This window comes from Rhinichthys klamathensis, unplaced genomic scaffold, assembly GCF_029890125.1.
Source record: "Rhinichthys klamathensis goyatoka isolate OS25496 unplaced genomic scaffold, OSU_Roscu_1.1 h1tg000552l_1, whole genome shotgun sequence".
NCBI classification, from domain to species: Eukaryota; Metazoa; Chordata; class Actinopteri; order Cypriniformes; family Leuciscidae; genus Rhinichthys; species Rhinichthys klamathensis.
The window spans coordinates 190,435-334,613 of record NW_026607022.1 but is presented as its reverse complement, the minus strand read 5'-3'; the positions used below and the strand labels follow the sequence as shown (position 1 = coordinate 334,613).

Here is a 144,179-nt window from a genome sequence, read left to right as displayed (position 1 = left end):
TTAGTGCTATTTAGCACCATTTTTGTTTAGAGTGTACTATATACACGGTGAATAACTGGCCGTACATTTAATGTAATTTTACAGAAAAATACCATTAAATTTACCGTTTTTGGAAGTGAAAAAGAACAAGTCATTGTATAATTTACAGTGAAGACCCGTAAATTGCCCACAATTCACTGCGTAAGACTTCACATTTGATCTATTTTTGTTGAAATAACTATTTCTTCATAGTTTTTCTTAGTTTTTTATAATCAGTTATGTACATTATGGTTTTGTATTACAATTAATGTTGTTAAATTGTTTATTGCATTTTTAAAATTTCATGTGTGTTACCATGATGGTGTTTAGTGTTTGTGTGATTGACACTGTGCAGCTTCTATACATAAGTTATAACTTTCTCAGTTTGTGGAAAAGCTGCTTGTGATGAGCTTAGATTCATCATGTGACTCTCATCTCCACTGTGATTGGTGATTGTCAGTGTATTACAATGTTAGAAAACGGACATTAATTCTTCAATAGATCGGTAAATAAACGTTATGTCAGCAAACGAAATGCGTTTATTTACTGTAAATTTAAGTCAGTAGAACCTAAAATGATGGTACCATATTTTTTAGGGTTAATTTCTGGCAACCACGGCTGCCAGTTTTTACCGTACATTTAACAGATTTAATTTAACAGATTTCTTTTTACAGTTCACGTTTGCAAATGTGATATTGATTTTATAGAGTTAGAGTGAATGATTCAATGACTCACTCGTTAAGGATGATTTGCTGCCATGTACTGGCGGTTTCAGTATAATTTAATCTTAGCTAAGGGACGAAGATTAAATGATGTTTGTGGTTTGGTTTCGGTCGTGATTGTAACATTATCTCTATTATATTTACAATGTTATCTCATATATCACGCTTAATAGCCTAATTATGAACGCATTATCTCTTTAACCAGAGCTAACCCTAGTGAAAAAATTATACTTTATTGTATCTGAAAATATATTCCCTTTTTCAATACTACATTGCAAATATACTATTTACCTATTTTCACAATACAAATTGACCTCAACAAATGACTTGTCTGGCCTTAAAAATTCATAAAAACAAAAAAAAATTGTCGCCAGCTCCGTGTATCCATGTGAACTGGAATCATTTTGACAACGTTTTATCTGTACAGAGGTATTTTGTACAAAGTATAGCTAAGTATTATTTGTTTAATAATGTGCATTTGTTATTGAAGACAAAGTGTGCAATTCGTAGTAGCTATTTAGTAATGGCAAGTGCGCCGAGATAACATTTTTTTAAGTTTATGCTTGTATGTTTCGAAGACACTCGTAATGAATTTGTAATGTACTTGTAACACAAATAAAGTACACTATAATATAGCAAATATATTTAATATCACTAATCAAGCATGTAATTAGTCCCTACACAGGCATTTAGTGTACTTCTGTGTACTAAATTGGAAAAACTTCAAGTTTATACACTTAAAGTTATGATTTACTACAATTTAATTACAACTAAAAACTTAGTACAAAATTAGTTGTTTCAAAATAGCACACTTCAAGTTAACTAATCATTAACCCTCTGGGGTACTTCGGCCCAAATGGACCCGAAGCATTTAAATAAAAATATTTTTTAAATCATAGCTTTATCGGAATGGTCCGAAATTTGGTGACTTTGTTGGTACTTGGTATATGAACACCTCAAAAAATTGGGGACAGGATGTGAACAGTCTAAGTGGTTGTAAAAAAATAGTCACACTCAGGACCTTTGGGTCCAAATGGACCCGCATAGAAAATGAATGGGAAATTGGCAAAAATGTGAAAATACAGAGTTTTTTTGTGCGTACAATCTACAAATCAGCCACGATCCAGAAAAAAAGCACACAACAGTGAAGGGCTGAATCTATAAAACATCAAGAGTGCAAAACAGACACATCCACACACAGACACACAAACACACTTTTATACACATACACACTAATAAATTCAGATTACATATGGGTTTTGAATTTTTATAATGCTCAGTTTGTCCACCAGATGGCATCCAGCTCATTTAAAAAAATTGCTTTCATGAGGCCTAGGCTTGACTCTAAAATGAAATACAGCTTTAAAAAAAAAAAAATTCTATTATATTCAATGGGGAAAAAATGGGTCATAATTATTGCATTAATATTAATTATAAATCATTTTTATTTTTGAAATTATCTCAAAACACCAAAAAAGAAAAGAAAAAATATTATAAAAAACAAGTAAAAAAAAAAAAGATGATTTTTTAAAAATAAATATTAATCCCACCCTTCCGGCCCATTTGGACCCGAAGGTCCTGAGTGTGACTCTGAAATGAAGGACCCCAGAGGGTCTTGAAGTAGGCCTATAGGCCTATACTAAATTAGTCTGGCCGCAAGTATACTTAGCTTTTTTTTTCACCAGGGAAAGCAGCATTTCATACAATGTTTTTGAAAAGCAAAGCTTGTTAAATGTTTTTATCACACATTAAATGCATCAAATGTAATGTATTAAGCGCTATACACAAATAAACACACTCAGATGGAGCTATAGATCACATAGGCTAGCAAGTCTGCATTATTTCATACTTGTTTTGTGTTTCTTGTCAGCAAACATGTTGCTGTAGTTTCCTCTGCTGTAGTGTCGAATTACATTTACAACTCGGCCACAAACCGGTCTTGGTTGTACAATAGGTCTCGATTCTTTCTATATTATTAAAATCTGCCTAGCAATCATATTTGTTAAAAATGTAAAATTATTAACATGGTCACAGGTGGAGTTAAAATGCGAGAGAGCTAAACATTCAATATGCTATTTGTATTCTAAATGTGTTGCACTCACGCAATATAAAGTTTATGCAGACGTAGCCTATTGCAATACACATTATTACAATATAGGCCTATGTAATATAACATGAACATTAAGTGTCAATGAAAAAATACATTCAAATAAGTCAAACACACACAAAACACTTACCTTTTCACATGCTCAACTAGAGAGAAAACAATGAGATGTTTCTCTGCCAGTGGGGAAAACTCACTTTCCTTCCAAACAAAAGCAGAAGATTTTATTTTATGTAATGTAATGTATAGCTATTATGCACAAACGTATAAATACATTAAGACGGAGCTATAGATCACAAACTTTCTTTGTTGGTTCTGTAGTGCATCTTTTTACTTTCTCTCTGAGTGTTGTTTGACCGGTTTGTGACATCGTTTAGGCACGTTAACGAATCCGATAGTTCGTTCAAATGAACCGATTCGCTTGATCGCATAACCTAGGCATATCGTGGGAACGTCGACGAGGCATTTTAAGTGTTTGTTTTTTTAGGTTAAATACTGCCGTTCTCATGAACCAGTTGAGTTAAGATAGGCTGTTTCTGTTTAGTGGAATGCTGGCACTGACGAGATCCTGATGATGTGTTTCATTACGTAGTGTGTCACCAACAAACACACGAGTGATTTACAACCATGACCTAAATAATAATAATAGTACAGGAATCAAATAATTAAAGGATTAAAAGTGATTTAAGGGAATGAATAGCCTAAATAAAAGAGGTTCTACCTTTGGATTATATACAAATTTTGCTATTTTAAAATGTGCACACATTCAGTCTTATTATGCCTATATCCAAACGTTTCTTGTTTCGTCATGGCCTACATGAATGATGCATGTTATAATTCAAAATGGCGACATTTCATAAAAAGTTGAGAGTTTGCATCACTACAGTCTTGGTCTGCCGCTGAACATTTCTATCATAAACAGTTGTCTAATATACTTAAATACATGTGTGGTGTGATTGCACATTGACTCCACTAGAGGGTTCTTTTTTAATACTGTGGTTACCGGGAGTGAGTGATGTCCAGTCGGACCACAAGCCACTGGAGGCTATCTTCAAGACGCCACTGAGCAAAGCCCCAGCGAGTCTCCAACATCTGCTCTGACAGACACAGAGATATATGCCCTCATTGTCCAGTACACGCCAGGGAAGGATGAAGAAAATTTCCATTTAAAATCTCTTCCAACGGCTCTGCTCTATGGTTAGTTCCGACTGGAAATCACTCTAATATGATGATGTGATGCTAAACAAACATTTATGATTATTATCAATGTTGAAAACAGTTGTGCTGCTTCATATTTTTTCAGGATTATTTGATGAATAGAAAGTTAAAAAAAAAAAAACAGCATTTATTTGAAACAGAAATCATTACTCTCTCTTCTGGTCAATTGAATGCATCTTTACTGAATAAAAATATGATTTTTTTGTATTTATTTTATCTTATTGACCCCAAGCTTTTGAACAGTAGTGCAAAATATGTTTGAGGTCTATTTAACAATGAATACTGTAGAGAAAAAAAGAAAGAAAATGGTTTAAACTGTTACAATGGTTTACATAAAAATATTAATCAGCACCACTGTTTTCAACATTGATAATAATCAGAAATGTTTAGGATGTTTGCATTGTAAGAATGTATAGTGTTCAAATATAAAAAACGCTGACTCGTTAGGTCATGATTTCTCATTAAAATCAGATGATTTCCTATTAATTCAATAGAATGTGAGGAAATACCAATATGGCGGCACTGGGGCTTCACTTTATATGACGTCATGAGCAATCAAGTCATTTATATATCAAAGTCCACTAAAGGAGATTTCTTGCATTTTACTCCTAAACTCTGGAATAAGCACGAAGGTAGAAGAGTAGCAAAACTCGAGAGCATGTCGATGTGAACAGAGAACTTGTACAATAAATACTCATATGCTAAAACTTACATTCTCAGCTCCAATGTGAAAACCATAGACTGTAAAAAAATTGAAAACTGTTGAAAATCTGTAAAAGAAAATAAAAAAATCTGAAGTTGAATGTTGAGATTTGCACTCGCAGACAATAGGCCTAGTCACAAACCTGTATTCTGAATCTGAAGCTACAGACAAGTAGTCACAAATGTGTAAAATGTCATTCTCAAAAATACAATGACAGACACAAACTTGTAGAACACAGTTGCACTTATTCACGGTAGACAATTAGCTTCCTAATTTATGTCTTAATGCCTTTTGTAAGATTATTAAATTCACTTTTTGCTATTCTAAAATTACCAAATTAAATTTTTCTATTTAAAACCTGATAACTAAACCTCTTTTTTGTCAATTTTCTCACTATAAGGGTTAAATTATGGTCACTAACCCTGTAATCATATTAAAAGACTTAACTATATGATGTACAAAATGCTCTGTAACACACTAGCGAGGAACTCGTCCTTCGGTTGTTGAGGTGTACAATTCGCAGCAAGCGTCACCGGACATTCAGACCGGATATCATCGGCCCGGGATTTAGATGTACATCTCCTGAGAGTAATAACTGAGTCAACAGGATATCCACTCTGGCATGTTTGACATTCTTTCCTTGTCGTTTTATATGCTGGTTATGGTTATTTATTCCTTCATGTACAAGTATATTATTATAAAAAATATATATATATAATCCGTCTTAGATATGACGTTGATTTGATCAGTCTCTTACTCCACATGGACGGCCCTGATATATCGGGACATGGCCGCATCGTAACTGAAACTTTAACATACCTATATAGCCATTGTGATGTTCAACTAGCCTGGGAAAACCCAGACAACTTCAGGCAAATTTAGATTTGTTCTGAAAGTTAGTCTGGCAAAGAGCTCATTCAAGCCCATTTCCAATCCGCCGAAATCGCGGCACCAATCAGAAGCGTTGGGGCGGGCTTTACACGATGACGACAGCGCTGGGATTTTGAAGCAGATTTTGTAGCCTACATTACAAAGATGGATGCCGCCGTCGAACATCACTCGTTCGAATCAGCTATCGCGTCTGTTTTAAGCGATTTGAACGTTTCCTTTTTGTTAAAAACCGAGCAAAGAACAACACTCGGAGATGTTTCTCCGCCGCTCTGCATACGTCATCTCCTTCATCGCTCTGATTGGGTTTAGGTCTATCCGCGACGTCCGTTGGTGACGCCCCTCTGGAAATGATTTGTCTATGACGCTTTGCCAGACCATAACTCAGTTACAACTGAGAATGGTCTGGTTTTAACCAGGCTAATGTTCAACGCTTTTTAACTTATAGTAGTTAAGGTTTGATTTTTGATGATCAAGTGGCAGCAAGGGCACACCTGCCAGACTGCCCTCCGCCGTCTCCGACCAGTTGTGTTATCTGCCAATGCTCTTCATTGTATCTCTTCAATGCTCCACCTCCAAAACTCAGCAGATTGCCCAGCAGCCACATCACATTATTGGTGTAAATAACTCATTTCTGTTATTGGGTGACCTGCTCAATAAAAGCGCAAGACGAAGAACGTTTCAGGAAACATGTCAATGATAAGGGCTGGATTTCCCGAAACCTTCTTAACGCTACGTTGTTCTTAAGTTATACCTTAAGCGGAACCTTATCGTTAATCTGGGTTTCCCGAAACGTTCTTAGTTAAGTATACCTTCTGTAAGTCATACGTTCGGAAGGTTGGTAGGGATATGGCCGTAAGGATATTTCCCAACCGGTTAATCAAAGTGTGACAACACCAGTAATACCGGTATCAACAACGGGAGCTTTTAAAGTGTTAATTTCCGCACGGGGATTCATAATGGTGCGGAGCGTTTTCAATCAATTCCTACCATGGGTTCATAGACGCACCATTATTAATTTGCGTGCGGATGTGCGCATTTTAGTTTCGCTCGAGTGCGAGGTAAGAGATGAGAAGTCTTGAAAGAGACATTTACCTAGACTGTAAAAGAAATATGGACATAGTGTCCGTGACGTCACCCGTAGTGTTTTTGAAGAGCATTTTTGAAGCCCAAAGTGGGGCTTCAAATCTTGGGTCTCCATCTTGGCAGCGCGTCACTCTCAGATAAACGAAAATGTGCAGCGAGACGGATTAGCTGAGGAGACGTGTGGCTAACATACAGCAGACAAGCGGTTAGTAGTGACATCAGCGGCAATCCACCTGTCACTCAAGTGGCCACGCCCTTAATTATGCACAACTTTAAGGCTTAATATAATTTAAACGGATGAATTATAAAAACAATCACTCCCCTCACAGTCATCAAGAAGGGAAAAATTAGCTATATAGACCAAAACCACTTTTTGCACCAGGCTGTAAATATAAATATGGGCATATTAACATGGTGGTCTATGGGATTGACTCTCTTTTGGAGCCTGTCTCTACTAGTGGCCAGTCGATGGATTGCAGTTAACTAGTTTGTTTGCCCATCAAATCTTTAAGATATTAGGTTAAACTTATTTGGCTTGCTGTCCACTGGAGAGGGGCTTGATGAATCCAACGCAACTTTGAGGGGACCAAGAGAAACATGATTATGTATTTCTGCTCAGAAACACGACATCAACCACACGGCATATGCTAAACTTTTTATATGCTGTCTTTCTTTGTATAACAGTTCTATCTAATTAACGTGTTAGACAGATCGTAAACTAATGAACACGGAGAACGGGAATCCTGGAATGTTTTCCTCATTAAAAAATCTCTTTTCGCCTGAAGAAAGACAGACATTAATATCTTGGATGACATAGGGGTGAGTAAATTATCAGGAAATATAAATTCTGAAGTGAACTTATCATTTTCTCATGTAATGACTAATGAGACTTATTTTTATCACGGAAAGAGACAGAGCTGCCAAACTTCAGCCTTCGTGAGAATTCCTCTGGCTTTTTAGGACAGACCCCCTTGTAACTAGCAATTGCATTTTTTTGTGTGTGTTTTGGTAATAATAGATTTAAAGTTTGCTAAAAACCTATATTCATCTTGCATTATATCATATTTGTATACCAAGATATGTTACCCTATTTTTAGCGGCAATATCCTCAATTAAAGTAAGAGAGCAATTTTTAATTGGTAGCAATTCGCATTTATTAATATTGGATTTAATCCAGAGGCTTTAGAAAAGCCTGAAGAATACCCAAAGCCACTGGAAGATTTTGGGATTTTGACGTAATTTTTCCTCTATATAGTGGTGTTGATATGGCAACTAGCCTAGTAAATACTCTTAAACCATGCGTGTTACAGCTAGCCCCTCGTTAGGTTGTGCCCCGCTGACCGCTGTATCATGCCGGCATATGGAGCGAGGAGATGAAACTGGTCATAGATTCATAGAGATCTTGACTGGTTCTGGTCTTTGCTGAGTCTCTAGGGATCGTCTAGTTGTCACTGTCTGCTGACATTCAGGGCTACACTGTGGCCATCTAAGGGTTCAGGCCCTCCATCTGATCTGGACATGGACCAGATCCAGCTGACTACAGTAACCTCGGGATAAGAACGGGACAGTTCTTATATGCCTAGTTGCCATTCCTCTCACGGTGCAACACATTCTGTGTTATGGGAAGTGTTTCTGGGTCTGGTTGACCTAATTTATGCAGCCTAACAATCCTTTAATGGATTTGAATAGAAATGTGACAGCATGTTATGTGTATGCTAGGTTAAAGAGATGGGTCTAATAGCTCTAATCTTTAATAGGCTGTCCTGTATCGTGAATAAGTCATGGCTGAAGGGCATTGTTAGTCAGCCGTGACTTATTCACGATACAGCACTAGCCTCTCGTACCTTATTGCTTTAATAAACTGGTTAACACATATGCTAATACAAATATTAAAGCCAAATAAAATCGTGGTTGTATCTCGCTATTTAGTGTTACTTGATCTTAGTGCTGCATTTGATACCATTGACCACAACATTCTTTTAAATAGACTAGAAAACTATGTTGGCATTAGTGGAATTGCACTAGCATGGTTTAAATCATACTTATCTAACCATTATCAGTTTGTAGCAGTAAATGAAGAGATGTCTTATCGATCACAAGTTGTGTACCACAAGGCTCAGTACTAGGACCGCTGCTGTTCACTCTGTACATGCTACCATTAGGAGATATCATTAGGAACATGGAATTAGCTTTCACTGTTATGCCGATGATACTCAGCTGTATATTTATTCAAAACCTAACGAAACTTACCAATTCACAAAATTAACGGAATGCACAGCTGATATAAAAAATTGGATGACTAGTAATTTCCTACTACTAAATTCTGAAAAAACAGAGATTCTAATTATTGGACAAAAAACTTCCACACGTAATAACCTAGAATACTATCTAACTGTGCGTTCACACCGGACGCGAATAGCGCGTCCAATTCGCATCTAGTTTGACGCTTGACCACTTTGTGTTAATTCGTGCGTCACACGCGTTGAAACTGACGCGCGTAAAAACAAGTTTGAAGCGAAATTTACGCGCGTCACGGGCATCGGATTCGAAACCCGTTGGCGGCCATATTTTTTATTTTGATCGAGCATTCATCGGGAGAGTCACCGCTCTGTATTTGCTCTGGAGAGCAGAACAGCGGCGTAGGGATCATCGTCGCCGTATTTGTGTCCACCAGACCCTTCGGAGGCGATCCCAGTTTGGCGAGTTTCACCATTTGCTCGCTCCAGGAGCTGCACCTGGATGACGGCCGCTTTCTGCGCTACTTCCGCCTGTCCCGCGCCCAGTTTGATGACCTGTTGTCCCGCATCGGAGCGAGGATCACCCTCGCCCTCACCCACCTAATATGTCATTTATTTTTGTGTTGATGATAAATGGAGCCAGCCTCCAAAAGTGATCAAGCTGTCCTGTGATTTTCTCTCTCTCACACACATCACTGTCCAGACACGAACTTATGCACTAAAGTATGTTGGTTGTCTTTACATTATAATAATATTTCATATAATCTAGATATGGAATAAATAGCATTCAATACAAAATGAATGTCTCATATATTGAAATCAAGTTTTATGTGATAAAATATTTGCTTTGTTGTGCATTAGAACCACACAGGCATTTAGTCATATTACAAAATAATTTATTGAAGCATCCGGATACTTCACCACGTGACAGCAGCAAGCAGCTAGGCTCCTGATTGGTTAACGCGGCCGAATTGACGACAAAGTTCAGATTTTTCAACTCGGGCAGCAGATGCGAATTCGCGTCAAACACGTGAATGCACAAAAAGCACTTAATAAAATAATTTGCGCGTAACGCGCCAGACCCTCAGTTCGTGCGAACTTGACGCGCGAATGAGGCGTATTCACGTCTACCGCGCCGTGCTCTACGCCTCATTCGCGCCGCAGGAATTTTTTACGCGTGTAACGCGTCTTTGCATTGACTTAACATTGAAATTACTCACGCCTGACACGCTATTCGCGTCCGGTGTGAACGCACCATAACACTTGATGGCTGCTCTGTTGGTCTTCGTCGTCGGTTAGGAACCTGGGTGTGCTCTTTGATACCAATCTTTCATTTGAAAGTCACGTGTCAAGTATCTGTAAAACCGCATTTTTCCATCTTAAAAATATATCTAAATTACACCATATGCTCTCACTAACAAATGCAGAACAATTAGTTCATGCGTTCATGACCTCAAGGCTAGACTATTGTAATGCTCTACTGGGTGGTTGGCCTGCACGCTTAATAAACAAACTCCAGCTAGTTCAAAACGCAGCAGCTCGAGTTCTTACCAGAACCAGGAAATATGACCATATTAGCCCGGTTCTGTCAACACTGCATTGGCTCTCTATTAAACATCGTATACATTTCAAAATATTGCTGATTATTTACAAAGCACTAAATGGTTTAGCTCCGCAGTACTTGAGCGAGCTCTTCATTATAGTCCTTCACGTCTATTGCGATCTCAAACTTCCGGCCAGTTGATAATACCTAGAATATCTAAATCGACTGCTGGCGGGAGATCCTTTTCCTATTTAGCACCAAAACTTTGGAATAGTCTTCTTAACATTGTCCGGGAAGCAGACACACTCTGTCAGTTCAAAGCTAGACTAAAAACACATCTCTTTGACCTAGCATACACATAATACATTATAGACTTCTATAATTCAATGTTAGGCTGCATAGATTAGGTCAGCCGGAACTGGGAACACTTCCCTTAAATCCTGATGTACTCGTTACATCATAAGAAGAATGGCATCTACGCCATTGTCTTTGTTTATCCCGAGGTTTTCCTGCAGCCTGCCGGATCCAGGCCGTATCCAGATCTGACGAAGGAGCTTCGCCTGGACCCGATGACAATGCAGTGCTGAGGTGTCAACTATCCTCTCCCTATGGAGGATCCCTTTCCCACTCTACAGATAAAGCGTTGTGGAAATTAGGGTTCACGTACCAACCCAGAAGTGATAAAATAAAATAACATTTTGTATCAAAATGTATAGGAAAGACAATTAGTTTGTTTAGGCATGGTTTGTAGGGAATTACAAACTTGCGCACATATATTCAAACGCACATATCTATAGAATCATTTCTTAATGTGCATGTAAACGACATCAGCGTTTATCACAGGTTCAGTTTAAAGTCTGTTTAGAGAGAACGGTGTCATCTTAGTGGCCCCTAATTTAATAACCAATGATCATTTCACCGGTAGTGTGTCAGGCACGGAAACCCTAGTTAAAAGGACAAGATATCGCTGTGGACATTCAAACGGATTTAGGATTATGAATATAGGCCTCACCTGAGGGAAGATGCTATATCTACTGTAAATGCAGGTACACTCGCTTACTCGATCTCTCACAATACTCTATAAGCTTCAATGAACAATATCAATGAGAACAAACATATGTTTACGTTGCTAAGAGTGGTTGCTAGGGGTGTTGTGTAGTGATACATATAACTGTTTAGTGAAGTGGTTATACCGTGTTTTATCGTTAATAAAACACAGCTATTGACCAATCAGAATCAAGGACTGGAACTAACCGTTTACAATGAATTTTATTTGGATGAATTTGTCAATCTTTGATCAGTTTTATCAATTGTTATAATAAATTTCTATTTGTACTGGTCAGTTATGAACAATAGGTAATATTGGACTGCTAGCAAAACCTTTTGGAGAATTGGGTGGGCCCGAGGAAACTTTTGATATAACTTTTGAGAGCCCTGGAGATAAGCAATTATCTCAAGGTTTCCTGGAAGTGTAAAAACAAACTTTGTCACGGCTGCTTCCTTTTAGTTTAGAGAACAATTACTCCGAGTGGCCCCTGGAGCCCAATCATCTCAAAACAGCACAACGGCGAGCGCGTTAAGTATAAATGCCAAAAACAACCAAAAAAAAGTGTAAATGCCTCGTCCGTTTGCACTGCGGAGCCAGACGAAATTATAATATCCGATTCGAAATGCAGGTGTCATGAGAAATCGAGTCCCCCGGAATTGGGTCTTCTTTAGGACCCAGGCGGTAATGCCTGATCAAAAGTTATGACGATGTCTTGAATAATTGTAACCTATTTATAATTATAACCTTAGTGCACAAACAACATGCTTTACATTTAAAATGAACACCCATGTATTGCATAATAAAACAAACTTGAAAAACAACCATGCCTAACAATGGATCAGGATAGTTGCAACATAATATGTTCTATAAAAGTAATTTAAAATGAATTTTACACAATATTAATAGGCTATAATAATAATACTAAAATATTTTTTAAATAAATTAAGTCATTAATTTGAAACATGTAATTGGGAAATATATTAAACAAAAAACCTACCTACAAACCTAATATAATATACCCATTACCTACATACTATAATAAACCCACATACCTAATATACGGCAGGCTAATCGGGTAGATGTATGCTATGCTACGTAAGCTATATATAAAACAGTAACGAGAAATGCTTGATTTCACAACCTATAGCATCAGTTATACTAATGAACCACGTAATTTAAAAGAATGATTATTAACGCACTTTAAACAATATAAATCAAAACGTGATTTTGCAGGAATTGTAATCAGGCGCTAATAATACTACCCATTAAAAGTCCGTTCACTCGGGGTCCTAAAGGAGACCCGTATCCTGGGGGGACTCATAGACAGTATAAGAAGTGGACAGAGCCATCTCATTGGAACTCAGTTGAGACAGTTGAAGCCCATTTTTAGCGATTTTTGAGCACTTCCGTTCCTGACGCGCAGACTCAAACCGACTCAAACTAAGCTTGATGACGTGAGCAACCTTTCTGACAGACGTTAATCTTCTAGTAGCTGTGCGTGAAAATTGCCAACGTTAATCTTGCAGAGACGGGGAACTTGAGCAAAGAGTTCTTTGGCGTGAGTAAGGAGGAGTAAGTATTCCGTTGCTTATGGACTCATTATCTATGGGCTTCTCTCTTGACGGGACGTCCCCCCGATTGCCTGCGAGCTTCTCCTCCTGTCTGTACGGTAATTTCTGTACAGCGCGACAGAGAGTCGAGTGGTTATGACGCAATCGTTAGCCTATTTTTACTAAAACTGTTTCTATGGGGCCATAATGTAACATAGAAGGTAATGGAGCCCTTTATACATTGTCGTGTTTCTTTAGAAATAAATAATGGACAAATGGAGTCTTTAAACGCCTCAGATGTAAAGTTATTCGCTGTCAAAGTGACGCCAAAATGAATGGGAGTCAATGGAAATGCTAACGCAAGTAAAGTTCTGCTACAACATGGCGGCACCCGGCCGGCTTCAACTTCCGGTCGATGGATTACCCCCTTGGGGGGACTCGATTTCTCACCACACATGATCATCATCTGTTCGTTTAAACGAATCATTTTATTTGAACCTTGACTTAAAACGTTCCACAAAGTTTCCAATAAACAAATGGGTTCGTTAAATACTGCTCTTACCGCTAAGAGTTTGAGTTTATGAGTACATGAATTTGTTTTTTGTAGTAGCCTATTGAGAAGATACATGTGTTTCAGTGATGGTCAGTTAAATTAAGTTTACTTGTATTAAGGTTAATACAGCTTTAGCTGGTACCTGTGGAAAATGGTAGCATTAGCTGTTTGATAAGACACCATATGCATAGATATCCATAATAAAGGCTAGATGTCTCGTCCGCGCTGCTGGCCAATGGAGGTCGACGTCCGCACCTGGCGGCCATCTTGTCACAGGCAGCTCGCTCACTCTACATTGTGTTTTAATGGTGCATGTTCTTTTTAAATAACCATAACTTGCTCAATTTTCTACCGATTTTCAAGCGGTTTGGTTTGTTATAAACGTCAGAGATGTAGTTATGACACTGCATACTTATGAATAATAAGTGTATTAATAAATAATCATCCAGAATTATAGCCATGTTAATAACGTTTGTAAGAAACCAAACCGTTTGTAAATCCGTCAAGATATCAACGAGATAAGAGTATTTGTGTTCGTGCTGATCCCTCATCTTACATCAGGCACCACAGAGCCCGCCAGAAAGATTGCCTGTGACAAGATGGCCGCCGGTGATGACGATAGAGACTCCGCCGTAACACATCTAGCCTTTATTATGGATATCTATGACCATATGCTCCATAAATAAATCCTACAAGAAAAACACAACAAGACAGTTTAACAGTTCAGAGTGGAAAGATAAACACTTAAGACTCATTGTACAGCTTAAACCACTCAGAATGAACTAGCCAGTCTAGCATTAATATATATATGTTTTATTAATGTAAAAGCCAGGTTTAATATTGCAATCCATTACATAACTTTCACAAAAGGACTTTATAATGAAATAAAATCCAGCCAGAACAATGAACTCTCACAAAAGTTTCACGGCCCCCAGAATATTTTGTTGTATGAATATCTGAACATGCGATATATCAAAAGAAGGAACAGATCCTCTGCTTTTATAAAAGCTTCACGCATTCTTTTATTATCAACACTTGAAAAAGGAAAAAAAGGAAAATCGTGTTTTTGTCAACGACTTCATCAGGATCAGATCCAGATTGAGAACGACGATCAAAGCACAGATAGAGATAGAGTCCATCACAGTCCTGTAGCTCGTCCATTTCATTCAGTAACATTAAGCAGTTTTGATATGCTGTTAAATATGGATGATAGTGTTAGATTACATGTGCGTCAGCAGTGCTTCTATCGCCTGTTTCTGTTTCTTCTTCTCCTGTGTTTTTATCAGGAGATTCAGTGCTAGCGCCGCCCTACCGTATAACACTGAAAACACAAAAAGCCCGAAAATGGCGGGAAAAGAGTTAAGTACAAGGCGTGCTATCTTGATCTGCAACTGTGTTATAAATTGATTGACGTTTTTCTTCACTTCGGTTTGTGCTGCATATATTCCATGAGGTTTTAGTGGCAAAAAAATAGCTAAAGCAGTCCAATCCGCAGTTCATACTGGAAATGGAAAGAGCGCAGTGCAAGAAGTTGTGCGCGATCTGCTTATCGGAGCAGCTGTAGTTCTCCTCGGTTTGCACGACGTATTTAACGAAGTACCCCAAGTGAACGGGGAGGAAGCATATGACAAACACCATGAAATTGGCCGCGATGATAAACATGCATTGGATTTTTTCCGAACGGGTTCCGATGTCCAGCTGTTTCCTCAATGTGTGAATGATCCTAACGGAGCAGTACAGTATGATCAGGAACGGCAAGAGGAACCCAACGATGATCAACAGCAAGACGAAATGCAACGACAAGCCTGACTTGACCCTCTGAAAGCACATTTTTTTATCATTACCAGAGTCCGTCACAAAGTAAACCGGGCTGATGGAGCAAATGGCGAACCAAATGAGCGCGCAAACCACCAGAGCGTTCCTACAGGATAAAATAGCCCTGGACTTCATTGGATACTTGATGGCCACGTATCGCACCACACTTATCGCGGTGAGGTTGAAGATGCTCACGTACATGTTGACGTAATAAACCGACAAAACACAATTACACAGTCCTATTAGCTCATCTTCCAATGGCCTGTCGTAGTAGTGAATCTTGACGGGAAGGAACACCAGCAGAATGCAGTCGGCGATGGCCATGTTGGTGATGTAGATGTTCATGTAGGTCCAGTCCGCTCTGGGACGCCGGCAGAACATCACTAGGATGTATATGTTTCCCAGGACCCCGAGGATGAAGGTGGGAATCGAAGTGGCCGTCTGCAGGTGCAGAACTGTGTTGGTGATGTTCAGGGTGCAGTTAGACATCTTCAACCTGTGGGAAACGGATTCGAAACCAATGAGAAAAAGCACCATGAATGTAGTCCATATGACAAAATCTCTCAACGAATGCTGTAAACTGACACTTAAAGGGATAGTTCACCCAAAAATGACAATTCTGTCAGTAATTGCTCTCCCTCATGTTGTTCCAACCCCGTAAGACTTTCGTTCATCTTCGGAACACAAATTAAGATATTTGTGATTAAATCTGAGAGCTGGATCACTCCTCCATAGGCTTCTAAGGGATTGAAACTTGCCGGCCCAGAAAAGTTATTAAAGACATCGTTAAAATAGTCCGAGTGACGACAGTGACAGAGTTTTCATTTTTGGGTGAACTGTCCCTTTAAGTTTACACTTAAGCTGTTTTATTGACGTCTTTCCACGGCTGAAACACAGATTGAGTGATTACATGAGACATGATTGGTTACAGTAAGTTGTACTGTATCTTTCAAAATTCCTTGAGATACTATTCATTCCTGTTTATTTGGCGCTGTGACTAGTAGTAAAGAGGACGATCGGTTCACGCGCATTTCGAAATTAAATGGACAGAATTCGAAAGCTGAAATTAGTCAGAAGTAACTAATCGAGAAGCTTATTGAGATTGAATGGATGGGTGGTGCGCTACAAAGTTGTCCATTCATCAACTGAAAACACACTAAAAACATCGATTCTTGATATTCAAGAATCGATTGGTTCTTTAAAATGAGAATCGATTAAAATTGAGAAATCAATTTTTTTTAACCAGCCCTAGTTCAGTTACATCAGATTGGGTAGATGATGACAATATATATTTTTTAATGAACGATCCAATTAACCTTATAAGAAACAGTCAAACACACACTCTTTAAAATAAAGCTTGTTTATGGAATCTTTCTGTTGCATAAAAAGTTCTGTGAACAGTTTCTTTAGATCAGAGGTGCTCAATTTTTTTCTTTTTTTTTTACAAGGAAGGAAACTTGATTGAGGTCCGTGTGCCGAAAGTAAAAGTGGCCTTTGTATGCCCTGGTTCCACTGATATGATTTCATCATTTATAAACATCAAGCAATTTGCTTGACTAATCCAGTTTTATTTGTAATCAAGAAATAAATATTTATTTATAATATGCAAAATAGATTTAGTATTTCATGCAAGGGAACATTTGACTGATTAAAATATAAATTAAGTCGATTATTAACAAGGGAATAATAACCTTTAAGCACAATAATTAACTAAATTACGTTTATTACATAGCTTTATAATATGTGATTCTGATTGCACTGAAAAAACATATCAGAGAACAGTATTAATATTACTGTACTGTATTATATTGCTGCAAAGGACCCTTCATTTGCTGTCTATTAAATTCAGAATTGATTTTTAAAATGCTTTTATTTGTTTATAAATCTTTACGTGATCTAGCCCCCATCTATTTATCCGAGTTGCTGCAACCATAGACTCCTTGTAGAAGTTTGAGATCCAGTGACCAGAACCATTATTAGTCCCACATTCCGTTCCAGACCACTGAACTTGAACTCGCATCCACCAGGGTTTATTTTTTTGCTGATCGCACATTATCTCACATAATAAACATATAATAAAATATATACGTTTAAACTGTTATGTTTCATCCGTCCCACCCACCCCTATGAAACAAAGCACACAACTACCGTTCAAAGTCAATTTTGACTTAAATCATTCTATATTTCTACCGAATAACACATGAGAGAACACATGAGTTGTTGATCACAATATATATATATATATAACCTTAGCTTAGAAAACGACGTTTATCTGAAAAGTGTAACGGCTCTCCCCTAAATCTAATATCAGACACAATCTCTTACCTTTTCACATGAAATCCGTTCGTTGCTGGTTAAATCTGGAGCAAAAGCTGCTCCCAGTAGCACAGCAGGGCTGTTATTAAGGCTCGTCTGAAGTTTAATGTCCTCCTTACGCTACAAACTAAATCTGCAGGAACGTGCCAGATGTTTTTCAGCCCCACTGAAGAGAGAAATCACGTACGTCTATCCGAACTAACTACAATACAGTTTCTGCAGAATTACACTATCTCTGGTCAGACCACGTACAACACTGCGGTCAAGCAAGCCGCCAAAAATAAAATACAATGCGTGTGCACCTATTACGATGATTACGGTAATTTCAGGAACACTAGAGAGGGAACGCGCTTTGAGTAGGGTTGGGTATTGTTTGGGTTTTTTGATATCGGTGCCAAATCTATACTTTTAAAACGGTACTGGTGCCTCAAAATAAACGATGGTGAATAACATTAAAGAACTTTTTTTTTATTAAAAGAAATAATAATTAAATGGTTAAAATTGAACAATATTACAATTTTAAAGTATACTTAAATATGAATAAAATAGCCTAAACACAAAACACAACAAATGCACAATAAAACCTAAGCCACCTAACCCAGCTAGCCTACAATAATTGTACACTAAATAACACTACCAGTAGGCTAATATAACAGCAGCCTAGTCTGTATTCTTCCTTGGTGTGCTACAAACCAGCGTTAAATTTCACCAATTCTTTTGCAGAAATATGATCATTTGTGACACCTGACGATGTAATTTTGACAAAATCTTCTCTGGCAGAATACGACAGCTCTCCTGACTTATCGCATGTCCTGCACAAGATGAGCGCTATTTTCATCTTAAATAAAGTTATTTTATCACCTTAAAAAGCCGTGACGCGAAACCCCTCGTGAAGAAGAACGCCGTCATTTACAACAGTGACTATAATCATCAGGATCAACTAAACGCTGGATTCTCAAAAGTATGTATGTGAGGTTCGCGGCTCTATTGTTGCAGTAAACTTGCACCGCGTTCTTGAATGATTAATTTATTAGATGTACGACGCCGGTCTGTTATTGTAGGAACATCGACTTTACATTTTCACACTAAACATGACGAGGAACAAAACGAATTGTGATTGGTTGCGTGACATGTCCTTGGCTGATATTTTTTATTCTTAAATACATGTAAGTGAATGTGTTTTGTCATTTAAGAAACCTTTATAATGATCATTATTCATGGTAGTTGATCTAACGCACATGTTCACCATGTTAGTACCAGAGGTGGGAGTAAGTCACACATGTTCAAGTCACAAGTCTTAGCAAGTCCAAGCCAAGTTACAATACCAAACAGAAAGTAAAAGTAAGAGTTTATATTGGCCTCAACCTTATTTATTTTCCCCTCAGAAATGATTACCTTTCTTATACATTTATATCGTAATATTAATAATATTCATATAATTTATTATAGCATGTATTTATGATTATAAAAATTTGGAATTATTATAATAACAATACGAAAAATGTTGAAGAGAAAACATTTGAAGGTAAATTCAAAAGTGTGATGCATTAATTATGTTGGTTTTATAGTAGGCCTAAATGTCATATGTTTAACTTTGCTTATTTTTCTATGGAAGATCACCGGCAGACATTAACTTCCCATTAAGAGCCAATATTTGGTTAGATGAATTGGTAAAAAAAAAATGAGATGCTAAAAAATAATAAATTATATATTTTTAATTATGAAATTAAAACCGCCAATAAGTGGCGCCAAATCACCGTCTTAATGTACGAGTCGTAGAAGCATTCATTCAACTGATTGTACAAAACTGCACATTCATTCTGGAACTAAGCCACTAGGTCACTGAATCACAAAACCCCCGGATTTTATCAGATTCACATAACTCTTTTTCTGTGGCTTGTTTGGAACTATTGTCATTGGAGAAATAGAGCAAAAACAGAGATATTATGTCTAAAATGTCATATATACACAATATTCACTCTTTGTTTACTGAACTGTTGTACAAAAAACATTATCACATTTGCAATCGCGCCAATATTCTGGAAATATTTTTTAATATCATATGTTATAAATATAAAAATAACTCATACTTGGGCCATTTTTCCACCACATCTTTAATTTTGGGTGCATATTAATTCTGCTGGCATTTTGCCCCCCAACCCCCTGATAACATCTGACCCTGCTTCAAGAGAAACATAAAACACGACAAAACATCATTAACAGTTTTCTGTTGTTTTTCGTCATTGGAAAGAGCGACATATTTGGACATTTGAGAGTTTGTGCACGTTATACAAAACATATGCCATCATTAATTATCATTTGAATCTATTGACAGCCTTAAGCTACATTTGAAAACATAATTTTGTATAAAGAGGCATGCTGTTTTGACCACTGTTCTCTCTAGATTTCCGGAAAATGCACTCCACTGAAACAGCTCTTATCAAAGTCTCTAGTGATGTGATGATGGCAGCGGACGCTGGCCGCTACACTGTACTTGTACTTCTCGATTTGAGTTCTGCTTTTGACACGGTAGATCATAGTATACTGATCAACCGGCTTCAAAATGAGATGGGACTATCTGGATCTGTCCTCCAGTGGTTCTCTTCCTATATTCAAGACAGAACCTTTAATGTTTCTATAAACAATGTACAGTCAGATGTGACCAATTTGTCCTGCGGAGTGCCACAAGGGTCAGTTTTGGGCCCTATTTTGTTTTTACTGTACATTTTGCCACTTGTTCATATTATGGGTTGTTTTAAGGATGTATCGTATCATCTCTATGCCGATGATGTCCAGTTGTATTGTTCTTTCAATGATGCTGAGTTCCATCGATTGTCACTGTTCTTAGAGTGTGTGTCCTCTATCAAAGACTGGCTGGCCACTAACTTTTTGCAGATAAATGCAAGTAAGACTGAAACATTGATCTTTGCTCCAGACCATAAGATCCCGGTGATCAAACAGCACCTTGGCTCTCTTGGCTCCTCTGTCAAATCCAGCCTCAGAAACCTGTGGGTTGTGTTTGACCAGGCCATGTCTTTGGAGATACACTCAAAACAGCTTGTCCGAAACTGCTTTTATCACCTCAGGAATATCTCTAAAATTCGCAAAATGTTGTCAAAGAAGGATCTGGAAATTATTATTCATGCTTTCATATCAACTAGACTTGGTTATTGCAACTCTGTCTTTACCTTCTTGACTAAGTCTGCTCTGAACAAACTGCAAATGGTCCAAAATTGTGCTGGTAGACTTCTAACTGGTGCCCCCAGAAGGTCTCATATCACTCCCGTTTTGTTGACTCTCCACTGGCTCCCTGTAAAAAATATAGGACTGATTTTAAGATTTTAGTGCTGACTTTCAGGGCCTTAAACAGTCAGGCCCCACAGTACATCAAGGACCTTTTGAGTCGGCACTCCTCTAGCCGCACTCTTCGGTCTTCTGGCCAGAACCTTCTTATGGTCCCCAAGACTCGTTATGAGACCCGAGGGGACCTGTCTTTTCAGTCTGTTGCCCCCAGACTGTGGAACGCCCTGCCCCTGTCTCTGCGTCTGGCTGACTCTGTTGACTCTTTTAAAAAAGACCTGAAGACTTGTTTATTTAAGAAAGCTTTTGGTTGATGGGTTTTAACTAGTGTCACTTTGATTTTACATATGTACTGTATATACATTTTTATATTGTTTATATAAGGTTTTGTTTTTACCTTTCTCGTGTACAGCACTTTGTGATTTTATCTGTGAAAAGCGCTTTAGAAATAAACTTTACTTACTAGATTTAACGTTAGTCAAATGAACAGGTTAAAGGTGGGGTATGTGATTCTCTTTTTTGTACATTTTTTCAAAATAACTAGAAATCCTATTCCTAACCCACTTACAGCCACTGAGTAAGAAGCACTGAAATGAAAATTAAGCAATTTAATCATCTGTGGAACGGGCAGGACTCGAAAAACTCCAGCCAATCATTTCCAAGACCACCAGAATCATTGGACAGTAAGTCCGTCAATCAAACGGTTGTACCACACCCCCTCCCCCCAGCGCGCGTGACCCCCATCGTGCGCATACTCAAAGTTTGTGACGCATGCGCATCTCTTCAGTAAAGCCGGTTCCATGATTAGTAGTAAATCGTCATTACAATCTCTCGCGCATCTGAGTTTTCGCTCGTGCATGATTGCGCGTCCATGTTCTTCGAATGGGTGGAGTCAGAGCCGGCGTTGGAGGAAAGAAGGTAGGACCATTTGAATGGTATATTTTCAAAATCTGCCGGTCGTTTTCCAAATCACATACCCCACCTTTAAACAAGCCGCTTACTTTTAGACGTGGTGAATAAATCGTCAATTGATGTTGCGATGATTTATATAAAGTCATTCTCGAGTCATACAGTTCAAGTCAAGTCAAGTCTCGAGTCATTGGATCTCAAGTCAAAGTCAAGTCAAGTCATTTTCTTAATTTAGTCAAGCAAGTCTCAAGTCCTTAAATTTGCGACTTGAGCAAGTCATGTGACTCGAGCCCATCTCTGGTTATAGGCTACGCACCGCAGTTCAGAGAATTGTAACGTTTTCTGTCATACAACACATCACTTCATCCACTTCTCCCAAAATAGCTTAAGAAAGTAAGTGGCCAGTGAAGTGTGAGAAGAATAGTGTCTATTTTAAAGTTACCTGCACAATATCTAAACGTCATTGTTTTATAATTGAAAGGCTACTGCCGCTTCCATAGACATCAGTTTGTATTTTACAAACTATAAATGTATTCCTAGTAGCATATTTAAATATCTGAAAAAAATAAATAAATAAAGCTTATGTGGTTGATAACACTGATTTGTTGTGATATACACTCACCTAAAGGATTATTAGGAACACCTGTTCAATTTCTCATTAATGCAATTATCTAATCAACCAATCACATGGCAGTTGCTTCAATGCATTTAGGGGTGTGGTCCTGGTCAAGACAATCTCCTGAACTCCAAACTGAATGTCAGAATGGGAAAGAAAGGTGATTTAAGCAATTTTGAGCGTGGCATGGTTGTTGGTGCCAGACGGGCCGGTCTGAGTATTTCACAATCTGCTCAGTTACTGGGATTTTCACGCACAACCATTTCTAGGGTTTACAAAGAATGGTGTGAAAAGGGAAAAACATCCAGTATGCGGCAGTCCTGTGGGCCTTGTTGATGCTAGAGGTCAGAGGAGAATGGGCCGACTGATTCAAGCTGATAGAAGAGCAACTTTGACTGAAATAACCACTCGTTACAACCGAGGTATGCAGCAAAGCATTTGTGAAGCCACAACACGCACAACCTTGAGGCGGATGGGCTACAACAGCAGAAGACCCCTCCGGGTACCACTCATCTCCACTACAAATAGGAAAAAGAGGCTACAATTTGCAAGAGCTCATCAAAATTGGACAGTTGAAGACTGTAAAAATGTTGCCTGGTCTGATGAGTCTCGATTTCTGTTGAGACATTCAGATGGTAGAGTCAGAGTTTGGCGTAAACAGAATGAGAACATGGATCCATCATGCCTTGTTACCACTGTGCAGGCTGGTGGTGGTGGTGTAATGGCGTGGGGGATGTTTTCTTGGCACACTTTAGGCCCCTTAGTGCCAATTAGGCATCGTTTAAATGCCACGGCCTACCTGAGCATTGTTTCTGACCATGTCCATCCCTTTATGGCCACCATGTACCCATCCTCTGATGGCTACTTCCAGCAGGATAATGCACCATGTCACAAAGCTCGAATCATTTCAAAATGGCTTCTTGAACATGACAATGAGTTCACTGTACTAAAATGGCCCTCACAGTCACCAGATCTCAACCCAATAGAGCATCTTTGGGATGTGGTGGAACGGGAGCTTCGTGCCCTGGATGCGCATCCCACAAATCTCCATCAACTGCAAGATGCTATCCTATCAATATGGGCCAACATTTCTAAAGAATGCTTTCAGCACCTTGTTGAATCAATGCCATGTAGAATTAAGGCAGGTCTGAAGGCGAAAGGGGGTCAAACACAGTATTAGTATGGTGTTCCTAATAATCCTTTAGGTGAGTGTATGACTGTCTCTGGCTCAGCGCAAGGCAACGCACGAACGATTTGAATTTATGATTTGAAGTAGCCAATACACTGTATTAATCAAACAAAACCACATAATTGTACTTGACATGAATGAATAAAATTCTCTGAACCCCAAGTGGATTTACACAAATTGAGAAAATCAAAAAGTGTTAGGTTGGACTGTCAGTCTCCAGTCAGTAAAAGAAATGAAATGGCAAAAAGAGTTAAGCCTATTTAGAAAGATAATTTATTTTACGTGCTTTTTGCAAATAATTATGCTGTAAACACACAAATAAAACAGACACCGTTCATATAAATAATGAGGATAAAGTATAATTACAAAACGATCTCGAAACAAGACATTTTTATATTATCTCGGATTTCTGGTAAACTCAAGCCCGCTCTCTCTCCGCTGTTAACGTAATACTAGTAATAGGCGCACACGCTTTTTGTTGACCCCAGTTACAGCACTCTTCGGGAATTCTGTGGTGTGGGAATGAGTTTTATCGCTGCCCACGGGCACGTGTACAGCATCACACACAAACCGCACCAGTCACGAGTTCTTGCTTTCCTGAAATCCCACTGATGTTTTCTTTAGTCTGTGCATCTTTTTGCAGCACAAGCAGTCTCCGAACTAGATTCTCAGATTAAATATTCAAAGTAGTTTTGGCCGTGTCAAAACGTGTACAGTCTTGGTATTCTCGTAAAAACTGCTTTGGCAGCGTTTCAACATGCTGATTTAAATAAACAAGGCATCCTTTTACCGTCACCATGTTGTACACTGAGCAAGGCACACAAAAGACAGACGTTATTTGCACTTTTAGCCAGAACGAGTGTGCGAAACAATGCGACTGAAACACACAGCGCGACCAGTGCAGATTCTGAACTAATGACTCGTCTGAACCGGCTCTTTTGAGTGAACACAAACCATACAGGAGAAACTCGAAAAATTAGAATATTGTGCAAAAGTTAATTTATTTCAGTAACTCAACTTAAAAGGAGAAACTAATATATTATATTGACTCATTACATGCAAAGTGAGATATTTCAAGCCTTTATTTGTTATAATTTTGATGATTCTAATATGGCTTACAGCTTATGAAAACCTTTTCACAATATTCTAATTTTGAATTTAGGGTTTTCATAAGCTGTACGGCCCGTTTTTTTCTGTTTTATTTATATACACCTAATTGTATAGTTTTCATATTTGCACTTGAAGGAAAGTGCTTATATAATGTATAAACGATAAAAAAAACACGTTGGTTTTCGATTCCCAAACGAAAGTTAGGAAAAGGTTATTTTAGTGACTCAAACACGTGCTGCAAAACCAGAGCAGATTCCCTTCCACACATATATATAACAATAAGGATATTCTCTACAAGAATAAATCACTTTTTTTTTTACAACTGGTTCAAAAACGACCTTTTAGTTGGACAGCTTTTTAATTCACAGGGCAGACTTTTTACAACTATTTTGATTTTTTTTTTTTTTACAGAAATATAAAATTCCTATAACTGCTAATGAATATGCTATTGTTTTCAATGCAATTCCCTCTGGAGTTCTGTCAACAAAAAAATTATTATAAAATCAGAGCTCTTTTCCAGAAATAGATAATGACAATTCCTTATATGATTCCATACTGGAAGAATTTACCGTGGGAAGAAGTATTTGTCTCATGAGAAGCCTATCTGCTTTCCAATAAAGTAAAATAAATAACATTTAAATGAATTCACAGATGTTTCCCAACCAAAGCTTTTCTCAAGAGATATAAGTCAGACATTGAAGTGAACTGCTGTTTCTGTCTCTCTCCTGAGGAAGATCATTCACTTATTTTGGCAATGTACCCGTTCCACACAGAAAAATGTTGGTCAGATTTGTTAACGACTTTTCTTTATATTTCAAATATGTTTTCTTTGGATTGTTTGACTACTCAAAAGAGAAAACAGGACAATTTGACAAAATGTGTGCTTCCTACTAGTTAAATTTCACACACACAAGCACAAATGTACTGGCTCTAAACCTCTCTTTTCTCTATTCATAGATCTACACAAATACATGGAAACTATCCATGCTCTGTTAATCCCAAAGCATTGGGAACTGTTTCTCTATTCATCCTTTTTAGGTATAAATGTATTGCATTGTTCTTGTTTTTTTGTTACCCTGTCTCTTTTTAGTTTTTTTCCATGTTGATCTGTATTGCTATAATATGAAGGTAATATGATGCCATAAAGAACCGTATGCGCAGGGTAAGATTTTTGTGTACATAAGATTGCAAGCGTAAATAAAATTTGCGTGTGCAAGAGAAGATTTGCAAAGGTGTAAATCGCCTTTCAAGTGTAAGAAAAAAATATTTGCAGCATTTTACTGTTATTCGTAAGTGTAATGCATGTATTGTGAAACTGCAGCTTCATGCTAACGCACAATAAATATGATCTATTTTCAGACTTCCATTTTTCCACGCAGTAAAACACACTTGAAAGGCGATTTACACCTCTACAAATCTTCTCTTGCACATGTTCATTTCATTTACGCTTGCAATCTTATGTACACTTTCACAAATCTTACCCTGCGCATGCAATTCTTTATGGAATCATATTACCCTCATATTATTAGGTATTAGCTCCGTATTTCTTTGTTTTTGAGCCATCATTTCTAGTTGTTTATACTACTAAATACATCTTACCCAACATCTCAGATTAACCTTACACCGCTAGCTTCCGTTATAGTTAGCAAAACACACTAATAACTCGCTAGCCTGTTAACGCGTCACCCGTGCGCTTATTTATTTATTTTCTCTCGCGCCCGCGCCTCTGACTTCAGAAAAAGCCCAGGTGAGTAAGAATCAGTCAACAAACACGGTGAGTATGTCTTGTCCTGTTATTGTCACCTGTGTCACATGTCATATGTTTAGTATAGCCTTCTCCGATGGCAATATAGGATTTATATGTGATAAATGCAAGGAGACAGTCAGGCTGACAGAGAAGATTTCAGAACTAGAGACACGCATCCAAACTTTAATTGAGGATGGTAAGAATGCTAGATCTTTAGATAGTGTTTTGGATGCGCCTAGCATAGTGAACTCTTTACATGATTCAGTTCCGGCTGAAGTAGAGCCCGTGCAGCAGGGCAGATGGGTGACAGTCAGGGATCGCCGCTCTAGTCGCGGATCAAAGAACCACTCTTCCGTTCCGATTCCCATAACAAATCGATTTGCCCCACTCAGTGAAACACCCACTGAGAATCCTGTTGATTGTGCCCTGGTAATTGGTGATTCGATCACACGGAACGTGAAAATAGAGACACCAGCCACCATAGTCACATGTTTGCCGGGAGCCAGAGCACCTGACATCAAAGCAAATTTAAAAGTGCTGGCTAATGCTAATCGTAAATTCTCTAAGATCATTATTCATGTCGGCACTAATGATGTTCGACTCCGCCAGTCGGAGATCACCAAAATTAATATTAAAGAGGTGTGTGAACTCGCAAGTACGATGTCAGGCACTGTAATTTGCTCTGGCCCCCTTCCTGTTCGCAGGAGTGATGAGATAGTTAGCCGATTGGCCTCACTGAATCGCTGGTTGTCTGAGTGGTGTCCGCAAAATAATGTAGAATTCATAGACAATTGGAAAAGTTTTTGGGGCAAGCCTGACCTGTTGAAAAGAGATGGTATTCATCCCTCCTGGGCTGGTGCTGCTCTTCTCTCTTGTAATTTGGCTCATAGTCTTAGAGATAAAACATGACAAATTTGGCACCAGGCCAGGAAGCAGACAGACTGGCTAAACCGACCGTCTGCTAACGGCCTCGCGTCACCATGGTCAGATAAATCCCATCACATAGAGACTCTTTCACCTAGATATCATCATATAGAGACTGTGTCTGTTCCCCGAACTTGGATATCCAAAAAACGTCAGATTAAAAATTTAATTGATGTTCAACAAATAAAAAACAGATATAATACAGATGAACAAATGATAAAGCTTGGGTTGCTGAATATTCGATCCCTTACTCCAAAATCACTCATAGTTAATGATATGATTTCAGATTATAATCTAGATGTGCTGTGTTTGACAGAAACCTGGTTAAAACCAAACGATTATATTACTTTAAATGAGTCAACCCCACAAGATTACAGTTATAAACATGAACCTCGTCCGAAAGGCAAAGGGGGAGGTGTTGCTGTAATTTATAGTAATATCCTCAAAACCACCAAGAAATCTAGTTTTAAATATACTTCTTTTGAAGTATTGGTGCTTAATGTAAAAATATATAGTGTAAATGATAAATCACATTTGAGTATTCTGCTGGCTACTGTATACAGGCCACCAGGGCACCATAAAGATTTTATCAAAGAATTTGCAGATTTTCTATCAGAACTAGTATTGGCTGCAGATAAAGTACTAATTGTTGGTGATTTTAATATACATGTAGATAATGAAAAAGATGCATTGGGATTGGCATTTAAAGATATTGTAAACTCAATTGGAGTTAGACAACACGTGTCGGGACCTACTCATTGTCGTAATCATACTCTAGATCTAATACTATCACATGGAATAGATGTTGATGCCGTTGAAATTCTGCAGCAGAGCGATGACATCTCAGATCATTATCTATTCTCATGTAAACTTCACTTAGCCAAAGCAGCAAAGCCGACTCCGTGTTATAAATATGTTAGACCTATAACTTCTGCCACTAAAGATTGCTTTATCGATAATCTTCCTAATCAGTTTCATCATCTCAGCATCCCAGATAGCTTAGAAAAACTCGATATTGCAACAGAAACTTTTAACTCTCTTTTCCAGCACTTTAGACGCAGTTGCTCCATTGCGCTTAAAGAAGATTAAAGAAAATAGTCCAACGCCGTGGTACAGCGAGCACACTCAGGCCCTAAAGAGAGCAGCCAGAAAAATGGAGCGCAACTGGAAGAAACCTAAACTAGAGGTATTTCGGATTTCATGGAAAGAGAGCTCGATTGCTTACAGAGAGTCCTTAAAAGCTGCTAGATCTGCTTATTTTTCAACCCTAGTAGAAGAAAATAAACATAATCCTAGATATTTATTTGAAACAGTTGCTAAACTAACAAAAAAGAAAGCTTCAAGCCCAGAAGTGTCCAAGCAACACAGCAGTAATGACTTTATGAATTTCTTCACTTATAAGATCGATAATATCAGGGATAAAATTATAACTATGCAACCGTCTACCACAGTATCGCATCAGGCAGTGCATTGTAGTCTCTCTGGGGAAAAATTTGGTTCATTTGTTGCCATAGGAGAGGAAGAATTCTGCAAACTCGTTAAATCAACAACTTGTATGTTAGACCCTATACCCACTAAGCTACTGAAAGAGATGCTTCTAGAGGTCATAGATCCTCTTCTTAATATCATTAATTCGTCTTTGTCTCTAGGATACGTACCAAAAACCTTTAAGCTGGCTATGATAAAACCGATTGTTAAAAAAAACGCAACTTGATCATACAAAATTAGTCAATTACAGGCCGATCTCGAATCTGCCTTTTCTGTCAAAGATACTGGAAAAAGCAGTATCCTCACAACTGTGTTCCTTTCTAGAAAGAAATATCTGCGAGGATTTTCAGTCAGGATTCAGACCGTACCATAGTACCGAGACAGCTCTCATCAGAGTCACAAATGATTTGCTCTTATCATCCGATCACGGTTGTATCTCTATTAGTGTTACTTGATCTTAGTGCTGCATTTGATACTATTGACCACAACATTCTTTTAAATAGACTAGAAAACTATGTTGGCATTAGTGGAGTTGCACTAGCATGGTTTAAATCATACTTATCTGACCGTTATCAGTTTGCAGCAATAAATGAAGAGATGTCTTATCGATTACAAGTTCAGTATGGTGTACCGCAAGGCTCAGTACTAGGACCGCTGCTGTTCACTCTGTACATGCTACCATTAGGAGATATTATTAGGAAACAGGGAATTAGCTTTCACTGTTATGCCGATGATACTCAGCTGTATATTTCTTCAAAACCCAATGAAACTTACCAATTCACAAAATTAACGGAATGCACAGCTGATATAAAAAAAATGGATGACTAGTAATTTCCTACTAAATTCTGAAAAAACAGATTCTAATTATTGGACAAAAAACTTCCACACGTAATAACCTAGAATACTGTCTAACACTTGATGGTTGCTCTGTCAAGTCTTCGCCGTCGGTTAGGAACCTGGGTGTGTGTGTGTGTGTGTGTGTGCTCTTTGATACCAATCTTTAATTTGAAAGTCACGTGTCTAGTATCTGTAAAACCGCATTTTTCCATCTTAAAAATATATCTAAATTACGCCATATGCTCTCATTGACAAATGCAGAACAATTAGTTCATGCGTTCATGTCATCAAGGCTAGATTATTGTAATGCTCTACTGGGTGGTTGGCCTGCACGCTTAATAAACAAACTCCAGCTAGTTCAAAACGCAGCAGCTCGAGTTCTTACCAGAACCAGGAAATATGACCATATTAGCCCGGTTCTGTCAACACTGCATTGGCTCCCTATTAAACATTGTAAGTAATCAGCAATATTTTGAAATTTATACGAAGCACTAAATCGTTTAGCTCCCCAGTACTTGAGCGAGCTCTTAACGCATTATAGTCCTTCACGCCTATTGCGTTCTCGAAATTCCGGCCAGTTGATAATACCTAGAATACCTAAATCGACTGCTGGCGGTAGATCCTTTTCCTATTTAGCACCAAAACTCTGGAACAATCTTCCTAACATTGTCCGGGAAGCAGACACACTCTGTCAGTTCAAATCTTCACTAAAAACACATCTCTTTGGCCTAGCATACACATAACACACTATAGACTTTCTTAATTCAAAATTAGGCTGCATAGTTTAGATCAGCTGGAACCGGGAACACGTCCCGTAAATCCTGATGTACTTGGTACATCATAAGAAGGATGGCGTTTACGCTAATATTAGTCTCTCTGTTTATGCCGAGGGACCCTCTATGGTGGACCTGCGCCTGGACCCATCCCAACTCATCCTGAAGTGCCAGCCTCATCAGCCCTGTGAAGGCCTCATCGACACGACAGCCATCGGCACTGATCCTCAACAACTCGTCTCCACACCGGCGTGATTACTTCGACTTCCAACCAGATGGAAATGGATAAATACTCTAAATGTTCCGATCCAATCTGACTTGTAATGCTGCCCGAATCATACACTGTTCCTTCGTTGGCCAGAGGAGAACTGGCCCCCCGACTGAGTCTGGGTTCTCCCAAGGTTTTTGTCTCCATTCTGTCACCTGATGGAGTTTCGGTTCTTTGCCACTGTCACCTTGGCTTTTGGCTTGCTTAGTTGGGGACATTTAATATTCAAGAATATTATTGATCTGCCTTACTTAAGGTGGACGTTGATGCAATTTTCGGTAACACTTTATTTTGATGGTCCCTTTTGAACATTCTGTTGACTATAAGTAACTTTACAACTAGATGTCAACTAACTCTCATTAAAGTATTAGTAGACTGTCTGCTTAACATCTGCTAACTCTTTATTGTGATGATCCTCCAACAGACATTCTACTGACTATATGTAACTTTGCAACTACATGTCAACTTATTCCAACCCTAACCCTACCAGTCTACTAATACTCTACTAACACTCTAATGAGAGTTAGTAGAGATGTAGGTGCAACTGTACTTATAGTCAACAGAATGTGTTAAAGGGACCATCGAAATAAAGTAAAACCCAATTTTCTTCTAGAAACAAACTTTGTTGTATTATTTTCATGTTTTGACTGTAAAGCTGCTTTGATACAATCTGTATTGTAAAAAGCGCTATATAAATAAAGGTGACTTGACTCATAATTTAAAAAATAATTTTAAAAAAAGCAGTTCGATTCCAAAATGAATGTCTCTGAATCGGTTCCTTTAGCGATTAAAAAACAGTTTGCGCAAATCTTTTTTTAGTCACTAATGACTTCAAGTCAGTTTTGAATGAATCAAAAATGCAAATCATGCCAAGTGTGATATAACCCCCCCAATAACTGCATTAAAATTATTTTCCGATTTGTTTTACATGTTCTTCTCACACCTGGAACGACTGAACACTTCACATTAAGATTCTGTGCATGATTTAAATCGACACACAAGTACAATGAACAATACTTTCACAGCATTTACGACTGCTAAATGTAAATTAAAAAATACATTAACATATAAAGTTGTAGAAATTAACATGAATGCATTATGAACGAACATGAATCAATGGTGAACAACAATATACAGGTGAAACTCGAAAAATTATAATATCGTGCAAAAGTTCATTTATTTCAGTAATTCAACTTAAAAGGTGAAACTAATATATTATATAGACTCATTACATGCAAAGTGAGATATTTCAAGCCTTTATTTGTTATAATTGTGATGATTATGGCTCACAGCTTATGAAAACCCCAAATTCAAAATTAGAATATTGTGAAAAGGTTTTCATAAGCTGTAAGCCATAATCATCACAACTATAACAAATAAAGGCTTGAAATATCTCACTTTGCATGTAATGAGTCTATATAATATATTAGTTTCGCCTTTTAAGTTGAATTACTGAAATAAATGAACTTATGCACGATATTATAATTTTTCGAGTAATGTAAAGGTCTTCCGCTTGCTGTACATTTCCTTATTTTAAAGTGTTTTAAAGTGAAAACTGAGTGAGTATCCCTGCCTACAACATCCTGAACGTCCCATAAACACATTCCAGTTTATATTTAGACTGAACTCGATGAATAAACAATGGTGACACTGGATTTCCTTAGCACTTGATTTATTCAAACAATGCCAAAGCCAGTCTCACAGAGACTACTTTGAATTACACACAATGCAATAAATAGACCAAAAACAAGATGTTTACCAACATATTGATACAAAAAACAATACAGTAGTGCAATATAAACACGTTATGAAAGTTGGGATTCTTGCATTGTGGTTGTTGGGCGGTCGTTGAGGGGACTTTGAGGTTGCGACGCCCCGGCGACGAGTTGAAATGCTGTGCAAATCCATTTCCTTTTGTTTACATGGATCAGTTCAACTGGGGAATCTCCATTCGGAGAGTTTATGTTTGAAGGAGCGACATGCATTCACATCACCCACATGTGAAACTCTCGACGAGTTCGTGCGTGTTCGTTCCGAGCGCCTGAAGGATCTCCCACGATGCATTGCGAGTTAGTCCCAGCCCTGAGTGAGAGGTTCTTAGCACCGTCTAATACCCCAGAACGAATATAGAGCGCCCCCTTCAGGATGGGAGAGCGTCTCCACACGATAAAGTGCACTCCAACAGCAATCTCTTGAACATATTGCAACATATTTAGAAGAGAACACACAAAAATCATGCATATTTTGGACCGTTTTCGTCAAGTATCGTGATTTGAGTCCTGAACGGAAATGCTCTTTTTGGGTTTGCGTAAACATGCGAGCACTTGTTTGTTTGTTTTTTAGCCGTAATTTGGATATTTCCGAAGCAATCCGGTTTAGATGCGTCAAACGTCACAATACAATAAAACATTTTTTTTTACCATTTTTTTTATTTTTATCGTTCGGATTACGAAGAGACCTACGTTTCGGAATCACTTCGTCTACGTAAGGTATAAAAAGACGAAACAAACAAAAGAAAAGTGTTAAATACCTGATGTGAGCATTTTTTTTTCTCCTGTGCATAGACTATACATACAGTAATACATAGGGTTCGATTCTCTTCTTTTTTTATCGTTAAACCAAAATTCGGTTTAATATCGCAAACCCTTTGTACGAAGAAAAAAAAGAAAAAGTCGAAAAATGGACGTCTAGAGGAAGAATGAAGCCGGAAAAAGATGAAACCGTCGCAGAACGAGATAAAGGAAGCAAGCGATCAAAAACACAAAGATTTCGGGAGGAAAACGGACGACGTTTTTTTTTATGGTTCGTAAAACAGTTCAAATGAAATGATCACAGATGAAATGCTTTCCCGCAGAAGAACCAGATGTTTGTTTAGTAGTTGTTCTTGACACTCCTTGGAGACAAACCGGTTGTCTTTGGCTGTTTAGGGCGAGTCGCTGATGGAAACTGCTAATGAAAACACGCCAGCGTTTCGTTAAATCCAGCAGCGCCCCGTTTGGCTCTTTACTTGGCAGAGTTTGGTTTTGGGTGCAAATAAAGGTCCTTCCCAGCATTCCCTGCCGGCTTTTTTTTTGGTGTTCGTTCCACAGTTCAGATTGAGATCAGACTCTTTATGTTTCTTTGTACCTGAAAACACAAATAAAACCTGATGATCTGATTCGTCTGGTTTCACACAGTCAGGAACATCCTCAAACGTGTGTGAAAGGAGCATTTACCCGCTTTGCACAGTGAATTCGGGAAGGGCTCCGAGAGACGTCAGCTGCTCCTCTAAGGCCACGATACGCAGGCCGATGTAGCCGGAGGACAGCAGGAGAAGAAACACCCTGAGGGAAAATATAAATATTTTACAAAGTGTTTTTAGGAAATATTTAATAAATATTGTTTTAGGAAATATTTGTATACATATTTTGCAAAGGGTTTTAGGAAATATTTTAATTCGTTTTTTTTTTAGGAAATATTTGTATAAATATTTTACAAATTGTTTTTAGGAAATATTCCATAATTATTGTTTTAGGAAATATTTGTATAAATATTTTACAAATTATTTTTAGAAAATATTTAATAACTATTGTTTTAGGAAATATTTGTATAAATATTCTACAAAGTGTTTTTAGGAAATATTTAATGATTATTATTTTAGGAAATATTTGTATAAATATTTTGCAAAGGGTTTTAGGAAATATTTGTATAAATATTTTACAAAGTGTTTTTTAGGAAATATTTAATAAATATTGTTTAAGGAAATATTTTAATAAATATTTTACAAATTATGTTTAGGAAATATTTAATAACTATTGTTTTAGGAAATATTTGTATAAATATTTTACAAAGGGTTTTAGGAAATATTTAAGAATGATTATTTTAGGAAATATTTGTATAAATATTTTACAAATTGTTTTAAGGAAATATTTTAATTATTATTTTAGGAAATATTTGTATAAATATTTTACAAAGTGTTTTTAGGAAATATTTAAGAATTATTATTTTAGGAAATATTTGTATAAATATTTTACAAATTGTTTTAAGGAAATATTTTAATTATTATTTTAGGAAATATTTGTATAAATATTTTACAAATTGTTTTAAGGAAATATTTTAATTATTATTTTAGGAAATATTTGTATAAATATTTTACAAAGTGTTTTTTAGGAAATATTTAAGAATTATTATTTTAGGAAATATTTGTATAAATATTTTACTTTTTTTTAAGGAAATATTTAAGAATTATTATTTTAGGAAATATATGTATAAATATTTTACAAAGTGTTTTTTAGGAAATATTTAAGAATTATTATTTTAGGAAATATTTGTATAAATATTTTACAAATTGTTTTTAGGAAATATTTAATTATTATTTTAGGAAATATTTGTATAGATATTTAAAAAAGTGTTTTTAGAAAAATATTTGTATAAAATGCCAACAGGAGAAGAAACACGTCACTGTTCACACACACTAAACGAACCTTAACAAACCCTGAGGGCGTCTCCAGCTTAAACCACATTCCTGCGCATCACAAGAGTCGCTCGCCCAGAAACCACTCATATTCATGCTGCTTATGATGATGCGTCACGCTATTATCTCGGGTGATATGATTGAACGCGCCGCGCCGGACGCTACAATATCAGGCATTTCGAACTGGAATGATGCTGTTGACAATTAGACTACTTTATAAATTAGTTTTTTGGAAATACTGTGTACATTTTCTTAATTTAGTAAATATTTGTATAACAATTTGATAATTAATCTTTTATAAATATTGACTTATTATTATTTTACAAATACTTGTATAAATGTTTTCATAAATTATTTTTAGGAAATAGTTATATTCTAAATAGTTATATTTTCCAAGTTATGTTTATTTAATTTTGTATGAAACTATATTCAGTCAATTTCTAAATACTTTATACATAATTGTAAAGAAATATTTGTATAAATAATAATATTTTTTAAATAGATCAAATACTAAATATTTAGTAACTACTTGTATATTAAATATTTTTTTAATGCTTGTATAAATATTTTACAAATATTTCTATAGCTATTTTTTAAATACATTTTCTAAATTTACTAGATATTTGTATAACGATTTGATAAATTATTAAAAATATACTTTATTTTTTTAGAAATACTTCATTTGTAAAATATTTATACATTTTATTTACAATTTTAAATATCTGTATGACTTTTCTAATTTATTTGTTTAAAATATAGTATGAGTGTAAATTCTTGAGTTAATGTGTGTGTAAACGTTGCTCTGGCGTTCGGACTCACAGGATCAGGTAGACGAGGAGGAGTGTGTTGAGGTTGCTGACTTCTCTCTGGATCAGGAGCGATCGAGCTCGGTCCGTCACAGTCCAAACCCACGAACTTCCTGCGGGGACAGGAAGTAGAATCTCTGTCAGCCAATCAAACACAACATGATGAAGTCCTAAACTCACGAGCTCGTCGCGAGGCCGTACCCGTGTTCTCGTCGTCCTGAACCGGTTCTGAGATCCTCACAGTCGGGCTCGGTCCAGCAGCAGGACCTTCTGGAACACACCAGAGAGAGAGATGAGGTAAGGAGAGATAGAGATAGATATTAGATATAGATAGATGGATATTTGCGTGTCTGAACAAACCTCGTGTGAGTCTGGAGACGAGAAGCTCTGGTTGAGGACACACACGTTCTCCGTTCACATCGAAAGAGTCGTCCAGACTCGACTGACTCGAGTTCAGCTGCCGAAACACACACACACACACTGCGTTAACAGAATACTCATGCTGATACACACTGAACAAAGTGTTTTAGGAAATATGTAATTATTATTTTAGGAAATATTTGTATAATTATTTTACAAAGTGTTTTTAGGAAATATGTAATTATTATTTTAGGAAATATTTGTATAATTATTTTACAAAGTGTTTTAGGAAATATGTAATTATTATTTTAGGAAATATTAGTATAAATATTTTACAACGTGTTTTTAGGAAGTAAATTATTATTTTTGGAAATATTTGTATACATATTTTACAAAGCGTTTCAGGAAATATTTTATAAATATTATTTTAGGAAATATTTTATACTTATTTTAGAAAATATTTTGCAAAGGTTTAAGAAATATTTAATTATTATTTTAGGAAATATTTTGTAAAATGTTTTAGGAAATATTTAATTATTATTTTTTTGGGAAATATTAGTATAAATATTTTACAAAGTGTTTTTAGGAAGTAATTAATTCTTATTTTCGGAAATATTAGTATAACTATTTTACAAAGTAAACCATAAATAGGAAATAGTAAATAATTATTATTTTTGGGGGAAATATTAGTATAAATATTTTACAAAGTGTTTTTAGGAAATATTTTAATATTATTTTGGGGGGAAATATTAGTATAAATATTTTACAAAGTGTTTTTAGGAAATATTTTAATATTATTTTGGGGGGAAATATTAGTATAAATATTTTACAAAGTGTTTTTAGGAAATATTTAATTATTATTTTTGGGGGAAATATTAGTATAAATATTTTACAGAGTGTTTTAGGAAATATGTAATAATTATTGTTTTAGGAAATATTAGTATAAACGTGTGGTCTCTCACCACGAGTTTGGGCGTGTGGTCGAAGCTGTTCTCGGCGGAGGAGAAGAGAGGGCTACTGTTGGCACTGCCGTCCTGGAGAACCAGAGATATGAAGAGCAGAGGAAACATGTGACCCGTGATATCATCATCGTCAAACATCAAACATCATCATCATCATCATCATCAAACACTCCTCTTTTCCTTTGATATGTAATCTTTTCTGATTGGTTATGAACCCCGTCTTTGTTTATATAATGTTCTCAATAATAATGATAATAATGATAACCCCTCACCTCCAGCTGAGGACAGACGGAGCGCAGGAGTTTGTAACAGCCTTCTCTGTTCCTCAGAGACACGAACAGATACTGCAACGATCAAGGGTTTCATGCGGATGTTAATCAGGTCACAATGAATGAAGGAATGTCCGCTTCATATCTCACTCCAAAATAATAATTAAAAAGAGAATTCATGTGATGTATCGGGACATTTGATTAGTTTGAGCATTTCCGTGCATGATCCGGTTTAACCCCGTGTGTGTTCGTGCATGATCCGGTTTAACCCCGTGTGTGTTCGTGCATGATCCGGTTTAACCCCGTGTGTGTTCGTGCATGATCCAGTTTAACCCCGCGTGTTCGAGCATGATCCGGTTTAACCCCTCGTGTTCGTGCATGATCCGGTTTAACCCCGCGTGTGTTCGAGCATGATCCGGTTTAACCCCTTGTGTGTTCGAGCATGATCCGGTTTAACCCTGTGTGTTCGAGCATGATCCGGTTTAACCCCTTGTGTGTTCGTGCATGATCCGGTTTAACCCCTTGTGTGTTCGTGCATGATCCGGTTTAACCCCTTGTGTGTTCGTGCATGATCCGGTTTAACCCTGTGTGTGTTCGTGCATGATCCGGTTTAACCCCTTGTGTGTTCGTGCATGATCCGGTTTAACCCCTTGTGTGTTCGTGCATGATCCGGTTTAACCCCTTGTGTGTTCGTGCATGATCCGGTTTAACCCCTTGTGTGTTCGTGCATGATCCGGTTTAACCCCTCGTGTTCGTGCATGATCCGGTTTAACCCTGCGTGTGTTCATGCATGATCCGGTTTAACCCCTTGTGTTCGTGCATGATCCGGTTTAACCCCTTGTGTGTTCGAGCATGATCCGATTTAACCCCTTGTGTGTTCGTGCATGATCCGGTTTAACCCTGCGTGTGTTCGTGCATGATCCGGTTTAACCCTGCGTGTTCGAGCATGATCCGGTTTAACCCCTCGTGTTCGAGTATGATCCGGTTTAACCCCGTGTGTGTTCGTGCATGATCCGGTTTAACCCCGTGTGTGTTCGTGCATGATCCGGTTTAAACCCGTGTGTGTTCGTGCATCATCCGGTTTAACCCCGTGTGTGTTTGAGCATGATCCAGTTTAACCCCGCGTGTTCGTGCATGATCCGGTTTAACCCCTCGTGTTCGTGCATGATCCGGTTTAACCCCGCGTGTTCGTGCATGATCCGGTTTAACCACGCGTGTTCGAGCATGATCCGGTTTAACCCCGCGTGTGTTCGAGCATGATCCGGTTTAACCCCGTGTGTGTTCGAGCATGATCCGGTTTAACCCCGTGTGTGTTCGAGCATGATCCGGTTTAACCCCGTGTGTTCAAGCATGATCCGGTTTAACCCCGTGTGTTCGTGCATGATCCGGTTTAACCCCTCGTGTTCGAGCATGATCCGGTTTAACCCCGTGTGTTCGTGCATGATCCGGTTTAACCCCTCGTGTTCGTGCATGATCCGGTTTAACCCCGCGTGTTCGTGCATGATCCGGTTTAACCACGCGTGTTCGAGCATGATCCGGTTTAACCCCGCGTGTGTTCGAGCATGATCCGGTTTAACCCCGTGTGTGTTCGAGCATGATCCGGTTTAACCCCGTGTGTGTTCGAGCATGATCCGGTTTAACCCCGTGTGTTCAAGCATGATCCGGTTTAACCCCGTGTGTTCGTGCATGATCCGGTTTAACCCCTCGTGTTCGAGCATGATCCGGTTTAACCCCGTGTGTTCGTGCATGATCCGGTTTAACCCCGCGTGTTCGTGCATGATCCGGTTTAACCCCGTGTGTTCAAGCATGATCCGGTTTAACCCCGTGTGTTCGTGCATGATCCGGTTTAACCCCGTGTGTTCAAGCATGATCCGGTTTATCCCCGTGTGTTCGTGCATGATCCGGTTTAACCCCGTGTGTTCGTGCATGATCCGGTTTAACCCCGTGTGTTCGTGCATGATCCGGTTTAACCCCTCGTGTTCGTGCATGATCCGGTTTAACCCCGCGTGTTCGAGCATGATCCGGTTTAACCCCTCGTGTTCGAGCATGATCCGGTTTAACCCCTCGTGTTCGAGCATGATCCGGTTTAACCCCGTGTGTTCGTGCATGATCCGGTTTAACCCCGTGTGTTCGTGCATGATCCGGTTTAACCCCGTGTGTTCGTGCATGATCCGGTTTAACCCCGTGTGTTCGGGACAGAAACTGACCTTCTCTCCATCAGCGGTGCGAACAGAAATGGCGTTGGGAACGAGCAGCGCAGTGTTCTGCTTCTTCAGGACAATCACACTGGAGACCGGGATGACCACCTGACACACACACACACACACACGCGAACGATCGAGCCACTGTTAGACTGAGTTAATCCTTATTTATTATTTGTTGAATCAAACTGAATTAACATGCACCAATACTACATTTTTCTAAATGTCATAATCATTTGTTAACAAGTATTCATTACCTCAATGAGATCATTGTTTCTGCATTGTTTAAATTAATACTTTTTTTTCTAAGTGTGATTTTGTATATGTACATTTCTGAAATGCATAACTTAGACAGTTTCCTCTGATAACAGATCACTGTAAATTGTAATATGGACTCGTGCACTTTCTGTAAAGCTGCTTTGAAACGATGTGCATTGTGAAAAGCACTATACAAATAAATGTGGATTGAATTTCTTTTATTTTCTTATCTGAGGGATTATTACCTTAGTGTCCTTGAGCAGCACAGAGGAGAAGAAGCACATGTTGCTGTCGGTGATGTACAGACGCCCATGATAAGGCACTTCTTTCTGCAGCGCACAGATGTAGGCTAGAGAGACAGAGAGAGAGACTTTTTGACTTTAAGATCACTTTATTTACAAAAACATATACATTTTTAGTAAAATAAATAAATAAAAAGCAGCTAGAAGGAGCACAATGGGTTTAAAAAGTCTCAAGACGTGAAATAGCATCTTAGAAACACAAACACTCGTTTAAAAAAACAAAACAAATAAAAAATATTTTTTCTATCCTTTCCAATCAAGAAACTTCACTCATGCATAAATTGGAAGACAGGGTCAACATCGCAAATGCATTTGTTTATGCCCCATTTACATCTGAAAACATCCAAGTCATTAACCAACTTGTAATAGCTCTACTCTATTTAACTCTATACTGATACGGGATTTTATTAACCCCTTTAATACTGCAAACGCAACAGTTGATCGTGATCGTGATTTTAGCTTGCCCAAATAATTTTGTTTTATAAAACATGAACTTTTTTTTCCCTGCTGTTTTTAGGACCATAAATAAATAAAAACTTGTATGATGTAAAATTGGTTTAATAATGTCTTTAGCCTAAAACAGTTAAAAAACTAATGAAAAGCTGTGTTTAACTGACATCACGACAATCGTTACACGAGCAATGCCTCAAATCTCAATGAAAACATTCCTATTCCTCACCATGGAGCAAGTCCTCGCTTTCTGGGATTTCCGGGAAGAGTTTGTGGAATGTTTTGTTGTGCTTTACGAAACTCTGAGGAAAACGATAGGAAACGGGAGTTTAGAAACAGTTTCATTTACAACACAACAGTGTTGAGAAGAGCGATGAAATGCTGTCTTACACTTCTGGAGTTCAGGCTTTCACTTCTCTCCAACGGCCTGTCCACGTCAAGAATGTGAGACCTGGCAATACACAGCAGCAACAGAACATTATATAGACACATAACAGGAATATAGGCTTATATTTTATATAAACTTATTTTTTTCAAAGAAATTTAAATATTATATACATGTTTAGCAGAAATATAATGCTTATATTTTATATAAACTTATTTTTCTTTAAAGAAATTTAAATATTATATACATATATAAGAGGAATATATGCTTACATTTTATATAAACTTATTTTTTTCAAAGAAATGTTAATATTATATACATATAAAACAGAAATATACACTTATATATTATATAAACTTATTTTTCTTTAAAGAAATTTAAATATTATATACATATAAGAGGAATATATGCTTACATTTTATATAAACTTATTTTTTTCAAAGAAATGTTAATATTATATACATATTAACATTTCTTTGAAACAAATAAGTTTATATAAAATATAAGCATATATTTCTGTTTTATATGTATATAATATTAACATTTCTTTGAAAAAAATAAGTTTATATAAAATATAAGCGTATATTTCTGTTTTATATGTATATAATATTAACATTTCTTTGAAAAAAATAAGTTTATATAAAATGTAAGCATATATTCCTCTTATATGTATATAATATTTAAATTTCTTTAAAGAAAAATAAGTTTATATAAAATATAAGCGTATATTTCTGTTTTATATGTATATAATATTAACATTTCTTTGAAAAAAATAAGTTTATATAAAATATAAGCATATATTTCTGTTTTATATGTATATAATATTAACATTTCTTTGAAAAAAATAAATTTATATAAAATATAAGCATATATTTCTGTTTTATATTACATACATATAAAACAGGAATATATGCTTATATTTTATATAAACTTATTTTTTTCAAAGAAATTTAAATATTATATACATGTATAGCAGGAATATATGCTTATATTTTATATTAACATTATTCATGCTAATATAAATAAAGCATTTTTTGTAAATATTATATACATACATATTTATATATTTTATATATACTTTTAATAACTATTTTTAAAGAAAATTAATCAAATGTGTTCTTTTCTATTTAAAAAATGTAATTATATCGGATACAGCCACATTTTTCTGACATTGAAAAAAAATCCCTTATTTAAAAAAAACATAAAATTTAAAGAAAACAAATTCTCATTGATTTAAAAAAAAAAAAAAGGATTTTAAAGATTTAAAGATTTTTTGATGTGATAGTCACATTTTAGATATGGTAGGTAAAAATTAGTAAGTAATTAAATGCATTTAAATAAATAAATACACATACAATAATATATATATATATATATATATATTATTGTATATGTATGTGTGTGTATCATACACATTTGTAATATAAAATTAATCTCAATATATTAATTCACAATATAAAAATATATATATATATATATATATATATATATATTCTTTTTTTACATTTTTGATTCTTTATCCATTCACATATATCCATCAGTTTGGCAGCGCTCATTACAGTGTTTGCTGGGCTGTTTGAGAGCAGTTAGACACACACTTGTGAGGAGCGGTTAAAGACACATGTGTGGAGCGGTTAAAGACACACACTTGTGAGGAGCGGTGTGTGTTGTACCTGGGCAGGACCGGCCGGCTCAGGCTCTTGGGCGGCTGCTGCTGAATCTCTAGCGGGTTTTCCTCCAAGCTGAACGCTTTCCTGCTTCCCAGTTTAGCTTTCGTCCTCCCCTTCTTCACCTTCCCGGGGATCGTCCCACCGTCCACCGAGTAACTGTGGAAACATCGGAAAACCAGCGTCAGCCTCATTACGACCCATCCGTGTGACGTTCCCTCCGCTCTGCTCAAACCTTACACACCAATCTGCCTTTACGAGAACTTATAAACCACTGAACTCACACACAGATGGCTTCTATTGGCCATCTGTGGTCATTTAATAAGCTCAATACCAGGAACATCACTCACACAGCTCCAGGTTATGAGTTCCTCTCAGTGTAATGGTTAAACAGAGTCAAAGTAAACACACAGTTTGACCTCTATAACAGATCAAACTCCATACCTGTAGAGATGAACTCCATTTCTGCGAGATAATCGCAAACTCAGAGATCTACGCATCCTCCAGAGTGAGAGCCACACAACTGGCCTCAAGCCATAACACTGGAGCAATGAAGCAAACCTAGACGAGAAGCGACTCCGAGCACATCTCCAGCGGAGACGCTTAACCTTCCTGTATGCAAATGAGCGTGGGCGGGGCTTATGACGTCAGATGGTGTGAGCTGATGTAATGGCACACCTGCATGTGAAAACAAGTCTAGAAACACAATTCAGATTGAGAGAAAGCAAACGGGACTGAAAGTCAGAGCTTTATTTTCTTTTAGTGCAAGGAAATATTGGGAAAATCTCAGAGTAAAACTGGGAGTTGTGAAAAATATCATACACAGTGTTTTGCCAGACGAGAAGTTTATTTATGTATCATCATTCTACTCTTTTAATTCCTTTTATAACCGTTTCAATTTTCCTTGCTTTTATTTTGTGATTATTTCAATTCATTTCTGTGTAAAGCACTTTGAATTACCATAGTGTATGAAATGTGCTATATAAATAACCTTGCCTTCTGCAACCTTTTTATCACGATTGCTTTATGGAGATTTGGCTTATAGCACATAAAAATAAATAAAAATAAAAAATGATAGCGTTTATAATAGCTCTTTGTGTTTCATTACTGCAGTTATCAAGCACATCATTGCACTTTATATGATAAAGCCGAGTCGCCATCTCTCTATACTCGAAGAAGTTTAAATTGGAATAGTTTTATTTATAAGTCTATTTGTGGTCTAACTCCACTCATTTCTGTCTCTGCGTTTCTAATACAAACGTTCGCTACAATCTGGGTTCTGATAATGTGTTTATATATCGCACAGTTCCTCGGGAACAGCGCTGGCAAACACAGGATTATGATGAATAGAATAGTACTATGTTATTAGTAATGTTATATGTTATTAGTAATGGCATGTCTATGTTATTTGTTATGTTATATGTTATTAGTTATGTTATATGTTATTAGTAATGGCATGTCTATGTTATTAGTTATGTTATATGTTATTAGTTATGTTATATGTTATGTTATGTTATTAGTTATGTTATGTCTATGTTATTAGTTATGTTATATGTCTATGTTATTAGTTATGTTATATGTCTATGTAATTAGTTATGTTATATGTCTATGTTATTAGTCTATGTTATTAGTTGTTACATGTATATCTATGTTATTAGTAATGTTATATATTTTACTTATGTTATATGTCCATGTTATAAGTAATGTTATTTGTATGCATGTTATTAGTTGTTATATGTCCATGTTATTAGTAATGTATGTTATTAGTAATGTTATATGTCCATGTTATTAGTAATGTTATATGTCCATGTTATTAGTAATGTTATATGTCCATTGTCCATGTTATTAGTAATGTTATATGTCCATGTTATTAGTAATGTTATATGTCCATGTTATTAGTAATGTTATATGTCCATGTTATTAGTTATGTTATTTGTATGCATGTTATTAGTTGTTATATGTCCATGTTATTAGTAATGTATGTTATTAGTAATGTTATATGTCCATGTTATTAGTAATGTTATATGTCCATGTTATTAGTAATGTTATATGTCCATTGTCCATGTTATTAGTAATGTTATATGTCTATGTTATTAGTAATGTTATATGTCCATGTTATTAGTTATGTTATATGTCCATGTTATTAGTAATGTTATTTGTCCATGTTATTAGTAATGTTATATGTCCATGTTATTAGTAATGTTATATGTCCATGTTATTAGTTATGTTATATGTCCATTGTCCATGTTATTAGTTATGTTATATGTCCATGTTATTAGTAATGTTATATGTCCATGTTATTAGTAATGTTACATGTCCATGTTATTAGTAATGTTATATGTCCATGTTATTAGTAATGTTATATGTCCATGTTATTAGTAATGTTATATGTCCATGTTATTAGTTATGTTATATGTCCATTGTCCATGTTATTAGTTATGTTATATGTCCATGTTATTAGTAATGTTATATGTCCATGTTATTAGTTATGTTATATGTCCATGTTATTAGTAATGTTACATGTCCATGTTATTAGTTATGTTATATGTCCATGTTATTAGTAATGTTACATGTCCATGTTATTAGTAATGTTATTTGTCCATGTTATTAGTAATGTTGTATGTCCATGTTATTAGTAATGTTATTTGTCCATGTTATTAGTAATGTTGTATGTCCATGTTATTAGTTATGTTATTTGTGTGTCTATGCATTTTTTATTATTATTTTGTCCCCCGTTTTTTTTTTTCTTCTCTCTCGCTTTTTTATTTATTTGATGTATTTTGTGTAGTTGTGAGTATTAGGATGTGTGTGTTAAGTGTGTTATAAGTGAAGCACCATGACGGTTTCAACTAATTTTGCCCATTAGGATAAATAACAATAAATCATAGCCGCTTTCTTGACCAAGTCACTCTTGTAAAAGAGATTATAATCTCAATGAGTTTTTAACCTGGTTAAACAAATGAATGACATTCTATAAAGCCACAGGAAATAAAACTCAAAAGTAAAACCACAAACATGTGGTGCCTACATGTAAAGCACAGTGCCTGTAAACCACATATTCAAACCAGTCCTCGTCTTTCCAGCATTGAGATTCATGACTCCAGAACAGAGGTGTGACGTGCTGAAATATATAGGCTAAAAGACATCATGTGATGTATAATAACAACACTTCGGCACGCGAGCTATGCATCACACGACAGCTTCTAGATACACTGGGCGTAATGACGACTAATCACTCTCAAAGACAACGGAAACATTCCTGAGGGGGAAAGGTCACGACACACGAGGAAACAAGCGTTTTAAGACTGGCTGGGATTAGCTGGCGCATTGTAGAGAACTTAGCCAACTTTCGTTTGCTTGTATTTGTCTTGAAACCTTTGGATATTAAAGCAAACCCATGCATGTCGTTCACAAATACATTCAAAACAGGATACACACCTAAAAAGTTGACGGTACACAAAGTTCCACGGGTGAAAAATGCTGACTAATGTTAATCGCTAAAGAAATTTCTAAGGTGTATCAACATATGAAGAAACACCAGGAAATAACGCACATGTATCATTGCTTACTGTCTTTTAAATCTAGCAGCAATTATATAATTTCGTTTAATTACGAGATTGAGACTTTAGTTCTGACCTACAGAAGCAATCAAACGGGACAAGAGAACACAATTAGAAAACAACAAACTTTTGTCCAACTAGTTGGGCGAAACTTGAGATTTAAAGGGATACTCCACTTTTTTTGGAAATAGGCTCATTTTACAACTCCCCCAGAGTTAAACTGTTGAGTTTTACCGTTTTTGAATCCATTCAGCCGATCTCCGGTTCTGGCGGTACCACTTTTAGCATAGCTTAGCATACATCATTGGAGTGGACAAGACCATTAGCATTTCTAAAAAAAAAAATGACCAAAGAGTTTCGATATTTTTCCTATTTAAAACTTGACTCTTCTGTAGTTACATCGTACACTAAGACCGACGGAAAATGTAAAGTTGCGATTTTCTAGGCTGATATGGCTAGGGAATATACTCTCATTCCTGCGTAATAATCAAGAAACTTTACTGCCGTACCATGAGTGCAGCAGGCGTAATGATATGACGCAGCGCCTGAAAATAGGCTTCCGTCAACACAACGGAACTATTTTCAGGCACTGCGTCATATCATTACGCCTGCTGCACTCATGGTACGGCAGTAAAGTTTCTTGATTATTACGCAGGAATGAGAGTTCCTAGCCATATCAGCCTAGAAAATCGCAACTTTACATTTTCCGTCGGTCTTAGTGCACGATGTAACTACAGAAGAGTCAAGTTTTAAATAGGAAAAATATCGAAACTCTTTGGTAATTTTTTTTTTAGAAATGCTAATGGTCTTGTCCACTTCAATGATGTATGCTAAGCTATGCTAAAAGTGGTACCGCCAGAACCGGAGATCGGCTGAATGGATTCAAAAACGGTAAAACTCAACAGTTTAACTCTGGGGGAGTTGTAAAATGAGCCTATTTCCCAAAAAAGTGGAGTGTCCCTTTAAAGGTAGGGTATGGGATTTGCAAAACGGCCGGCAGATTTTAAAAATACACAACTCAAAAGGTCCTACCTTCTTTCCTCCAACGCCGGCCCTGACTCCACCCATTCGAAGAACATGGACGCGCGATCATGCATTTACTCTCTCTCTCTGTACCGGGGCGACTTGCACTTACTGTGACTGGGTCACGAGCTTTGAGTATGCGCACGAAGGGGACACGCGCGGGAGGGGGGGATGGTACGACCGTTTGATTGACGCATTTTCTGTCCAATGATTCTAGGTGGTCTTGGAAATGATTGGATCGAGTTTTTCGAGTGTCCTGCCCGTTCCACAGATGATTAAATTGCTTAATTTTCATTTCAGTGCTTGTAACTCAGTGGCTGTAAGTGGGTTAGGAATAGGATTTCAAGTGATTTTGAAAAAATGGTCAAAAAACAAAATCACATACCCCACCTTTAAAAGGATTAAAAACAAAAACAAAAAATTTAAGTTCAAAATGTAATAAAACTTACATTTTCTTAAATTTCACTCTATTGGGGTAAAATGAGCAAGTTTTTGACAGATTGCACGAAATTCGCATCGTGACAAATCCATTTAAGAAATTAAAACAAGTATTGCAAAACTATTTAAAACACCTAGTGACGGTCAGACTCAGATCACAAGTTTTTTTTTTACCCAGATCCTGGGTAGAGCCTTTTGGGTCCATTTTCTTGGGTTATTTTTTCAGTATTTGGGTAGTTTTTGTGTAACCCAGCTTCTGGATCAGATATAACTACCCAGGCCAGGGGTTGAGTCATTTATTGCAGGCTTTGTGCGACCTCTTCAAAAGAGAGCAGTGCATCTACGTCAAATTGTTGCATGTCTTTTGCAAAATACAGGTTTGTGTACATTTTTTGTATCTATAAATACATTATTGTTCTGTATATCGTTTCATTTTATGAAAAGCAACAAACAGGGGCGAGTCACCTAAACGAATGTCACGTCAATCTTTTCACGTGATGCAAACGACTGATGTCTTCCATAACATTTTATGATGTTATTAAAAAATATACAGATAATGAATACGTATAAGGTAAAAAAAAAAAAAAAAGTTCTCAGAACTGTACACCGATTGTTTACGGACAGGTTATTGAGTCAGTCACAGCATATTTCGGCTATGAGTGAAACGCAGGTATTATATAGAATATAAAATATGATTGAAAATAAAGGAATTATCATGCAAGCCAGTGGTTGTATCGAGCATTTTTAAAAAGGTTTAGAGGATTTAAGTTAATCTGTAGACAATTCATGCATAAATAAATATATATATATATATATATATATATATATAAAAAATAAAAAATAAAAAAAAACTACTTTTATAGTAAAAATTAATCAACTGCTGGGTTAAATTAACCCATTTTCCTGGGTTAAATAAACAACCGAATTTGCTAAAATGAACCCAACATGTGTTCTGTCCTATATTTACCCAGCCTGTGGGTTGAAAACACCCAGTGTTTTAGTAGCCCAAACCTTAAACCACATGGCTAAACCCTCAACCACGTTTCTCACAGTTCACTTTCCAGAACACAAGCTGTAATACCAGTCAAGTGAGGATTATCAAGCCAATCTGTGGGGCGTTTTTTGCACGTCTGAGCCTGAGGTCCAGTTGTGTATTCTAGCCAAATGGAGGCATTCTGGGAATCTACTGCCCCGGTGTGGGCGTTTACAGGAAACACACGTACAAACACTCCTCAGAAGCATTAAGTCTTTTGTACATGAAAACATTTAAACTGTTTGGCAAGCATTATATTATTTAAACACCCTGTTCAAACAGTAAGGTTTGACATTTGGAAAATGGACTATTTAATAGGTATCATTGACATTATAACAAAACTAAAGGATGTAGAGATCCTATTTGCACACTTAAATGTTGTTTACACATCTATTAACTCCATTACGCTGTGCTTGCATTACATTATCTCATGTACAGCGAGCCTCAAGACACGCAGTGATTGAAAACGAAGACAATGAGCATCAAATATCCCCTGCTGATTCATTCAAATGCTGAAGATAAAAAGCAAACGCGCCTTTCTCGATTGATATCTATATCTGGTTTGAACTAGCACCAAACAGTGGCATGAGAAGCTTCATAAATACGCCAAACAAGGAAATGTGTTAAAGTTCAAGGCCTGTTCCCAGCAATAAACTTTCATCACGCTTCCCTTTGTGCTGAGAATGAAAGTACATTCTTTGGAAATGACAAAAAAATGAAAATGATTTTCTTGCTTCCTTTATGAATAAAGAAGGAATTTGATTCCATGAACTACTCAATTTGTTTCTAGTTCGAAAGCTGCAACAATATAGGCCTACTCCCATAACCAAACAAAACCAGTTGTTCAGATTCAATCCACCAGCAACAATAACAAATCAATCCCCCAAAACATGTGGGTTCAATGACGTATTCCCAGCTGCTTCCCACACCGATCACGACTATATATCCCACAGACCACGTTATAACCGTCTCCTACCTTCTCAAATCCTCACACACAACCGTGTCCATGCGACTCGAGTCCTTCTCGCGATCCATCGCCACGTCTTCCCAGCTCTCGGACTTTACTGAATCACTTTCAGCCAGTTGCTGAGCAATGAGGTCTAAAGGTTTGCTTTACAGCTGCTCCGTTACACAAGCACAGCTCGATCAGGCCTTCGGGAAAAAATGAGATAATGAAGCACAAGGAAGTTAAAGTTGAAGCCGAGGGAGGGCTAAAACAATCCTCCGCCGGCCCACTCCGCTCACCAGCTGGGGTTTCCTTGGAAACGAGTGGGTGATGGTGGCATCTCATAATAGCCCATTTAAATACCATTGAAAGAATGCAAACTACTGAAGACAAAAACGAAGACCAAACAAAGGCCAAGCTATTGTCTTTGTGATGGGGTAGGTCGTCAACAAACCCATGGGAAATCTGAAGCAAGACCTCCACAACCAAACCAAAGATCTGACCAATATTGGAAGCAAATTGTAGATTAGAAAGTACATTTTCCTTTTCCAAGGTTTCAGTATGAACTAAACAGGTTTATGACTGAACCTGAACATGCTTTCCTAACTAGGGTTGTAACAATATATCGTGTCACAATATATCGCAATACAAAAACGCAACAATATGTACTGTGGATAGTGACAATATTGTGTAGGCTATAGTTCACCCAAAATAAAAATGACTGTGTGAGAAAAAAATTCAAGTTTTCAGAGTTTTAGTGTCAGTAGTACTGCATTAAACTACTATAATGTTGAATATAATATATAATAAATCGACGGGGGAATATTTGTGGGTCCTGATAATCCCAAATATCTGAGGTTACCAGTAAAAATGGCCTACATTATTGTAAATATATCCAATCAAAGAAAGAGTGCAAGCATATTCATCTAAAAATGTATTTTCAGCTTCAGAATCATGAATATTGTTATTCTGGTGTCTCTATTGTCCTGTGCTTTGGGTTTCCAGCACCAAGTCCAAGTCTATTCATTTACACACACAATGTAATAACAAATCTAACATTTTAATGAACAGTAAAAGAAAACATTAACCTTTTACCATATATCTTGGAGTATCGCAATAATATCGTATCATGAGTTCAGTATCGTGATATGTATCGAATCATGACATGAGGGCATCGTTACACCCTTATTTCTAAAAGATTCTGATTTTGAGAGTGCAAAAAAAGCTATTATAATCAATTCCAAATCTACACAAATGCAAAATCATACAAAACAAAACGGGTAACCAGACACAGCATAAAAGTTCATCAACAACCAAGATTTCTGATTTCTGTTAAAAGTTGAACTTTTCTCAGTACAGATACAAGGGGAACCAACACAATAATACACAATTAACACACACCAGGAAGAAGTGTTGACAAAAGTCATGCTGTACACTGGGAATTCAGACTTGCCACCAATCTAATATGTGGACAACAGCAAGTTCCAGTTCAACTACCATTGAACCTTTTCTCCATCTGACACCTGACCTCCTAGTGCCATGACAAATGAAATCATTATGAATCATCCCTGGCCAAATGTACATTACACAAGCTTTTAACGCTCATGTCTGACAATGAAAACCCATTAGCTCATTGGTGAATCACTGAAGATAGCTTGAAGATCCTTGTGGAGGCCGTAAAAACAAAGTCTTCAAATCTTTGTCTCAAGTTCTGCACTTATTTTTATCAGCACTCCTCAGTGCATTCTGTACTTTGGGTAATAAACAAGACGCCATGTTCTAACGGTTGAAGATTAAGCGAGTGTTTTTGGAGCACACTAGTATCAGCATAACATGATATTGAGAATATCAGGTCAGTTTTCATTACATAGCCTAAGCAGAAGATATGCACGCTCTGAAAGACACAAGGGTACTAGATCACCATTGGTGGATGCAAGGGAGGAACTGAATGCGGTTCGAGTTTGCTGCCAAGAAGCCAACATGTAAATCAGAGAGCGACAGGTTGAATTGTGCCAGGGTTGCACACCAGGAAAACCATAGATCATTTTCAAGTTGGAGTTTACCAGTTGAGCAAGTCATGTATTTCCCTGCTGACAAAATGAATGGACTAGAGCGGAAATAGCGAGAATACGGTCAAACCACATGTAAAGAATTGAAGGTCGGTGTGATAAATGATCTGAGTGGGTGTGTGCAGAGAAAAGGTTAAGTGTTAACCACATTATAACTTATGTTGAGTTCTACCATATAGGCAATAATCCACAAGAACTCCTATACCTCTAAAAAACCAAATCTAAACATAGAAACTACAAGAAGAGGGTGGATACAAAGCACAAATAAAGCTTCCAAACTACACTAGGATTTGGTCTAAAGAATCAAGATTACCCAACGAAAAAAAGGGCACTTGCCATGTTAACTCTTAAGAGACTCTTAAAAACGGGTGTAATCTTGAAACCAGAGTTATTGACTACAAACAAAGGCGTAGAAAGAGGATTGTGCCTTGACATCTATCGAGCCACATGGTCCGATCGGAGCCAACACCAATCCCTGTCAGCAAACAACAGCTTGCCACTTGTGGAAGGGGGCCAACCCTTCAACACAGAGGACATTTGTGCAAGTCATGTGATTTGAATGCATCTGTCTGACTTCCTCAATGTAACTGCTCTAAACAGAAAGAGGTCTTTCTTTCCATGGACCAATCCAGTCCAAAAGAAGACTGGAAACTCCACCCGAGAATCACATGAAACTGATCATATCTTGTTCTTTTGGCACATTTATGTCTTGGGGAAATGCAAATCTTCAGTATAGGTCAAGGTCATTAATGTGTCATGGGTTATTTTAAGTGGATTTTACCAATTCAGGGCGAAATGCTTCTCGAACTGGAAGATCGAGACGTTTGTTTGACTTTTGAAGGCAACATGTTAACAAAGAATCAAGAATCTGCTGGGAAATTACATATTTATGGGAAAATAGCTAACCCGAATGACCTCAACTCTATCAAAATACAGTTAGGTGTTTCTTGTGTAAGACTGAGTTTCCAAAGAAGTTGTGTAAGACCACAATTATAGCTTTATGTCCTTTACCGGTTATCTATATGAACGATAAGCGGCCAAGGAATTGTGGGCCCATAGTTTTCTTTACAAGGCCCGGAGAAGCCAACACAATTCCAGTGGGATGCAAAATTAGACCAGACAACTTTCCCACACCTGGAACAAGCTTTTGGTCTAAAAATAGAGCGCCGACAGATAAAATGACCCACATGTGTTGGACAACCAATACAATGGAGGACCCATGAGATCATCTGGAGAAACGCTTGTCAATCTAAACCACTTATGAGGCATTGTGATGTAATGACGGCATTTAGCGCATGCCGCAATTTGATTATGACACATTCCTGCTCCAAATTACATTTAGAACCACCATTGAAGACAAAACAGTTTGGCCAAAAAAGAGGTCAATTCGTATTTAAATTGCCCAAGTGAATGGAAAACTCACGCCTTGACGAAGGTTACGAATTTAGAGCATAATTGTGATGAAGATTGGTTTGTTTATGTCACAATCACAGATGAGGGTAACGTCCATCCATGCAGGATCACACTATACAGGTGTACGAATATCTGGACTGATTTGGTATAAGATAAGTTATATTTTCCATCCATAAATGGATCTCAGTCATAAATAACTCCGCGATTGGAAAATGTGAGGCAGGGAAATCAGCTCTAGTCTAAAACTAGCTCAGTAATACCTGTACATTAGCATGAGGGATGTGATCCATTTACAATACCGGCTTAACGACTCTAATACCAACAAGAACACTTGAGTACACATAAAAGGCAGATATTAGATTATGCTGCAGGGCTAGTTTTTAGGCGTTTGGAGGTTTACAAGATGGATGACAAGCTATACACACCATGATAATACCATAGTTCATACATAGTATGTCCAAAAACATACTGGCATGGTACATGGTAAAACTATGGTATTATTGTGGTGCATATGAAAATTATGTCAAGTCAAGTTAAGTCACCTTTATTTATAAGCGCTTTTTACAATACAGATTGTATCAAAGTAGCTTCACAGTGATAACATGAAAATAATACAACAAAGTTTGTTTCTAGAAGAAAATTGCGTCAACGTCCACCTTAAATAAGGTAGTAATGTTGTCATGGTATTATTATGTCAATGTCATGGTAAATTAAAAACAACACATTGGCACTTTTTGTAAGGGATGTAAACACCATGTTTTAAATAAGAAAATACCATGGTATTAACACCTAATGTCATCCCTGTACCATGGCAGTACCACAGTAAAGGGAATGAAATAAAACAATAATGATGGGTAGACCTATTTAATGTGGAAAACAAGCTAGAACGAAAAATGATAAACAAATAATTATACTATACAGACACATGAAGTAGCGATTAAATAATCTCTAATCTTTATCTGAATAAGATAAATCAGTCATCAGGAAGCAATAATGTCATCACGCACGCACGCGCCACACACACACACACACACACAGTGGTTTGTGACTATAAAACAACATCCTTCTGACCTATATCATTGCACAACGTCTGATCGCAGCAAACACACTAAGACCTTATAGTTATAATATAAACACAACATTAACATATTTAAATGCGCTGCGCATATTGTATTCTCGGATGTCGAACAGCTGATAACGGTCACTCACCTCTCTTTCATTAAATGCTTGATTCGCGATATGGCGCTCTCGTCGATCTTCCTCAGAAATGTTTTCAATCTCTCCCTCTTATTTTCCAGCATTCTTCCTCTACACAAACCGACACACGCCGACAAAAACACGCCGTTTAACGAGGATGCGATGATCCGGTTTCTCTCCGGCGTCCCATGAGCGCGGCCTGATTAACAAAATGAGACAAAATCGGACCAAGTGCTGAGAGCCAATCAGCGCGCATCTGATCAGTCGCGCCGCCCAATCACGGCGCGGGACTCGAGTTTGGACTCCTCCCATGCCCTTTTATGGACAGGACGCGTGTCCGCATACAACGTGGTGGTAGGGGGAGGAAGTCTGGGTGGGGAACTAGTGTCTTGTGAATGGTTGATTATACACTGTGCGTCTGTTTTACTGACTGACTGGGCTTGTGTTTTTACATGTTTTCATACGGTCATGAGCTTTAACACATTATGTGTGTCTAAATAATCACTAGAGGTGGATTTGAGATTAAATAGACTAAAAATTATATGAATGTATAGATTAACAGGTTGCATATAAATTGGTCTATGTGACACTTGTGGGTTTATGTAGTATATAGTGAATATCTGTCTGTCTGTCTGTCTGTCTGTCTGTCTGTCTGTCTGTCTGTCTATCTATCTATCTATCTATCTATCTATCTATCTATCTATCTATCTATCTATCTATCTGTCTGTCTGTCTGTCTGTCTGTCTGTTTGTCTATCTATCTATCTATCTATCTATCTATCTATCTATCTATCTATCTATCTATCTATCTATCTATCTATCTATCTATCTATCTATCTATCTATCTATCATCTGTTTTTCATGACATGAAACACTGCCTCATTATTTGGTAATCACATCATGCTCTTCTGCACAAAAATTCCATTTCAAAATTTTTTCCTCGGATCACACCATTGCTTTGATCACATGACTGTGTCACATGACATCTCATGACCTGCATACGCCCTTTCATGCATAAAACATAGCGTGTGCAGAGTGTGTGTCTGTGTGTGCAGTCAGTACATGGAGGAAGGAGTCGACTGTGGCTCGGGTTACACTCAAACTGGCACTGTGACTGAACCACTACATGACAGATATCAGGACCAGTTCCTGGTGTCCATCTGACCTCTGGACGTTCCTCATGGAGACTTCTGTCATTTAAAGGGATAGTTCACCCAAAAATGAAAATTATCCCATGATTTACTCTCCCTCAAGTCATCCTAGGTGTATATGACATTCTTCTTTCAGACGAATACAATCAGAGTTATATTAAAAAATGTCCTGGCTCTTCCAAGCTTTATAAGTTTAGCTGTTTTGAAGTCCATAAAAGTGCATCTGTCCATCATAAAAGTGCATCTATCCATCATAAAAGTGCATCTATCCATCATAAAAGTGCATCTGTCCATCATAAAAGAGCATCTGTCCATCATAAAAGTGCATCTATCCATCATAAGAGTGCATCTATCCATCATAAAAGTGCATCTATCCATCATAAAAGTACATCTGTCCTTCATAAAAGTGCATCTGTCCATCATAAAAGTGCATCTGTCCATCATAAAAGTGCATCTATCCATCATAAAAGTGCATCTATCCATCATAAAAGTGCATCTATCCATCATAAAAGTGCATCTGTCCATCATAAAAGTGCATCTGTCCATCATAAAAGTGCATCTATCCATCATAAAAGTGCATCTATCCATCATAAAAGTGCATCTGTCCATTATAAAAGTGCATCTGTCCATCATAAAAGTATATCTGTCCATCATAAAAGTGCATCTATCCATCATAAAAGTGCATCTGTCCATTATAAAAGTGCATCTGTCCATCATAAAAGTATATCTGTACATCATAAAAGTGCATCTATCCATCATAAAAGTGCATCTGTCCATCATAAAAGTGCATCTATCCATCATAGAAGTGCATCTGTCCATCATAAAAGTGCATCTGTCCATCATAAAAGTGCATCTATCCATCATAAAAGTGCATCTGTCCATTATAAAAGTGCATCTGTCCATCATAAAAGTGCATCTGTCCATCATAAAAGTGCATCTATCCATCATAAAAGTGCATCTGTCCATTATAAAAGTGCATCTGTCCATCATAAAAGTATATCTGTCCATCATAAAAGTGCATCTATCCATCATAAAAGTGCATCTGTCCATCATAAAAGTGCATCTATCCATCATAAAAGTGCATCTGTCCATCATAAAAGTGCATCTATCCATCCTAAAAGTGCATCTATCCATCATAAAAGTGCATCTATCCATCATAAAAGTGCATCTGTCCATCATAAAAGTGCATCTGTCCATCATAAAAGTGCATCTGTCCATCATAAAAGTGCATCTGTCCATCATAAAAGTGCATCTGTCCATTATAAAAGTGCATCTGTCCATCATAAAAGTGCATCTGTCCATCATAAAAGTGCATCTGTCCATTATAAAAGTGCATCTATCCATCATAAAAGTGCATCTGTCCATCATAAAAGTGCATCCATCCATCATAAAAGTGCATCTATCCATTTTAAAAGTGCATCTATCCATCATAAAAATGCATCTATCCATCATAAAAGTGCATCTGTCCATCATAAAAGTGCATCTATCCATCATAAAAGTGCATCTATCCATCATAAAAGTGCATCTGTCCATCATAAAAGTGCATCTATCCATCATAAAAGTGCATCTATCCATCATAAAAGTGCATCTGTCCATCATAAAAGTATATCTGTCCATCATAAAAGTGCATCTATCCATCATAAAAGTGCATCTGTCCATCATAAAAGTGCATCTGTCCATCATAAAAGTGCATCTATCCATCATAAAAGTGCATCTGTCCATCATAAAAGTGCATCTGTCCATCATAAAAGTGCATCTATCCATCATAAAAGTGCATCTATCCATCATAAAAGTATATCTGTCCATCATAAAAGTGCATCAATCCATCATAAAAGTGCATCTATCCATCATAAAAGTGCATCTGTCCATCATAAAAGTGCATCTATCCATCATAAAAGTGCATCTATCCATCATAAAAGTGCATCTGTCCATCATAAAAGTATATCTGTCCATCATAAAAGTGCATCTATCCATCATAAAAGTGCATCTATCCATCATTAAAGTGCATCTGTCCATCATAAAAGTGCATCTGTCCATCATAAAAGTACATCTATCCATCATAAAAGTGCATCTATCCATCATAAAAGTGCATCTGTCCATCATAAAAGTATATCTGTCCATCATAAAAGTGCATCTATCCATCATAAAAGTGCATCTGTCCATCATAAAAATGCATCTATCCATCATAAAAGTGCATCTGTCCATCATAAAAGTGCATCTATCCATCATAAAAGTGCATCTATCCATCATAAAAGTGCATCTGTCCATCATAAAAGTGCATCTATCCATCATAAAAGTGCATCTATCCATCATAAAAGTGCATCTGTCCATCATAAAAGTATATCTATCCATCATAAAAGTGCATCTGTCCATCATAAAAGTGCATCTGTCCATCATAAAAGTGCATCTATCCATCATAAAAGTGCATCTGTCCATCATAAAAGTGCATCTGTCCATCATAAAAGTGCATCTATCCATCATAAAAGTGCATCTATCCATCATAAAAGTATATCTGTCCATCATAAAAGTGCATCAATCCATCATAAAAGTGCATCTATCCATCATAAAAGTGCATCTGTCCATCATAAAAGTGCATCTATCCATCATAAAAGTGCATCTATCCATCATAAAAGTGCATCTGTCCATCATAAAAGTATATCTGTCCATCATAAAAGTGCATCTATCCATCATAAAAGTGCATCTATCCATCATAAAAGTGCATCTGTCCATCATAAAAGTGCATCTGTCCATCATAAAAGTACATCTATCCATCATAAAAGTGCATCTGTCCATCATAAAAGTATATCTGTCCATCATAAAAGTGCATCTATCCATCATAAAAGTGCATCTGTCCATCATAAAAGTGCATCTGTCCATCATAAAAGTATATCTGTCCATCATAAAAGTGCATCTATCCATCATAAAAGTGCATCCATCCATCATAAAAGTGCATCTATCCATCATAAAAGTGCATCTGCCCATCATAAAAGTGCATCATAAAAGTGCATCTATCCATCATAAAAATGCATCTATCCATCATAAAAGTGCATCTATCCATGATAAAAGTGCATCTATCCATGATAAAAATGCATCTATCCATCATAAAAATGCATCTATTCATCATAAAAGTGCATCTGTCCATCATAAAAGTGCATCTGTCCATCATAAAAGTGCATCTGTCCATCATAAAAGTGCATCTGTCCATCTTAAAAGTGCATCTATCCATCATAAAAATGCATCTATCCATCATAAAAGTGCATCTATCCATCATAAAAATGCATCTATTCATCATAAAAGTGCATCTATCCATGATAAAAATGCATCTATCCATCATAAAAATGCATCTATCCATCATAAAAGTGCATCTATCCATGATAAAAATGCATCTATCCATCATAAAAATGCATCTATCCATCATAAAAATGCATCTATCCATCATAAAAGTGCATCTATCCATGATAAAAGTGCATCTATCCATGATAAAAATGCATCTATCCATCATAAAAGTGCATCTATCCATCATAAAAATGCATCTATCCATCATAAAAGTGCATCTATCCATGATAAAAGTGCATCTATCCATGATAAAAATGCATCTATCCATCATAAAAATGCATCTATCCATCATAAAAATGCATCTATTCATCATAAAAGTGCATCTATCCATGATAAAAGTGCATCTATCCATGATAAAAATGCATCTATTCATCATAAAAATGCATCTATCCATTATAAAAATGCATCTATTCATCATAAAAGTGCATCTGTCCATCATAAAAGTGCATCTGTCCATCATAAAAGTGCATCCATCATAAAAGTGCATCTGTCCATCATAAAAGTGCATCTGTCCATCCTAAAAGTGCATCTATCCATGATAAAAATGCATCTATCCATCATAAAAATGCATCTATCCATCATAAAAGTGCATCTATCCATGATAAAAATGCATCTATCCATCATAAAAATGCATCTATCCATCATAAAAGTGCATCTGTCCATCATAAAAGTGCATCTGTCCATCATAAAAGTGCATCTATCCATCATAAAAGTGCATCTGTCCATCATAAAAGTGCATCTGTCCATCCTAAAAGTGCATCTATCCATCATAAAAATGCATCTATCCATCATAAAAGTGCATCTATCCATGATAAAAATGCATCTATCCATCATAAAAATGCATCTATCCATCATAAAAGTGCATCTGTCCATCATAAAAATGCATCTATTCATCATAAAAGTGCATCTATCCATCATAAAAGTGCATCTGTCTATCTATCTATCCATTTATCTATTCTATTCTATCTATCTATCCATCATCTATCTATCTATATCTATCATCTGTCTGTCCATCTATCTATCCATCCGTCTGTCTATCCATCTATCTATCTATCTATCTATCTGTCTCTGTCTATCCATTTATCTATCTATCTATCTATCTATCTATCTATCTATCTATCTATCTATCTATCTATCTATCTATCTATCTATCTATCTATCTATCTATCTATCGGCTTTAAAGGGATAGTTCACCCATAATTTTGTTTTAATAAACAACAACTTTTAGTTCACTCATTTCAGAGCTGTGAGAGAAGGACAAAGCAGAATTTATTTTCTTTTGGGATGATCTATCCCTTCAATCAAGAAACCAGCCGATCCCCTCCAGCAGACCAAACACACACACGCGCCGGCTCTGGAGTGTGTGGTGTGAGTATGGGCCCTGTCGCCAGCACACGGACAGATGGTCAGCCGGCTCTCCGCCGCGTCGCTTCACTTCAGGTGTTCGTCCGGCTCTCCAGTGTCACACAGCAGATCTCCAGCTCCAGTGGTGTCGGGTTCACTGGGAGCGCTCACCTGTGCAGCGTTGCCCGGCTACCCTCATCTTTAATTCAACACGCCAGACCCGATACAGACGCTCTTCACCATGCAGCAGGACACGGAGAACAGGACGAGCGACCGCGAGCCCATGCCGAACGGAGAGGCCATGAGTCCCGACGTGCAGGACTCCAAAGGTTCCCCGGAGGACGAGGAGAGCCAGAGAACCGTCCCATCGGCCCCGCCGCTCGAGTCCACGCCGTGCCCGAGGCCCAAACTGGTGTTTCACACGCAGCTGGCGCACGGATCCCCGACGGGACGCATCCACGGCTTCACCAACGTGAGGGAGCTCTACGCCAAGATCGCAGAGGTCTTCAACATCTCGGCCTCGGAGGTACCGTGAGTCTTCCTGGCCTTTCAGACGCATCAAAGTGGCTTTTTCATGTCAAAAAAATAAAAAAGGATGAAATTCATCATTTGTTTCTTGAGATCTCAGTTGGAGTTTGCTCTTAAGGTTGTAAAAGTCTTGTTTACATAGGTGGTTGAAACTTGCTATAAAATATAGTGCCATTCCTTTAGTTATCTTGATTATTATGGCTGTTAAAAGTGTAAAATGTATTTTTTTTGTGGGGGGGGGGGGGGCATTCATATATGCCAGTGGCTAGTAAATGAAAAACAGTGAGGAATAAATAAACAAACAAACAATGTTACAAGTTTTTGTATTTTGCTAGTGGATGCTAAATTTAAAAATATATACAAATAAGTAAATAAATAAATTAATATTGTTATATTTTGCAAGTGCCTGATAATTAAAAAATGTTTTAATGTTACACTGCTTAGGAAAAGTTTTAAAATAAATAAATAAAAGAGGCCAAAATGCTTTCTCATATTGTGCCCAGGACTTTCATTCCATATATTTTCATTTCATCCTTAGGACTATAATATATATATATATATATATATATATATATATATATATATATATATATATATATATATATATTTACAATTAAACAAACTCAACAAACTTGGGATGCAAATACAATAATATCATTAAAATTGTACATTTTTCTTGAGATCTCAGTTGGAGTTTGCTCTTAAGGTTGTAAACATCTTGTTGGCTTTAAAAATATGTTGCCATTCCATTAGTTATCTTGATAATTATGGCTATTAAAATTGTAAAATGTATATTTTATTTTATTTTGGTTACAAAAATTGCTAAAATAATTTTCTATATGCCAGTGGCTAGTAAATGAAAAACAATGTGGAATCAATAAACAAACAAACAAATAATGTTACAAGTTTTGGTATTTTGCTAATGGCTAATATATAAAATATATATATATATATATATATATATATTTTCGTATATTGCTATTAGCTAGAAATAAATAAACATGTTTTAATGTTACACTGCATAGCAAAAGTAAAATAAATAAAAATAATAATAAAAAATGCTCATCAAAGTGTCTTTTTCGTGTCAAAGGACACAATTCTCAGTTGGAGTTTGCTCTTAAGGTTGTAAACGTCTTGTTAACATGTGGTTGAAACTTGCTATAAAATATATTGCCAGTCCATTACTTATCTTGATCATTATAGCTATTAAAAATGTAAAAAAAAATGTTGGTTACAAAAATAAATGCCAGTGACTAGAAAATGAAAAGAAAATGAGGAATAAATAAACAAACAAAAAAACAATGTTACAAGTTTTTATATTTTGCTAGTGGCTGATAAAAAAAATATATACACACACATATATATATATATATATATATAAGAAAGTAAATAAATAAATACATGTTTTTTAAATTTTACAAGTGTTTAGTAATAAATAAATATGTTTTGACATTACACTGCTTAGCAAAAGTAAAAAAGTAAAACATGAAATTATTATAATGACAAGTTTGTTTAATTTCATTTTTTACTTTTGCTAAGCGGTTTATGTAAATAATAATAATCGGTTTATGTAAATAATAATAAAACCATTATATTATTATTTACATAAACCGATGAGTTTGAAAAATGGGCAGCATGAACTATTACATTAAAGTTATGTTTATATTTTCCCCAAAGAGAAGGAAATCTAAAAGAAATGGCCCCTGCTTATTTATCACCAGATCATACACAACCGGCCAGTTTTATCTGTAGTTTTCTTCAAAATCACTTTACTGTGAAAAGCACAAAAGCGTCACAGAAAATGTCCTTCAACAAGCTGTTCAAAACATTTGAGCGAGAGGTCAAGGCTAGAAGAGTGAGTTATTATCTCAAACACACAAACAAGCTTCAGTTTGAGTCGAAAGTTTAGCGTGAAGAAAGACAACTTATGCGTTCACTATAAACAAACCTACATGCGTTACTCACATTTCTACATCCGAAAAGCTAAAAATATGTAATATCATTAGTTTTTCGGCACATATTAAGACTAGTACAAACATAAAAAAGGATTTAAATGAAAACCAAGAAGGACTCACTTGCCAGCTCAGCTAGCAAACTGGATTAGCATATGAACTAGCATAGTTAAAAGTTGTAATAGGACTACAGATCATGTTTTAATCAACGTTCATCGATGCGAACTACATATTTGACTTCCTAAACCTAGTAATTTTCTAGATGGGTTACAATAAAAAGTACTAGGAAACCCCCATTGTGGAAAACGAATGATGTTTTGGTGTGTGTTTTCTCTCTGACGCGTGTATAATGACTAGCCGTGTGTTTCCCCGCCCGACACAGATCCTGTTCTGCACGCTAAACTCCCATAAAGTGGACATGCAGAAGCTGCTGGGCGGCCAGATCGGGCTGGAGGACTTCATCTTCGCGCATGTGAGAGGAGAAACGAAAGAGGTGGAGGTCATTAAAACAGAAGACGCCCTCGGACTGACCATCACTGACAACGGCGCGGGATACGCCTTCATTAAAGTGGGTGTTAGTGATCACGTGACCCAGGGACCGTTCTAATGAAAAACGTTCTATGGCCTACTACACAAACACAAGATGTTCTGGCAACAAGTTCTCTTAAAAGTTATTAACAAACGCCATTCTAGCAATAGAACGTTCGTTCAGAGTTATTTGACGTTCTCAGAACGTTAGATGATGGAACGTTCCATGCAGGTTTTTGAAAGTAACACCCGGCAAATGCAGGTAAAAATCACCAGTGGCGGGAAACACTGTCAAATCACGAGCCAATTTGGCGTGTTACTTATTTATGATTACACAATTTGCTGGGGAAGTTCGTGTCAGACAAATCTGCACAGATTTAATGCAAATTACTGAACATCATGATTATTAAATATAGTGTACTGCACAGAATCTGCTTATGAACACACGTCACTACACAACTAATAACGGCCCGCGTGTTCATTTGCACTGAAGTAATAGTGAAGATTAAAAAGCATTTGATGAACAGAAAAGACATTGTTATTTTCCAACATCCTACATGTTCTGTGTCCTGTTCCATGGAACGTTTTTTGAATTCCGGTTTACTACTTTAAAAGAAAGTCTCAGAACGCTCAGAGAACGCATTTTATATGTTGACATGTATGGACATTATATTAGGGTACATGTTTTCTTTCAGAGGATAAAGGAAGACAGCACCATTGACAGGATAAAAACGGTGTGTGTTGGCGATCACATCGAGGCCGTGAATGACCAGAGCATTGTGGGATGTCGACATTATGAAGTGGCCAAGATGCTGAAGGAGCAAACCAGAGGAACGCCGTTCACCCTGCGCCTGGTGGAGCCCAAGAAAGCGTTCGGTGAGTGCGGATATTAATATCATATCATATCAACTAACTGCTTGTTTCATAAAACGAGAATAGGCCTACACATGATTTCAAATGGAGTGGTTGTCATCTATCTATCTAAAACACGCTAGACCTTTTATATAATAGTACAGCGCCATCGTGTGGTCAGACTATGAATAACACGCTTCTGTTTATATGTAAACCTAGGCCTATATTCGGGTTTTTTATTGCTAATTTTGAATTTCAAATGAATAATAATTAATGTATTTATTTTTTAATTTGTACATATCTGTAAAAACATGAATATGTATTTAAATCTTAAATACATATGAATTTATATTTATTTATGCTCATGAAAACATGTTATTTAGGAGGATAAATGAGTAGTAGGTCTATAATAATATTTATTTAAAAAGACACACACACACACACACACACACACACACACACACACACACACACACACACACACACACACACACACACACACACACACACACACACACACACACACACACACATAATTTTTTATTTAAATAAAAAAGAGACCTTAAATTGAAGAGTACAGCGTCATCATGTGGTCAAACAGTGGAAAAAGTTATGACTTATAAAATAAATGAGTGAGCCTATATTATGTAAAAAAGTATTTTACATAATTTAGGAAATAATTTAATATACATATTTAAATGGATTTTATTAGTCGTATTCAAGTAGAACGCACATTTGTAACATTTGAGTCGCTCATGAACACATTTATGTCATTCAAGCAGAATCATATCTTGATCTTTCCATCAAGGAAATATGGAGTAACTCAAAATCCTGAAGAGGAGATTTCCTGAAATTGTACTTTTATAACTGGACTCCATTTTGAATCACAGAAATGAACGGCATTATTTGTCAAAGGAAACGTTCCCAGGGTTCAAAGCGAGGCAGACGGGAAGCTGTCTGAGTATGACATCCCTTTTTTATTACATAATTATAATTCAGTACAAAATGAAATAATACATAACAATGAACAGGAACATGTGGGGAGACAGAGAAAAGGAAAACAATGATAAAAAGAGTATCTGATAAAAGTCACGAAGCCCTGTTTAACAAACACACACTGCCTGAGAAAGTCTAATGTGTTTTATCTGCATATTGCGATATATAGGTCTACGAGCTTGTAATGGCTCTGATTCCTCTGCCGTAATTACAGTCTCTGAACAGTAAATACTCATAATTATCCGGTGGCTTTCCTCCCACAGGTCTGAAAAACAAACACTAATCTCCATCTCTACACCTCGACACGCTCGACAGACTCAGCACATTCAGAGTCAGCCTTAATATGCGAGCGCGGCGGCTTCTGCTTTCTGTGACAGCAAATTACGGCCGTTAATAATTGAAAGGCCTTTGATTATCATTATAGTATTAGCTAATTGGATGTTTTAGAGTGATGGATTAGCCTTTGTGAGAGAAAGGCGGGTAATTACACTCCCGAACGCGCACTGACTTCACTCTGTGTGAGATGATCAAAGCCAGCTCGGCTAATTTGACGCTAATGTAGCTTGCTAGCTAACTAAAGCTAGTGATGCTGCCTACTTTTCAGTAGCATGACTGTAGTTTAGATTTTCTAATTTAGCATATTTGAAGAGTGCAGTTTGTTGCTTGGTTTAGTGTAGTTTACTGTAAATTAAGTGTCTTGACAAAATATATTTTAAAAGTAGCTTCTCCGGCTACAAGCTACTCCTAATTGAACCTAAAGTCAAGCTAACCTTCTGAAAGAATTTATACCACAAAATAAAGCTATAATTAAAGGGATCTCTCCCTTTATAAATATAGTAAATGTAAATAAATATTAATATAATTAACAGCAAAAATGTATAAAACCACTTTTACAATTTATTAGTAGCCTATTTATTACAGAATATATTTATATATAAATCAAATAATATAAATATTTAAACATTTATAGAATATTGAAGTTAAGTATTTTTAAGTATTTTATTATTATTTTAAGTAAAAAAATATGCATATATATTAATATAATTATTACTAATTATAAATATAAATAAAGATTAATATAATTAACAGCAAAAATGTGTACAGCTATTTTTACAACATATATTAACATATTTAATTAAACATATATGAATATTTATTAGAAAACATAAAAATGAAAAAGTATACTTATATATTACTATAAATAATATTTAAATATATACGATATTTATATAAAGTTTACGTTTTTAATTTATTTTTATTTTAAGTAACATAAATGAGTTTTATTTATTCTATTTTTAAGTAACAAAAAAGAAATTGAAAAAATATGCTTTTGGATAACATATCAAGATAATTATTGTATAAATATAAATAAACATTAATGTAACAGCAAAAATGTATAAAACTAGTTTTACAACATATCAATATTAACATATTATATATAAATATATATTATAAATATGTATTACATAACATATATATTCAAAATATATAATTAAATATTAACAAATAATGTTTAAAATATATAAAAAGTTTTTACATTTTTAAATATTTTTTTATTTTAAGGAACAAAAATGTTTTAGTTTTTTGTAATAAGCTTGATACACACATACACACAATAATAAAACAACATAAAATATAATAAAATAGTCTGATATAGTCTTATATATACATAGCTAATATAATACATTAATAATAGTACAATAAAATATGATTTAATAATGCAAAGAAAAAAATATGTTGTTAAAATACAGATTTACAGAAAAGAGACTGAAGCCCAGATATGAGTAAACAGGAAGCTGAAGCCTGGAATTTGCTTTCATCAATCGCTATTGGTGATTCAATCTGTTTTCCTGTTGCCTTTAACATGAAGTGTGTGTGTGTGTGTGTCAGACATGATAGGCCAGAGGACGCGAGCGCCGAAGTCCAGCGAGGGCAAGATGGTGAGCGGGAAAGAGACTCTGCGCATGCGCTCCAAAGGCTCGGCCACCGTCGAGGAGATCGTGAGTTCAGCGTTTAAACTCCAGGACAACTTTTGCTCTCTAAACTCTTTCCACTCATCTCTGCATCCATGTGTCCTCCACCAGCCCAGCGAGTTCGAGGACAAGGCCATCCGGAAGGTGGACGATCTTCTGGAGAGCTACATGGGGATCCGCGACCTCGAACTCGGTGAGAGCAGATCTGGCCTTTAGCTTCGGATGTTCCCGTAAAAGGCTGGAGGAAAACGGCCCTTTAGTTCCCATGAATTCACTGCATTGCATCATTAGCATCAGGGAAAACATTGCTTGGCCCTCGGGAACCGGGGTGGAATAATTCCCAAAAAGATTACAAAGTAACGTTTATTGTTGGACTGTCTTCAGCAAGGCAGGAATAGCGATAACATGTCGAGATTTTTAATTCAGTTATTGTATTATATATATATATATATATATATATACAAACACACACACATATATATATATATATTTATGTGTGTGTGTGTATATGTGTGTAATATTTATTATAATAAATGTATTTAAAAAACGATTATAATAAATAATACATCAATCAATTTATTTATTATATTTATTTATATCTCAGGGCAAATACCGGTAAACCATTAAAAACAAATATATATAAATAATATATATATATATATAGATAACGTGAAGATATTTAAATTCATTGTATTATATATATATATATATATACACACACACACACACATATATATATATATATATATATATATTTATTTTATTATAATAAATGTATTATTAAATGTATTTTAATTCATAATAAATTAATTGATTCATTATATTTATTTATATCTCAGGGCAAGTAAACCATTAAAAAACAAATATATATATATATATATATATATATATATATAATATCTAATAAATATCTAAATTAATATATTAATTGTTATATATATATATATATATATATATATAAACATTAAAAACGTATGTAATGTAATTAATATAATTTTTTTGCTTAATATACTTAAATATTAAAAGACTTAACTTAAATTAAAAATGTAACTTATTTTATTCACAGCTACTCATTTTTTGTCAAAGTTATCAAACACAAACTCAGTTATCAAACACTTCACAGTCTTCACTGCAGAAATGATCAATTAAATATAGATTAGTCCTTATTAAAGCTACAAAAGTTATTCAGTCGAAAGCAAGAGTGTTTTTCTCTTTTTCTTTTGTTCTTTGGTTATCTTTAATGACAGACAGCAGCAGGTTTATTAGGCTGCTGTCACTTTAAGACACGTGACACAACAAAACAAGCATTTTTGGTTATAGTTTTGTGTTTTTGTCTGTTAAAACACGAAAGAGAACCAAAACAACAATTTAAGATCACAGAGTAACGTTTATTTTTGGTCTGTCTTCAGAAAGGCAGGAATGCAGCGCTAACATGTTACAGGTGAAACTCGAAAAAGTAGAATATCGTGCATTTATTTGAGTAATTCAACTTAAAAGGTGAAACTAATATATTATATAGACTCATTACATGCAAAGTGAGATATTTCAAGCCTTTATTTGTTATAATTGTGATGATTAATGAGTGATGATGCATGTAATGTGTCTATATAATATATTAGTTTCACCTTTTAAGTTGAATTAGTGAAATAAATGAACTTTTGCACCATATTCTAATTATTTCGTGTTTCACCTGCAAGTCTTAACATGATGTAAACCCTCTATATATAGTCACAAACACAGGAAAACGCATCACAGATCACTTTGTTAGGATGTGTTTTTGATCTCGTGTCCTACAGCGACGACCATAGTGGAAGCCGGGAGGAACAAGCAGAACCCGGATGATTTCGCAGAGGCGCTCGACTCCGTTCTGGGCGACTTCGGTTTTCCCGACGTCTTTCTGTTTGAAGTGTGGGGCGCTCTGGGAGACGTCAAGAACGGCCGGATTTAGAGGTGGGCCCTGAAAACTGCATGGTTTCAGATACTTTTTGGCATTTGTGGAAGAAAAGTGAACCAGATTATCTTATCACCCTTTATTTACATCCAGTCCTTACAGAAAACAATTAGCGACAAATGCTAGACATGCTAACGCTATCTCACACGAGCACATGCTTTTCCTCCTATGTTTTTCCCCTAGAGTAAGTCAAGACATCTGAGAGGTTGATTTGTGACGTCTGTCATCTGTTTTCATATACTCAATCCTCCCAATTCCCACACTGATCCCGAGGAAGAATGGAGAACGTCAAGGTATTAGCGGCTAAACAACGAGCTAACGCAAACATTCAAGTGCGTAGAGCAGTACGAAGTCGGTCACACTGTATTTCCCACCGATCTGTATAGCTAACTAGGGATTAAACCAATCTTTTAAGTTTTACATTATATATTTGACTTTAAAAGCATTACAATCAAGTATATGATAGCAGACATTAGCTTAGCTTAGCCTAGCCTTTGTTTGTTTTTGTCTTTTGTGTTATACATCGTGTTACAGGTGAAATGAATGATCTTTCATGATTAATGAGATCTTGTGACACGGATGGCTTGTGTATATATGAATCATCACTTATTGACACAGTTGAATTAATGATATGTTCACATTTAATGTGTAGCTATTAAACTAAAAAATCTGCTAAGTGTTTGTGTATTGTATATCGTGTTTTACAATGTCCGTACCCCTTTTGGATGACCTGATGTGACATATTTGAATATGTGTGAAGATTAAAAACACTCCAGCATACCACAAATTTTGTATGTGGAGACTTTTTGTACATTCGTAAGTCATAAACATCAAAGAGAGTCGCTCACAAAATGGCTGACAAAAGTCCTTCAGTAAACGTGAAATCAAAATTGACTTTCTTAATTCTCTTTCCACCTCTTTTATAGTGCAACGGTCTGGTTCCGGAAGTAATAATCCCATTAATTTTTTACATAAGGGCATTGATTTTTAACAATAACTTTACGATAACTTGAAATAAGATGTTGAAATAAAGCCAAAATAAAATATAGAATAGAATATAAATATTAGATTGAAAGATTAAACTTAAAAAAAATTTCAAATGAAATTAGTTGATGTACTAAAAACTGAAACATTAAAAAACTAATGAAAATGACAATATAATAAAATTAAAGATTAAAGACGGACCTACTGTGAGGTTGTTACTCGAAGGACTGTTTTTGTTATAGCCATCAGCATTATTTAAATTTATTTTTTAAATAATTGTGTTTAATGGCAGATTTCTTGGTGAACAACTACATTACCCATGATTCTGCTGAGAAATTCCACCAATTAGAGAAAATAGCTCCGCCCACTCCCATGAAGCACTGCGAATCCCTATGCTCATCAACTACTTAAATATTTGTCTAAATATAAATTTTTATGCAAGCAACATAAAAATATGTTGTTTTTATATACACAATTAACATCTTTAAATCTGTATTTTTATATTTCTCCAATTGTTTTAATTCATGATGTCATTCGCAGTTCTTCAGGGAATTGTAGTTCTTTCCCTCACCGAAGCCGTTAAGTACAGTCCTGTATTTTTGTCCGCTTTTCAAATACGTTTTTGCTTCAAATCAAAGTTTTTAGTGTTTAGATTCACCTCAGAACTGGTTGGTTTCATTACTGGATGAATCAGCATTTTTTGAACTAATCTCTTGATTGATTGATTCAATGACTCAGTCATAAATACACTTGTTTCATTACTGGAAGAATCAGCATTTTTGAACGAATCTCTTGAATGAATGATTCAATGACTCACTCATCAATACACTTGTTTCATTACTGGATGAATTAGCAGTTTTTGAACGAATCTTTCGATTGATTGATTCAATGACTTGCTCATAAATACACTTGTTTTCATTACTGTATGAATCAGCATTTTTTGAACTAATCTCTTGATTGATTGATTCAGTGACTCACTCATAAATACACTTGTTTCATTACTGGATGAATCAGCATTTTTTGAACGAATCTCTTGATTGATTGATTCAGTGACTCAGTCATAAATACACTTGTTTCATTACTGTATGAATCAGCATTTTTTGAACTAATCTCTTGATTGATTGATTCAGTGACTCACTCATAAATACACTTGTTTCATTACTGGATGAATCAGCATTTTTTGAACGAATCTCTTGATTGATTGATTCAGTGACTCAGTCATAAATACACTTGTTTCATTACAGGATGAATCAGCATTTTTTGAACAAATCTCTTGATTGATTGATTCAATGACTCGCTCATAAATACACTTGTTTCATTACTGGATGAATCAGCATTTTTTGAACAAATCTCTTGATTGATTGATTCAGTGACTCACTCATAAATAGACTTGTTTCATTACTGGATGAATCAGCATTTTTTTTAACAGATCTCTTAATTGATTTATTCAATGACTCATAAATACACTTGTTTCATTGCTGAATGAATCAGCATTTTTAGAATGAATCTCTTGATTGATTGATTGATTGATTCAGTGACTCACTCATAAATACACTTGTTTCATTACTGGATGAATCAGCATTTTTTTAACGAATCTCTTGATTGATTGATTCAGTGACTCACTCATAAATACACTTGTTTCATTTACTGGATGAATCAGCATTTTTTGAACGGATCTCTTGATTGATTGATTCAATGACTCATAAATACACTTGTTTCATTACTGGATGAATCAGCATTTTTGAACAAATCTCGTTGTTGATTGATTCAATGACTCGCTCATAAATACACTTGTTTCATTACTGGACGAATCAGCATTTTTTGAACGAATCTCTTGATTGATTGATTCAATGACTCACTCATTAATACACTTGTTTCATTACTGGATGAATCAGCATTTTTGAACAAATCTCGTTGTTGATTGATTCAATGACTCGCTCATAAATACACTTGTTTCATTACTGGACGAATCAGCATTTTTTGAACGAATCTCTTGATTGATTGATTCAATGACTCACTCATTAATACACTTGTTTCATTACTGGATGAATCAGCATTTTTGAACAAATCTCGTTGTTGATTGATTCAATGACTCGCTCATAAAATACACTTGTTTCATTACTGGACGAATCAGCATTTTTTGAACAAATCTCTTGATTGATTGATTGATTCAATGACTCACTCATAAATACACTTGTTTCATTACAGGATGAATCAGCATTTTTTGAACAAATCTCTTGATTGATTGATTCAATGACTCGCTCATAAATACACTTGTTTCATTACTGGATGAATCAGCATTTTTTGAACAAATCTCTTGATTGATTGATTCAGTGACTCACTCATAAATAGACTTGTTTCATTACTGGATGAATCAGCATTTTTTTTAACAGATCTCTTGATTGATTTATTCAATGACTCATAAATACACTTGTTTCATTGCTGAATGAATCAGCATTTTTAGAACGAATCTCTTGATTGATTGATTGATTCAGTGACTCACTCATAAATACACTTGTTTCATTACTGGATGAATCAGCATTTTTTTAACGAATCTCTTGATTGATTGATTCAGTGACTCACTCATAAATACACTTGTTTCATTTACTGGATGAATCAGCATTTTTTGAACGAATCTCTTGATTGATTGATTGATTCAGTGACTCACTCATAAATACACTTGTTTCATTACTGGATGAATCAGCATTTTTTTAACGAATCTCTTGATTGATTGATTCAGTGACTCACTCATAAATACACTTGTTTCATTACTGGATGAATCAGCATTTTTAGAACGAATCTCTTGATTGATTGATTCAATGACTCACTCATTAATACACTTGTTTCATTACTGGATGAATCAGCATTTTTTGAATGAATCTCTTGATTGATTGATTCAATGACTCACTCATAAATACACTTGTTTCATTACTGGATGAATCAGCATTTTTTGAATGAATCTCTTGATTGATTGATTCAATGACTCACTCATAAATACACTTGTTTCATTACTGGATGAATCAGCATTTTTTGAATGAATCTCTTGATTGATTGATTCAATGACTCACTCATAAATACACTTGTTTCATTACTGGATGAATCAGCATTTTTGAACGAATCTCTTGAATGAATGATTCAATGATAAACAATTTTAACAGTAACGTAACAGTCGCCACCTACTGGTGTAATGATGTAATGATACAATCTTTATCTGAAGCATCAAGTTACTTTCAAAAGGTGATTTACTCTAGTTTAAGCTCTACTGTAGACATCAGTGTTAATATCTGAACTATAAACTTTTCTCCCAGTACTTCTGTGATAATATGAATTAATGTAAGACAGAAATAATGATACTAAGTGTTGAAAAGACTGTTTGTGAAGCTGTTTCATACCCATACGACAACTGCTCTCTCCGGATCAAACAGATCTGAATGTTCGCTGTGATTTTGTCAAAGGTTTAATAGACACATTGTCATTTAGGAATAAGATCACATAGGTGTTTGAATCGAGATGTTTTAGCGATTAATCGTGCGGCTCTAGCTAGCGGATGAGCTTCAGTGTGCTCTAGGCCTCAGCGACATTACTTGCCAAAGAAAAATCATCTCTACCAAAGATGCAAATACTTGAGAGAACAATTGACCAAAGCAATCCAAACAAAAGAGTTTATTCACACAAGAATAACCGACTTTGTGCTAGAAATAGATAAAACAAAATTGTTCCAAGACAATACTAGAAAAGTTTAAGTCGGGAGACATTTTACCCGAGTGTGTGGTCCTCCGTCTTATCAGCAAGGAAAAGGGAGTGTATATGTAGGAAACGAGCCAAAACTGCAGTTTTCCCAAAGTTTTTACTGTACGTCTTCCTCTACGAGTGCATGCGAGTTCACCACGCCTTGAACGTCTGACAAGAGTTTCTTGGCCAGCAAATCAAGGAAAGGGTCAAAAGGAGAAAAGGCCCTAAACTACAAGTCAAAAGTTTTGGATTGGTAATTTTTTTATGTTTTTTAAAGAAGTATCTTCTGCTCACCAAGGCAGCATTTATTTGATAAAAAAAAAAAAAAAAAAATTGTGAAATATTATTTAAAATAACTGTTTTCTATGAGAATATATATAGTAAAGTGTAATTTATTCCTGTGGTCAAAGCTGATTTTCAGCATCATTACTCCAGTCTTCAGTGTCACATGATCCTTCAGAAATCACTCTAATATGATGATTTGATGCTCAAGAAACATTTATGATTATTATCAATGTCAATCTTTCCATGAGACGTTTAATCATCACAGAAGCAGAGGAAGATGTAAGTCCTGGAGTGTGTTTCCCGTACAGCGCCGTAACTCGCTGGTTCACTACCGTAGTACGATGCATCGCTAAAGAAATCAACTAGCGAGTCTCGACTGTTTCCTGATTGGTCGCAAATTGGTCGTTCAACCGCGTTGGTTAATGAACGCAGGTGTTGGAGTAATAACTACTTTAATGAGTCTGTTTGAGATCAAATTAACGCTAGACGTTTTGCTATAAATTACGGACATGCATCTGAGGACTATTTCTCATTTTTCTCAGTTATTTTGCTTTATTTCCAGATTCAATCATAGGCTCGTTCTTGTGCACTAGAGCTCGTTCACACATGCGCGCTCTTCAAAAACTACACTTTAAATCTCTTGACAAACTAAAAGACGTAAATGACATTTGTATGTGTTCTACATAAAGACACCGGTTGCACTGAATGTCAGATTGCTTATTTTGCTCAAGATCAGGATTTATTGAGTCCACATGTCATGAACACTAGAAACTGCTTAAACCACAGGAGATCTGTCGCTCACACACACACCTCTGCGATGCTGTTGGCGAATGTTCGTTGGAACGATGGTTTCGGGAAACACACACTCGTTGAACTGCTGATAACGACGGAACATAGTTGGCAAACGATGCTTTCGGGAAACACACCCCTGGTTTGCTAAACAGAGCAAGACGAGGCTGGGATGTTCTGCACAGGGAAAGGCGTCTCCTGGTGTCTGGATTTGTCAGGATTTGTCCGGATGTTCTCCGATCGGTCCCCTGTTCCCCCCAGCGAGGCGCGCGTGAGTCTGCGCAAGGACGTGGAGATGCTCGCGATCGACCCGCGGGACCAGTCCATGTTGGGCGCGACCCGCTTCAGAACGGCCCGTCGGAAGAGGATGTAGACCCAGGGGTCCAGGATCTGGTTCAACGTCGCAAACCGAAGCCAGAGAAGCAGCTGGCGCACTTTGAGCTCGCCCCCGGACAGCACGGTCTGCGCAATAAACACCTGTCCAAGCAAAACACACCAGTGAGAAACAAACACACACTCGAGTCCGGACATACACACGCATCCTTTCCTCGCGGGCCAATGCGACCTGCTGGAAACCATTTCTGAATGAAATCGGGGGTTCATCAGAGGGGTCCAAGATTTGACGCACTTGAACCTCGAACACATAAAAAAAATTGGTTGGATTTGAGGAGTTTTGTGGTTGAAATTTAAAAAAAGTAACAAATCCTTCCTTCACGGGTCAATTTGACCCCTTTTAGGACTGAATGAAATGCGAGGAATGCTTCAGTACACATAGAAAAACCTAAAAATCCTCAAAATTCAAATGGAAACTTTACCAAAAAAATTATTTTATAATGTGTATCTGACTTAAGGACAGATCTTATACATCTGCTATATATAGAGCTATACGCCCATCTAGAGTCAAATAAATATGAAATATCATGTTATATTATTGTTTTCCCACACAAGGTCGGCAAACACACCCAATGTAAGATATTTTGAGCTGAAATAAAAGGGTTATGCATGAAATTGTGAGTTATTTTGAATTCAAGTTGAAGGAATGTGCTTAAATGACTATTTATTTATTAAATCTAGTAATTAAAAGGTAAATTAAATTTAAATAACAAAAAAATCAACAAATTTCATTAAAAAAATAGAAAAAATATTATCAGAATGAAATAAAATAAGCTTTCTGTACAAAAATAAATAAATAAAGTATAATTTTTGGGCTTCGAGGCATTTTGAGCCGCGAGGGAAAGATGCGTTACAAAGTGCGAGGGAAGGATGAGGGTTTTAATAAAATAAACACAGTCATTATTACGCAAACACTGCAGGCTTTGTCATATCGAAATGTTTATGAAAATGACCAATGAGAATAACCAGAATAAACAGTTTACTGGAATATGAATACTGGCTTCATGCCGACTGCTAAATATAATCGGTCATGTTTTTAATTTATCTCCACAAAATCTGTCAGGAAAATATCCAGGACACATTTCACCCTTATTTAGTTAAAATAAACATAAAATGTAGAATATGTGGGGAATTTTGCTTAAGTGTCATGAAAAATAATAAAATACAATTTCCTTTGATTTGAGTGTTACGATCAATCATGTTGTTGTGAAAAACTAAAGCAAAACAAACAGAGAGGCTGGAGGAGTGTGTGTGAGGCCAGCTGGGGTTTATCATGTGGACACTAAAGCTGTTGTTAAGGATGTTAAGGATAAAGCCAGCTGCTCTCACACAACCTTCTTGGATATTTTTCCAATTCCAGCAAGATACCAAATGTGTTTGTGGTGAACATGAACACTTAGCAATGATGCAGCGAATACAGCGGCAATGGAGTGAGCTTAGCAGTTCGATCACTGACCTTTGCAGTGTTCACTCGACAAAATACACATGGATACACACACACACACACACACACACTGCATTTGATGTTACATGACAGAAAGACACATTTAACCATGGTGAGTACAGTTTCTTCCAAATAGCTTCTATAATTACTGCTTATATATATATATATATATATATATATAAATAAAATCAAGGCATACATATTTAATATATCTTTTAATATATATTTATTTAATAAAATATAAACATTACAAAAACGTACACACACCCACACATACATATTTATATACATTTATAAATATATATACACTCACCTAAAGGATTATTAGGAACACCTGTTCAATTTCTCATTAATGCAATTATCTAATCAACCAATCACATGGCAGTTGCTTCAATGCATTTAGGGGTGTGGTCCTGGTCAAGACAATCTCCTGAACTCCAAACTGAATGTCAGAATGGGAAAGAAAGGTGATTTAAGCAATTTTGAGCGTGGCATGGTTGTTGGTGCCAGACGGGCCGGTCTGAGTATTTCACAATCTGCTCAGTTACTGGGATTTTCACGCACAACCATTTCTAGGGTTTACAAAGAATGGTGTGAAAAGGGAAAAACATCCAGTATGCGGCAGTCCTGTGGGCGAAAATGCCTTGTTGATGCTAGAGGTCAGAGGAGAATGGGCCGACTGATTCAAGTCAAGTCAAGTCATCTTCATTTATAAAGCGCTTTTAACAATGGAGATTGTTTCAAAGCAGCTTTACAGAGATAAACATACAATTTACGGTAACAGAGATTGTTTTGGCTTTATAGCGATTTTTGAATAATGTTATTTCCAGCTAAAGTTGGTTTTGATTGATTCACTTCCAGCAAAATTATAATTTTTTATTACATTAGGGGCCACTAAGACGATGGCGTTCTCTCTAAACAGACTTTAAACGCGAACCTGTGACCGGATGGCGTTCACATGCGCATTAAATAATGATTCTATAGTTAAATTCGTTTGAATATGTGTGCGCAGGTTTGTAATTTCCCAACAAACCATGCCTAAACAAACTACTTGTCTTGCCTATAAATTTGATACAGAATTTTATTTTATCACTTCGAGGTATTAGAAGATTCAAGCTGATAGAAGAGCAACTTTGACTGAAATAACCACTCGTTACAACCGAGGTATGCAGCAAAGCATTTGTGAAGCCACAACACGCACAACCTTGAGGCGGATGGACTACAACAGCAGAAGACCCCACCGGGTACCACTCATCTCCACTACAAATAGGAAAAAGAGGCTACAATTTGCAAGAGCTCACCAAAATTGGACAGTTGAAGACTGGAAAAATGTTGCCTGGTCTGATGAGTCTCGATTTCTGTTGAGACATTCAGATGGTAGAGTCAGAATTTGGCGTAAACAGAATGAGAACATGGATCCATCATGCCTTGTTACCACTGTGCAGGCTGGTGGTGGTGGTGTAATGGTGTGGGGGATGTTTTCCTGGCACACTTTAGGCCCCTTAGTGCCAATTGGGCATCGTTTAAATGCCACGGCCTACCTGAGCATTGTTTCTGACCATGTCCATCCCTTTATGGCCACCATGTACCCATCCTCTGATGGCTACTTCCAGCAGTATAATGCACCATGTCACAAAGCTCGAATCATTTCAAATTAGTTTCTTAAACATGACAATGAGTTCACTGTACTAAAATGGCCCCCACAGTCACCAGATCTCAACCCAATAGAGCATCTTTGGGATGTGGTGGAACGGGAGCTTCGTGCCCTGGATATGCATCCCACAAATCTCCATCAGCTGCAAGATGCTATCCTATCAATATGGGCCAACATTTCTAAAGAATGCTTTCAGCACCTTGTTGAATCAATGCCACGTAGAATTAAGGCAGTTCTGAAGGCGAAAGGGGGTCAAACACAGTATTAGTATGGTGTTCCTAATAATCCTTTAGGTGAGTGTATACCTTTGTATGCATAAAGTATGAAGTTACACTCATAACTATGCTATTTGGGCAGAAACTCTGATTAGCGTGGGTGATGGTGTTTAGTGAACCAGCGGTGATTCCCAGATGAACAGCACAGCGCCACAAACACTTCAAAGCAATCTGATGCGTGAGGAGCGAGTGTGAATCCGGATCACGATCTGAATTACCCAGTGACCGCACGGGCCGCTTTACTCGCCTCAGTCTAGACTCCTGACACAGGATGTAAATCCAGGGGTCACAAATCTGATTGCAGGTGGCCAAGCGGAGGTAGAACAGAACGCTATAGGGGTCGGCGGCTACGGACGACACGACGACGGTCTTCAAAATGTATATCTGTCCGGGGAGAAACAAGGTTAGAGGCGTCACAGGTCATTTCCCAGAGACCGTGTTCCGTTCATCTCACATCATCGTGAGATCATCATGACATCATCGCACTAATCTCACATCATCATGACATCATCGTGACATCATCATGACAACATCACACTAGAACACAGGAATTCCAGAGTGTTTATTCCCAAAGTTCCATTTCAGATCATCACAGACGAGCCGCGTTTATTTAAGTATAGGCCACTTCTTACTCCAAACCTTTTCTTTGGTTTTCAGTGACAGTAATCCCGTATATGAAGGATTTAAGTGAACCAGAGAGTGAGCATCTAAACTTTTTAAGCCTAATACAGTAGAAAATGTCCTGTATGCACCTGTCATGTGTTGGAGGGGAAACATGCTTCAACTATAAGCCACGTCTGTGGGTTTCTAGACGTTATAGGATAACACTTTATTTCGATAGTCCACTTTAGACATTCTATGCAACTAACTAAATGTCAATTTTTACTATATTTTTCGCCCTACCGTACATGATTACGTAATGTGTGAAGTCAAGGACGTGCAAGACGAGCATTTGTGGTTAAAAAGTATATAAATGTTTGTTTTTTATAAAATGGCCACTGGTTTGTCTTGATAAGACTCTTATTCCTCGGCTGGGATCGTGTCGAGACTTTGAAGCTGCACTGAAACTCACATTTGGACCTTCGACCCGTTGGACCCCATTGAATATTTTCCTCAAAAACCTTCATTTCTTTTTTTGACTGAAGAAAGAAAGACATGAATATCATGGGTGACGTGGGGGAGAGTAAATTATCAGGAAATTTTAAATCTGAAGTGAACTACTCCTTATATATCTGCTATCACTTCATATTGCAACTTTATAAAGTAAAATAGCAAGTGCATGTCATTGGCTTACGGTGAACTTGTTTTGTTCAAAATAATCTGAGTGTGTGTTTGTTGGTGAGGACTTCCTGTTCTTCTCCTCAACAGGAAATGGCTTTCCCCCCCATTAGTCTTATCAGCTGTTCTCACACAACTCCTAAATGTTCCTCAACTCGCAAAACATGGAAGAGTTTCGAAGAAGCTCTGAATGCGTTATTTGACAAGTAAAGCATCTGACTTTACGGCCTCAGTAATGCACAGCAGTATTTCTGCTCAACATTTAGATAAACAAACAAATACTTAACAATAAGCAGGACTTAAAACAAGCAGCGTCACAGACGATTGAAATGGATTCGGATGGTTACGAGAAGCAGTTCTCATAATATCACAGAGCAAGTAGGTACCAGATGCCACCGACATCTGGATCTAAAACGGGCTGGATTTACAGAACAGCATGTCAAGTAAACAGATCGTTTGAAGTCAGATAAGAACGGCATGGAACTAAAGTCTGTGCAGTTGAAATCAGATCGACGTTCAAAGCAACTTTTTGCCTTTTTTAGCAAGTTGAGGCCGTTCCAAACAGAGTAAACTGCCTATGGGAGTGTTATTAAAAAGACTTTTGTTAAAGATAGGCAGCATAATTATGTTCCTAAGATACTTTTCTTGGGCCAAACTGTAATGCAGAAGCAAATGTGTCCTTTACGGTGAAGGACACACTAATCCCAGAATGCATTGCGCTGAGCTAAATGAAAAACACATTCAAGATGGTGGACGAGTCGTTTAAAGCTATCAATGGTAAATACTTCCAATTCCATATTTTTGGAATTGGAAATTATTCAAATTTTTATGCATTCTAGAGAGATGCACCAATGTCAAACTACTGGGATCAATTGAGCAGAACGGAAGAAGTTGCAGAACAAGTTGAGCTCAATTAACAGTATTTGTGGCATATTGATTACCAATAATGCCAATTTTAAGAGGATTTAGAAAGCAGAAATTGATGTTCATAACTGTATTTCTTCTGTTCAATTTCTTCTATTTATGTGAGCTGTAAAGCTGCTTAAATCCTTATTTTTAAAGTCATTTTAGAGTTTATGGCATTGCATTGTCATTGCAACAAAGTTGTAAAATTGGACAAGACTGGATTTTTTTACACGCTAAAATCATGTTGGCATGTTTATATCTTGTAACTATACTATTGAAACAGTGAGTATTGGCCCCATTCACTTCCGGGGGAGGGAAAGTGGAAGTTCATTAGGTTATCAACATTATGTCAAATTATCAAATGCTTTAACTTGTACTTGTACTGAAGCCATAATATTCCTCTGCGAGATTCCTTCTTGTTCACTTACTAACCTAGCTATCTTACTTAATAGGTTCTTAATTGGCATTGATGGTTTCACAAAGAACGTTGGAACATTTTCATTGCACAAAATGTTTAAAAAGTTTCTTTAGTTACTGAAAGGTTTTTTGGGGAACCAAAAATGGTTCTTCTAAGGCATTATCATGAACATTTTCCCACTAAAGTGCAATGGAAAGATTCCATGATTGAACTTAAATGTTCTTAATGGAACCACAGATGCCAATAAAGGACATTTATTTTTAAGAGTGAGGGAAAAAAGGTTCTTTAGATTTTATAAATGTTCTTCACACTAAGAAAAAAATGGTTCTTTTGAGAACCTTGGGGAACCAAAAGTGGCATCGCTGTGAAAAAAAACAACTTTTGGAACCCATCTTTAAGAGTAGATTTCGGGAAGAGCTGGTCAATTCGGTCTTAGTACAGAGGAACTCACCAGTAAAGGGCACCAGCAGATGGAGGCGATGGCCATGATCAAGATGAGCTGCACCATCATCTCCACTTCATAGTCTCGTCTCCGTTGCCCGCTGTCCTGTCCGCAACACACCCTCAGGAGAGTGATCACGCTCACCGTGTTGAGCAGGAACGACACGGCCAGTGAGAGCAGGCCGACGAGCGAGAAGATCAAGCTGAAGGTCATGTCCAGAGGTTTGGAGCTGATGTTGAGGAAGCACCAGGATCCGGGTATCTGGAGGTGGTAGTTTCCCAACCCCGCTAATGGCAACAAGCTAATGCAACCGGCTGTGACCCACACAATGGCCACCGTTGAGCACGCTCTTGAGTTGGTCATGGCAGTTGAACGTGCGAAGGGTCGGTTGATGCCTATGTAACGCTCCATAGCCATAGCGGCGCCGAGAAGAAGCGGGCAAAGCCCGTAGAAGACCATTGACATGCCCATGAAGTTGCAAAAGTGGCAGTGAGGGTCCAGTTGGCGCCAGTTAAAGTGCGTGATGTGGAAGGACACCACTATGGACCCCGTGACCAACAGTCCCATGAAGTCGGTGAACACCAGACCACCGAGGAAGATCAGGAATGAGGAACGCGAGCGGCTCTTGGTGTGCTGGAAAGTCTTGGCCAGGACCACCAGGGCGAAGAGGTTGGAGCTCAATCCGAGTCCGCTGAAGACTGCCGAGAAGTACGCAGAGGCGATGGTGTGGTTGGCTTTGAAAGTAAAGTTGTTAATGGAGAAGCAAAGCGGAGTTGCGTTGCTTTGTGCGACCGTTTCGTCGACGGAGAGCAACGATGAAACCATGGTGGCGGCTGATGAGTTCTCTTCTCCAGGGGGTTTATTTCATCCTGTGGACACAAAGACAAAGCTTAAAGGGTTAGTTCATCCAAAAATTCTGTCATGAATTACTCACCCTCATGTCGGACCAAACCCATAATGGTGTGTGCACACCAAAACCAAAGCAAATATTCGCATCGCATTTCTCGCGGGATGTTTCTTGTTTTTCACGTCACTCGCGCAAATTAAAAACATCTTTAAACCTGAGCTTCCAAATGAATCTTGTTACCCACCATATTTATTTTTAAATCTTTTATATATCCCTCCATGGCATATGCAAGTCCAACTTGAATGCTTCTCAACAAGAGGTGGTCCTTCTGTGTCCAAAATTTATCAAAAACATCTTTTTTTACATTGAACGACAGTTAGCAACTCCATGTTTGTCCGAGTTCGCAACAGTAAAGGGGGCGGGGCTTACCGAAGGTCACATAACAGTGACAACAGCGGATGTAGTATGTCCAAATTTTATTTAAAACTCATTGCTTCTTACGCGTTGGGCTTCCATTACCAAATTTAAGAGCTCTATGTATGTTCATTATTCATGTTTATTTGTGAATAACTTAAATTAAAGTCCCTGTACAGTCAAAATGAAGTATGTGTTCTGAGTTTGTCACACCACAGAAAAATGTGTTATTAGCCACCCAGCCAAATTTGAATGTTAAAAAAAGCACATAAGTACATAAAATAAGCTATCAAAATCTTGAAAAAATGAGCAGTATTCTCTGCTCTCAAACGCTGGGGGCGTGTCTGCTGTGGGGGCGTGTCCGCTGGCTGCGCTGAAACCACGCCCACTCACGGGACAGCTACCGACGGTGATATTAGGTGATACTGCTTTCGGAGGATGAAGGCCGAGGCTGGAGATAGTCGGTTCGGCCCCATTCATCAGTAACAGCGGATTATAAGTGAATCCCAGTTGTGTCCGACGAAAGTTTATAAAATTATCCTGTGTAAAATGATTACTACAGAGGCGGGTTTTGGCGGTGATCCTCAGCTCTCCATCAAGGTGGCTCTTCACAAAATTAATCTCTACACATAATTAAGTTTTTCGGAAATTTAAATAAGGACACCGATCTGTTTTGTACGTGATCGCATCCAGGTAGTACGCATTTATGTGACGAAGGCATAGCTAGCTAGCAAACTGTAGGCTGTAGTAGGCAAGGCAAGGCAAGGCAAGTTTATTTATATAGCACATTTCATACACAATGGCAATTCAAAGTGCTTTACATAGAAGAAATTAAAGTAATCAAAACAAATAAGAATAATTAAAACAGTTTAGAATAAAATATCAAATAAAGTAGTACTGGTCCACCCCCATCTGAGATGGAAGAGATTGAGCCGGTTTACGGTGCCACTGGGCCTCTAGCCCAGGGACGTACTCTGCTGGGGTGGTGCTACACCAGTAATGCCCAGCGGGGCCCCCACAGAACACGCTTCGTGTGCGCTGTCTGCTGCCGTTACCCTTAACGACGCTCTCAGCGACTTCTTATACAGCAGTATAACTTACTCCTTCACTCGCCTCATCGGAGTGAAGACTCTCCCGCTCTCCTTCAAAATCTCTTCCAGAGATTATAAAAATAAATAAATTAGAAATTAGAAAACAAACAAAGACAAAACCAGTACAGTAAAAACAGTTTAGAATAAAAAATAAAGTAAAGTACAGTAAAAACAGTCGGACGAACAGTGGCACAGTGCTCATTCAGTAAATGCATAGCTAAACAGATGTGTTTTGAGTCTGGATTTGAATGTGACTACTGTAGGAGCACATCTGATCTCCTCTGGAAGCTGGTTCCAGCTGCGGCTGGCATAATAGCTAAAAGCAGACTCTCCTTGCTTAGAGTGAACCCTTGGTATTTCTAGCTGATGTGATCCTAATGATCTGAGTGATCTGTTAGGTTTATATTCAGTGAGCATATCTACAATATATTGAGGTCCTAGCCCATTAAAAGATTTATATACCAGTAATAATACTTTAAAGTCAATCCTAAATGTAACTGGGAGCCAGTGTAAAGACTTGAGGACTGGTGTGATGTGTTCATATTTTCTGGTTCTGCTCAGAAGCCTGGCAGCAGCGTTCTGTATGAGCTGCAACTAATAGTAGTAACTAATAGTACTGACAGTAACTCGCGATTGAGAGGCGAACTGATGCAAATGTGCTCTATTTATATTGTTAGGGGAGGGGCCAGCCTCAGGGGCTCCAGTGTGTCATCAAGTAGGGGCATGTCCAGGAGCTCAGGGGCTCCAGTGCGTCATCAAGTAGGGGCGTGTCCAGGAGCTCAGGGGCTCCAGTACGTCATCAAGTAGGGGCGTGTCCAGGGGCTCCAGTGCGTCATCAAGTAGGGGCGTGTCCAGGAGCTCAGGGGCTCCTGTGCGTCATCAAGTAGGGGCGTGTCCAGGAGCTTAGGGGCTCCAGTGTGCGTCATCAAGTAGGGGCGTGTCCATGAGCTCAGGGGCTCCTGTGCGTCATCAAGTAGGGGCGTGTCCAGGGGCTCCAGTGCGTCATCAAGTAGGGGCGTGTCCAGGAGTTCAGGGGCTCCAGTGCGTCATCAAGTAGGGGCGTGTCCATGAGCTCAGGGGCTCCTGTGCGTCATCAAGTAGGGGCGTGTCCATGAGCTCAGGGGCTCCTGTGCGTCATCAAGTAGGGGCGTGTCCAGGAGCTCAGGGGCTCCTGTGCGTCATCAAGTAGGGGCGTGTCCAGGAGCTCAGGGGCTCCTGTGCGTCATCAAGTAGGGGCGTGTCCAGAACCTCAGGGGCTCCTGTAGGGGCGTGTCCACGAGCTCAGGGGCTCCTGTGTGTCATCAAGTAGGGGCATGTCCAGGAGCTCAGGGGCTCCAGTGCGTCATCAAGTAGGGGCGTGTCCAGGGGCTCCAGTGCGTCATCAAGTAGGGGCGTGTCCAGGAGCTCAGGGGCTCCAGTGCGTCATCAAGTAGGGGCGTGTCCAGGAGCTCAGGGGCTCCTGTGTGTCATCAAGTAGGGGCATGTCCAGGAGCTCAGGGGCTCCAGTGCGTCATCAAGTAGGGGCGTGTCCAGAAGCTCAGGGGCTCCTGTAGGGGTGTGTCCAGGAGCTCAGGGGCTCCTGTGTGTCATCAAGTAGGGGCGTGTCCAGGGGCTCCAGTGCATCATCAAGTAGGGGCATGTCCAGGAGCTCAGGGGCTCCAGTGCGTCATCAAGTAGGGGCGTGTCCAGGGGCTCCAGTGCATCATCAAGTAGGGGCGTGTCCAGGAGCTCAGGGGCTCCAGTGTGTCATCAAGTAGAGGTGTGTCCAGGAGCTCAGGGGCTCCAGTGAGTCATCAAGTAGGGGCGTGTCCAGGAGCTCAGGGGCTCCAGTGCGTCATCAAGTAGGGGCGTGTCCGGAGCTCAGGGGCTCCAGTGAGTCATCAAGTAGGGGCGTGTCCAGGAGCTCAGGGGCTCCAGTGCGTCATCAAGTAGGGGCGTGTCCGGAGCTCAGGGGCTCCAGTGAGTCATCAAGTAGGGGCGTGTCCAGGAGCTCAGGGGCTCCAGTGCGTCATCAAGTAGGGGCGTGTCCAGGAGCTTAGGGGCTCCAGTGCGTCATTGAGCCCCCGTTTTAGCCCCGCCCAAAAAATCCATAACACAGCAATGGTGAAAAACTGTTTAACTGTCTAACTCCACAATTAGAACTTCACAGTTCACAAACTTTGTAATATGTTTTAGCAATACAATTCAAACATTTATAATGTGTTTAGAATTTTTTTTTAGAATTGCCTTTACAGGGACTTTAACCTAAACTAACTAAATTAACCTAAACCAAAATTAGCCTTGAATTAAATCTGTTCGTTTACGATCTCTTTATGCAAGTTTTGGGTGAACAGACTTGTGGAGGGACAGAAATCTCTTTTCTTCATTTGAGTTCCAAAGATGAATGAAAGTCTTATGGGTTTGGAACAACATGGGGACGAGTAAACGATGACAGAACTTTCTTTTTTGTTGAACTAACCCTTTAGTAAACATTGCTAGGCACTGTATTTGCCAGGATTGTGTACTAAAGTAGGCCACATGACGTGTTGGAACATTGTTTTGCTAGCAAACGGGAAAAACTAGTCACATCTCTGCGTGTTGTTTTCCCAATGTCTTGAGCAATAGTGCAGGACAGTTGATTCCAAGCAGACGTTCAACCGCACACAGAGACTAAAACATGGACTATGATGGACGAAATGAACGTCAACAAGAAACGTCAAATATCTGACGAGTCCAATCTACAAATAAATGTATGTTATTGTGACGGTTCCTTTCAAATATGTAAGATGATAACAATAAACAAACCCAAACATAACATTTGCTGAAGTAAAGGAGAAGTTTTTAAATTATTTTTTAAATTTATTATCAATAATATTAATCACAATAAACAATTAGTCCATGAAGTACTATAATTAACCTAAAACAAGCTAATGTGGTAAATCATGCTAGCAACCTGTTCAAACATGTTAACATGTAAAATCATACTAGCAACATACTTATCATGTTAACAACGTTAAAAATGCTAACAATGTGTTAAAATAATGCTAGCAACATGATTTGCTTCATGCTAGCAACATTGTAATCATGCTAACAACGTGTTAAATCATGCTAGTAAGTAGGGTTGCCAACTGAATTAGCCCGGGACGTCCCGATTTTTGGGCCTAATTTTTTTGTCCCGATCGGGACCTCTCTTGTCCCGATTATTGAGTGCTGCGCTGATCTGACTGATACAACAGCAACACAACACGTAAATTAGTTCAAATCTCCTAGAATCTAGAGCTGCGCATGCGAGACAGAACATAGCCTACTGTATGTGCGTCAGCGATAAACCGTGTAGCGCGGAGAGAGAGGGAGAGAGCGAGAAACCTTGCCTGCGAGAACAACAAACTTTTCTTTTCGAAAGTTGGCAACCCTACTAGTAAGTAACCTGTTAAAACATGTAAGCAACATGTTAAATCATAGTAGCAACATGCTTATGTTAACAATGTGTTATATCATGCTAGCAACATGTTAACAACATGCCAAACCATGCTAGCAAAATGTAAAATCATATTAGCAAAATGCTAGAAACTACTTAAACCATGCTAGCAACATGCTAATTCATGCTAGCTTTGGTTCACAAACTTTCCCATCTAATTATTATTACAAAAACATTCTATATAATAAATGTAATACAATGTAACTCAACTGTTGGGTTACTTTTAACCCAACTGGCTTTTAATCCAATGCATTGGGTTTAAATAACCCACAGTTGGGAAGGTGCTATACCCCATAGCTGGGTTACTCGCTGGGTTATTTTTAACACAACATTATTAAGTGAGTATGATTATCAACTGAGGCCACGAGTTACAGTGATTTTAACATGATTAAGATGAATTTTTTTTTTTTTTTTTTTTTTTTTTTTACAATAATATCCCTTAACCATTTGAACTCACTTTAATGGTAATGTTAATTCATGCTAAAAACAAACCCTCTCAATAATGAAGAATAGAAATTGTATTCAGCCCTAAGGCCTAAGGTAGATCTACATAAAAACACCAGGATCTCATGAATGTCTATGAGCCACACCCTTATTTAACGACACATAAATCTGTCTCCGGTGTTTCCCTAAGGAATGTGAAGTAGCTCCTCTCCACTTTGGCAATTAAACATGAGTGGCTTCATCCACAAAACCCTTCAGATCGATACCGTAAGTGCCGTTACCTCGGCCATTATTTATTATCAGGCAAAAGGCTAAACATGGGTATACATTCGGGCACTGAGGATGCCGTCTCCACTCGTGGGTTCCTGTAATCGCTGCTAATGAGGATAGAGTAGACAGAAACCTGAGGCTGGTGATGGTGTTTATGTGTCTCTCTTAGCAGCATAATTCCAAAACAAACTCCATTAGCCAAACAGAGACCTTTGCACGGTGCGCTTGTAATCGAATTTGATAAAATGAGGCCCAGAAATAAGCTTAGCGAATGTCAGCGCCAGAGAGTGGGCTGGGAAATCCAGGATTCGTTTCCATGCGTATGCATTCACATAAGGATTTTAGTGAAATGGGTGAAACATCAGCAAAAGAGAGATGTGACATTATTTATCAAATATGATATATATTTTATATTTATTTTTTATATATCAAATATGATATATCTTTTAATGCATTTGGCAGATGCTTTTATTCAAAGCGACTTACATTGCATTTCAAGGTACATATGTTGTTGTGTTGTATAATCACACCATTATATGATTCATTATCATATAGGCTACACTCTAGAGATTAAAGGTTCTTGCAACAACACTTGTAATAACTACTTTTAAAGTCCCCCTGTGGTGAAAATCAAGCTATTAATGTTGTTTATAAGTCTATGTGGTGTTTATAATGTGTAAACCATGTGTAAGTTCATAAGTCGACAGCATTGCTGAGTATTTTCTCCTTAAAACTGCAGTGAACCAAAGACAGTCTCAAAAACACGGTTTGAAATTGCTGGTGTTTCTGACTCAAAAACTACCTTGTAACCAATCAGATCAACGGGTGATCGTCAACCAGTGGATCTCTGAGCTGAGGGAGTGAGTGGAGGCGGGGCTCATTTGCATATTCAGTTAACCATATACTAAATGAGACAAGGGTGTGGAGTTACATTCAAGCTATTTTAAGGCATGAAGAATTTTTTTCAAGGAAAATAGATTTAAATGTGTAATTTTGGTGATCAAAGATGAGTTTTGATGGTTATTGACTACAGGGGGACTTTAAAATGTACATGATTCTTTGGAAAGTTTCTTTAAATAAGTGATATGGTTTCTGGGGTCTGTAACGCACCAGGTAGTTTTCTGAAGAACTAGACAAGGAACTACTAGAAACCGAATATTATGAAATGAATCAAATGTAAGATAACAGATTTAAAAATAAATCAATAAATGTAAAAGAAAAAAAAAGGATTTTTGCCAGTTGAGTTTTGTAACAGGTTTTTTTGTGTTCATTTTCTCACCCAGGCACAATAGTAGCCTAGTTCAAACTCAAGATTGAATTTTTTTTTTTTTTTTTACAGATACGAAATCTTCCACTAATATGACCCATTTATAACATGACATAGATATAAATAGAGATAAAAAGGAATTCACATTATAATGTAACTTTTAGTTCCCTTACGAAAACTAACCACGGTTTTACTACAAATAAAACAAACAGAAAAATTATGGTAATTGTATTTAAACATATTTGGTTTTGCTACACTAACCATAGTTTAACCATGGAAGTTAACGGTGGTTGTACAAATGGCAATCAATCTGCCCAAAACGTGGTTACACTTTTACTAAATCATGGTTCATTTTCGTAAGGGTTAAGTTTTGCACCTGCCGAGTGCCGACTAATTGTTAAACTTTGTACCACTTACATGCGATTCAATTTTGGCATTCACGTTGTTGTGGTTGACAAGTTTACAAAAGTAGCCTAGATTCTTTTCAACAGAAGTACATCCACGCCGAGTAAAACATCCAAATAAACACATAACTCCTTCGCGCGCCGTTCAACTCGTCCGTTAAAGTCGACAGCGAGACACTTAATGAATTCAAAACGTGACGTTTACCTGAGCACCCGCGAAAGTCTGGCGCGAATTCCTTCAGTCTCCAGAGATCCTCGAGCTCTGCCTCCATCACCTCCATCCTGATAACACACACACACTCCTCCGCTCTTCGGCTCAAATACACGCACGACTGTGAGGATGATGATGATGAAACATGCACATCATCCTGTTCCTCCTTCCTCGCGCTTTAGCGCCACTATTCCCGGAAGAGCCAGATCATCCTGAAAGAGTATTTGGACCTCCGCCAGCAACTTCTACAACTAAAATCAATACCAGAAACTCTCCTATATGATATGGAAGCTCATTTCCGCAACATGTTTTTGTTCTTATATGGAAATGGCTCATGTAGCCGATAGCCAACACAATTTAGATTGATCGAAAACATGTTTGGATGAATTAATGGCCTCAAAATCGTCTGTTTGTTTGTTTTTTGGAGGCTACTTTAATTTTTCACGAATGGATATTGATTGTAGGAAAATGCTTTTGCATCTTTATGTTTTAATAATGCACTACGTTGGAAGCGCTTTTTAAAGCACCTGATAAAGTGACTAATGACTGAAGTTTTCATGTGATTGAGACAAACAGATCAGGAAATATCTTTATAGCCTAAGCATTAACGAGAAAACACACGCAAGCCAAGCACTAACTAGTCAACAAATAAACCTTAAAAATTGTGTCTAAAAAAACCTAGCCAAAATCTCACCATGTGCTTAGCAAAATATTTATGGAAGATATTGTAACTTTTTTTTTTCTCACCATCTCGCAAATCTGATTTTATTTATCAGAATTGTGAGATATAAACTCATGGCGGACTAATTTTTACATAATTGTGAGATATAAAGTCAAATTCTGAGGAAAATTTAGTTTAAGTTTATAGGCTATCACAATTCTGACTTTATCTCCCAATTGCGTGTTATAAAGTCATAATTGCGAGATATAAACACGCAATTCTGAGGAGAAAAAGTCCTAATTGCAAGTTTATTTCTCGCAATAGCGAGTTCATATCACGCAATTCTGAGATAAAACGTCAGAATTGTGAGATGTAAACTCGCAATTGTGAGGAAAAAAGTCAGACTTGTGATATAAAAAGTCGCAATTACCTTTTTTATGTTTTATTCTGTGGCGGAAAAAAGCTTTTAAATAGATCTTTCAAGTCTACTCCTTCTACAACTTTTTTACTCTGGTACTTGTCTTCAAAGGGTCTGTTCTTCTGCAAAGTATTAGTGCTAGATCAGATACTTCTGAGGGGTGAAGCTAAAAGCCACCTCAGGATTTAAATAGCCAGAGCTGATAAGTTTTGCTGGACCTTCAGAGGACACAACGTCTGTTTCCAATGAGCCATGGAATTAGAGTAGCATGCTAAATGCATCCATCAACATTGAGAAATCAACATGTGTTACGGTGCAATCTCTATCTATTATTATTCATCTATGGAACAATCAGTGTTTTAAGTAATGACACATCGTTGATTCCCAGCAAAATAACGTTCTCAGAACTTTAGCTAACGTTCTGACAAATGTTCTTTCGGTAACGTTAACAGAACTTTCGTTCAAAGTTATCTGGTGTTTAATAATATTCTTAAAACGTTAGCACAACCCCAACCCCCCCCCTCCCTCCCTTTTTATTTTTTTTTAAATGTTACTGTTTGTTTTAGAATGTTCAGAGAAGATTTGAAAGTAACGTTCCAATAATGTTTGAGGAATAAAATGAAATGTTTGAGGTATTAAATCGAATGTTACCTTAAAGTTCAAATAACCAAGAGACAGAGAACATTCAGAATTAATGTTTTCATAACATATTTCTGTTAGCTGGGTCATTTGACATCATGCAACAATAAACATTTGCAATCACTGCTAAACATCTGGCGTTTTGCAAGCCTACGCAATTAGCAAGAAAAACATTCTCTGCATAGTTTCGGTTTGTAAATAAACTCTTATGTAAAGACATATGTTTGATTATTAACGCTCTCCTCGGCATCACTGAATTGAGATGTCTTCAGGAGGCCTGTCGGGTTTAGCCGATCACCCCCCTCACGAATAACGCAAACCATATGAGCGAATGAGCCTCTATAACCCAAACACACGCACTGAACTTATGACCTGGTTTACTTTATGCTGCAGACTTTTACGGCACGTAGACGGTTATTTGCAGACGCTGACTCTCGGCCAAGTTAAGAGCAGTTTTATAACTCATCTGAACTATCTCTCAGAGGGGTGATTGTGAACTGCAAACGTGTCTCCAGGGAAGGGCGGTATGTTATATTCCAGGATTATTGTTCGCTTGCGTCATACACTTTGATTTTCCTCCAAGTTACATATCCTGCTTCCGAACAGCTTCTTATTTTTGGATTAGCGACATTAAACTAGCGATATTGGCGATTTCACTGGCCTTTTACAAACTTTCTCACAAAGAACACTTAAAATACATGTTCAAATGCAACGGAAATCTAGTTTTAAGAGTGTAGAACTTAAACTTAAGTCGCCATCAAGCTTCTGATATAAGAACAAATGTGGGCGGGGCTTGATTTTGTCCGTGGGGAACTGATTGGATGGTTGTGGTTTGCTATTGGCTGATCTCATGTGAGTGACAGGTTATAGCCCCACCCTTATCATCACAGAAGAGAAGATGTGCTGCAAGAGGAACTTATTCTGATTCAAGATTACCAGGAACATGAATTTTAAAACAATAATGATGTACACTGATTAATAATAATAAACTGCAATTTTCCATAAGAAAATGACAAATCTTGATTTCATGGTGACTTTAAATTTTGTACCCCAAAGGAGAACATGAAGGGATACTCAACCCCAAAATTATTTGGTATCACTTTACAATAAGGTTCATTAGTTAACATTAGTTAACTGCATTAGTTAACATGAACTAATAATGAACTGCACTTTTACAGCATTTATTAATTTTTTTAACAACTAAAAAACTAAATATTTTGTTAACAACTAACATGAACAAACAATTAACAGCTGGATTTTTATAACTAACATTAACAAAGATGAACAAATACATTAACAAATGTATTACTCATAGTTAATACATCAACTAATGTTAACTAAATGAACCTTATAGTAAAGTCTTACCAGGAATTGATATATTTATTACGGAGCCCCTCTGGTCCCACTTTGTCAAAAAAATAATAATTCTAACTATCTCGTGGCCTCAAGATAGTAACTCGTGGCCTCAAGATAGTAACTCGTGGCCTCAAGATAGTAACTCGTGGCCTCAAGATAGTTAACTCGTGGCCTCAAGATAGTTAACTCGTGGCCTCAAGATAGTTAACTCGTGGCCTCAAGATAGTAACTCGTGGCCTCAAGATAGTAACTCGTGGCCTCAAGAAAGTAACTCGTGGCCTCAAGATAGTATTTTGTGGCCTCAAGATAGTTAACTCGTGGCCTCAAGATAGTTAACTCGTGGCCTCAAGATAGTAACTCGTGGCCTCAAGATAGTAACTCGTGGCCTCAAGATAGTTAACTCGTGGCCTCAAGATAGTTAACTCGTGGCCTCAAGATAGTATCTCGTGGCCTCAAGATAGTAACTCGTGGCCTCAAGATAGTAACTCGTGTCCTCAAGATAGTTAACTCGTGTCCTCAAGATAGTAACTCGTGTCCTCAAGATAGTTAACTCGTGGCCTCAAGATAGTTAACTCGTGGCCTCAAGATAGTTAACTCGTGGCCTCAAGATAGTTAACTCGTGGCCTCAAGATAGTTAACTCGTGGCCTCAAGATAGTTAACTCGTGGCCTCAAGATAGTAACTCGTGGCCTCAAGATAGTAACTCGTGGCCTCAAGATAGTATCTCGTGGCCTCAAGATAGTTAACTCGTGGCCTCAAGATAGTTAACTCGTGGCCTCAAGATAGTATCTCGTGGCCTCAAGATAGTTAACTCGTGGCCTCAAGATAGTTAAGTCGTGGCCTCAAGATAGTTAAGTCGTGGCCTCAAGATAGTTAACTCGTGGCCTGAAGATAGTATCTCGTGGCCTCAAGATAAGTAACTCGTGGCCTCAAGATAGTTAACTCGTGGCCTCAAGATAGTTAACTCGTGGCCTCAAGATAGTTAAGTCGTGGCCTCAAGATAGTTAACTCGTGGCCTCAAGATAGTTAACTCGTGGCCTCAAGATAGTTAACTCGTGGCCTCAAGATAGTTAACTCGTGGCCTCAAGATAGTTAACTCGTGGCCTCAAGATAGTATCTCGTGGCCTCAAGATAGTTAACTCGTGGCCTCAAGATAGTTAACTCGTGGCCTCAAGATAGTATCTCGTGGCCTCAAGATAGTTAACTCGTGGCCTCAAGATAGTTAAGTCGTGGCCTCAAGATAGTTAAGTCGTGGCCTCAAGATAGTTAACTCGTGGCCTGAAGATAGTATCTCGTGGCCTCAAGATAAGTAACTCGTGGCCTCAAGATAGTTAAGTCGTGGCCTCAAGATAGTTAAGTCGTGGCCTGAAGATAGTTAACTCGTGGCCTCAAGATAAGTAACTCATGGCCTCAAGATAGTATCTCATGGCCTCAAGATAGTATCTCTATCTTGAGGCCACGAGATAGTATCTTGAGGCCATGAGTTACTTAAGTCTTAAGTCTTCACAAGTAAATTAATTTACATTTAATTAAATATTCAACAATATTATTGATCTGCCTGCATAGACACCATTATAAGAGAACTGAACTGAGCTGGACGATGACATCAGTTTTCTCTAGAGCGACTGTATATATAAATGAACTAAATTAATAACTTTTTTACAACAAAAATGAAAAATCACTGAACTTACTTAAAGGTCCCGTTCTTCATGTTTTTTTGAAGCTTTGATTGTGTTTACAGTGTGCAATATAACATGTGTTCATGTTTCGCGTGTAAAAAAAGACTGTATTTTTCACACAATTTACTTATCTGTAGTTTTCACTGTCCAATAAATGGCCTGATGACTTCCTTGTTCTATGAAGTCCCTCCTTCAGAAACACGTAACGAGTTCTGATTGTGCCAGCGGTTCCTGTGTTGTGATTCAACGGCAGCTTATCGCCAGAGGCGGACAGAGTACAGAGCTTTGTTACTTGAGTAAAAGTACAGATACCCCTTGCTAAATTTTACTCAAGTACAAGTAAAAGTACTACATTCAGATGTCTACTTAAGTAAAAGTACTAAAGTACTTGTTTTTAAAAGTACTTGAGTATCAAGAGTACAAGAGTAAATTTTCTAAATATTGCATTACTAATCTACTGCCACAGTGCTTACATTTATGCACAGAAACGTCCTACATGGAGTTATGAAAAATGTTAATGTTAATACCTTGGAGACTGTAAAAGGAATTGAAAGTAAAATCAAGTCATTTTCATCTTTTTACCATGTTGCTTTATTTAATTTAAATAAATAAATAAATAAATAAATTTTTGGGGGGTCCCATCTTAAATGCGGGGACAACACACACACACACACCACATGTAAGGGTGGCGCTGCCAATAAAGCACCTAAAAGCTGTCACAAAGAACCGGCAAAAGGAATGATTATGAATATGTAAAATATAGCAAGGAGATATTTTAATTGTTTATTAATACAGTTTTTTACAATCACTTTGCTACTATTTTCAGAACCTTGATGTCATTTTTCAAAACTCTAGACACAAAACTCAAAACGGTTATCACTTGTAACACAGGCTGTCTAATGTTCAAAACATTGCATTGTGCATTCACATCTTTAAAGAAATCTTGCACTTGCACAATCATTGGTTCAAAAAACAAATTTACTGTGAAATACCATTGAAACATAACTATAGATCACCCACACACAAGCAACCGATAGTTTCACTGTGTCATTGTTCGTACAATCATTAAACATTGTAGAACAAAATAGGTGATCCAGGTTTCATTATGGTCTACATGTACAGTAAATACATCTCTGTAAAAGCACTGCAGTAGTAGAGAGAATACACACATAGTGGAATCACTGAACAAAGTGTGTAATATATTGATGCAAAACACTACAGTGCAATCACAACACAGGTTTATTGGAATCAAAGCAAAAATATTAAATATTAGGCTACATCCATGGATATTGTAGTCTAATTGGTTCATGCTCCACGCTAATTGGTGACAATGAATCTCGTTATCTTGAAACTGTCATGATTAACTGTAAACATGGAAGATTGTGTGTCTGTTTCCATACAACTATGCATTAAGAGTAATGCAACAGTTACTTATCATTTTGAGCGGTTGTATCAATTGATAGTTAGATCATTGTAAGGAAATGAATAGACACTCATTTGAAATGTAATGTGTGAATTGCCTTTTGAAATAGTAGTACTGTGATGTTAAGTTGTGTCATATTGAACAGGTGATTTTTGTTGAATGAACAAATGATCTAAGTTTTATGTGTATTGTATCCAAGCAATTGAGAAAAGGGTATAGAGTTTTGAAAAATGTGCATTTTGATCATTGGTTGTGAGTTTTGTGTCTAGAGTTGTGAAAAATGACATCAAGGTTCTGAAAATAGTAACAAAATGATTGTAAAAAACTGTAAACACTTGTTAATAAACAAATGTTTTCTTTGTCAGTGTCGGCTAAGATGAAGTTGACGATGCTGACTCGCGATCTTCAGTAGTGAACGCGCCAGAGAGAAATGCACATTTCATAAGGATTACATAAGCAGAGAGCAGTCTGTAGTCTGTTTTCTTTCGTTTTGAATTTTTCTGTTTAAAAGTAGACATGTGAGGCAAGTAGGCCACCTTCTACACTGAGTTTCGGTTCATTTATGAGACGAGATCCAGTTCACGTGCCGGCGCCTCCATTTCTTATCTATCGTCTGCTATTTACTTCTTATTTATTAAACCCAGGCAATTGGTTGATGAAACATTGATTAAAATTAAGATACAATTAATGCAAAACGAAATTCAGGTTAAAGAAAGGTTTTGTGTTTTCTGTTTGATGTCTCTGTGAAAGTTTTAAAGCATTTTTTATGCCGCTTTCAGAGCGCTCACGTCCGTAACGGAGAACACATCCATAACATTGTTTTTTCCTCATAAATGCAAACCCGAAAAATAAAATAAAACAAAATTAATATTTTATGTACTGTGGAGACTGAGCGCCAACCCTTCTTCATTCGCTGGGTAGTAGCCTACTTTGGTTTGCGCAGTGTAATTCACATAATCAGTAACATTTTTATAAAATTTTATAAAATTAGTATATTTTGCCTCCTAAATTTTTTTTTTTAAGAAATCAGAAATCCCTCGTGGCTACGCCACTGCCACATCTGTGTTAAACACACCACATACTCAAGAATATCAAACCAAATGCTTGGCTTACATTAAGGTGTAATATAAAATCTGACCATGGAGTTGACTTTGGCGGAAAGCTGAAGGTGATTTGCTGATAGGCTTTCCCAATCAGTGGCGCCTGCACAATCCAATCACGTTTGAGAGGGAAACAACAAATTGAGGGTTTCCGAGATTGTTTTTTTTTTTTTTTTTTTTTTTTACTCGGGTACTCACGGTTATGGATAGAAATGTATTGGAGTAAAGAGTACAATATTTGCCTCTCAAATGTACTTGAGTAAAGTCATGAGTACTCCCCAAAAATGATACTCGAGTAAAGTACAGATCCCTCAAAATTGTACTTAAGTACTGTACTCAAGTAAATGTACTCCGTTACTGTCCGGCTCTGCTTATCGCACGTTGCCCGGAAAGGTCACGCCTCTTACCATAAATTGGAGATGCATGCGCAGCTGAAGTGCTTCTTCTCCGTGGGAGCGCAACAAGACCACGCCCCCTTTTTTGTGTATTCTCGTGGGCGGAGATTAGTCAAAAAACTGTTCTAGTTACGTCATTAAAAAAGGAAGTAGAGGGATGTAGTTCAAACGGGCCGTTCGCTGTATGCTTTGAAAGGGGACTTCTGTTAAAGGTGAACTAAGTAACTTTTTTACCTTAACCGAACAGCTTTGGAGTCATTGTAATGTTTATATTACTGATTTCGTGTTGAATGGTGGTCGTCTCGCACCCCCCTGGTGCCTGTGAGCCACAAAACCACCCTTGCAACTTTGGGCCGGCGGGCCGCCGACCTCAGTGTTAGGAAGTATCGTGTGATATCAGGTCTCGCGAGGTAACGAATTGCTTTACGGCAAAAAACAGATATAATAAAATTCTGATAAAATGAGCATCAAACAGAAATAACCCGGCGCCGTATACATGTGGTGTTGGGCGCGCGCAGCTCTTAAAGGGGCCATACCTTATTTCCACTCGTTACAGCGTCCATCCTACTGAACTGGTACCGGTGTACAGGGGGAGGGGATCCGGCCGTGAGTGCGAGCCATCTCTGCGTGAGTGCTATTCACGACAGTACAAGTACTCCACAGCGACTCTAGGGGTCGCTGTTTGACAAAAACGGAATTCCTACTTAGTGCTGCTTTAAATAAAATATCTCGCTAGGCATTGAACTTTGAGCTTTATAATTTTACAGGTATTATTTATGCTCTAACAGCAACATTACACTAACTAAAGTTTGAAAAATGGAATCGCGAAGAACGGGACCTTTAAAGCAGCACTCAGTAAGAATTCCGTTTTTGTCAAACAGCGACCCCTAGAGTCGCTGTCGAGTACTTGTACTGTCGTGAATAGCACTCACGCAGAGATGGCTCGCACTCACGGCCGGATCCCCTCCCCCTGTACACCGGTACCTGTTCAGTAGGATGGACGCTGTAACGAGTGGAAATAAGGTGTGGCCCCTTTAAGAGCTGCGCGCGCCCAACACCACATGTATACGGCGCCGGGTTATTTCTGTTTGATGCTCATTTTATCAGAATTTTATCAGATCTGTTTTTTTGCCGTAAAGCAATTCGTTACCTCGCGAGACCTGATATCACATGATACTTCCTAACACTGAGGCCGGCGGCTCGCCGGCCCAAAGTTGCAAGGGTGGTTTTGCGGCTCACAGGCACCAGGGGGGTGCGAGACGACCACCATTCAACACGAAATCAGTAATATAAACATTACAATGACTCCAAAGCTGTTCGGTTAAGGTAAAAAAGTTACTTAGTTCACCTTTAAGCTGGACTGTGACGCTATTTTCTTCTGGAAACAAACTTTGTTGCATTCCTTTCCTGTTCTCTCTGTAAATCTGCTTTGAATCAATCTGTATTGTAAAAAGCGCTCTATAAATAAAGGTGACTTGACTTGAAAGGTGACTTAAATTCAGCTATTTATTTCTTGATCAGGCAGGTCTGATTATCCTCCAGCGCAGTGAAGCCGTGTTAATAAGCCCAGAAAACAGCATCAGCCAGCACACCTGAATCCAGGCGCTCTGTCAGTCAAGTGGCAGTCATCTGCGGCTAACAAACAGACACGTTCTGCTTCATTTCACCCTGAATCAGTGCATTTCCATGTAATTAAATTAAAGGCCTGCTGCCATGCCCACCGGGCAGCTTGTCAAGCCGCCCCTTTAATTGGGCACGGGCACCTGCAGCGCAGATGCCAACACCTGATGCCCACACCGGCACCCTGGCACACGGGTACAGATCAAGGTCACAACACACACACACACACACACACACACACACACACACACACACACACACACACACACACACACACACACACACACACACACACACACACACACACACACACACACACACACACACACACACACAGCAGCTCTCTCATCATTTAACCCAGCGTTACAGGCGCCCTTTATTTGAACTCCTACGGGAAAAATCACACGGCACGATTCCAGACGGATCACAATAACAACATCCAAATCAACATGACGGATATCTGGGAAACGGACGGTACGTTTTTAAACACTGTCTTAGTGTTATAATTCATCTGAAACTTTTATTATACATGCATGAGCTCATATTAGAGTCTACATGAAATGGTCCAGTGGTTCCCAACCTTTTTTTGCCTGAGACCCCCTTTTCCCCAAGAAAATATTTGAGGGCCCCCCTTCACATTTAATGATATTATCGCTCTTGTAAGCTTGCAGCAAGGATGACAAAATATGTTGTTTTCAAACAAACGGTATGTTTACTATACCCAGATATGTTTATGCACAAATAATAGCCTAATATTGAAAATACAATGACAAAAACATCAGTAGGCCCTTTGTAATTTAAAGGCCATCTTTCAATTTAATTGTATAACTTAATTTATACAGAATCTTGTATGAAAATGTCAATTTAAAAAGACATACATATGAATACATATGTTTTACAACACCCACAGGCAGAAATTCAGGAAAAAGTGTACCTATTCTAAGCTAGGCTCAAAAAACCGCCCTTTTCCAGAGAACGCGTCATATGACGCAACGACAGGCAAACAATTACAAATAGGCGTTGCTGCCCTGGTTCTCAGTTTGGCTTTACGTAGTCTGAGAGCTGGTACAGAAAATAGAGCTTGTAGTTATCGTTATAACGTTAGTTGAGTTGGTTTGAATTGTCACAACGGTGAATTCTTGTGTTTGTTTTGGATGCAACCACTCCAACTTGTCTGGTCATCGGGTCCACCGATTTCCAAACAAGAAACACAAAGATTTCCGTGCTTGGATACGTTTCGTCCAGGCAAAGAGAAGCAATTTCTCTGCCTCCTCGGTGACAAGACACACGGTGGTATGTGAAAAACACTTCACACCGGATGGGAACGGGCGGTAATGGTCAGAAATTCGGCGGGAACGGGTGGTAATGGTCAGAAATTCGGCGGGCGGGAACGGGTGGTAATGGTCAGAAATTCGGCGGGCGGGAACGGGCGGTAATGGTCAGAAATTCGGCGGGCGGGAACGGGTGGTAATGGTCAGAAATTCGGCGGGCGGGATCGGGTGGTAATGGCATTTATCTGCATGCCTTACACCCAGTCCACTTGACAATAAAAGATCCTTGTAACAATGACTATATTTACATGAACAGCATATTCCCGTCCTAACCGGAACACTAACTGCTTTCATACACATACTCCGCAGTACATGCGAACTCATTTACATAATGTCCGTCGGAAATACTATGGGAGTAGTATAACAGCCGGCTAAGTTCGGAAAATCTGGGATCTAAATTAAACATTTTAAGACGCATGTTGCTAGCATAGATGGTGACAATATACATGGATGCTTGAAAAACAACAAAGTCGACAGCAATATTGCTAAATACGATTTATTAAAGATACTGCAATGTGATAAACATGGAGACAACGTTAGCCACAATTAGCTAGCTATAGCCTGTGGTCACTCACCAAGACACCTGCCCAATTCTCCACCGATTCTCCTCACACCACAACTCTATCTCTCTCCTCTGTCCATTTACCCTTCCCCTTAACTCTGCCTGACCCCTCTCTCGCCTAGGTGGCTCACAATTATACGGCAATAGCCCATCGGAAGAGTTGACATGAACTCCTACTGCAACCTCTTCAATGGCTGACTCCATTACGAAGAGATGAGATTTACCGGCCGTTGCGTCACGTCGGATCAGAGCGTTTTTGACAGCGGAAGTAATTTTACTCACAATTTCTTTAAAAAAACTTTTTAAATGCACATTTATGATTAATTTCTTCACGCAAATCGAGTTCCTACACCATTTATCTACACATCTATTCACAGGGATCTTCAACTTGAAAGATGGGCTTTAAAAACGTAAGCCTAGGAGAAGCCCATACCCAGCAAACATTGGTCCGACGGCAACGTCGTGTCCCTGGCCAAAAATAGTTGCGGCCAGGACGTCATAAATCGGTAAAAAATTTAACACAGAACATTTCCTAAAAATGCATTCAGATACATTTGTACATGTCTACAGTTGCATGTATAATTGTTATTTTAACTTTTAGCTCGTGTAGTTATGTTTAGTGTATCGGGTGAGAGGACGTCACCTGGCGACGTCTTTTACACGTGCATTTATAGTCCATCATGACCCTCTATGAAATCCTTGTTAAATATGCAAAAGCTGCGCTTAATCCTCGCATGGTTAATACTGCAATAATTAATGTAGTTGCCCATGAAGTTTTTAAGAGGTTGTGAAGAAGACGTCCACTGGCGTCCTTTACACGTCTAGTCAGGCTGTGAATACTATACGTCCACTTACGTCTTTTGCACGTCTAGTCTAGCAAGACAGAAAAAAATTATCAGGATTTATAATTCTTTATAAAATACACGATTTATATACAAATGCATATATATTTACTTTATCTTGTTTTTATAAATTATAATCACAAAATGCACAGTATAGTCAAGTGATTGCAAAGCCACTGCCTTTTAATCATTATTTTAACCTGTTGTACCTGATGTATTCGTTGTTATTTTTTTATGGAATGTATATACATGTAAAACAGAAATATAACCGGTCACCATTTATGTCTGAGTTGGATGTAATTACCCAAACCCTCTGCCCAAACTGCCAAGATGTAGTAACAAAAGATCTCGCGATATTACAAAATCATGCGATGGGATTATCTCGCGAGATGTTAACGCGTTCTCCAGATAGATTCTGGAACTTTGAACAAACACGAGGAGAGGAGGGAGTTGTGTCGATATTATTAAAAATCTACTGTTGGGTAAGTACATTTTGTATTAGATTAACGTGCTTGAGTTTTACTTGTGTGACATGAATGAACAGAAAGAAATGATGCCCACATTGTCAACTGAAATTTACTGAGTTTGGCTAAAATTAGCCAGTAGGCTAAAAGTAACTTTGAACGTATACAACAACGGTAACGTTATACCAAGTATATTGTTTAATGATACAGTCATTACTGTAACTTATTAATGTAGCCTTTTGAGAGTTTCTTTCAGAAAGTAAATTATCTGAAATTGAATGAAATGTTTAGCTGGATTTTAACATGTATGTTTTCAGTAACTGCTTTAAAAATAAAAGCAGAACATATTTTATACAATAAAATAAAATGTAATGCATGTTGATTACCTTTTTCTAATGTGTCATTCATGATTCATTCATCTTGTCCCATGTTTTTTTTTTTATTTAGCTGTAGACCATAAAAATATTTTGAAAATAAGTGCATATCATTTACCTCAAATTTTAATTTAATAATAATTTTATTTATTTAAATATATATATTTAAATATATATTCTCTTCCCTTAGATGCTGTGAAGAGGTGGAGCCCAAATGCTACAGACTCTGAAATTGATGCAGCAATGGCAGAACACCTGAAACACGCTCCAGGAAGAGCTGGTGGATACAAAAACTGAGCCAAAAAATGTGTTTAAACGGATAGTTTCCCCAAAAATGAAAATTGTCATCATTTACTCAACCTCATGTTTCAAACCTGTATACCTTTCTTCATTGAATTTTCATTTTTGGGTGAACTATCCCTTTATATAATAATTCAGTATTTTGTAATTGGTATTTTAGTTTGGTTAACAAATGTTACACATTGAAAAAATATTAAGATACATTTTGGCTGTTCAAGATCAATAAAATGTGCTAAATCAGAACATGATTCTTTTTTTCTTATGTCCACAAATAATGTGTTCTTGTTTGTGATGTACACGTGATTAAAACGTTTTATTGACGGTCAGGTCTGACTAGACCAATTTTGGACCTTTTTAGAACCTTTGTCAAGATGTGTAAACTTCAAGACTTGATTGCCTTTCACTATGTTACACAATATGTGTGTGATTATTTTAAATGCAGGCTTATATACACTTAAATTATGCAGCAACACATTTAAACACACAAATGACGACGCATTTTGACGTCCAGGGACGCGCTGAAGAGACGTGGAATTCACGGCCAGAAGAGACGTGGAATTCACGGCCAGATGACGTCAAAGACGTCGGTTCAACTTTCATTTTGGAACTATTTTTCAACCATGACGGGACGTGTCGGACGGACGTCTTTTCAACGGTCATTACACGTCCAAATGTTTGCTGGGTATATTGGCCCTATTTGAAATCCAAATCCAAAAATATTCACAGTGGTGTGTAGGTAAAAAAAAAGAAAGAATATAGGCTATTACTAAATGACTGCTGTCTCAATACTTGCATGTTATTTGTGAGGCTTTATCAATGTGAGGCTTTATTTTTTACGCTTTTGGCGCAATAGCAAGCGATAATAAACTTGCGTTTATTAACAGAATAATGCGTCTTTCGGAAGAACATTGTAGCCGGAACTACTTCTCTCTGTGTACGTCTATGACGAGTCACGCAGGTACTGGGCTGCCTACTCCGCAGCGGCAGCGATCCGAACCAGTGTTAAATAGTCCCAATGTAAACACTTATTATAGGTGTACCATAGTGGTTAAGGATAAGACAAAAACACGGATTGAAAAATGGATTCATGATGAACTCGCTCATTATATACATTTTGTAAATTTTGAACAGAAAAAAGTTAAGGACTTTTATGTAATGCTCATTGTTTAAAACTTTTCAAAATATGACGCAACCCCCCACAGAGCTCGCCTCGCTGAGGCCCCCTTGTGGGCCGCGACCCCCCTGTTGAGAACCGATGGTCTATATTAATATTCAGCAATAAAACAAAATTTGTTTTAAAATTTGAGATTTGTTTATATTCATATTAACATAGGCTACATTTAGCCTATAATTTGTTAAATATATTTATGATACCATGCACATGTTCACCATGTAACGTGTTACAATGGGGTATAAGACTATAGCCTACTATTGTAGGTAGGCTATTCTTATACGCATTATATGAAATATTCATCAAGTTTCTGTAACCGCTCACGGAGACGCCATAATTCGAGCAGTTAGGCTATTTTTTAATGCCGGTCTGTTTTTATCATCATCATCAATTTCAGATAAACCCTCTCCAGGGGTTCTCAAACATTTTGGAGCCAGGGACCCCACAGGGAAAAACATTTCCAAGGACCCCCTCATATTTCTAACAGTGATTGAGCACAAAGTTAATGTGGGAGTGGCTAATAAAATATTTTTGCACAAATGGTAAGGAATTTCTAAATACCCTACTGAGGTCCCAAAAGTGATCTCGCTAGGGGGGTTGGGGAGCATGAGAAATGATGAGAAATGAGAAATGTTTCAAGGATTATTCTGCACAAAAATATAGCCTAGCCTTAGCCTATATTTATACAATAATAATGCCAATATGTTTAATAGGTGCGTGTGCTGTTAAATTGAGCTTATATCCACTGTAATTAGCTAAAAAAAAACATACAGTATAGTATAGCCTATCTGTGTTAAATAGGAATCCATAATGTTAATCTCATCCTGGGCATGTATTCTTCTCTTGACCTGCAGCTATTTCCTTTCCCAAAGCTGAGCTTTGATGGATACTTTGCAAACGTATTGTTTCAGTTGTTCGTTTAAAACTTCTATCTAAAACAGCTGTTTAGTTTAGCTATTTAGGCCTACATCTTATCTCGCACTTTATGACCGTTAACTGAAGCCTCGTGCGGGAATTCGTGCTTGGCTTGCAGCTTCTGTGAACATTAGGGGTGGAACGGTACATGTATTCGTATCGAACCGAAACGGTACGGGCGTCACGGTTCGGTGCACGAATTTACACGGAGAATACACGGTATAAAAATAAATAAAACTCGCGTGCAAATTAATTAATGTAATGCGGAACTACCGTTAGATACGCGGGTTCTTTAGGGACACATAATCTGTACCATCGGCTTAGCTCTGAACGCGCGTTCACTTCAAACGTTGGCTTTATACGCGCGTCCTATTCGCTTTGGACTAGCGTCGAACTAGACGCGAATTTGACGCTCTATTCGTGTTTGGTGTGACCGCATAATGAAGGCTGCGATGTCAAGATTGCAATGCTGGACTGTGTCTGTGTGTGTGTGCGTGCGCGAGAGAGAGGCGAGATCGAACTGTGTGTGTGTGTGTGTGTGTGTGTGTGAGACAGAGAGAGAGAGAGAGAGGCGCGCGCGACCGAACAGTGGAAACATAAAAAAAAACATACTCCGTAATTTTGTTTATTCAGATCATTAAACCTGCAAAGTGTTTAGCCTACTTATATTTGTGTACACTCGCAATAAAACACAACATTGTGCTTTTGTCACTATGTAAACTCTTGTCAAACTGTAACCTACAACTGATCACTCAACCAAAATCACACACACACACACACACACACACACACACACACACACACACACACACACACACACACACTGTTTTAAAAGAAAAACATATTTATCCGACTCCATTTCAAAACAGTCTGTGGGTCCCATCTTTTGGACATTCGTCATATTGCATTGGTTTCCATTTCTTGTCCTCGGAGCACTAATCTTACACATTCTACATTGATTAAAAAAGAAAATCGAATGTGTTTTTAATGGTAGTATTATTTTAACAGAAATCAATTATTTATAATTCAGATGAGAATAATGTTACATTGTTAATTAATAATGTTAATTAAAATTAAGGAAAACAAATATATTGATCTGAAATATAGCAAATTAATTTTAAATTAATTCAGGTACAATTACCAAACATATCGCAAGGTCTTTTTGTCTTTTCATTAAAATAATTAATAAACTAATTATATAAAACTATTGTCAGTGCACTACAAATAAACTGGTTCTATGCCTTTATATAATAAAACTTATTTAAAAAATACAATGCCTTCTGCATTTTTGTTTTGCTTTTCCCTCCATTGTACCGAAATCGTACCGAACCGTGATGTCTGAACCGAGGTATGAACCGAACCGTGACTTCTGTGTACCGTTCCACCCCTAGTGAACATAAGCCCCGCCTACTTTGAATTCATCTCCGACTCGAACATTTTGACATTGACTGCTGTTTTTGTTAGTCTGCTGAAGCAGCTCAGACGAGAAAGTCAGTTATCATCGTGATGTACAATATCCTTGCAGCACCAAATTAAGTTAATATTATGCAATTATTTCACAACTTTCATTAGGCCTATACACAACACACATACGTCCGGACATCGGGGACCTCAATTGTGGGTACGGCTCTGTCCCTATGCCCTTTTTAATATTACAGCACAATTTTTTAATTTTCCATTAAATAAGTTGCATCTGAATGTGTAATATGCCTACTTTGTTGCGTTGTTGAGGCCTTCCCCTCACTCCACAGCAAATCCTTAAATTAATGGTAACTATTCAGAACAAAACGAGAATGAAAAATAAGTTGGCTACCCTATAAGATAAAAAGACAAATAATAATTGTATAAAGACAACATTTATTTTAAACATCAAGTCTAAACGAATTAAGTTTAATGAAAACTGAAACTGCACAGACGTGGGCGCGCGCATCTCTCATTCGGTCCAAAATTTTTCACATTGGCGATGTAGCCCAGGGGCGGACTGGCCATCTGTGTGATCTGGAGAATCACAGAACGGCCGGTATTCCAGGACGGCCGGCGGGCCGGCCCACCGGCCCACCACCCGACCACCCGCCACACACGCAGTCACAGACATCCCAAGTCTCCCGCATATTGATAGCGGCTCACTGATGCCCGCAAATTAGTTAAAATCTCTTGGAAGATTCGCACTCGTGTGCGAATAAAAGCGCACATGCGTAGTGCGCGCACGGCAGAGAGAGGGAGCGAGCTAGAGACCTTGCGTGTGTGTGCTAGTGTGCGCGTGTGCCTCACGAAGCGCATGTAAGGACCCAACCAATCAAGTGCGGGCGGGCTTTTATCTCTACTACTCACGAACCGAATTAATCAGAAATTACTTTGCAAGTTACTTGCTAGGGATGATGTTAGGAAGTGATATTCAGCTTGCTACATTTTTAATGATTACAGTAGTTAAAACAGCTAAACTTCAACATTTTAGCTGTAAAATGCCACATGCAGTAGCTAATATTAAGAAATATGTTGTGCTTTTACTTTTAAAAATGTTGGTAACGTTACAGTTAATGCTTACAAACTTTGAAGATTTTGAATACAGAAGTTACATTTGTAATGGCGTATTTTCATTTAGATGTGGTATTATTATTTGTGCAGTAGCTAAGATTAATTACTGCATAAAGTAATTGAGATTATTAAGTAATAAATTCATGTTAAGACAGCATGGAATAGATTGTATAATTTGCTGTTAGCTAGGTATAGTATTATGAGCCACAATTAAAGTCTTGTGACACTCATGCCAGGCGGCAGGCGTTATTGTTGTTGTTGTCGAGTTTCCGCGCGCCGATTGCTTTGGGCCGGGCATAGTCAAAGTCCAGGGCCGTTTTTTAGTCCCAGTCCGTCCCTGATGTAGCCTGCCTAACATTTGGATGCTTAACTTATTTATCTAAAGAAAGCTGCATGCTTCAGACCCCGTATAGGCCTGCTACACATATCAGCATCTTCATATGCGGAGAAATGAAATTGGAATAACATGCAAGTTCACAGGCTATATGAATGATTGACTGCCTTCATAGTGTAGCGTAGCCTACAACAGATAAATTAAATTAAGCCGAACTTTATATAAGTTCGGTTGATTGTATTTTATTTTGATAATGATCAGGCTTCTAATGTCAAATCTAGCAGTGCTAGAACTGACATATTGTGCGCGCACGGGAGACGCCGGCGCGATTACTTGGGATTTTTTCCTCAGCAGTGGAAACATAGAAATACTAATTATTTATGGTCATACCGATAAGACAAGAGTACATCATTCAAAACGGTAAAGTGTCCATTGTGTATACATTTAAAAATGACTACAAAATGTCATGCCTTTTAACAACAGGATGCGGGTGCCGTCTCTGTCTCCTTCTGGCGCACGTGCCCCAAAATCAACCAAAACACAGCGAATAGTCTACTTGACGCATAGACATACGAAATACAGATATATTATCTATCTAGAAACTTAAGTGTCTACTTTGTATTATGTGACGTTAAATGCATTATATACGCCACTTTGGAATAAATAGCATGTTTTCAGATGATAAAGAAAACACGACTTATAGTCCGGAAACAACGGTAGGCTGTTATAAATTATTTCGCGGACCCCCTGGCTATAGTTCACGGACCACTAGGGGTCCGCGGACCCCACTTTGAGAACCACTGTCTTAAACAACACAAAATGCGGTTGGACTCACTGTTTACTATCGCTCCAACGACCTGAAGACCAAAATATACGTCGCAATTTGTCTCGCATGCAGTCTGATTTTCCTACACGCGGGAAGAGTGCAAGTTGTACTGCGCATGCGTGGGTGGCATCCATCCGCGCTCACGTTAAAATCCACATGCTTGCGCGCTGTATACTTATGTAGATCAAAATATTTCTGCCGGCGAATAAGGACAAAGTAAACATTCGTATTAGGCTACCACAAAACTCTCATTGATGATCGGTAATTCGCACAAACATTCCCAAGCATGTTTAAGTGATTTATTCATCAGAGCCTCCAGCAAATGAACTCCGACATTACGCAATAAAAATTTTAAAATAAATAAACAACGACGAGACAGAATACAAGGCTGATTTCTGACTTCTGAACCGCGGGAGGAAATGCTTCCAAAAACAAGTAAATCCTTCATTTTTTGCATTGTTCTGTGACTTTATAACCAATCTATGCTTTAAAATGTTTTGTTTTTTTTTCATGAGAAAAAAATATTTGATCTAATATTTGAGATAAAATACACATTTTAGTCGTGTCCCTGGGTTTTCACTCAGTCCTGTTACCCTAACACTTCCCCCGTCTGAAAAACTTGGAATATTCCACCACAAGACACATTTTCAACAGGAAGTTGCATCATCTGGATCTTCTGGAGGCAATGGAAAGACCATAACTAAGTCCTCACAATTTAATTTCTGTATATTTGATGAAATCGTAACTATGACTGAGAAGGTCAATCTCAACTGGACTGTTACCTAAATTATTTCTTAGATTTAATTAATTTATTTTTAAAATATTAACTTTTGGTAGGTCACTAGAATTTGTTACGTGTCCTTACGCTATTGTGGCCATATGTCATGTATTTGATAACTTTTTGCTTAAAAACTCAATCTTTCAGTCCTGTTACTCATATGAAAAATAACAGGAGTGAGTTAAAGTAACATGAGGGAGTAGAGTCCTCTGTTTGGTTGATTTAATACTGTAATATTAGTTGATATAATACTATTCAGCTGAATTATGAGTTTTAAGGTTGTAATTACTTATATTGTAGACATTAGCATTCGTTTTACAATGTGAACACATACCTCCAGGAAGCCATTCCCCACGAAGTGACGTTTTGTCTTCGTCTTTCTTATATTTTGTAGAAGATGGAGAAACCCCATACTATACAGGAGCAGAAACACACACTTGTGGCATATTGCAATGGAAGGAGCGACACACACCCGCAAACCTCTCTTTTCTCCCTCCCTCTCTTCTCTCTCTCCTTTTTTCTCTTTCCACCTCCTTCGCTGTGAAGTACTAGCACATACACATCACTTCAACACAGAAATCTTACACACACACACACAGTCATGTACACTCTCTCTCATACACACATGCACACACACAGTCATGTCCTACACTCTCTCTCATACACACACACAGTCATGTACACTCTCTCTCAGACACACACATGCACACACACAGTCATGTCCTACACTCTCTCTCATACACACATGCACACACACAGTCATGTACACTCTCTCTCAGACACACACATGCACACACACACAGTCATGTACACTCTCTCTCAGACACACACATGCACACACACACAGTCATGTACACTCTCTCAGACACACACATGCACACACACACAGTCATGTACACTCTCTCTCAGACACACACATGCACACACACACAGTCATGTACACTCTCTCTCAGACACACACATGCACACACACACAGTCATGTACACTCTCTCTCAGACACACATGCACACACACACAGTCATGTACACTCTCTCTCAGACACACATGCACACACAGTCATGTACACTCTCTCTCAGACACACATGCACACACACACAGTAAAAACACTCTCAGACACACACACACACACACAGTCATGTACACTCTCTCTCAGACACACATGCACACACAGTCATGTACACTCTCTCTCAGACACACACATGCACACACACACAGTCATGTACACTCTCTCTCAGACACACACATGCACACACACACAGTCATGTACACTCTCTCAGACACACACATGCACACACACACAGTCATGTACACTCTCTCTCATACACACATGCACACACACACAGTAAAAACACTCTCAGACACACACACACACACACACACACACACACAGTCATGTACACTCTCTCTCAGACACACATGCACACACACACACAGTAAAAACACTCTCTCAGACACACATGCACACACACACACAGTCATGTACACTCTCTCTCAGACACACATGCACACACACACACAGTAAAAACACTCTCTCAGACACACATGCACACACACACACAGTAAAAACACTCTCTCAGACACACATGCACACACACACAGTCATGTACACTCTCTCTCAGACACACACATGCACACACACACAGTCATGTACACTCTCTCTCATACACACATGCACACACACACAGTAAAAACACTCTCAGACACACACACACACACACACACACACACACACACACACACACACACACACACACACACACACACACACACACACACACACACAGTCATGTACACTCTCTCTCATACACACATGCACACACACACAGTAAAAACACTCTCAGACACACACACACACACACACACACACACACACACACATGCACACACACACAGTCATGTACACTCTCTCTCATACACACATGCACACACACACAGTAAAAACACTCTCAGACACACACACACACACACACACACACACAGTCATGTACACTCTCTCTCAGACACACATGCACACACACACAGTAAAAACACTCTCTCAGACACACATGCACACACACACACAGTCATGTACACTCTCTCTCAGACACACATGCACACACACACAGTAAAAACACTCTCTCAGACACACATGCACACACACACACACAGTCATGTACACTCTCTCTCAGACACACATGCACACACACACACAGTAAAAACACTCTCTCAGACACACATGCACACACACACACAGTAAAAACACTCTCTCAGACACACATGCACACACACACAGTCATGTACACTCTCTCTCAGACACACACATGCACACACACACAGTCATGTACACTCTCTCTCATACACACATGCACACACACACAGTAAAAACACTCTCTCTCAAAAACATGCACACACACACACAGTCATGTACACTCTCTCTCAGACACACACATGCACACACACACAGTCATGTACACTCTCTCTCAGACACACACATGCACACACACACAGTCATGTACACTCTCTCTCATACACACATGCACACACACACAGTCATGTACACTCTCTCTCAGACACACACATGCACACACACACAGTCATGTACACTCTCTCTCAGACACACACATGCACAAACACACAGTCATGTACACTCTCTCTCAGACACACACATGCACACACACACAGTCATGTACACTCTCTCTCAGACACACACATGCACACACACACAGTCATGTACACTCTCTCTCATACACACATGCACACACACACAGTCATGTACACTCTCTCTCAGACACACACATGCACACACACACAGTCATGTACACTCTCTCAGACACACACATGCACAAACACACAGTCATGTACACTCTCTCTCATACACACATGCACACACACACAGTAAAAACACTCTCAGACACACACACACACACACACACACACACACACAGTCATGTACACTCTCTCTCAGACACACATGCACACACACACACACACAGTAAAAACACTCTCTCAGACACACATGCACACACACACAGTCATGTACACTCTCTCTCAGACACACATGCACACACACACAGTAAAAACACTCTCTCAGACACACATGCACACACACACAGTCATGTACACTCTCTCTCAGACACACACATGCACACACACACAGTCATGTACACTCTCTCTCATACACACATGCACACACACACAGTAAAAACACTCTCAGACACACACACACACACACACACACACACAGTCATGTACACTCTCTCTCAGACACACATGCACACACACACACACAGTAAAAACACTCTCTCAGACACACATGCACACACACACAGTCATGTACACTCTCTCTCAGACACACACATGCACACACACACAGTCATGTACACTCTCTCTCATACACACATGCACACACACACACAGTAAAAACACTCTCTCTCAAAAACATGCACACACACACAGTCATGTACACTCTCTCTCAGACACACACATGCGGACACTCATTCCTGTTATCCAATGTTCATCCTGTTACTATTATTTTTTCTCCTAAAAATGTTATGTTAAACAACTGCTTTTATCAGTTTTGTTTGGTTCATCATTTATACAATTGTTTAATAAATTAGATTATTAAAAAAATTATAAACTTGAGGCTTCGGGCTTTTTTAAAATGAAAAAAAAAAAAAAGGCTTTGTGTTCTTTATTAAAATACACCTCCCCTTAATATATAGTGATTTTTTTTGTCACAAATATCAATTATTTGAACATATAACCAACAATTTACTTAAAATAAACACTTTCTTGTGGGGAAAACAAAGGAATTAATCGACATGCTTTTCAAACGGCACACTGAGAAAACATATGCGTCCATCTTCTGCTTAGAAACCTTGTCAAAAATTAAATAAAGTTGCCTGAGATTGACCAATGCACATTTTGAATAGTTAAATATGTGTAGTATTAGATTCAGTGTTAAAAAAAAAGAGAGAAAAAAAGAAAGTTTAATTTTGAAGAGTTACAAGCAAATGTCCGCCATTCGGTGGAATAACTCTCCTGAAGGTGAAATCACTGTGCCAAACACGTCATCATTATTAGGAACTTCTTATCATGTTTCGCAGGAAGCTCAGGCACAATCTGTAAACAGAGTTTTGTACATCCTCCCGTTCCCGCTTACGAAACCATGCTTGCAATTACGATCAATTTTCCTTTTTTTTGGGAAATATAGGCTATGTTGTAGCCTATAGCCTAGCCTTGAACATAATCATGGTATTCATAGAAATATCATACTATATGGTGTATTTCAAAGTACCTTTAGACCATAAGAACTGCCCCAGCTGACAAAAAAAAAAAAAAAAAAAATACGTTAAGAACGTGTTGTTAATGTTCTCTGAGCGTTCAAAACGTTTGTTTGTTATGCGAACGTTAAGGGAACATTCCGTTTGCGAACGTTAAGGGAACATTCCGTTGTAAACATTATTTGAATGTTCTCTGTCTGAACGCTCTGAAACAAGCAGTAACGTTTTAAAAAATAACATAACCAACTAAAATGTTTCAGTAAAACGTTATATGAACTAAGTATAAAAAAGAACATTATTTAAGACCAGGTAACTCATAACCAATGTTATTGATACTAGAAGAACGTTTGTTCAAGAACCTGCAAGACTTTTGCCAAGTTATGAGTAGTTTGTGGCTGGTTTTATCTAGTGATTCACATGTACATACTGTAAGTGACAATATCCATCCATTAATCTTCTACATTGGCTTCAGTTTCAGTAGAGTGGAGTGCAGGAGTCTATCCCAGCATGCCTCGGGGCGAAAGCAGGGAAGAAGAAGTTTTATTTATATAGCGTATACCTTTCCGTAGCTCAAGGTCACTTTACATTGTACATTACAATAGATTTACACACACACACACACACACACACACACACACACACACACACACACACACACACACACACACACACACACACACACACACACACACACACACACACACACACACACACACACACACACACACACACACACACACACTACAATCACATAAGGACACAGTCACATTATCCAAAATGCATGTTACAGGTGAAACTCGAAAAATTAGAATATGGTGCAAAAGTTCATTTATTTCAGTAATTCAACTTAAAAGGTGAAACTAATATATAGACTCATTACATGCAAAGTGAGATATTTCAAGCCTTTATTTATTATAGTTGTGATGATTATGGTTTACAGCTTATGAAAACCCCAAATTCAAAATTAGAATATTGTGAAAAGGTTTTCATAAGCTGTAAGCCATAATCATCAAAATTATAACAAATAACAGCTTGAAATATCTCACTTTGCATGTAATGAGTCTATATATTAGTTTCACCTACTGAAATACATGAACTTTTGCACGATATTCTAATTTTTCGAGTTTCACCTGTAAATAGATATGTTTTTAGCTGAGTCTTGAATGTTGCCACAGATGAGATATTACGAAATGTATTGGGTAGTGATTTCCATAATTTAGGAGCATTAACACTTAATGACCTTCTACCTACAGTAGACAACCGGAAACGAGGGATGGACAATAAACCAAGTTCAGCTGATCTAAGGCCAGGCGGTGAGAGTACAGTAGATCAGACAGATATGGAGGAGCAAGACCATTTAATGCCTTAAACGTTAGAAGTAATACCTTAGTGGATACGTGATGCCACGGGTCGCCAGTGAAGCTCATGTGAGCAGAACTCTTGCTGCCGAGTTTTGAACATACTGTATTCTTGCAATAAGTTTTTTTGGGCAGACCAAGGAATAAAGCATTGCAATAATCCTGACATGATGTGATTAATGCATGAATTAAAGGGATAGTTCACCCCAAAATGAAAACTCTGTCAGTAATTGCTCTCCCTCATGTTGTTCAACCCCGTAAGACTTTCGTTCATCTTCGGAACACAAATGAAGATATTTCTGATTAAATCTGAGAGCTGGATCACTCCTCCATAGGCTTCTAAGGGATTGAAACTTGCCGGCCCAGAAAGTTATTAAAGACATCGTTAAAATAGTCCGAGTGACGACAGCGGCTCAATCTTAAGTTTATCAAGCGACGAGAATACTTTCTGTGCGCAAAAAAAAAAAAAAAAAAAACCCACTTTATTCAACTCTTCATTTCCTTCTCTGTCGGCCTAGAGATTTCACGTAGTGTAACAGCGCAACGCTTCTGGGTTGTACGTCACACACAGGCTCACTATTGGCCGACGCTGGTCATGTGTGTGATGATGCGTGTGACGTACAACACAGAAGCGCTGCGCTTTTACACTACGTGAACTATCTCGAGGCCCACAGAGAAGGAAATGATACTGTGTCAAATGATCTAGAAGCATCAAGATGTTTATTAAACCTTAAGAATATCGTTAACCACCCGAAGAAGAGCAGTTTCAGTGCTATGAGATGGGCGAAATCCTGACTGAAAAGGTTCAAAAAGACCATTAACATCTAAATATGATCGCAATTGCGAAGCCACAACCTTTTCAAGGATTTTGCTTAAGAATGTTAAATTAGATTTTGGCCTGTAATTTTGAATTATAAAATTGTAATTTGGCCTTGCCATTTTTAATTCTGCTGGGACAATGGCGGAAGCCAAACTACAGTATATCAAATGTGTTATGAAGGGTGCAACCTCGAGGACACACATCTTAAGCAAAACAGTGGAGTAGTCAGGGTAAAAGCAGAGAGAGAGTTTGTTGAGTGAGCTGAATCAGATAACATCAAATGAACATTTGGGAACACCAGGGACAGGTGGTAAGGCGGAATATAATTATAATGAGAATAAAACAATATTATCTGTCAACTGTCATGCAATTATATCACACAATGCCCCCATATCCATCCTCTCAATCCACATTAGCTTCTGTAAAACCTGTGAAATATTAAATACAGTTGGACTAGAACTCATTGAAAGCTAAGCTAAACCCAAAATAAGGAAAAAGTCCACAATAAGATTCTGTTTCTGACATTTCCACGTCACTTGATTGTCATATTTATGAGCATTAGTGTCCAACATTAGCAACATGTCCCTTATATGGACCTGAAATCGTTTGGGCTTCGTTTTACTGTAAATCATTTCCAAAAATGAAATCGCTTTCAGTGTCTGTCACAAGAGGGCAGCACAGTGTCAAGCTAGTGGATACAAATAAAACCCCCAGAGAGAGAGAGAGAGAGAGAGAGAGAGAGAGAGAGAGAGGGAAGAAATGGTTTTCTTAATCGCCGTGAGTAAAAATAAAACATTTGACACGTAAGTGACTTCACAAAAGCCCCAATCTTACTTTTTCACTTCCAATCTTCCAATGAAGGCATGGGCGTCAGTTCGGTTTGAAATGTGCTGGGGACAGAGACGCAGTCGGAAGTGCATTTCCAGAAAGGGTTGCCACCTTCAATACAAAAAAATAAGGGACGCCTGCCGGCGGCCGCAGCGGGGGCCAAAGCCCTCAGGGCCACAATGACCACAGGCCCGACGGTATGCCAATGGTATCATAACTCAAAACATATTTTTCAGGAAAGTAATAAGATCATACCAATGGACATTATAATAAGCTATCTGCTATTGAAATCATTGTGAATAAATCACTCTCTATCACAAACAACGTTAACAAAGTGTGACAATGAGATTACAAAAAAAATGGCCTTTCGTCGGAGTTGTATGTGAGATGTTAACTTATTAACTTATTAAATTAACAGATCCATAACTTATTCACTATAAATTAAACAAATGTGTTGATACTCAAACAAATACTAAATTTGATTGGAAAAAACTATGACTTTAGCAAAGGATCTTGAACATCAAAAACATCAGTAGACCAGTAGTACTGTGCAGTATTGGACTATAGGCGTTAAGTGTACTTGTCACTCCATGCAGCACTGAGTAGCTGTTTCTTTCAAACATGTAACACCATCCAAACAGTGATACCACACATAAATAACCTATAATCTACAAACATTTCTAAATTTAATTATAACACTATTTTTATTATTGGTAAGAAAATCTATTTATGTATTTATTTATTTATGTATTCAGACCTATTGACCTATTCTCTAGATTTGTTAAGCATAAGTCATTTTCTTCACACATGCACATTTTTATTATTAAATATGTAGGCCTATTAAATATCTCTCTCTCTTATTTAAAAAATGCATGTGTCTGACTACCTTAACTATAATAAACAAATCATACCATAATGTATGGATATAATTCATTTACATTGAAACATTATTTCTTAGCAAATGGGCATAGGGTATGGAGCATATGAAAACGTAATCAATCAGAACATTATTGAGCTGATTAAAAAACTGTCATTACACTATGACTATCTGCTTCGGGAGATCCTTAACGTATGAAGAACTGTGAGACGGTGCTTTGATTTCTCTAAGCTAGCATTGCTATCAACTCTCTGCCAAAAGACCCGCCCTCCTCTGACTCTGATTGGCCCTGAACCTGATGTTATTAAACAAACCAATCAAACCAACAATGGCAGCGAGTATTACCCAATCAAGGGTAGAATAGGACGAGTCTTCACAGAATGCGGGTGTTATGATTTGCATGTGATGATGCATTTAAGACAACTCAGAAATACGGGACAAACCGCGTCCCGTATTGATTCAAAACGGGACGCGCTGTTTATTTCACAAATACGGGACGATTCCGTATTTTAAGGGACGGGTGGCAACCCTAGGGGTACGATGACGCATTTTCTCTTTCGCGCAGGTCATGTTTTGAAAGACGAAGTCCTGAAGAAGAAAGCCTTAAGTTTTCAAAAAGCATTAGACATACCACTATTCTGCTTCATAAGTAGCCCACGTGGACACTATGACATTACGTGGTTTAATGGACCTAAACAATGTTTTCTCTCTCATATTGCTCCTCATAACCATTGAAAACGGTCCAAAAATCTAACCCAAAGTCCAATTATTATGGACGTTATCTGACATTAAGCTTTTCTGCTTCACATTTTCAGCAGGGCAGCGGAGCGGCTGTGGGTTGACTCCTCACGGTTCTCATGGGCTTTATATAGCCTAATTGAGCCTTCACGTGCTACGGTAATTATGGTAAATACCAAAAGCCGACGTGGAAAATGCACATGAACACCCCCTCATGTGGTATTTTCCACTGGGCAGCTCGTAGAATATTTTGATGCACAATTGCCGAGATGAGATAACCTTTGACCTTTTCAAAATGGCGGAGAGTACGCGAGAGTCGTGAATGGTAAAAAATACACTATTCATGATCTAGAAAATATACAGCATATTATTTACCGTTTGAGTATTGATAAATCATCTTCTTGCTGTAGCAGATGACTTAACCAATCTAAAATAGTTTTAGCTAAATAACAGGTCTGGATCTCCATCTTTTTACCACATTACGACAACAAAAGCAATTGAACGCAACACACTGGTAAATACCAGTTCACAAGTGGAAAATATCATATTTTCTATAGCACGTGAACGTCCTAACGTGAAAAAGCTTTACGTGGTTTACCTAAACAACTATCACCAAACAAACGATTACAGTTGTTGCAGTGTTATGAACAGAAGCGTGTAGCCAGCGTAGCAGCAGCCCAGCAAACACAGAACGTTCCCCTAACGTTCCCGTATGGTTCCCATTTGGTTATTTTTTGGGAACCAAACGAGAACGTTCTGGGAACGTTCCCTGTAGGTTTTTTAGGTTTCATTTTCCGAATAGGTTCCCGGAACGTTCCCCTAACCTTAAGGGGACGTTCTATTTACGTTAAGAAAACTTTCCTGGAGAACCAATAGGGAACATTCTGGGAACGTTCCCAGAACATAAAATTGTTAGCTGGGAGAACGGCTAAATTGAGCTCAAGGTTTTTTTTTTTTTTTTTTAAGTGGTGGGTAGCCTACAAAATGACTCATGACGAAATCTGGTGGGGACACGTACCCGTCCCCACCGAACTCGACGCCTATGCACAACAACACGATACAATACTTTAACTGAGGGCATAAAACAAAGAAAAACACTTTATCATAACGAGCAATTATAAAACGCACATTCATTTTTTTGCTTTGTTTATAACTCTAAAACCTGCAAAGAGCAAAATTAACAAACAAAATTAGCTTATAACACTAAATATCTTCGAATAACAAATGAAGGTTAGACTGAAGCACATCCGCGGTAGACACTTAGGATAATTTTTTTTTTTTTACCTGAGGAAAAAGTAAAATTATCTCGACGAGACATTTGAATAATGAACACGTTATATCTGAATGTTCTCTGAAAGTTTTTATTTAAATCTATATGCGAACGTTAAGGGAACATTCTATATGATCATTTAACGTTCTTAGAACGTTGTTAGCTGGGTATTAGGCCTACCGTTGGCACACAAGATGGCAGGCAGGTTTGAAATCATTTGTAAGCTATGAAAGATAATACGTTTGAAATAGTAGGCCTACAGTAGCCTGTAACAAACACCCACAATAAAGCTGATGGTTGGTTTAATGACAGTAGTTCCAGGACCAATAAAAGCAGTTGACCCATCATGTTTGGGATGTATAACGCTCAAGTGCCGTGTTTTTGAGAACATGTAGTTAAAAGAGCCCAGAAGCTGCGTATAAACATGCGAAACGGCTCGTGCCGCAGCCAGTCGTCCGTGAACAGTGATTATGAAGGGTTGCGTGCAATCTGTCAAATTGTCTCATTTGCATAATAAACTCGGAGAGCAGCCACTCTCCTCACGCCGAGATAAACCGTAAGTGTATTCAAGCGAATTTTCAGAAAGAAGTCATTTGCTTCCCCAAAAAGGGCTCGGTTAAGGTCGCATAAGAATTGGATTAGCATAACATAACAGAAAACTCAAACCTCCTGCTTTCTGTTACTGAGGTAATTAAAGCTGAATTCAGTAACACATGATCATATAAGTAGCTATTCGCTCCAGACACGTTGAGAAACATCTGTAATGGAGGTGATGGAAGTCCATTAGCCAATTTACACCACATAAGAATCATAATTATGACATAAAAGTCAAAATTATGATATACTAAATCATATTTATGAGATGAAAAGTTGAAATTATGACATAAAGTTGAAATTCTGACGAAAAATATATTATATTGACTCTCGACTTTTTATGTCATAACTCCTAGCAGGGACAATGTGGATATATGATGTTCAAGATTAAGACTTACCTTGATACATAATTTCTAAAATATTTTCATAATAAATCAGAAAAAAGTACATTTACATCTGTGAAAAGGCATTTTTTTAATAAAAAGGGGAAAAGTGGTTTTACAGGTAGGCTAGTTTTTCAGAGGGAACGAGTGATAATTGAATAAACTGGTGCACAATTAGCTAAAATTCTAGTGATAATTTCGACTCACATTAAAGTATAAATGTTGCTGTTTTCCAAACCAGGCCTAATATAAAACGTTTTTGACCCACGTCTCAAGAATCAGTGCTGCGTTAATCCAAAAGAACCCAAGAAAACAAATCAACCGCATCGTTGTATCAAATGCATTTGAAAGTATTCAGCCTTGATTAGTTCCGAATACAAGTGCATTGAACAATTTCTAAGCAATTATTCTGGGCAAAATGCATTCTATCATGTTCATCTCCCATAGATGATGTCTGGCTCTTTCTCCAGGATTACTTTTCCATGCCTTGATTCAATTGATGCGCCATTTGTAGCTCAGCTCCGCCACGGGCGGCGGACGGTCCAATTTACTTCTTTCTCATTTATTAGAAATTTCCATGGCTTTTGGCTGCTCTGATGCAAACGGCGCTTTGATGGGCTCCCGAGGAACAGTGCTAATGAGTTAGATGAGTGACGAGAAAAGCAATTAGCCCTGGATCTCCTTCACCTTCTCTTTTGAATCGTCTATAAAATTAAGATTCTTAGGGCCGTTTCACACAGAACACGTTTTTGCGGTTAAAAATGCGAGACGCAAGGCAGTGGAATAAAAAACAAAACAAAAAAACACAAGACGTTTTAATTTTTTAAAAAAATTCCATTTGAATTCATGTTGAACAAACCATTTGTTGCTCTCTCGACTCGACCGTCTTCAGAAAAGGGATATAAATAGCATCACGGTTCAAGCCCGTGGCGTTTGCTGAAGATCAACTGACTGACGTGATATTAACATAAATCGGCAGAATACAAATCTATGCAACATGACATCATGACTTTGCTTAAACATACACGCCACTTTCAAGTCAAGTGGCGTGTTATCTATACGCATTTTGAGCTATCCGCGTGTATGTCCACGCTGAAATTAAACGTCATCTTTTGCGTGTATGTGTACGCCGTTAAATGTCCGAGTGATTCCGCGTGTATGTACACGCCGTTAAATGTCCGAGCGAAACGAAGCAAAATGTATATTTACATCTGTGGAGCAATATTTTTTTTCCTAGGATGGTAGGGGAAGACTCATAAATGGTATTAACCCCAGTGACGGGTAGGTTTAGGGACGGGGTTGGGTTAGGTCATATATTTATATATACAGTAATGTAACGTTAAGTCAACGGCGTTGATAAACACGCTGAAAAGCGATTATGCGTGTTGATAGCACGCCAAAAATGTAAATGGGTATTTCCCAGAATTCGGGCCTATTTCTGTCCACAGGGCGTAATTCTATTAAAAACGAATTAAATCTAATACATTTTAGCACCACTAATTAGTATAAACAAAAACAAGCCTAGACTTTTTTTATGGCTGCTCTTACTAATGATTTTAACACATTTTATTGGTGTTTTGTGGTACAATATCTGTGTTTTGGTGTTGTCTGCCACCAGAGTTTTCACATGTCGTGCCATATCTCAAACATTATTTATCACAAATTAATTAAAAAAAATATGCATATGAATTAAATGTTACCTGAACTAATAAACTACATGCGCAGATTAAGCATATATATGCATTTTGTACTTTATTTTGCTTAATTTCTACCTGTCACATGGTTTAGCTGTCATTACCAACACGCTCTGCATAAAGGCACTTTTTAACTGTTTTTTCATCAAAAGTTTATTTGGTAGCCATGGTAACCTTATAGCATAGTGGAGCACATGGATTTCAAGCTGCAAGACTGATGCCTTGATGTCCAGAAAATTAAGTAAATCTACTCTTTATTTTTTGTGTTGGGCATGTACACTTATTATGCGTCATTACCATATGTGTTGTATTTCTGTTTTTTTCCAACATTTTTGGATTATTTTTATCACTTTAATAGTTAAAATGGTGTAAATTACATGCAGAAAGCTAGCTACACTTGCTTAGTCATCATCTTTGCTAGCAAGGCTAGTTTTTTGACAAAAATGTCATTACCAGCACAGTCATTACCAGCACATTACAGCTTGTGCTGGTAATGACAGGTTGTGGTGGTGATGACGGCAGATACACACAGTTCCTGTTTGGTCTTTCATAATCAGATTAAACTATGATGTTTAAACCAATTAATAGCTGGTGTGTTTTTTTTTTTTGGTCTGAAGTCACTTAGGCTCTTAAATTACAATAGGTTATGATCAGTGATTTGTCATCACCGCAACAAACTGTCATTACCAGAACGGCAATGTCATCACCATCACCATACATATTTTTGCCAATAAATTATGTATACGTTACAAAAACATCCTACAATTATATATCTGACAATGTTGGACAGTCTAAATTATCACTGTATTAAAAAAGGTTTTGGTATATGGCATTCACTTAAAATAAGCTTATATTCCAAGCCAGGGTAGATTGATGAATCAGAAATGTAGATACTTAAATTACTATAATTCATCTTACAAGTAAAAATCAACAATCCCATTAAGTTCAAGATAAAATAGATTCCATGTGAAAACACAAAATGTTTTAAAAGCACTGATTTATCATTTAAGTTTTATTTTTTTATATATATTCGATGATGTGATGGTAATGACACATTTACTTGACATAGTTAAAAAAATGGCAAAAAATCATAAATTCCCTTATCTTATGGTCTCAACCAAGCTCATAACGTTGTTCCTGACTTAAGGACTGATAATTTGATGTATACCAATTAGTCAAATTTGGGATTGTAATTTTCAAAATTGCAGCAACCCAATTTGCCCCTTAATCTGAGAAATGCCCAAATACGAATTGGCGTGTCATACATACGCCAGGTCATTCATTCTTGACTTTGCAAAAAAACACACATCTAGAACATCATATGAAGTGGTTCTGATCACTACCTCAACTGACTAATTATGCATATAATTGGACGTAAAAACAATTAATTAGATGTTTTATCTAGTGGTTTATGCACAAACCTGGCAATCTACATGTCATTTACATCCTGAGCTCGTCATGTTAAAATTGTGAGCCGCGGGTGGCAAAATGCATCGAGATGAGATGAGATGTTAGATTATGAAGCATGTTGAGCTTATGGATGTGTTTATGATTCAGGTATCAGGCCAGATTGTGAAATAATTGATTGTTCTGTTGAGATGCCATGTGCGATGACAGCTGATTGGTCCTCGTATATGCAATTTCATTTCGCCATCTGCCTTGTCAAACTGAGCTATTGAAATTTTAATGATCTCGTGGAAATGTAATGCAAACATGTGACTTAATATTAACTGAATGTTTCCAGACGAAATATGAGGCACACCATCGTTTTCAGACAACAGTTCTTTAATACAAAGTCAACATATCTACATACACAGTGGTTTCAAACCAGTTATTGTGTCCATCAGAAGTAACAGTTTGAAAGCGATAGCACTTGGCCTTTGTACAAAGAAAACTATTTTCACGTTCGAGTTTGGCTTTTTTTCTTCTTTTTTTTTTGTTGGCCATGGTATTAATACGTTCACTTTTGAATATTGGTTCTTCATTATTTGCACGCTAATTAATTCGTTTGGCTCCTGTTGTCAAAAGGTCCAACGTCCTTTGCGTCAGGACAAACTTCTGAGCACCTCTGCCGTCGTAGATGTTGGAGATCAGTCCGATAAGTCCAAGTGTACGAGTGTCCATCGCGTTTTCCCTCCCGAGGAAAAGTTCGCAAAACTCCCAACAGTTTAAAAGGCAGCGTTGAAATTTCCAGATTCCAAGTTCTCTCGTACTTCGTCCCTTAACGGAAAATCCTCAAGAGTAAAAAAAACAAAAACCCAAATGACCGAAACATGGCATGCATCTGTAAACTTCTAACGCTTTGCAATGAACTACCAATTTAAATAAAAGATGGAACACAGAGGCAGTGGTGAGAGAGGGCGTGTCTTTATACTAGCGATAATGGCGTGAAGCTAATCACCAAACACGCTACCAATCCAAGGCAATTCGCTCTCGCTGTTCATATGGCATTTTATAGGCACTGGGCACACTAGTCCTTCTTAATCCGAATCTCACTCAAAATGAGGAAAACACAAAATGATTACTGCTTTAGGCTTAAAACGGGATTCATTTTGAGGTGAATCTCATGAAACATTTCAATGAGAAATTATATTTTGCTTGGAGAAGGCCAAGTCTATTTTTGAGACCAGTAGGATCCAGTAAGTCTTATTGGTGAAGGAGAAGCGTTGTGATTTCTCTCACCACTGGACTGCAGTGTGTGGAGGCTAAGATAAGAATAAAAAGTGAAGAGTTGGGGAAAAAATAAATGAACAAATGGATCAGGGGAAAAAAAAGAGGAATGAAGGGAAGAGAGATAAACAGAGCTGTTAGCCCGAGACAAAGCTTCTTTCAAAACTGTGGAAGGTTCCCATTAGCATAAACTTTTTTGTTGTTGTTTGTTTATCTCAGTATTGTTCAAAGACATAAATCTTGTGGGTCAAATTATACAAATACATATAATATATATTTGTTTATTTACAGGCATTATATTTAGGATCATAGTTGATATCTAACAAACGATCAAACATTCGGTGGTTTGAAAAGTAAAAAAAAAACAAAAAACATAAAAGATTCCAAAAAATGAAAGCTTTCACAACGATGGGTTGTAACAAAATTAGAGTTTTTTTTGTTTGTTTTTTTAGTAAAATTTGGAAAGTACAGTTTATTGTATTTTTTTTGTTCAATTCAATATTTAGCAAACCAGTTCTACATCTTTTATAAAAGTAATACTTCAGTTAATACTAGTACTATTGATGAATAACAATAGAATTGAAATCGTAATCCATCCTTCGTTATTGGGTAACAGGAAGTCAAAGTTCTCCCCGCAATGATTTATGGGAAATCTCTGCATTTCTGAAAAAAAAAAATGCATTTCCCAAACTCTTTTAAGAAATAAAAACAGAAACAAAAAAAATGATCAATAGAAAGTCATTCATGATTTCATACACACAATAATTTCATGGTGGTATAAAAATGAGTGCCCACTTCAAAAAAGAAAAAAGGCTATTCATATGAAGATTTGGATACATCTTTATATTCTGCATTTAAATATATTGTGAGTGTGTATGTATACATTCATGTCCCATTCGTCTATGTATACATGCACACAAACACATCTCACGTAGCATTTCTACAGTGAAAAAATAGAATGTCTTTTAACATAATATGAGCAAAATGAGCATTATTTTTCTTGCTAATAAAAAAAATTAGTACGGTATCTTTGTTAAAAAAAAAAAAAAAACTAAACCAAGAAATAAATCAAAAGTTTGTTAAGTAAGGAGATAATAGTCATAATAGTCAAAATAATACAACAGTAATGTATTTTCTTTTCCCTATGATGTTACAAGAATAAGGCTTTTTGGAAATAAGATTACACACGGCTCCTTTCATTCTCTCACCAATCAGAACACTCCAAGTTCAAGCATTCTCCAGAACAGCCAATCAGCGCTGACTGCGGAGAGGAGACCCCTCCCCCTCATACGCATATGCATGAGCAGGTAAAACAAGTCCCACCTACAACGACAGATTCACAAGATAGTTGTACCGCAATTTCATGACGCAAATACAAGCCCGTTTCTTGCTCTTCGTTAGCCAAAATCCATTGAAGAATCACCTCCCCGAAAATAAACGCAAGTAATCCCAAAGTAACCAGGAATGGGTCGTTTTGATGACGATGGTGATGATTAAATAAAGTTGGGTTTCATCCTGGGCGACCGTTGGGGCATAAGGAAATGGATTGAGAGGTGGGACCAACACACGTAATCACACTATCGCACACTTCATCCGTTAAATCGGACTCTTCACATGTACACGTACAGCATAATGGAGCGAAAGCAGCATGTTTGGTATCAAGAGCAAAACGAAACCAAAAAAAAACATAGTTGTAAGATAAAAAGTTGGTTGAAACGATGGCAATGAACGTTGGTCACTGGGGACGTACAAGACGTAGCCACGCATCCCCTATCCGGTGCGCCAAACACATGGTGTACGTCAACGGAGAGACCAGTCAGTTGTAGTCGCCAAAGAAACTTGAGACTTCAGTGGTGGTTCCTCTGGTCCTAATCTCCATTTGACCCAAAAGTTCAAGCTCCCATTGGCTCTTAACACGACGGACATGGAGCTACATTGGTAGAAAGGTTTTCTAGCATGTCCTTGAATGCACTAAAGAAACGGATGTGTTTACGGGATGCGATTAGGTTTCAACCATTTCCTTAAATGCCTCAAGACGTGTTTGGCGACACTTGTCAGCTCCAGTGGTTTCAAAAGGAGGGTTACTTTCTCAAGTGGATGAACGGTTCGCCTCGAATTGCTCTAAAGTGGCTCCCAATTTTGTCCGAATGGCAACATGTCACAAGAAGAGGCTTGAACCCAAGACGTGAGCAGCAAAATAAGTCTTGTTTGTACCCTTCCTCCAACTTCTCCATTGAATACAGACGTCACTGATGTCCACGGCTAGACTGACAGATGTCCGTTTTAGTAAACAAGGATTTCAGATGCCAACCAACCAAATCCCCAACCATTTAGGTACTCATCATCTATCGGTGTAGTTTATTTGTGTTTAACTTTTCCTTAATTTTCTGTCTTTTTGTTCACAGAGTTAGTTTGGAAAGAAACTATGTTTGTCCTCCACACCAGAACACTTGAGGTAAGGTTAGTGGTCCGACGCCGACATCATTCCCACCCTCCAGCCTGAGCCAAAACGTTTGGTTCCTCCATCATGAGCTTGGGATGTTGAAGTGTTTGGGATCCGTTTGCGCTTCTCCAGTGTTGCTGTCTGATTGGGGTTTCTCATGACATGTTTTGATTGGTTCCAAAAGACGATTCGTTGAAAAAAATTGAATGAATTTTGTATAGTTGTCATCGTTTCATGTTTTCAAGCAAGTTTTTATGGCTCAGGAGGCTGTTGGGGGAGGGGGATTGTGGGGCAGGGGGGAACAAAAATGGCTTTTTACGTTGCATAGTGATCAAAACTTCCAAGGTACTCCAGAGCCGCCTGATAGCAAAACTGGTACTCGTCCTGTAGAGGAAAACGCAAAGACGTCAGCATAAACGCTCGCTATTACTTCAAATCGCCAGCCATTCGGCTATTAAACAAGGCGATCTGCATTAAAACAGAAGCTTTAGACTCTCACCTCTGTTTGCACCATTGCTGGCCGTTGCGTTCTCAACATTTTGACCGTTTGGAAGATGTCCACCACACCCTCGTAACGCATTCGCTCCAGCACGATGCTTAGCGTGATGAAGACCCCGGTCCGCCCCACACCGGCACTGCGTTGAGGAAAACATGGACAGTTTGTTAATGTAACTGCTAATATCTTTCTGAAAGGTATTATCAAACAATATGTTGTCACATGAGAAATATTTTCTGCAAAAATCATTTTCACGATTACCCTGGGAAAACCCAGACAACTTCCGGCAAATTTAGATTTGCTCTGCAAGTTAGTCTGGTTAAAGAGCTCATTCAAGCCCATTTCCAATCCGTCGAAATCGAGGCACCAATCAGAAACGTTGGGGCGGGCTTTACACGATGACGACAGCGCTGGGATTTTGAAGCAGATTTTGTAGCCTACATTACAAAGATGGATGCCACCGTCGAACATCACTCGTTCGAATCAGCTATCGCGTCTGTTTTAAGCGATTTGAACGTTTCCTTTTTGTTAAAAACCGAGCAAAGAACAACACTCGGAGATGTTTCTCCGCCGCTCTGCATACGTCATCTCCTTCATCGCTCTGATTGGGTTTAGGTCTATCCGCGACGTCCGTTGGTGACGCCCCTCTGGAAATGATTTGTCTATGACGCTTTGCCAGACCATAACTCAGTTACAACTGAGAATGGTCTGATTTTAACCAGACTATTTCATGATTGGTTTTCTAGTGGAAACATCGAAATATCATTGAAACAAGATGCATTTACTTACAAACATAATTGCATAACATTTGAATTGTGTTACTGTCCTGTGTTACTGTTATTGTCGTACTATTAAAATATCTTATTTTAGGTGCAAATATGTGTTTGGAACGGGATATTAGCAGACTGCTATATTCCATTAGTTTACACCGACAATTTTTGGTTACACTTTATCTTAAGGTGACGTAGTTACATTAAACTTACTCAAATAAGTACTGAGCAATATTGATTAATTACGTGTACTTACTATAGAGTTGTGGTTAGGGTTTGGCTTAGGGTTAGTTTCTTGTAACTATGCACAATTTATTGTTATTACTATAGTAAATACATGTAGTGTAACTACGTCACCTTAAGATAAAGTGTTACACTTTTTTTTTTTTAAATTAATATGTGAAATAGTATGCACTGCAGTATTGTTGTCACATGACCTCACTAAATTGCATCCAGTTAAGATATCAGAAATATTTTTTTTGTGCTTTTAATCCATTTTTTAACATAATTAAATAATACATCAAGTGGAAATATTTTTTGTGCTTTTAATCCATTTTTTAAACATAATTAAATAATAAATAAAATGAATAATGTTAAAAACGAATACACAATAAATAACAAATATAATAAATAAACAAATAATAAATAAGGAAATATGAAAAATAAAAAATAAAACAAAATACTTGTAAAATAGTAAGAGCAGAAATAAATATTTGTTTGCACTTTTAATCATTATATATATATTTTTTTAATTATCTAAAAATAAACACAAATAATAAGTAAAAATAATACAAGTAAATTTGAAAAAAAACAACAACAAAACAAAACAATATAAGTAAAAAATATAAGTAAATTTGGTCTGACCACAAAATAAACAAGGGAGATTATAAAAAAAAAAATCATTGTATTGTGTATCCATTCATTTGTCACACTGCAAGTGCATTGTGGGATACAGATATTGTATATATACGGCATGCTACATTATTTCAGGAATTCACCTTACCGCCATCTACATAAACAGCAGAACGCTAGAATAAAGCACAGGCGTTTGGTTTGAACGAGCGCACACATGCTAAGCTGCTCTCGCTGTGACAGCGCTGGAAATAGGAGGCGTCCTAAGTCTGATTTTTCAAGGCTGCCTTCATAAGCTGCTTTGGCACCGAGCGATTTCACCAAGCCAACAATAATTGATATGACAACGGGCTTATTTTTCCCTTTGCCTCCACTTTGGCAAGATTGAAAGTGACAAAATGGCTTGTAAAAGTGGGGAGGGAGGCTGATCGACTAGGGAGCCAATCACAGCGCAGCGTTGTGATGACGCAAGAGTTCGGGAATCTAATGAAAAGCCAGTTTGGACTCTCACGACAGTGACTGTCAGGAAAACAAAATGCTTTTGACGGTCCTGTCCGTCCATGATGCCAGAATCCTACAGAAAGGGGGCAGAAGAAAGGAAAAGAAAGAAAGAAGTGGCTCCCTTGGCTCTCAGACTTCACCGAAGCGCTGGTTAAATAGATAGACTTTCAAATCTGACAGGCGTGAAGGAGCAGTGAATGAGAGGATTTACACTTCCATTCAGTGTACGTAATCATGCAATTAATGACAAAACCATGTGGCTCTATTAGATATCAAATCTGGGGGAGAGATGGATGGAGACGAGAGAAGATTAAAGAAATAGTTGATACGACACTGAAAACCGTCACCATCGTGAAACACAAAAGGTGCAAATTTGATTGATTTGAATTCATTTAATAATCTTTTCTTTTTTTTAGTGGTTTCAATTCACTTGACAAGCAAAACTGCAGAAGATATTACGATCTGAATGAAGTGTTTATGTATTATTCTTGAACCATAAGCTCTTATTTGAAGTAAAAGTATACTTAATCTTTTCTACACTGTAATAAAAAAAGATTTTTCGAAGTTGTAAATAAAACGAATGTTATTGGAGTATGTTTTATGAAAATACTATTTCACGTTTAATTCATTGAGTTTCTTGCCGTTTCTTTGTGTTTGTGAAATTTACTAGCAAGAAAAAAACGAGATGAGCAGAATCAATCAAAATACATTCTTGAAGTCTTGATATTTTGCTTCTCAAGTCGTTTTAATGATGTTTAGATGTTTTCACTGGAAAACAAGACTGATTTAGAAAGATTTTTTTTTGTTTTGTGATGCAATGCTGATCTAAAAAGGATAAAAAAAACCCCACCATGAAATCATGTCTCTGATGGAGAAGCGGTGGAGAGAGAGAGCGAGCGAGAGAGAGAGAGAGAGAGAGAGAGCGAGAGAGAGAGAGAGAGAGAGAGAGAGAGAGAGAGAGAGAGAGAGAGAGAGAGAGAGAGAGCGAGAGCGAGAGAGAGAGATAAAAGGCCAGTGAAGACTCCAGCCTCCTGCAGCTCTATAAACACAGATGTGTGTGAATGACGTGTGTGTGAGCAGAAACAGATGAGAGCGATCACTGCGTCTGGAGTGTGTGAGTGAAACAGCAGCGCTGACGGACGACAGGATCCTCAGAGGAGTGAGAGTTACAGCAGCAAACAGAGAGTCTGTACAATATCAGTGTAACAGCTTATCTGAACACACACACACTCTCTCTCTCACACACACACACACACACACACACTCGCACATTCAGTCACACACACACACACACACACACACACACACACACACACACTCGTACACTCAACTCACACTGACGCACACACACACACACACTCGCACATTCAGTCACACACACACTCGTTCACTCAACTCACACTGACGCAAACACACACACACACATACACACACACACACACACACACAAACACACTCTTAACTTGCACACTCATTCAGTCACACACACACACACGCTCGCACGCACTCTCACTCACACTGTCACACACACACTCACTGACTTACACACACTCATACACACTCGGACATTCAGTCACACACACACACACTCGTACACTCAACTCACACTGACGCACACACACACACACACACTCGCACATTCAGTCACACACACACACACACACACACACACACACACACACTCGTACACTCAACTCACAGACGCACACACACACACACACACACACACACACACACACACACACACACACACACACACACACACACTCTCAACTTGCACACTCATTCAGTCACACACACACACACACACACACACACACACACACTCTCAACTTACACACACACACACGCTCGCACGCACTCTCACTCACACTGTCACACACACACTCACTGACTTACACACACTCATACACACTCGTACACTCAACTCACACTGACGCACACACACACACACTCTCACAGTCACACACACTCAACTCACTTACACACGCACACACACTCTCAACTCACACACACACACACGCTCGCACGCACTCACTCACACTGTCACACACACACTCACTGACTTACACACACTCATACACACTCGTACACTCAACTCACACTGACGCACACACACACACTCACAGTCACACACACTCAACTCACTTACACACACACACACACACACTCTCAACTCACACACACATATATATGAAAATATAGAAAGAAAATAATTTAAATGTTTTAATGTAAATTTTTCTCTGACTATATATATAATCAAGCTTGTATTTGCACACACAGGTTTCTCCATCTATACGTAAACAGAACAATATCGTGTGGATGAATGCTAATATATTCGTCGTTCTTTGAGTGAACGAGCCTTCAAAGCTTGACTAAAAGCCACAGAAGCCTTGATGTTATAGGATGAGATCATGTTGGTGTGTGTTCTCACCTGCAGTGGACAGAAATGGGCCCGTCCTGGCCAAACTGCTCCTTAGTTTTATGCACCTGGCCAATAAAGTCAATGAATCCCTCTCCTGATTTGGGAACGCCTTGCTCCGGCCAATCAGTGAACTGGAACTGCCGTACGGTCCTGGACTGGCCGTCCTGTGAGCGAGAGAACAAACACACACAGATACGTAAACGTCAAGACGAGTCCCGTCTGTTCCTTTAACTCGAGCACAATCCCGCCGGACGCTGACAGATACGGGAGAAGCCGCGGCAAACATCTCCTCTCCGATCTGAGCCGACTCCACACCCTCTTGTTGTTTTTTTCTCCCGTCTTTGGCTGGAATAACTCTGGGTTAAGGGAAATCGATGGCGCGTCTGCCGTGACGAGCGTCGTCTCGTGGAGACGCTGCTAAATGGAGTGATCCGGGCGGGTGATCGATGGCGCGACTCGAGGTTTGGAGAAACCCAGCGGCTCCGGCACTGACGGATGAGAGGACGAGAAAGCAAGCAATCGAAGGGAAGCTCAGGCAGAACGAGGCACAATTAAATCGTGCAGAAGGGGCTGGAAATATTCACTCATCCCTGCTGTGAAGAGAGGCTGACGGATCCCAGTCCGAACTCAATCACAGGCTTTGTGGATCACACATGCATTACGGAGTCCATTTCCTCTACATTTCAATTTCCTAGGCTGGGCGTTTTTTATTTTGCTTGTGTTCAAACTACAGGTTTCGATTAATCCAATGAATTTTCATTTTGTTCATTAAAACACCCGCCAATTATCAAATGAGTAAACCAATAAAACACGCACCAATTATTTTTAACTCTACTCTACAAAATCATGGTTCTTCCAGAACAAACACATGAACATCAATATACAGTCAAACCAAAAATGATTCAGACACCATTTTACTAGCGTTTGCTATAGTTCATTTCTGTAAGTGAGGAGAGCAAAATAAAGTAAACTGTGACATATTATACCCAAAAATGCTTCATACAGAAAACAATTTGATAATTTATCCAAAAATTTGGGACCAGAAATGATTCCTCCACTTTGAACTGAAGTGTGTTTTCTGTAATTGCTAATGCTCTTTTTACACACAGACTGAACAACATGAAGCATTGCTTGGTCACTGGTTGAGCTAAACTGGTATTATCTAATTGTGTAGTTAAATTTAACAGCTGACAGATATTCAACATAATTCATGTGTGAGAGTCTAACAGAAGGACGGACAAAACCAGTCAAATATCCACTGAGTTCTTGACATGTTTTATTACCATTTTCTAAACTATAGTGAATAAACTGAGATAATGTGAGAAATGTTGAAGCCGTCTGAATACATTTAGGTTTGACTGTATTTACTGAATATTGTCAGTGTTGGCCAGGCCTGATGGAGTCGTTCCTCTTTCTCTTCTGATCAATTGAAACAAGCAGTTTGTATTTGCTGCAAAAATGAAGGGTGAAAGAAACCGAGGCGGAAAAGAGGCCGAACCGAATTGTGCGCACACAACCTACAGGTCGAGCGGTGTGTGTCCAATCGTGTGATTAAATACGTGCATCCTCCCATCATGCCTCAGCCCAGGCCCCGCCTCCACCAGTCGGCTCTGATTAAAGTTCTCATTGATTCGGCGGGCCTCGCTCTGCAGGCTGATTACTGGAGAGTCTGTCTGGATGATTCAATCACAATTAAAGTGCTTGGCTGGAGTGAGCGACGCTCGGGATGCTCATTTCGTCTCGGGCGCGCGTTTGCACGTACGGTGACAGTCAGAGTGTTTGGCTTTAGCGGTTTTCTGGAAAGACACTCGACTGATGAGGGCTCTAGTCGTTCAGTGAGAGCTTCTGATAACGGTCAGCTGATGGGATATTCACAGACTCATAAAAAGCACAATTACAATATGGCTACAATATGTCTTTTTCTCCTAAAACACTTCGTAATCTGTATAATCGTCAAAAATGTGCAATATATACAAAATGCAACAATTATTTCGGACTATACATCAAATACCATGTTTTTACCATGATTTACCATGGTTTTTTACACATACATCCCACATTCTTTGCAAGTACCTATCACATAAATACCATGGTATATGAATATGATAATCATTCAGTACCATGGTATATGAATATACCACGATATTACCATGCCTTTTTGCCTAAAAGATTCCCAGGAAACACTATGATATTCTTTGTTGTACCTTGGATGGTACCATGGTATTTGAATATAGTAACATTTAGTACCGCAATGTCAATGTGCCATGTTATTTAGATTATTTCAAACATGGTACCACGGTAATACTGTGTTTTTTTTGGACATGTACCATTCTTTACAAAAATACTATATGGGTACCATGGTAGAGTGATGGGATCAGATGGTAATACTATTACTTTGACAAATACCATGGTACTGAAATTCATGGTAAATGTCCAAAATACCATGGTATTCACTGAAACATTTGTTGTAGGATCTACTTTGAAACAATTTTCACTGAGAAATTGATAGTAAATTTCACAAATAATTATAAAAAAATAGCAAGTAGCATGAAATTTTGAATTAGACAGACTGAAATATTTATTTTCAACATAAAATAATAATTGTTTACCATGTGAATACCTTTCGTAAGGTGTATGAACATTCAGTTTTAGTGGTATTTTTCAGGACTCACCCGGGCATCCGTCACTTTAAACTCTCTGAGGATGTACTGTGGCATGTTGTACTCCGCCATGGGATCCACCACAAAGTACTGATATCTAGCCGAGCGCTCCGCCGGCCAGTACTGGTGACACTTTTCCTGCGAAAACACGTCAAAGCACAATTAAATGACATCATCCGGAAGCCAAAAGCCGCTGGTCTTGAAGAAGAGCAACACTCACTCGGCCCATCTCCCTCAGTTTGGTCAGCATCACCACAATGGTGGAGTTGTTCTCCCACAACATCCTCCAGAAGTCCTCGGTGGTCTCCGCTAATGGGCCCTGTGTGGCTATATACGCCTTCTGTTGTCTACAGGAAAGATAAAGTCAATCCCAACTAATTAAAGGCAGCAGGATTGGCAAAACAAACGACTTCTGGCTGCTTCACTGTCGGCGTACCTGTATCCGTCGATAAAGCTGGAGTTGATATAGTCAGACCCTTCCAGCCCTCTGATTGGCTGCAGGCACACTCGAGTTGTCTCGTACGGCATGATGTTGACCAGGCGGTTTTTAAATTTGTTGCATGGCAGATTGGCACTTATGAATCTGGATGTGTGGGCTTTGGAGTTCGCCAAACGCTGTGGGAAGAGAAAGACACAAACATGAGAATTAAATTGAGCCAATTTCCAACACGGATATTTCAGCTTGAAGGGCACGACTAGCTTCATGGGAATCTCAGACACTCATTCTGACTTTTTATTTTTGGTCTAATGGCTCTATTTTTTTCCACTCCACCTGTTTGTCTCAGACGGTCTATAACCGGGAAAGACTGGATGACCCAGTTTACTTGTGGTTGCAGGAACCTGTCATCGCTCGATTCTGTTATAATTAACAAAAAAACAAACATTTTTCGTCCATCAGGTCGCATGAAACCCTGCTCCAAAAAACTGGAAACTCAGGCAAAACTTGGGTGACAATCAGCGAAATGGGTCACTGTCACTTTTAGGATGCCGTTCAACATTGTGACAGGACACCACCGTTTTGTACAGACACATACACCTCGTACTCTCATGTCATGATCCAAATTAGAGCTTGTAACCATCAATTAGCATCAACCAGGCCACAGTACCCGCAATTCTTCTCCGTTTCTAGGTCAGTTGTCTGGAAGGATTGTCTCCCTTTAACCGGACGAGCCTGGCACATCCAGAAACTGTGCCTTGCTCTCGCTCGCTCTCTCTCTCCTATGTTCTGCCAGGTAATGCCTTTGCCCCTATATAAATCCATTCAGCTCCTGCTCCAGGCCTAGTCTTTCTCTCTTTCTTTCAGAAGCGGCCACTGGCTGTTTGTCTTTCCTTTGAGTCTTTGAGTAGCTTTCAAAGAGGGACCTGGAAGGGCATGAGGCATTCCGGTGGGAAGCGGCAGCCATGAACCGAGCTCTTGAAATAATAAGCACGCACACACACTTTAGCTGGCTGGTTTAGCGGTCCGCATCGAGTTTAAAAGTGGTTTGTGATATGGTTAGCCCAATTACTCAGGCACCTTATTAACACTTACATAGAATCATCTCTCATACTGCCGTTGGGAAATATTCTATCCCTGTTGAATCCTCTCCTTCCACGTAAATAGGATAATAAATATCTTTTAAATTATGTCATATATCAGATTATATAACATAACCTACAAATGGTCAAATTAACTTATTCTCAGCTTGTTAGCTAACTAGTTACCTTATTAGTGCATACTGCTCTTTTACCTGCCAGACTAGCAAACCGCTAACTGGCTAGTGTGCCATCTTATCATACCTCTAGCCGATTAGCCTGATAGCTTAGCATGCCACTATTTGATTCTCTGGCTAGAAATGCATACCACTACCCAATTATCTTGCCACTTCGATGTTCACAAGGATTTATGTGAGGAACTGATTCTAACTAATTGGAAAACCAATTCAGACCTTTTACTAAGCAGTTTGACGATACCTTTAAAAAGAACCAACTCACTCATTCACAAATTGGACATCGCTAATTGAGATTTAGCTGACAGAAGGGCTATGCTACTGAAAAGTTAAATATTTTTCGAAAATGGCAATGGTACAACCTTGATACTGAGACCTGTTGCTCAACTAATTGCTTTGCAACCCCGTTACCGCTAGTGCCCGACACTGCTCCCTGAGCTGGTGAGCATTACTTTGTTCCAGGCTAAAGAAAGAGACACAGAATGAGTGACAAAGCCAGAAAGAGGGGAAAAAACAGGAAAAAAGTAAAGGCTTTTCAAGGTCTTAGAGGCCAGAAACCTGCAAGAGTGTTTAAGTTGCCAAATAGAACCCACAATCCCTGTCTGCTAATTACCGAACGCATCCGCTTCTCCTTCATCGGGTGTTAATTACCCTTCCCAGAATCCCTCTCTGGCTGTCTTCAACTCAGCGACAACTTTCAGTCGTCTCTGTCACAACTAGAGCTTGATTTTCACATCTGCATCCTCGGAAACAAAAACATGCCCCCGAGAGAGACAGAATGTTATTAACTGTCCTATGTGGCACATTCGATTATCTTGCACCCTCCAGATCAACACCTTCCAGAGCATCTCGTCTGATGAGTTGCAATTAGAGGTGAGGACTACTTTTGCTTGGCTAGTTGCACACAATAAGACTCTATCTTTGGTGTTCCCTAATTGCAATGTCTTCTGGTTACCTTAAACTCCAGTTCCATGCCGCTGACGTGCTCTCCGGCCTCCACCTGCGCCAGCTTCTGGATGTAGGAGAAGAGGCTTCGTGCCGCCACCTCCGTGTTCCCACAGGCGACGGCCTCCAGAAGGGCATCGTGGATGAAGCTGTACTGGTCTTCCGTCTGCACCATGTAGTTCCTCTGGGAGCGCATGAGGGTCACATGACCATAGATGTCTACCGTCTTCTCGTGCTTGATGCGTTCTAGCATAGCGTCGATCACGATGAAGCAGCCTGTGCGGCCCACACCAGCACTGAAAGCACATGTTGTATAAATCAGGGATGAAAGAAAGTTGCAGGCAAGTTTGGTTCCCTTTCGAATGGGAACTCGCACTGTGTCCCCTAGAGGACACTATGGGGAATGCCCATAGCGTCCTCTAGGGGACACAGTGTCTCGTTCCCCTTCTCAGGGAACCATGGTTACATGCGTAACCTGGGAGGTTTTCTTTGCTAAGGACCACAGGGGACATCAAACTTGACTGCAACTGTATGAACAACTAGACTTGCCCTAGACCTAAAGTTTCCGGCTTCAGGAGCCTTGAGAAGTAGGAACAGGATTCAGACCTGCAGTGGGCAATGATGGGACCGGCGTCCGGTGGATTGCAGGTTTTCACCCTCCTGAGGAAGGCCAGGAACGGAGTGGGGTACTCGGGAACGCCGTGGTCCGGCCAGGCGGTGAACTGGAACTGTCGAACCTCTCGCTTTTCACTAGAACCATTCTGAAACGAGAGCAATTGCCTTTATTCTAAGTCCTATTGGTTATATAGTGATACATCTAGTCCTAGTTCTAGTCATGCATGATTTAATTGTGTTAGCATAGTCAAGCACCTTACAAGTCATGCTAGGTTGACATGAGATGGTGGTACATGTGTTCTAGCATCGCCTTGTGTCACCAAAATGTCTTCTACATTGTATTTCGAGAGAGCCAGGAACATGTCTGCTGCATAGGACATTTCGGCAAGAAGCGGGAGAGACATCAGTGTCCTGCTAGTTCCACTGCTAGCATTTATTTCTCATCCTGGACATCTTTAAAGGGAGGTTTTGCATTTCAATGTCGCTGCTGTTTCAACAGAGGCTCCCTTTGAATAAATGAATAAATAAACGATGTAATTAAGAGCAAACTGGCCCAGTTTTGCCGGATACTTTTTTTCTCTGGCTGTCGTCTGCAGGCTGTGTTTCTCTGCAGTGGATGGGCTTGTGCAGGATTGTTTTTAAGAATTCATGACTCTGGTTTTACTGTATGTGCGACTGCAGGATATGCACACACATAAATAAACCTCAGTGTTCCGGCGAGTGTGTGTGTGTGTAAGGGTTGTAAGCAAACTCTGACTATTCAGCCATGCAATGCAATACAACAAACTGTGGAGCAACAAAAACACACCTCATCTGTATTCAAAGATGTCCCTTTAGTACAGACACGGCTATACGACTAAATAAGCCATTATGTTTAATCTAAACTGTCCAAGAAGACAATTTAATTGCTTATGCATAGCTCAGGAGATCTCTTGAGATCTTTTCTGTAACTAGTGGATTACTGGGGTTTTTCTTTCTGGGACAAATCAGAGAATATCCAATTACTGTCCGTGCTGTCTAGGAGAATCAATTGAGATATTGAAGAGATCTCATTTCTCTTTCCAGTGGGTTTAAAACGAAAGCTTAATCCCGTAACCATGAGCACACTCTTCATGCTCTGTATGACAGTCTCTCTTTAATCAATGCTTCGGCTCGTGTCTTATGGGCGCCCTTCACTACAGTAAAAGCTCAATCCATTTTAATTCACGTTATGGTCTGACCGTGCAACTCGCTGACCCCTCTCTATTCCTCTTCCTCCCTTCCAACCACTTCATGTTTACTTGACCGCTGTGCCGTCTGGGATGCCAATTTTGCAAGGAGTCGTTTTGCTCTGGCCACTTAGCTAAGTGCCTCTCTTTGGCAGGCGTAACATTAAAAGATGATGGATGTGGAACGAGGAGATTATAAAAAGATGCGCGTGTGTTGGTGCACGCAGTGGAGATGAGAACCCGGTGAGGGTTACGGAACAAATGTCTCGTTCGCCTCAACCGTTTGCAATTATCCTGGTTGCGTACGTCTGTCGGGGCCCTAAAGCGAAACAGTGTAATGTGTCTGCTCCAAAGTCCAGAGGGAAATAACGGGCCCATTCACAACGTAAAACTCTTTAAAACAGCTAAAGCAAAGTGTTCCTGGAGCAGGGAGCGCACTTATCTCAGAAACACCTTTTGTGTAGACCAAGGGTGTCCAATCGTGCTCCTGGAGGGCCACGGTCTTGTGCAGTTTCGCCTAAAAAACACCTGCCCGAAAGTTTCTAACAATCCTGAAGAACTTGATTAGTTTAATTAGGGTTGGAGCTAAACTCTGTAGGACACTGGCCCTCCAGGAGTAGGATTAGGCACCCCTGCAGTAGACAGTGCCTGGCTGTTTTCTTTGATATGAGATCATGCTAGGTGGCACTATTAGACAGCTGGACACAAAAAGTCTTACCTTGTGTAGGGAGAAGGTGCGCACGCAGAAGGTGGCGAGTTCGATGGTGTCCAAGAGCGTCACCTGAATCATACCGTAGGTCTCCGTCCCTCTGCTCGGCCAGTACTGGTCGCACTTTATCTGCAGAGGGTGAGGGAACGTTAGCTTATCTGATGTCATTCAGGTTGGTTTATCTGTCTTTATTGGATGTCGTTGACTCAGATTTACCTATACATTTCTATGCAAATTTCAGTGTGCTGAGGAATTACGGTGCTGTTGAACTAAACCTCACCGAGATCCTGCTCATCTTTTTTGGTCAAATAATCATAAGGGAGTCAAAATAAAGCCTTTTCCAAGGACATTTTGATTCTTAAAATGAGAAGTAAGACTTCAAATATTCTCCATACAGATTCACAAGGGTTCAATCCTGCAATCACAAACCCTTCTCTTCTGCCCATGTCAGATCAATTACCTTGGCATAATGTTTTACTTCCCCACTCTGACACCTGGCACACTGACAGACCCCAGGCCTGCCACAGCCCAAATAAAGATTCACTCAATACGGAGCATGGCAAGCAGTCAGGCCGCCCCAGTGCCCTGATGCGATGTGACAGCCCACTGCTTAAAAAATGTGCAGGTTTAATGCGTTCTTTGCGCTTATGCTGCAGATTGAATGGCTCACTGTGATCGCATCTGACAGAGCTCTAATACACCATGTGGCGCCCGCTAAGATGGTGAGAGAGAGCAAGAGGGGGTGTCCTGAGATACTGACTGAGTTTGCTGAGCCTGACAGTCTAGGCTGTGACGGAATCGTCTTCAATGAACTTCTGGACGTTACGGCTGAGGAAGTCTTCAAGATGAGGGCTTCTTAACTTCCTCTCTCTCTCTCTTTGATAGAGCCGAGAGATGATTCCCAGGTTGTTATCGGAGAGCCTATGTCTTTATTTCCCTTTATTTTTCTCCATCCTTTTTTGCTTTCATTCATTCAACCGGCAATGGCATTTCAACTGGAATAATGTCAATTTGTCCAGTATGAAGCTCAGTCTTTTTAACAAGGGTAAAAGAGACGGCCTATTAGCTCTCTTCCACAATCTAGTGAGCTGCATAGCTAGACAGTATTTGAAGGAATCACCAGCACGCTCCGTATGCAAAGGTTGTGTAACGCGTTGTGTCAGGAGGAAAAATAGGGATAGCTCACAGCTGGAGTTATTGCAGAGGCCAGACAGACTCACGGAGGCGATTGGCATCTCACAACTCGCACTTTATTCCCCAATCGAACTTGTGTAACTGTCTGTCACACGTTCTACCGTCCACATCGTTACTTAATAAACAAAATTAGATAAAAATGAGCATCAAACAGAAAATAACCCGCATACATGGGGTGTTCGAGGCGCCCGGCACATACAACACAGACTGCAGACAGTTCAACAGGGAGCGGGCAGCTCTTAAAGCGGCCACACCTGAAAACAATCTGTATTAAGCCACAAATGCTGTCTGTTTTTTGACTAGCCTCACCCGTGACTTCTCCTCCAGTCTGGTCATCATGACCACGGTGGCGGCTCGTTGCTCCCACACCATCCTCCAGAAGTCTCCGAAGGTCTCCGGCAGCGGCCCCTGCGTGGCTATGTATGCATTCTGCTTCCTGTAGCCGTCGATGTAGTTAGCGTTGATGTAGTCGCTGCCTGTGATACCTTGAAACGAAGCATGAAGGTTGGTAACTGTGAAAGTTAGAGTCAGAATGACAGAGACGTTCACTTTAAAAGGGACGCATCATAAAGAAGCAGGATTTGAAATAAGTGATTTTGATTGCTATAACACAAATATTAGAATGTAACATATGACCGATCAGATCTATATACTGACATGTATATATTAAAGTGGCCCTGATTTCACATGCAAAAACAAGGTCTTGTAAAACTACATAGCTGTTTTGGCATAAGAACACTGGAAGAACCTTATGTGTTGACTCTAAAAGTGTGGTCTCTCGACAGTTCCAAAATGGCTGACAATGTTGCTGTGTGAGTCTCCTAACTGGTGAAAAACTTGCTACTCCACTAACGTGATATACAGTCACAGTCTGGTTAGAGGCTATTGCAGAGCTTGTGACAGATATCCATCATAGAAAATAATCCCCATGAAAGAAAAGCCATTGAGCCCCTTCACTGCCTTTTCTCACTTCCTTCCAGCTTTTTCAGCCCTTTCTAGCTCTCTGAGGGCCGGCCAACAGCTTCCACTGCAGCTGATTTAGGGCCAGATGCTATACGATGGGAATTAGGCTGGACTAGGACTAAATCAGCGAGCAGAACCCACGCCGGACCCTGTCTCGCTCTCTTTCTGCCATCGCTCTGGGCGGCCCGCAGTAAATCTCCCATAAAGCAGCCAAACATTCTCCCGTCTAAGCTCAGGATCCGTGAGGCAGCGGGAATAAAGGTAAAGCCCTTGTGTGCTACTGCTAGAGGTAACAATCTTATGGTCTAGATCTCGAGACCTCTCAAAAGCACATGCATGTGGCCTTGGCCCTCAAAATTTGGATCTTAGGGTCTAGTTCTGGGTCTGGATCTCTGCCTTAAAGGTCTAGTCTTGGTCTGGGTGCCAACATGCAGTTCTCATAATCATCATAATAATAATATAGGTGATTTAACAAGCAAATGTAAATGTATATATGATTTGATGTCATTTATGTATGTGGCACAAGCGGTGGGGGATGAATTATGCAACAAGCTCAATACTTAAGGTTTGGGGTTTGTTCAAATCCTCAGTAATTCCATCAATTCTCTGAAACAAGTCACTTGTAATTACACTCGGGGTCCGCACTCGCTTCAGACCTCTGGCAAATAACCTACAAGAGGCATATTTAATTGTACAGTTTATCCAACACAAAAGCTTCAATCACAAACACAGGCCCATGGTGCTAAATTGTTGTTTTCGTGCTTTAACAACGAACAATGAAACACTTGGCTGTGCTCATTTTCTAGCCCCCGCTACGTCGGAGAAAAAGACAAAATTAGCAATCAGGGGGAAAAAAGAATGCCATTAAAAGCCTCTTCCCCCTCTCACAAAGCGATCGCGGGAGTGTTTCGCTTTAGTCATAGCTAAGTGAACAGAGCACGGCTGCCTGCACGAATTGTTCCACCGCTGTGTCTAATGGCGAAATCACTGCACTGTAAAATGGAAATTTCGAACCTGATTAATTTATGCATTTACGGGCGCTGTCTTTGTGATGATTCTGTTACGCTGCGTTATTGCTCATCTAAATTGGGTCGTGGTGAACT

General features: G+C 38.2%; 6 protein-coding genes across 39 annotated transcripts in view; 1 reads left to right on the top strand and 5 right to left on the bottom strand.

The window, feature by feature from the left end:
- gpr35.2 (G protein-coupled receptor 35, tandem duplicate 2) overlaps window positions 1–3,065 on the bottom strand; it is a 5,128-nt gene extending 2,063 nt beyond the window's left edge. The window contains exon 1 of the mRNA XM_056239039.1: window positions 2,978–3,065. The gene's annotated coding sequence lies outside the window, so the exon portion shown is untranslated. The remainder of the gene's footprint in view (window positions 1–2,977) is intronic.
- An 11,964-nt stretch (window positions 3,066–15,029) lies between these two features.
- Window positions 15,030–17,869, bottom strand: gpr35.1 (G protein-coupled receptor 35, tandem duplicate 1). The gene is made up of 2 exons (XM_056239030.1): window positions 17,811–17,869; window positions 15,030–15,981 (listed from the first exon to the last, which is right to left on the bottom strand). Exon 2 carries the CDS (start codon window positions 15,972–15,974, stop codon window positions 15,030–15,032), a length of 945 nt encoding a protein of 314 aa, XP_056095005.1. The 5' UTR covers window positions 15,975–15,981; window positions 17,811–17,869.
- Window positions 17,870–33,564: 15,695 nt separating this feature from the next.
- On the bottom strand, window positions 33,565–54,966 carry si:zfos-943e10.1 (GRAM domain-containing protein 2B). Of its 3 annotated transcripts, none has more exons than XM_056239036.1 (13): window positions 54,767–54,966; window positions 43,082–43,234; window positions 41,414–41,474; window positions 41,253–41,325; window positions 40,517–40,620; window positions 40,020–40,118; window positions 37,816–37,887; window positions 37,544–37,615; window positions 36,582–36,678; window positions 36,423–36,491; window positions 36,235–36,334; window positions 34,178–34,285; window positions 33,565–34,088 (listed from the first exon to the last, which is right to left on the bottom strand). In XM_056239036.1, the coding sequence occupies exons 1-13, from the start codon at window positions 54,856–54,858 to the stop codon at window positions 34,073–34,075; spliced, it is 1,116 nt and encodes a 371-aa protein (XP_056095011.1). In that variant the 5' UTR covers window positions 54,859–54,966; the 3' UTR covers window positions 33,565–34,072. The 3 variants fall into 3 exon arrangements, with proteins under 3 accessions (XP_056095011.1, XP_056095012.1, XP_056095013.1); XM_056239037.1 differs by lacking the exon at window positions 54,767–54,966 and adding an exon at window positions 50,106–50,211; XM_056239038.1 differs by lacking the exon at window positions 54,767–54,966 and adding an exon at window positions 43,520–43,659.
- A 5,646-nt stretch (window positions 54,967–60,612) lies between these two features.
- Window positions 60,613–70,040, top strand: gipc3 (GIPC PDZ domain containing family, member 3). Its single transcript, XM_056239058.1, has 7 exons — window positions 60,613–61,110; window positions 63,447–63,632; window positions 64,288–64,468; window positions 67,331–67,440; window positions 67,525–67,606; window positions 69,210–69,363; window positions 69,548–70,040. Exons 1-6 carry the CDS (start codon window positions 60,826–60,828, stop codon window positions 69,359–69,361), a joined length of 996 nt encoding a protein of 331 aa, XP_056095033.1. The 5' UTR covers window positions 60,613–60,825; the 3' UTR covers window positions 69,362–69,363; window positions 69,548–70,040.
- A 5,193-nt stretch (window positions 70,041–75,233) lies between these two features.
- On the bottom strand, window positions 75,234–90,525 carry tbxa2r (thromboxane A2 receptor). 2 transcript variants are annotated; one of them, XM_056239041.1, is made up of 4 exons: window positions 90,364–90,525; window positions 81,974–82,833; window positions 79,168–79,304; window positions 75,431–75,631 (listed from the first exon to the last, which is right to left on the bottom strand). In XM_056239041.1, the coding sequence occupies exons 2-4, from the start codon at window positions 82,787–82,789 to the stop codon at window positions 75,550–75,552; spliced, it is 1,035 nt and encodes a 344-aa protein (XP_056095016.1). In that variant the 5' UTR covers window positions 82,790–82,833; window positions 90,364–90,525; the 3' UTR covers window positions 75,431–75,549. The 2 variants fall into 2 exon arrangements, with proteins under 2 accessions (XP_056095015.1, XP_056095016.1); XM_056239040.1 differs by lacking the exon at window positions 79,168–79,304 and having other exon boundaries at window positions 75,234–75,631; window positions 90,364–90,519.
- Window positions 90,526–127,962: 37,437 nt separating this feature from the next.
- Window positions 127,963–144,179, bottom strand: part of ptprsa (protein tyrosine phosphatase receptor type Sa) — a 166,258-nt gene continuing 150,041 nt past the window's right edge. For all 31 annotated transcript variants that reach the window (XM_056239060.1, XM_056239059.1, XM_056239063.1 and 28 more), the window contains 10 exons: window positions 142,423–142,598; window positions 140,929–141,048; window positions 138,994–139,148; window positions 138,398–138,683; window positions 136,170–136,348; window positions 135,954–136,080; window positions 135,746–135,871; window positions 133,083–133,237; window positions 128,529–128,664; window positions 127,963–128,413 (listed from right to left, as the gene is read on the bottom strand). In XM_056239060.1, the coding sequence (XP_056095035.1) occupies window positions 128,345–128,413; window positions 128,529–128,664; window positions 133,083–133,237; window positions 135,746–135,871; window positions 135,954–136,080; window positions 136,170–136,348; window positions 138,398–138,683; window positions 138,994–139,148; window positions 140,929–141,048; window positions 142,423–142,598 (1,529 nt within the window). In that variant the 3' untranslated portion in view covers window positions 127,963–128,344. The remainder of the gene's footprint in view (window positions 128,414–128,528; window positions 128,665–133,082; window positions 133,238–135,745; window positions 135,872–135,953; window positions 136,081–136,169; window positions 136,349–138,397; window positions 138,684–138,993; window positions 139,149–140,928; window positions 141,049–142,422; window positions 142,599–144,179) is intronic.

Bases quoted from the DNA above. Each gene is read 5' to 3' on its own strand.
- gpr35.1 (XM_056239030.1), bottom strand. From the start codon at position 15,974: ATGTCTAACTGCACCCTGAACATCACCAACACAGTTCTGCACCTGCAG.
- si:zfos-943e10.1 (XM_056239036.1), bottom strand. From the start codon at position 54,858: ATGCTGGAAAATAAGAGGGAGAGATTGAAAACATTTCTGAGGAAGATC. The intron at 43,235-54,766 runs GTGAGTGACCGT...ATGTTTCCACAG, and splicing joins AAGCATTTAATGAAAGAGAG to TTACTCGGTGGACGGTGGGA. The intron at 40,621-41,252 runs GTGAGGAATAGG...CTGTCTCTCTAG, and splicing joins AAGCGAGGACTTGCTCCATG to CCTACATCTGTGCGCTGCAG.
- gipc3 (XM_056239058.1), top strand. From the start codon at position 60,826: ATGCAGCAGGACACGGAGAACAGGACGAGCGACCGCGAGCCCATGCCG. The intron at 67,441-67,524 runs GTGAGTTCAGCG...GTCCTCCACCAG, and splicing joins CGGCCACCGTCGAGGAGATC to CCCAGCGAGTTCGAGGACAA. The intron at 67,607-69,209 runs GTGAGAGCAGAT...CGTGTCCTACAG, and splicing joins GATCCGCGACCTCGAACTCG to CGACGACCATAGTGGAAGCC.
- tbxa2r (XM_056239040.1), bottom strand. From the start codon at position 82,789: ATGGTTTCATCGTTGCTCTCCGTCGACGAAACGGTCGCACAAAGCAAC. The intron at 75,632-81,973 runs GTGAGTTCCTCT...TTGCTTGGACAG, and splicing joins TCTGCTGGTGCCCTTTACTG to GTGTTTATTGCGCAGACCGT.